The sequence below is a fragment of the Lynx canadensis genome, chromosome D1 (assembly GCF_007474595.2).
Source record: "Lynx canadensis isolate LIC74 chromosome D1, mLynCan4.pri.v2, whole genome shotgun sequence".
In the NCBI taxonomy this organism is placed as follows: Eukaryota; Metazoa; Chordata; class Mammalia; order Carnivora; family Felidae; genus Lynx; species Lynx canadensis.
This window is the reverse complement of record NC_044312.2, coordinates 20,978,864-21,123,042: the sequence shown is the minus strand read 5'-3', so window position 1 is coordinate 21,123,042 and position 144,179 is coordinate 20,978,864. Positions and strand designations below refer to the sequence as shown.

General features: G+C 39.8%; 5 protein-coding genes, 1 long non-coding RNA gene and 1 pseudogene across 9 annotated transcripts; 2 read left to right on the top strand and 5 right to left on the bottom strand.

Annotated features, from left to right (window-relative positions):
- Positions 1 to 30,688: 30,688 nt before the first annotated feature.
- On the bottom strand, positions 30,689 to 31,617 carry LOC115525630 (annotated as a pseudogene).
- Positions 31,618 to 32,141: 524 nt separating this feature from the next.
- Positions 32,142 to 35,778, bottom strand: LOC115525631. The gene is made up of 3 exons (XR_003972410.1): positions 35,668 to 35,778; positions 33,341 to 33,347; positions 32,142 to 32,155 (listed from the first exon to the last, which is right to left on the bottom strand). It is a non-coding gene; the product is annotated as an uncharacterized LOC115525631 (long non-coding RNA).
- An 11,899-nt stretch (positions 35,779 to 47,677) lies between these two features.
- On the bottom strand, positions 47,678 to 48,631 carry LOC115526202 (olfactory receptor 149-like). Its single transcript, XM_030333684.1, has one exon. It carries the CDS (start codon positions 48,629 to 48,631, stop codon positions 47,678 to 47,680), a length of 954 nt encoding a protein of 317 aa, XP_030189544.1.
- Positions 48,632 to 58,646: 10,015 nt separating this feature from the next.
- Positions 58,647 to 96,411, bottom strand: VWA5A (von Willebrand factor A domain containing 5A). Of its 4 annotated transcripts, none has more exons than XM_030332906.2 (19): positions 96,363 to 96,411; positions 95,345 to 95,389; positions 93,122 to 93,179; positions 92,799 to 93,001; positions 92,273 to 92,495; positions 91,975 to 92,150; positions 91,580 to 91,694; positions 87,818 to 87,987; positions 87,477 to 87,565; positions 87,128 to 87,272; positions 86,586 to 86,665; positions 79,018 to 79,132; positions 78,161 to 78,325; positions 77,782 to 77,882; positions 77,264 to 77,517; positions 65,779 to 65,934; positions 64,359 to 64,489; positions 60,723 to 60,849; positions 58,647 to 60,168 (listed from the first exon to the last, which is right to left on the bottom strand). In XM_030332906.2, exons 3-19 carry the CDS (start codon positions 93,162 to 93,164, stop codon positions 60,089 to 60,091), a joined length of 2,373 nt encoding a protein of 790 aa, XP_030188766.1. In that variant the 5' UTR covers positions 93,165 to 93,179; positions 95,345 to 95,389; positions 96,363 to 96,411; the 3' UTR covers positions 58,647 to 60,088. The 4 variants fall into 4 exon arrangements, with proteins under 4 accessions (XP_030188766.1, XP_032450912.1, XP_030188768.1 ...); XM_032595021.1 differs by lacking the exon at positions 96,363 to 96,411 and adding an exon at positions 95,550 to 95,703 and having other exon boundaries at positions 59,632 to 60,168; XM_030332908.1 differs by lacking the exons at positions 58,647 to 60,168; positions 60,723 to 60,849 and adding an exon at positions 63,623 to 63,749.
- Positions 96,412 to 100,958: 4,547 nt separating this feature from the next.
- Positions 100,959 to 101,866, top strand: LOC115526201 (olfactory receptor 148-like). The gene is given in 2 exon segments (XM_030333683.1): positions 100,959 to 101,346; positions 101,349 to 101,866. Coding segments are annotated over 2 exon segments (900 nt in total). The 5' UTR covers positions 100,959 to 100,964.
- A 10,205-nt stretch (positions 101,867 to 112,071) lies between these two features.
- Positions 112,072 to 113,010, top strand: LOC115526549 (putative olfactory receptor 10D4). Its single transcript, XM_030333958.1, has one exon. It carries the CDS (start codon positions 112,075 to 112,077, stop codon positions 113,008 to 113,010), a length of 936 nt encoding a protein of 311 aa, XP_030189818.1. The 5' UTR covers positions 112,072 to 112,074.
- A 23,862-nt stretch (positions 113,011 to 136,872) lies between these two features.
- LOC115526200 (putative olfactory receptor 10D3) lies at positions 136,873 to 137,814 on the bottom strand. The gene has a single exon (XM_030333682.1). The coding sequence runs from the start codon at positions 137,812 to 137,814 to the stop codon at positions 136,873 to 136,875; it is 942 nt and encodes a 313-aa protein (XP_030189542.1).
- Positions 137,815 to 144,179: the final 6,365 nt, after the last annotated feature.

Here is a 144,179-nt window from a genome sequence, read left to right as displayed (position 1 = left end):
AGGACGTGGTGATGGTCGTTCAATTCCACAAATATACTAAAAACACTGATTTGTACACATTGCATGGTTGAATTATATAGTGTGTGAATTACATCTCAATAAAACTGTTATAAACAAGTAAAACAACGACAACAAAATGATGGTGATATCATACTGACTATACAAAACATTTCACCACCACCTGCGAATTTGCCATTGTCCTCCAAGCCTTCCCCATCTAGGTTATGCCGGTGTATACCTCTTTATTATGCCAAATTTCCCTACTAAGTGTTTTCTTCAAACAATGAGATCTTCCCCAGCAAAAAATTATGCAACAATGGCTCAAAAATTATAACCATATTTTACAATTATATTTTTTCTCTCTGGTAGATAAACAAGAAAAATATAGGATTTAACCATAAATTGTTAGTAAGTTAAAGATATAAGAAATAAATATGCTCTATTTAAAATGTTTCTCCTTTGTCCTATGTCTTCATCAGAGAAAAAAAAATCAACAAGTACAAAACAAGTAAAGTAAACATAGTAAAGATGGCCTGAAACCACAGTACCCTGTACTGAAAATACCCAGTAGTTTGCTGCTTGGTGTCTGTTTTCCTTTTACTCCTCGATAAGCAGAAAGCTTGCCATCTCCAGCAGAAACTAACCATCCTTGGTTCTGGGTCAATTCTATACTTTGCTGTGAAGAATTTAAGTATGTCTAATGCACAAAACTGTCCGTTCATGATCAAGCCAAACCTGTTGCCAATTTTATAAACCCAAAATGGTAGTTTCCCCGTTATCTTTTACAAAAATCCCAGTTATTTCTTTTAATCCACCCCCTAATTTTACCTTACCTGATATTAAAAAGACTGAGTTGCTACATCCTTCCATATTTCTCTGACTCTTTACAGTGGCCACTGACTGTTTCTCCTATACTCCTGGCCCTTCACAAAAGTGAGCCAGTAAATACTCCTGCCCATCACAGAAGTTCCATTATATCTTGTCCAGTCTTTGTAATTTTGACTGAAGATGTTGGGCTTTTATTCATTATGTGTGACCATCTCCCTCTGAAGTCTGACTCTCACACATGGTCACAGTTTCTATTATTTTCTGTTCTGTCCAGGTAACAATACCTATCTGTTTGAATGCCCATTACTCGTACAAGTGGATAATTACCAACATTGCATCCATGGTCTTTTCTTATCTTAGTTTGATCTATCTGAGAGATGAATGAGTCCTGAGGAAAACACCAAAACAGATTTAAAAAGAAAAAAAAAATTTGAGCTCTTATAAAAGAAATATTATGACTTATAACCCAGAATTTTTGTTTCTCTAGTTTTACTAGGTTAATAGACTAAAAGAATGTTCTAGTCCTAAATTATCTTGATTTCTAAAAAGTTTTTGCTAAATTTCTTGTGAGTCTATGGACATAAGTAATGTGTGGTAGGTAAAAATATAGAACAAACTTCATAGCTGCATGAATTCAATGAACATCTAAAGATAAATCATAAAATGAAAAAATTTAAGTTATTTTCCCATAGGACTTGCATACTTAGTCTTGTCTTGAAAAACATTCTATCAGTAACTTGGATGATACCATGGAGGAAATCATTATGAAATTCAGAGACAACATTAACAAAGAAAAGAGTAATAAACACTTGTATGATGATAATGATTTAAGAAGACAATGTTAGGTGAATGTAGACTGATATTAAAAAGAAGAATTTAGGGTCACATGGGTAGCTCAGAGGGTTAAGCGTTCAACTCCTGATATTGGCTCAGGTCATAACCTCGCAGTTTATGAGTTTGAGTCCCACATCAAGCTCTGTGCTGGCAGCACAGAGCCTGCTTGGGATTCTCTCTCTCCCTCTCTCTCTCCCCATCTCTCTCTCTCTCAAAATAAATATATAAACATTAAAAAAAGAATTTAGAAATCTTGCCATTTACAATGACATGGATGGGTCTAGAGAGTACTACACTTAGCGAAATCAAATCTCTACACTCAGAGAAAGACAAATACCATATGATTTCACTCATATGTGGAATTTAAGAAACAAACATAGGGGAAAAGAGAGAGAGCGACAAACCAAAAAACAGACTGTTAACCATAGAGAACAGTCGGTTGGTTACCAGAGAGGTGGTGGGTGGGGGATGGGGGAAATGGGGGATGGGGATTAAGGAGGGCACTTGTGACAAGCACCAGGTGTTGTATGGAACCAGGTGTTGAATCACTAAATTGTACACCTGAAAATAATATTACACTTTATGTTAACTAATGGAAATTTAAATCAAAACTTTAAAAAGAGGGAAAATTTAACAGTTTTATAAGCATAAAATTTTTCATGAGCACTCAGGCTAGAGATGAATGAGAGAATCCCTGCTCTTCAGAATGTACAATCTAGGAGCGGGGAGGCAGACTGAGAGATGTGACACGTGATTGCGCAAGTCTTACAGGAACACAGTAAATGTGGTGCTAACCCAGAATAGGTGTCAAGGAAGGCTTCCAAAAGAAATATGAATCTAGGACAAGTAGGGATAAGCCAGGTCTGAAACACATTCAAAACTGAGAGGCATTGGCCTCACAGCCCTCATGTTCAAAAGATCCGGATCAAGAGAAAAAAAACACTTAACGATGCTATTAAGTTCATTAAAAGAAACATACTATCTAAAATAAGGTGATAGTCACACAAGATAAACTGCATCTGGTGAATTGTGCTTAGTTCTGGGGGCCGTATTTTATGATGACAATTTACAAACGATATTTATCCATGAAAACTGAAGATTTGGATCAATATAATTTACACCAAGTGTCTACATGACTGGTAACAGGAATTGGAATTTGATTTTTTGTATGTTACTTCAAAGGGAAGAGCTATGGCCAATGAGCTGTTTCTTTTTTTTAATTAATTAGTTAATTAATTAATTAATTAATTTATTTATTTATTTTTAATATGAAATTTATTGTCAAATTGGTTTCCATACAGCACCCAGTGCTCATCCCAACAGGTGCCCTCTTCAATACCTATCACCCACCCTCCCCTCCCTCCCACCCACCATCAACCCTCAGTTTGTTCTCAGTTTTTAAGAGTCTCTTATGGTTTGGCTCCCTCCCTCTCTAACTTTTTTTTTCCTTCCCCTCCCCCATGGTCTTCTGTTAAGTTTCTCAGGATCCACATAAGTCATACAGAGAAAGACAGATACCATATGTTTTCACTCTTATTTGGATCCTGAGAAACTTAACCTGTTTCAAAATCAAATATCTAACCATTAAATATGTATGGGTTGAGTTATGAAAAAGATCGTTTTCTGTCTTCAGATGCATTCTAGCAAAACATGAATAACCACCTTCTAAAAGCTTTAGGAAATTTTTTTAATGTTGTGAGGAAGCTAGACTCCTTTGACATTCTGAGATTAAAAATTCTAGAATAGAGAGAACTCAGATACTCACCCTTTACTTGGAAATTTCACTCTGGGTTAAATGTATTATTTAGACCATGTATCTTCCAAGGAAAATAGCTCTTGAGAATCACAGTAAAGGCTATTCAAAAATAGACATTTCTGGGCTCTCCTTTACTGAAGGAATCAAAGGCAGGTCTGGATTTCTGAGATGTTTACATAGATAATATGTATCAAAACCCATGATTCCCTATTGTAGTCTCATAATGCTAACAGAGTCACTTGCTAAAGTGATTTGTTTTTATCTAGGGTAATATACAAGAGGTATCATCATATAGTTTCATATATATATATATATATATATATATATATATATACACTCCCTCAAGATTTCCTTTCACCAATTAAAATTTGATTTTTTTTTAATCCTCGGATGATACTCTCATTATCTCCCATGTGTATAATATTGTCAACATAGAAATAAATACATTGACATTAGGTTAAGAACTAGAAATTAAAGCTTTGCAGACATTGTTCTCGAAAGTCTTTATGACAATAGTTTTCTGGATATAATTTCTGAAATATTTAAAATCATGATTTTAATTTTTTTTCCTGTTGAAGTTCGGGGAAATAGTTAATTATATATAATTATTAGTGGTGATTGCTCTTTATAGTTTTCAAAACACTTTATTATTGCATACATAAACCATGGTTTATAATGATAATGGCAAGTGTTTATTGAACATTTAACTATACGCCATATATAATTCTAATCTTTTTACATTCACTAATTTATTTTATTCTCACAATAGCTCGTGAAACGCCCAGAGTCTAAGAGACCCCCAAAAACGAACCACCAGAATCCAGAGTCAAAGCTAAGCAGCAAGGGTCATTTATTGCAGGTTCAAACCTGGACCTCTGCGCCCTCGTTGCCGGTGACGCCGAGAGGTCCTGAGAGAGGTTTTTACACCCCTTTTATAGACAGGTACAAACAAGTCATGGGAAAATCAGGAATACACGGATGTGCCAAGTAACAATGGTTGATCAAGAATATACAGTTGTGCCAGGCAACTATGATTGATCAGAAATACACAGGCGCGCCAAGCAATTGTACAGAAGCAGAACAAGCTGGTTAAGCTTGGTTAGGTTTCAGTTTCCCGTAACTGAAGCTTTTAAGTTTTAATTTTCTCAGGCCTTTCACTCGATGTAAAAGATAATATTAGGCTAAATCAGGTAGCAATTTCATATGATTCAACCTAACAGTAATATATTTAATGTTTTAAAAATAAAGAATATGAAGCAAGAAAGCTTAATTTGCCTAAGCTTACCAAGATAGTAAATTTGCTCATAAAATGATTACATCTGGTATATTACAAATATTTTAAAGTATTCAATCATTTATTCCCTCAATAGAAGTGCAAAACACCATAGTATGTGTTAGGACTGTGAGCACAAAATGGGCAAACCTTTTAGAATTTCTAATATATATATTAGAGGTGACCCCTTGGGTGATAGTCTTGAACCCTGAAGGTGAGTCCCAGGTTATGTTATATCCATCTTGACAGTGAGGTGAAAAAGGCATGAAGAAATCCTGGCACCCACACCACTGAACTGAAATGTCTTCATCCACGAGATATTTCTCATGTGTCATTTCAAGGAATAGTTCTCAAGCCTTCAGCATTCTGACTGCTTTGGCGGGCACTGACTTGACCATGTCAATTTCCTATTAAAAGGTGTCGCCCAGAAATTGTCACAATGTAACATATGTAGCCTGACAAGCACTTCACAGTTTAACCTATAAATTGTTACCTTTAGGCTTTTCCTGACCTTAAACCCTCAGTCATGTATATCAATCATAGGATTTTCTCTAAAATTACTTTTCCATCTCTTGGGAAGGACCTACGGTACTGATTAAGCACATGAACTTTGGAGTCATATAATTGCGGCTCAAGCCTTTCCTCTACTTCTTACCACCTGTGTGACACAGAGAAAGTGATCGAATTTATGTAAAAGTCAATTTCCTAGTGGTTAAAGTGGTGCTTATTAACATGGCACGTACATCATGAATTTATAGCTAGGATTGAATAACAGTATTGCAAACATTAAATAACACTGGAATATGATAAGTATGCAGAAAAATTTAGTTATTATCATATTTAAGCCCTTTGGCTAACACAGACTCAAAGGAATTTCTCAGAAAATTATTCTAAACATCTTTAATTTATTTGCTGCAGCTACACTAAACATTCTAATATTCACCAACCCCTTCTCTTTTTTCAAAGGTACTGTTAAGTCCCTGTCACTAGCCATTTTTCATCTGTTCCTGTCTAAACTATACAGAGATACTATATCAATGTATAACAATGTTCTTATCAATCATGTCCTAGATGATGCCTCCTTTACTTTCTATGTTGAACTAGCCAACACCAGGTATCCAGACTTGCATGCTGACTAAGGGTTTGAATTACAACATGTAAAGAAACTGAGAGCTGTCATTCCTGTCTGTGCAAGAAAAAACTAGGCAAACTGAAAATTAATGGCTTTTCTTGGACCCATGAGAGAATAGAGGCTGTAAGGCAAACTGCCAGCCTGACATCTAGAAACAGATGTATCCAGACAGAGGAAGCCCTCATGATTTGCTTACCTGTAGCAGAAGTCACTGAACTCCATAAACTTGTAGGAGCTCTCAAATAATAATTGTGATGAACTTCTGGAGACTGACTGGAGACTAGCATGACTGTTAGAAACTCCTGGGGAACTCAGTCATAAGGGGACCCCATACTTACAGGCTTGCCCTTTAGGAATCCACCAGGTTCTCATGGTGGTGAGATGAAACAGATCATCTGTTGGCTCTGGCAAGGAATCAAGAGTCGCCATCTTGGAACGCCCCCAGTGTGTTCTCCCTAAAGGAAGACCCAACCCCCAGGGGGAAGGTATTTGATAGACAGCAAATCTGAAAGCTTTTCCCCAGTCAGGGACAGGAATGCTGCCCGAGCTTTGGACTTCCTTTCTTATCTTAAAAACAAAAACAAACAAACAAACAAAAAACATGGTAGACGTCTTCCAAAATAGATTGCGAATGATGCCCCTAGGTAAGGGAGTAGCAGACAAGAGGAAAGAAAGTTATAGCCATTGATGGAATAACAGAAACACTTTAAAAAAAAATTTTTTTTAATGTTTATTTGTTTTTGAGAGAGACAGAGACAGAATGCGAGTGGGTTAGGGGCAGGGAGAGAGGGAGACACAGAATCCGAAGCAGGCTCCAGGCTCCAAGCTCTCAGCACAGAGCCCAACGCGGAGCTTGAACTCACAAGCTGTGAGATCATGACCTGAGCCGAAGTTGGTGGCTCAACTGACTGAGCCACTCAGGTGCCCCAATGGAAACACTTTTGAAGGCCACATCCCTGAGACACAGGCCCACTAAAGGACTAAGACTCAATTAGAAGGTTATAGAACACTCCCTCAACCTCCCTACCAATGTTGTGGCATAATTATACTCCGTTACATTTTAAAGAGCTTCAAGACAGCTTGTCTCTAAGGAGCAGGACATAAAGACCCAAAGCTAAGAGAGCACACAAAAACAAGAGATAGAGAAATCTGAAGCCCAATACGTAGAACTACAACAAGCACTAAACACAGCCTCATTTCCAGCCATATTCATATAAATCTTCACACGTAAGGGCCTGTTTACCTCAGTCCATATTAAGAGATAGAACATGAGTGGTTTTCAACAAAAGTCACCAGACATGCCAGATGGCAGGGATAAAGCATTCTGAAGAGACCAAGCAACAGGAGAACCAAACTCAGATATGATAAGGAGATTGGAGTTATCACAGCAAGAATTTTTTGTATTGGGATTGTTTACTCTAGCCACAGCTGTTTGGTTTGGTTTTAATCTGTTTAATAAAGGTCTGAAACAGATGATTTCTTGAGGTCTCTTAATGCTAAGATCTGTGACTACGAATACAGAGAAAACCATGGTTTATCTGAAGCCCAAATTAGATTTGCGGCATTCTTCTAATTGGCTTACGCTGACGGGAGCCATAGAAATAATGATCAGTGAAGGTGAGTCAGGATAGTTCTTACAGACATCAACCAACAGCTTGGGGGTGTCTGGGCATTCCATTTTTTAAAATATACAACTTGACATCTTTTTTTTTTTTAATTTTTTTTTAATTTTTTTTAACGTTTATTTATTTTTGAGACAGAGAGAGACAGAGCATGAATGCAGGAGGGTCAGAGAGAGAGAGTGAGACACAGAATCTGAAACAGGCTCCAGACTCTGCACTGTCAGCACAGAGCCCGACGCGGGGCTCGAACTCACGGACGTGAGGTCATGACCTGGGCCGAAGTCAGACACTTAACCGACTGAGCCCCCCAGGTGCCCCACAACTTGACATCTTGAGAGTGAAGCTGATCCATGATTTTCTATTAACTCTTAGGTGGGTTTAAGAGTCTCACACGTGTGGCATAAAAAACTAGATTGTTCACAAAAATAATAGATCGATAAGGCAAGGTAGACATTTGCAACGGGAAGTGGTTGGTTCATGGAAAGCCTTGCAAAGCCCGGGGATCTAACCTGGGAAAGGGCATAGCAAAGCCAATCACTCCATTGTTCATAACTTTGCAATATGACCATAAGAAGAAGAAAAAGAAAAAACAAGATTTCAGTCTGGTTCAGTGTTCTTTATTATATTTTTTATTGTATATTGCCATCAACATAGGAAAATGAACTATATTAGCGCCAAAGTTCTTTCCATTTTTTCCAAGCTTTGAGAAAATTGGAATATGCCAAAGAAGGGACTAAATTATACACTTATGGACTATCACATGCTGGTCTAGATGACTAACAGAATACAAAGGTTGTAGTTAATGACTGAGTTTTCATTTCTGCCTGGGCATAATGGACTGGTTGATGGCCTCTTGATTTTGTGTGTGTAAGGGTTTTTCTCATATTTTTAAGTTGGGATCTTTCCATCACCCCTGCTCTGTTTTTGCCAGATCCAGTCTCAGCTCTGTTATTTCCTTGGGCTGAAAATGGACTCTACCCCAAACCCACAATTCACCTACAAGGCCTATGTCTCAAGGAGCTCACTGCCAAGCTTTGCCTTGCACTCTCAGAAGATGAGGAGCTGTGAGATTAATTATAAATGTGTGCTATCTCTCCTGAACTTTTAGAGGGTGCTAAAAGAGTTCATCACTGAGGGAAAATAAATCTGGAGCTTTTTTAATCTCCAGACTTTAATTCTCTCAGGGTATGAGTTCAATTCAGGAAAGGGTTATTTAACCTGACTTAAATTATTCTCAGTGTCTATCATTATACAGCAAGATGTCTTTATTTTGACTTTTTTTCTGTTCTTGAGAGCTAATGTAAAGTCGGTTCCATTTGTGGCCATCTATACTCTACATTTAGAACAAACATCAGCATATCCATCCATAGAAATAGCTAATTCCCTTTCTTGCTGCTTGTTATGTCATGCTTTCATCTCCTTGTTATGTCTAGAGAGGGAGACTTCTTCATTCTCCGCTATTCCCTGTTTTAGTTGGGTGGTTACCCAGCTGAAGAAGCACAGAGTTTCCGTTTCATGTCAGTTTCAGGCCACAGGCTGGCCTCCACCATCCTCTATATACTGAGTGACTGTGTTCATGTGAGGAAGGAAGAAAAGATATTACTGACACCAGTATATACTTCCAGGCTTTAAGTCAGTTCTACTTCTCCCAAAGGGCTGTTCTTTCCTCTCATTTGTGCAGAATTTGCCACTTATAAAAACACATTCTCATGCATTATCTAATATTAGTGACTCCCTGTGAAGGCATGGTGTGAATTGTGAGTCCTGTTCTACAGATGAAGAAAATTAAACTCAGGGAATATTATTGATTTTTTTTTTTTATAGTTGGTCTTGGAGTTATTTTTTGTGGATTTTGTTTTTGTTTTTGTTTTTTTGTTTTAAATTTAATTTCTTTGGTAGATACTCAGATTGCCTATCTCTTCTCAGGCGAATTTTGATAATTTACAAAACTGGTCTATTTCCATATAGGCTATTATAAGTTTAGGCTTGCCTTCCATGGGTTGTGGTTCTAATGTCAGTTCAGTTTTGGAACCATCTGCTATGTTATTTGGATCCTGTCCTGCATGTGGGCCACCACGTGTAGGTTTGGGACCTGGCTAGTGTACCCCATATTTCAGTTATCCAAACATTTGACATGCTGTTTATGGTCAGATTCGTGCATATACAGCAAAGGGATGAGCCCAAAGGGTCCATATACAAATTCTATTTGATTACCATGTTTTAGTTTTCTACATGCTCAGAGAGCTATAGTTTTAGCTCCAGTTAGAAAATTGGAACTTTAGTTTCCCAACTCTGCTGCACATTTCTGTGATGGTATCTGCCTTCAGGGAAAGTGGAAGAAAGAGAGAAAGTGCAAAAGAAATTATTCCCACATTCTTGAAAGCAGAATTCTTCTCAGAGTTCTGTGTCCTTCCTAGGCTGCCACTGCCTCACTACTGCCACCATCACTGATGCCTCAGTATCTTCCGGGAGCAGAGGGAGTAGGAGAGAATAGAAAACACACACACACACACACACACACCAGAATAAATCCAGGGACTTTCCACCCTCTCTCTGGCCCTTGGAGTTTCCCTTCCAACTGTCCAAATCAGAAAGTGCTTCTCTAAGAGCTCTTTCTGTCTGTAAAATGGTGTGATTTGGGGATTCAATTTGCCTTTGAATCCAGGCTAGAGGACTCTGAGTTGGGGGAAGGGACAGGAAATTCACTGCTGTATCTGTCCTACTTTGAGTCCCAGTTTCTCTCCCCCATCTTCCTGCCACTATCTACTTTTCAGAGTCCTCAGATAGCAACTTCATGCATTCAGTTTGAGAGATTAGATGGAGTGTGGTTACTTCCTCTTAATCAGAATGTTTTAAGTGATTCTGATGAGCAGGAATGTTTAGCTTTCTAACTGCAATTTGTCTTTTCCAATAAATTCAGCAACTTAGACAAAGTTTACACATTTCCTAAAAAGCATAACTTTTTAAAACTGACATAGGATGATGGGGCACCTGGGTGGCTCAGTCAGTTAAGAGTCCGACTTCGGCTCAGGTCATGATCTCGCAGTCCATGAGTTCAAGCCCCGCGTTGGGCTCTGTGTTGACAGCTCTTAGCCTGGAGCCTGTTTCAGATTCTGTCTCTCTCTGACCCTCCCCCATTCGTACTCTGTCTCTCTCTGTCTCAAAAAATAAATAAACATTAAAAAAAACTGACATAGGATGAAATAGAAAATCACATTAGTTCTTTGACCATTAAATGCATTGAATTTATAATACAAAATTTTTTTAAAAGTTGCTGTAAAGGAAGCTCAAGGCTCAGTGTCTTAAAACTTTCAAGAAGAAATAATGTAAATCTTAAGCACACTTTTACAAAAGAGAACAGGAGAAAACACATTCTAATCTATTTTATGAGGAAAGTATAACTCTGACTCAAAAACCTGACAAAGACATTACAAGGAATAAAAATTAGAAGGCTTACGTCCTTAACAGTATTATTAGCAAGAGAATACCAAAATACAACACAACAAAGTGGGATTTGTCCTATGAATGTTAGTTTGCTTTAACATTTGAAAATCAAGTAAATGATTCAATAAGTTATGAGACTAAGGAGAAAAACCAAATGATTATCTCAATAGATACAGGATTATAACATAATATTTAATGGTGAAATATTGCATGTTATTCCCCTAAGATTGGGAGCAAGTCTAGGCTCCTTTCTTTGGTTAATGTTATTCAAGATTGCACCATAATTCTTAGCCAGTACAATAAGGTGATGATGGGGGAAGGCGGTATACAAATAGAAGATACAGATAATTCTTTATTTGCAGATGACATGACTTTCTGTATAACAAGTGCTGAGGCATCTATAAAGCAACTCTGATCCCTAATACATAAATTTAGAAAAGTTACATATAGTGTCATTATACAAATATCAAGTATATTCTTACATATAATCATAAAACAATTAGAAAATGGAATAAAATAATTATATTTATAATAACATCAAAACATATCAATTACTTCAAAGTAAACTTAAGAAAAGAAATGCAAGACCTCAATAATAAAAATTATAAAACGTTGTTGAGAATAATTAAAGGAGACCTAAGTAAGTGCAGAGATATTCCATATTCATGGATATGAAAATGCAGTTAGATTTATTTTTGCTGGGGTGCCAGGGTGGCTCAATCAGTTAGGCATCCAACCCTTGATTTAAGCTCAGATCATGATCTCACAGTTCGTGGGTTCAAGTCCCACATTGGGCTCTGCACTAATATTGCAAAACCTGCTTGAGATATTCTTCTCCCTCTCTCTCTGCCCCTGCTTGTGCTCTCTCTCTCAAAATAGATAAATAAATTTAAAAAAATATTTTTATTTTTGAAAATTCACCTATATATTCTAATTAATACCAATAATCATCCTAGTAAGTATTTTTTAATGGAAATTGATGAGCTGATTTCAAAATTAATATGACACTGTAGAGAACCTAGAATAGATAAAACAATGTTGAAAAAGAACAATGTTGACAGATGGACTGCCCAACCCAGATTCTCTAGAATCAATGTAATGAGAAATGGGTATAAGGCTAGACAGCTATATCAAATAAATATGAAAAAAAGTTCAAAATAGACTCAAATTTCATTGTTTTACCATGACCTCATAGCAATTCAGTAGGAAAGAAAATCTCTTCAACAAATTATTCTGAAAATTAAATAGCAATATGGGGACAAAACAACCTCAATCTTTGCTCCAGGCCATGGAGCACAAAAACTAATTCAGGTCTAAATTAATCATAGATCTAAATAGAAAAGAAAGGCTCTTAAGCTTCTAGAAGAAAACATAAAAGATGATTTTAATGAGCTGGTATCCCAAATGTAGTGTTTTGCCCTTTTTCCTTACATTATTTTGTAGTCCTTTTCTCATGCTGCTACATAATTTTAATAGTTGGCAATTTTGAGAACCATATAATATTATATTAACTCAATGTTACAATTTATCTAGCATTATCCACATCTACACATTTAAGCTATTTCCTTTTTCTGTCGCTATTTGAAGTGAGTTGGCATTATAAAGTATTTTCCTTTGGAACATTTGGTATGATGCTTTCTCAACATTCAGCTTGCTGTACCAAAGTATTTGAACACATTTATTTATTTATCTTGATTTGGATTATAAAATTGCTTTTCTAAAGGATGCACCAATCTACCTTAAGCCCTTCAAGGAATCATGCTGCATTCTTTTGTGCTTTCATTAACCCTGCCCACTTGATCTCTTCACGACTAGATTTGAAGAGTTAGCTCTTATTTTCTATTTAAATTTAAGATTTCTTTTCTCACTGGAAGTTTTTCTTGATATTTCTTCCATTTTTTATTTTTTTATTGTTTGAAATATTTTAAAATGTCCCTTTTCAGTGCTCTCATAAAATCCTACAAGTTCATGTGTCATTGTAATAACCTTCTTCAGGACAGGATCAATGGCTTATTTAATTTATAAACCCAGCTCCTGTCACTATACAACATATAAAATTGATACTCAATAAGCACTTGTTGGGTGAATATATAAATCAATACAGGTTACCAATAATGTATGGGTGTTGCCAAGTTTCTGTAGCACCTTAATATATAGTTCGATTCTTTTATATTACTTTGCTAATTGAATAGATGTAAAATGTCCCATTGACTATACTTTTTATAATTTTTTTTAAGTTTTAATTTATTTAATTTTGAGAGAGACAGAGACAGCTTGAGTGGGGGAGGGGCATAGAGGGTGGGATAGAGAGAACCCCAAGCAGGCTCTGCACTGTCAGCGAAGAGACCCATGGGGGGCTCGAACTCACAAAACCATGAGATCATGACCTGAGCTAAAACTGAGAGTCAGAACCTTAACTCACTGAGCCACCCAGGTGCCCCAACTTTTTAAAAATTAATAGTCATGGGGCTTTGGGGTGACTCAGTTGGTTAAGTATTGGACTTTGGCTCAGGTCATGATCTCACTGTTCCAGTGAGTTCTAGCCCTTATTGGACTCTCTGCTGTCCGCACAGAACTGCTTCAGATCTTCTGTCCACCTTTCTCTCTGCCCTTCCTCCACTTGCACACACGCATGCTCTCTCTCTCAAAAATAAACAAATAAATTAAAATAAAAATTAATAGCCAAGTTAACAATCTACGCTTATTATTTTAGTTTCCTCTTATATGAAATTTATTTCATTATATGTTTGAAATGATCATAGTAGTGTGGTACTTCTTATTCTACTCAATTTTAACCCATCTGTGATTTTTTTATTTAACCACGTGAAAGATTTGAGATATGCTGAATTATGTCTGCTTCTCCACTATTTGCTAATGTGTGTTCAATCCATCTTCCTTCAATTGAATTCCATCTGTGAACCCACCATATATGAAGCCATAACAAATATAAAAATCAAAAACACAATCCAGACTTCCAAGAAGCTTAGAGAATACAATATAATGTGACAGGCAACATTATGGTACTTACCACCTAAAATTAGAGCAAAAAGGAAACACAGTCTATGTTTTTTGTAAGAATCAGGTCAGACTTTTTACAGAGAAATTTTGACACATGAAAAAAGAATAAATTGCATTTCAGAGTGGTAACAGCATATCCAAAGGCACCTAATTTTGATAGAGTTTTAGAGAAATGACAAATAATTTCACAATTCTGGACTCAAGGTCGGTGGGGGAGGTGGGGGAGATAGACAATGAGGCTGGATATTTAGGTACAGCTAGATTATAAATATCATAGTGTTTATATTAAAAAGTTCAGTATTTTATTCTGAAGTTTATGAATGGGGAGACAAAAAACTTTAAGACATGGGGATAATACTATCAATTGTGCTTTCACGTCGTTAACATTAAATACAAAATGAAATTCCTTGAGCAAACTGTTTCTAAGCCATGTAACCAAAACTAAAAGCTTATTTCACGAATTTAGATTATTTCTTGTAAATGCCTCTGATAATCATAAAAGAAACTGAAACTGTCTTCCTAAAAATTGTATGAAGTCACTTGCAACCAATCCCCTGCTGTCTGAAAATCCCCTTTTGTAACTATCAGTCATTGTCAAAATTAAACAACTTCTTTATTTTCACTTTATAAGACATCCTTTAACTTCATGCCCTTGAGCTTCATATCAGTCTTTGAAGCCCTTAGTTTGTGAATTGTTCTACATGCACAGTAAACTTTTGCTAACTGCTATTTATTGATTTGGTGGTTTTAATTTTTTCTATTTCTGGATTTTTCAGAATATAAACAGATAAAACAGATTTTTTTACATAGTTAATTTTATTCAACAGCCTTATTATTTATAGAAAACATTTTTTTATCAGGTTGCAACAATAATCACACATATTTATTGTAATTAAAGTAATTCATATCAGAGGTACTCAAAATCCAATTAATTGGGTCCCATCATTATTTTAACACCATCGTTCAATATTTCGATTGTTTCCAATTTTTAAAAAAGATCTTATAAATAATATGGTAGTGCACATATTTGTACATAAATATTTATGCAGAGGTTGTTGTCTCTGCCAAATTATCAAGTAACTTATAAAACACATTTCCTCCTCTATCCCTGTCCCTTCAATGTCAAACACCCTGATAAGTGCTAGTCAGGGAGAACCTTTAACTCAGTGATTGGGAAATGTTTCTACATCCACCAGAGGGCGACAGAGCACAGTTTGCAAAATATTACTGTTCGGTAGTTTCCAGGCTGGAGTAATTTATGTCTAGAGTTGCTGACTTATTAGACTGCATCACACATCCAAGCTACTGCCAGAACCCCTGTTATCTGTTATTTGTTCAAAAGGAGAAAGTGACCATAGCTTCTGTCTTCACACAGGGAGAAACTGGGGCATACAGATCAAAAGATCCAGGAATGACTTAAAGAATTGGAAGGGACTCTGGATGTCTCATTCTTTTTGAGCACAAGCCCAAAATGCAAGGAGAGGACAAAAGTGAATTACCCATTCTTACACCTTTCAGAGTTTCAAATGGAGATTGAACCAATGATTTCCTTTCATTTTGATAAAGTAGGTCACAAGTGAGATCACTGTGACCTTGGACCTCCAACTTTTTTGCATTTCCTTGACTTTATAAAGCAGACTGTCTAAATACAGCCTGGAGGCACACAGCCTAATGCAGCCAGTCCTTTGCTCACATTACAGTAACTGGAGACTCAAAAGAGGGAGGGATTAAGTCCCATTACTTACATATTGGTCAAAGAGAATTTCCAAGTTCTCCAGTTCCTGAGGTTGCTAAGAATCAAAACATAGGAAAACATTCTTATGACCAGGGCTTACAAATTAGCACAAATCTATCTCAGATTCATTATAGATTTAAAACGTACTATTTAACACACCCTGTATGTTTATTACTTCTCTTTTACTCAAATACACACACAATCATAAATATAACTTTAGGAAAACTTATGAAGGATGATCATTCCCTAAAATAAAGCATTTAGTTTAGTCATACTGAATGTAAACACATTCAGATGGTGACTGTTGTTTCCATAATTGTCATGACCACTATGGGTCAGTTACCAATAAATGTCTCTCATTTTTATGGCATCCTAAATGACGGGGTTTTGGAGTGACGGGGGTCCAGGGCCGATGGTCAAGAAAGAAGTCTTGAGAGGTCTTTGTTGCAAAAATGGTGACTTTATTAAAGCACAGAGATAGGCACTGTGGGCAGAAAGAGCTGCATTATAAGTGTGAGGGGTGACCGTTTATATACTATGGAGTTGGGGGAGGTAAAGTCAAGAGGAAGTTTCTTAAAGGGATTTGCATATGCTAAAAAAAGACTCACAAATTACTGGAAGCCTAGCTATTGTCAAGCTAAGGTTGTTTTTCCCTCTAGCAAAGCATTAGCATTAAGACAGTAGGGAGTTCCTGGAGGTTAGGCTATTGATAAGATTGCCTTTTTTTGTACTTTACTAAGATATTTGTAAGCTAATGGAGATTCATCTCCTGTGACCTCTATTTTTTCAACCATTTGTTTTCTGTCCTTACCTTTGTTCTTGGGCAACCAGGAATGCCTGAAGACTATCACCCATATCCCATGGGCAGGTGGGGCTGGGGGGCGGAGGAGGGGGTGAGGGGTTAGTTTCTGCTTTGCCCTCAGCTTGCCTTATGCTCCTTCATCACTAAATGTAACAGTTTATGAGAGTTTATGAGTGTATTTCAAAACTTTCTTATGATTTGCTAAAACTGAATCTCATTTATTCTACAATAAGGTCTGTGAAACTTTGTAGAACATTGACATAATTATTTTGCTCCCTTGCTAAAAATTTCATTAGTATGTTTCCATTTTCTATTGAGTCCAAGGCTGGCGTGTTGTTTGATATTCAGAACCTTTCGGGATCTGCTCCAAAGTTGAATCACCAGTCTTGTTCGTATTTCCCTTTCATACATGACTTGTCCACGGGCCAACCTAAATTACTTCAGAATTCCTCAAAACAGAGCAGCAAATTTCTCTAGCACAACCCTTACTTACAATATTCTATTGCTATTTGAGGCCATGTTTCACACTATGCTGGGCCATAGATGGTGAATTTTAGTGCATTTCTCACACGTGCCCTCCTTTGTTGACTCTTGAGTCTTGGTTTTGTTCCTTCTGTGTGTTATATCACTTTCATTCTTCTTTGTAGATCCAAATCATTCTCATCTTTCAGGACACTATCCAAACAAAACCTTCCTTGATATTCCAAGCTAAAAGTGTCCTTTCTCTACTCTGAAGTTGCTACAGCAAATACTCAGTGCCCAGGAAGAGACGCATTTGGGGAATCAGAAAAGACTGCTGGCCCAGCAGAGTCACCTCCAAAGGCTGAGTCCCAAACCTTGGCATCGGCCTCCTTTTATGGCTGGGATGGTAGGGAGTTGAGAGACAAAAGAAAAAGGGGAGGGGGCACTTATTGGTGGTGCTCCAGGCAGCTGGTGGACACAGGGGACAAACAAGATTACAGAAACCAGAAGCGTGCAATGGGAGTATGCAGCTTCGGGAATCTGGCCAGACCCTTTTATCTTGTTTTTAGTAGCTTTTCTTCTTGAAGTCTCTTCCTTGGAAGTACAGATAGCACTCCTAACCACTACTACTAAGCTGAGGAAAAAGCATGAGGGGAGGGAAATAAGATGACAAAGGTTTTTTAAAATAAGCTGAATAGGGCGCCTGGGTGGCGCAGTCGGTTAAGCGTCCAACTTCAGCCAGGTCACGATCTCGCGGTCCGTGAGTTCGAGCCCCGCGTCGGGCTCTGGGCTGATGGCTCGGAGCCTGGAGCCTGTTTCCGATTCTGTGTCTCCCTCTCTCTCTGCCCCTCCCCCGTTCATGCTCTGTCTCTCTCTGTCCCAAAAATAAATAAACGTTGAAAAAAAAAATTAAAAAAAAAAAATAAGCTGAATAACTGATGCATTGGAATGAATCCCTGCTAAGAATAAAGAAGTTTATATAAAAGAATAAAATCAGAGTGGATCTGTCAACCTTAAAAGTAAAACAGCCAGTTACTTTACCAGCAAAATGGCTTTATTCAGGAATAGGAGAGGAATTGCAATTTTGGACACACAAGCTATGACAGACCATAGGCAAGTCTGGAGATCAAAGGATAGGAAAGTTAGTTTATAGAGAAAAGGATGACGTTGGGAGGGGCTGCTTTGAATCAAAGCCCATTGGAGGAAAGCAAGAGATCAAGGGGGTGAGGGTTTCTCGTGAAATGTGACAGTGGAGTTGTGGTATTTTCTGATTGGCTAAGCTTATTGCCAGGCGAGGAGAAATTCTCTCTTCCTCCTGCTGGAGTAGTATAGTAGGCTTCTTCCAGTTGGAATGCAAGGTCTGTTTCTTCCTGGGGGAGTCTGCAATTGATGAGGAGTGGTACGGAGTGAGAGCTCCCCTTGCTGGCCTCCCCCGACTCCATGCTAAATGAGATTTCCTTTATTTAATTTCATAGAAGCACTGAAAGATGAACTGAAAATACACAAATGAAAGCATGATTGAATAATGTAAACAATTGCTAACTCTTTTCAGAAAAACGCATTGGATCAAAGTGGCTTAAAAGTTAAAAATGTTGAAATCTCTTGATTGAAGAACAAAGTTGACTACCTTTAATCTGACTTAATTACTTAAGGGGGGAAAAATGGACTGGTCAGGCCCTTCTCTAATCTTGAATTATACTCAAAAGAGAACTTATCTCAGTGAATTAGGTATGTATAAAGACTTCTTCCTCTGAGAATCTCTATCTCTGTATATATAAAGAGGCATATATGTCATATATATTTATGATAGGCATTATATACAGGTACATATACGTATATATGTGTATACAGTGGCTAAAAACTATGCATACATGTTCGTCTTTATCTTTAATAAAGTTATATCTTTAATTTACATGTATATAATTTTATTCAATTATCCAAAAAATATGGGTTTTCAGAAGAGTCATTAGATTGGAAGTTTTTAGATATTTCATCTCTCAAAAGGAATGGTAAATAATGTGATATCATCAAATCTTAAAGCTATATATTTTAATAACCTATGTTATGAAGAAAGTATCTTAGGATGGTGTGAGGCCGGCAGTAGCAAGCTTCCTTAGGAAATGAAATGTAATTCCTCCTTTTCAATTTTCTATAATTATAATCATGTCATCAAAAAAAAAAAACGATGGATTTTGATTTTTCACCTAAGTACTTTCAAGAGTTGAGTTTTTGCTACCCTACTTGAATGGCATCCAAGTTTTCTTTAATAAGAGGATCATTCTCAAGATTATTTCTGTAGTGATGGGGCTTCTGGGTGGCTCAGTTGGTTAAGCGTCCCACTTCGGCTGGGGTCATGATCTCGCGGTTCGTGAGTTCAAGCCCCGCGTCGGGCTCTGTGCTGACAGCTCGGAGCCTGGAGCCTGTTTCAGATTCTGTGTCTCCCTCTCTCTGACCCTCCCCTGTTCATGCTCTGTCACTGTCTCAAAAATAAATAAACGTTAAAAAAATTTTTTTAAAAAAAGATTATTTCTGTAGTGAATACTCAATGCCTAGGGTCACAGCACATGCATTTATAAGTGCACTTGGAACCAATAGTGACACTTGCAACACGATCAGAGAGGCTAGAGGAGAATTTGTGATTTAAAGAAAGAACTTTCTATGTGCCTGTCTGTCTCTGAGAGGGACCAGTCTACCTGATACTGTGGTTTCCTGGGCCTTCATTTGTGTTCTCTATTCTCAGTGCAACATTGAAGTTAATTTTTGCTACTATAGTTATTAATGGGTCTACAGTGGAAATGTGTTGGACTTCTATCCTATTTGGAGTCATTTCCTCCATCTTGAATTTAATGAACAAAGGCAGTTTGAGACAGAAATGCATTCCAAGCATTCCACAGATTTAAGTTAATTTTGTTCTCCAAAAATAGGAACAAAGTAATACAATTTTATTACTATGTTATATAGTTATAAACAGTACCTACACCGTTAAGGGGTCAAAACTCTCAATCAGGAAAGCTCTCAGAATGGGGTAAGTGGGGTGAGTGGGGTCAGCTGCTCTCTGCTATATTCATTAGTGGCCACAAATAAAATAAAGTGGTTAGAAATTAAAATTTGTTGATGGAGTTCTTGGACCGCATTCTGAGTATCTTTGTTAAAAGAAATTTGGAACTAAGCCTGAAGTATTCAAAACTTACCACAGAACAAAATTACTCTATTTTCCCCAAATAAAGGCAAGGCAGATGGTATTTTGTGTTATGTATTTATATAACTGTAAACTGTGTTAATCCTAGAGGTGGTACAAATTTCCAGTCGTGGATATTTCCACAATGAAATGTGTAGGATATTTAAGTATTGGGAATGTTGATGGTTTGGGTGAATTTGGCAACACATGGTAATTGGTTCCTTTTTACAGTGGGTTTTTTGAAAGTTTCCTTTTCTTCTTTAGCAGATGAGTAAAGATGTACAGATGAATTTTCTTCATCAGATTATGGGATTTTGTTTCCTTTTTACTGTTTAAGTCTTCCTCCATCCGATATTCATTTGGATACATATTGTAATTTTTTAAATGTTTCTTTATTTTTGAGAAAGAGAGAGCGGCAGAGAGAGAGGGAGACACAGAATCTGAAACAGGCTGCAGGCTCTGATCTGTCTGCACAGAGTACAACGTGGGGCTCGAACTTGTGAACTGCAAGATCATGACCTGAGCCAAAGTCGGACGTTTAACTGACTTAGCTACCCAGGCGCACCCATTTGGGTACATATTGTGAGTTTAGATGTTTTCCTCCCAAAATCAATTTTCCACATTTTATAATAAGCCTTTCTTTTTCATTGTTTTTTTGTTTGTTTTTTGAGAGAGAGAAAGAGAGAGAGCAGGGGAGGAGCAGGGAGAGGGGGAAGCAGAGGATCCAAAGGGGGCTTACACTGACAGCAGACAGCCCAATGTGGGGCTGACGTGGGGCTCAAACTCACTAACACACGAACCCTGAGATCATGACCTAAACTGAAGTCAGATGCTTAACCGACTGGGCCACCCAGTGCATTGTTTTAAGGCAAGCACTCCTTTAAATATTAAGTTCTAACACATGTTTGTTCTTTGTTTTTTGTTTTTCTTTTTAATCGCTCTGAATCCTTTTTAAGGGATTCATGTGCTGATTTTCAATCAGTAAATAGCTACCCCTGGTTTTAACAAACGATGCTTGAAATCTTCTGGGCCATGTGGAGGATGTGATCATTCATTGTTAAAATTTTTTTCTTCATATTCTCTGAGAGCCAGGAACTCTAGCACTGAAAGTACACTCGTCTTGTAAGGCTGAGGGACATCTGTTCAAGACCAACATACAATTGCAAGGCTTGGGTTTACCCAAGGTAAGGGTTTACCCCAATGTCTTTCTAGGACCTGTCCCATTGAGTAGCTAGGGTTTTTGTCCTCCTGTGCGCTTCTAGTCTGACATGCCAATATTCTCTGCAAGGCAGACAGATTCACAAGAGCTTATCCGTCCGTGCAGCCCTTGGAGCCTAGCTCTCAGAACTTTACCCAGCAGAGCAGAGTCCCAGGGAATCTTCTGAATCAGCGGTGAACCTCAGAGACATAACAGCTGTATTAGTTTCCTATTGCTGCTGTAAGAAATTACCACAAGTGTAATGGCATAAAACCATGCCAATTTATTGTCTTAGAGCTTTGGAGGTTAAAGGTCCAAAATGAGTCTCCCTGTGCTAAAATCAAGGTGTTGACAGGGCTGGGCTCCTCCTCAGCTGCCATTTCTCCCTTTTCCTCTCCTGCCTCCCTCTTGCACTTGTAAGAACATTTGTAATTACATTGCACTTACTGCCATCATCTAGGAGAATCTCCTAATCTAAACGTCAGCTAATTAGCGGGGTGCCTGGGTGGCTCAGTCAGATAAACGTCTGACTTCGGCTCAGGTCGATCTCACGGTTCATGAGTCTGAACCCCTGCGTCAGGCTCTCTGCTGACAGCTTGGAGCCTGGAGCCTGCTTCAGATTTTGTGTCTCCCTCTCTCTCTCTCTGCCCCTCCCCTGCTCACATTCTCTCTCTCTCTCCTTCAAAAGTAAATAATATTTAAAAAAAAATTTTTTTTAAGTCAGCTAATTAGCTACCTTAACTCTATCTACATCCTTGATTCCCCTTTGCCACTAACCTAACATATTCACAGGATCTGGGGATTAGGACATGGATATCTTCGGGAAGCATTAATCTGCCTACCATACCAGCTGATAGGTTTCTCCCCTGCTGAGCATTCTGATTCCATCATTAGTCAATTCTTCCTGGACAGGAATGTTAAACATGCTCCTAAGATCATCAGGAACACTCAGTCTACCCAAGCAGGGTTTCTGGATTTCATAAGTAAATCCACCTGTCCTTCTATGTCCATCAAGAGTAGGTTGCTAAAAATGTCACCTTGAATGCTCATTCACAAATTGAGGGATCTGAAAGCCAATAAATTTCATTAGCTGCTTAAAAATATTGGACAAGTCTTTCAGATTACTCCATTTTGTTTCAAAAATTGATAGTTGAGTTGTTGCCAGAGGTGAAGTAGAGAACCTGAGAGTTTAAGTCTGGCTCTCTTGCTTGTTTTGAATCAGACAAGCATTTGTGTTTTACAGGTAATTGAAATTGACGTCTGAGCCTGTTGCCATGGCAATTTGTGCCTGTTGCTATAACAACAGACATCTTCCCAGAAAATGGATTTGGTAAAAGCAAAGAAACAAAACAAACAAAAATGTTCACTCAACTAATCAAAGTCTACAAATTATCTTGACTACCTAGTCTTTGGCCCTGCACAAGGCCATGGGGATAGACTGATTTTAGAAAGACAGCTACATTGTTCCTGCTTTTATGCAGCTTTGAGCCTGGCAGAGAACCTGATGTACTTCTGCGTTAAGCATTTTGCTCAAGAGAGCAAAAAGCAATAGTCTCCCATAAGACAAGTATGAGTTAAGTCTTTGGAGTGAGTCTAAAAGTCAGAGAGCGCAACAAGCAAAAAAATTAATTCGAAGGGACTTTAACTTTTGGTAAACAGAAAAACAGTCAAAAGGCTGGAGTCAGGCAATGGTAGGAACCGAATGGGAGCATTGGTATAGCAAGTAGAAATGGATCTAGGATGTGTGCCTGCTGTTTGACTACTAGTTGTTCTGAACCCAATTTCCAAAAGGAGGTGGGGAGAGAATGATGTCCTCACACATCCAAGCAATTCTCTGACAGTAGCCGGGTGTCCTACAAAATCCAGCTCAGTTCTGACACTATCTACCTGGAGATAACATCAGATCCCACAAGATAAGCTCTCCCACATACACACATTTTGGAGGTCAATTGCAAGTCTGGGTTGTTACCTGGGCTTCTGACCAACTGGCTACAGATCGGAGGTTCCCATGGCCCCCCTTTTGGGGGTTCAATTCATTTATTAGAGTAGCTCACAGAACTCAGGGAAATATCTTCCTTACTGGATGACCAGTTTGTTCTAAAAGGATAGAACTCAGGAACATCCAGATGGAAAAGCTGTGTAGGGCAAGGTGTGGGGATAGTGCACAGAGTGCCCATACCCTCTCCAGACATGCCACTTTCCTTGCAACTACAGGCGTTCAACAACCTGGAAGCTTTCCAAACCCCGTCCTTCTGGGGTTTTATGGAGGCTCATCACTGAGCCACGATTGATGAAATCCTTGGCCAGTGCTGACTCACTCCACCTCTAAATTCTCTTCTGTCTGTAGAAATCAGATTGTAAGACTAAAAGTTGCAACCTTTTATTCATTGTTGGCTCCCTTGGCAACCAGCCCCCATCGTTAGGTGCTTGCCAAAAGTCAGCTCATTAACAGATATGGTGTGTGGAAAGGGGTTTGTTAGAAGTAACAAGACACCCATTTCACCTCTATGCTCTGAAGTGATCTCAGGAACTGTGGATGAGGGACCACATATTATAACAAACGATGCCCCCATTGCTCCTATCTCTCAGGAAATTCCAAGAGTTTGGGGACCTGTGAGCCAGGAACTGGGGACAAAGTTCCTGATCATTCAGGAATATATTTGGTCATTCACATAAATTCACAGAAATCACAACACCAGAACTTGCTAATTCATTTCATAGGCAAGTCACAGGGTAAATGAGGGTATATTCAGATACATTTATTCAATGGAAATCTATATAAACATTAAAAAGGCAAAAGTATTATTAAATAAGAAATTTGAAAACTGTGTCGAGATACAGAAAATGCATATAGTGTTACGTTAAGGGAAACATAGGATTTCGTAGCTCGTCAATTATGAAAAAATTCACATTAAAAGGATATGGGGAGAAATTGGAACCCTCGTGCTCTGTTGGTGGTAATGTAAAATGTAAAATGGTACAGCCATTGTGGAAAATGGTATGGAGAGTTCCTGAAAAATTAAAACCAGAACTAACCTATGACCCAGCAATTCCACTTCTGGGTACATATCCAAAAGAATTGAAAGTAGGGTCTCAAAGAGATATTTGTACACCCATGTCGATAGCAGCATTATTCACAATAGTTACAATGTGGAAACAATGTGTGTCCATCCATAGATCAACGACTGGCATATGCATACAATTGGATATTACGCAGCCTTAAAAAGGAAGTAAATTCTCAGTATGCTACAACACGGGCAGAAGGTCATGATGCTAAATGAATTAAGTTAGCCACAAAGAGACAAATACTACATGATTCCACTTTACGTGAGGAAGTCAGTCATAAAGACAGAAAATGTAATAGTAGTTGCCAGGGTCTGAGGGGAGGAGCGAGGGGGGGTTATTTTTAATAGGTGAGGAGTTTCATTTTACACGATAAGAAGAGTTGTGGGATAGAGAGTGACAGCTGCACAATGTGAATGTATTTAACACTCCTGAACTGCACACTTAAAAAAAGAAAGGATACATGAAAGTTTTATTGGAGTGGGGGGAGGGGAGGAAGAGGTTTTTCCTTCTCTTTTTCTTTCTTTCTTTTTTTTTTTTAATGTTTATTTTTGAGAGAGGCAGACAGACAGAGTGAGAGCCCGGGAGGGGCAGAGAGAGGGAGACACAGAATCTGAAGCAGGCTCCAGGCTCCAAGCTGTCAGCACGCAGTCCGATGCGGGGCTCGAATCCACAAACTGCGAGATCATGACCTGAGCCACAGTCAAGATGCTTAACCGACTGAGCCACCCAGGCGGCCCTTCTCTTCTTCTCTTTCTCCAGTAATAGAATTATAAGCATTTCCGTTTTCTCCAAAATTGATTTTGTGTTGAAATAGCAACTTTTATTGTCTTCTTATGATTATGAAACTAATGCATGAAATAGGAAAATATAGAAAAATGCAAAGAAGAAAGCATTTTGTTCTGGTAATATCACATAAGCCATAATTAGTTTCAATGGTGTGTTTAGTGTTCTTTGTTTTGCAAATATGTGTATATATACCTTTTTTTTTTTTTTTTTTTTTTTTTTTTTTTAACATTCAGAACTCATTCCAGGATATGGGCCAGAGAAGCTTGCTCAGGACCAGTGGGTGAGAAGGGGACTAAGGTGCAGGACAAAACTTTTAACCATTTAAGTCCAGACTGGAGGTCCTGAATACTAGGTGAAGATAAGGAAGTAAGTAGGAGTATGCATGTAGAAAGAGAGAGAGAAAGAAAAGGAAAGAAGAAAAAGCGAATTTCTTTTAAAATGAACACATTTGGGGTGCCTGGGTGGCTCGGTTGAGCACCCAACTCTTGATTTTGGCTCAGGTCATGATCTCAGAGTTGTGGGATTGAGCCCTGCACTGGGCTCCATGCTGGGTGTGGAACCTAGTTGGGATTCTCTCTCTCCCTCTCCCTCTGCTCTCCCCTGCTCATGCTCACTCTCTCTTTCTCAAAAATTAAAATAATTAATTAAAATTAAAATAAATAAAGTGCACAGTGACCACATTGAGAGGAAGGTAGAACCCTGCCTTTCAAACTGATGTGGACAAGGATTAATCCAAAGTGAGCTTGGGGTTCTTGATGCAACAGAATTAATAGGGTTTATCTTTATGAAGTTGGAATGACTGGGAATTTTGAGGATGAAAAATAGAAATGATGTTACTATGGAAGAGAATAAAATATTCATTAATCAAACTTTTAAGTGAAATTAACATAAAATGGAAGCTTAGAAAATCTGTAAGATTAATGCAGATAATTTCAAGTTAACCATCTTCCCTCCTCATCCCATTCTACAGAATTTTCTCTTCCCACCCATTAGAATTGCTTCTTTGTCTAAATGTCTAAACAGACATTTAACAAATACCAACTGAATTACTTCTCCAGCGTGTGTTGAGGGAGAAAGAGATTTGAGGGTATTGGGCTGATCTTCAGCCAAATCAAAATCTAGAGAACTGTTTCTATGTATCTTCTCATCTGCCTTTTTGTTTCTCTTTCCCTCAACCATAAACAGACACCTCTCATCTCCTTTCTGTTACTTCAGGGGGAAATTTGCATTTAAAAAGAGAATATAGAATTTGGGAAGAAATTCATTTTTTAATGGCAGAATTCCTGGCATGAAAAAGATAAAATACTTTGGAACAGGTGTTCTGACCAGCATGATTGAGACTATACTTTTACAGAGACTTTAAAGGTGGCTCTGTGTACACATTTTGTGTTCACATTCCTTGTTTTATTATACTAGTAAGCATGTTAACGGGAGGGGGGAGCATGGGTGGCTCAGTTGGTTGAGGGTCAGACTCTTGATTTAGCTCTAGTCATGATCTCATGGTTTGTGAGTTCCAGCCCCACAACAGGGATCTGGGCTGACAGCACAGAGCCTGCTTAGGCTTCTCTGTCTCCCTCTCTCTGGCCCTCCCCTCACCCCCACACACCCTAGCTTTCTCTCTCTCAAAATAAATAAACATTAAAACAAATTTTTAATGAGTTCACAGGATCTGAATCCTCTTTAAGGAACATTAGTAGGCTATATTTTATTGCTTCCATCGTAGACTGGCAGGCAGCAGGTGTCCTGCCTCCCACTATCTCCTAATTGGGCATTCAGAGCTCAATACGTGAGTAGGCTCAATAAATGTGTCTTGTAAATATTTTGTTAATATGAATTTCAATATCCCTAAAGTAAAAGTTGTTTTTACTTTAAAACCTTTCAGTTTGCTCCAGGGCATTGCGGGAGGGAACGGAAAAGATCTCTGGGAGTTGTGAGGTCTGGCTTTTCTTCCTGAAACTAATTATTGAATAAAGGGAACAGCTCAACTGAAAAGAGAGCCAAAGTGCTGATTGACTCAGAAAAATTTGTTTCTAATTAACAAATAAAGAGGAAGGAGGAGTTAAAGCCTAGAGTCCCACTCACTCTGCTGTTGCTCCAGCAAAAGGAAACAACCAGGAACACAGAGGAGCTTTTCTGTTGTGATGGTGAACAGTCTCAGACAGATTTGTACAGGAAGCCTAGCTTTAGGGAATGTTGCAAGAAAGATGTTAATTAAATGTTTAAACAATAGTACTACCAAGCTACGAATTCATAATTCACTAATGAGAAACTTTTAAAATCCCAAAGGCTTCTCCCATTAAAAATGGGGTCAAGATTAATTTACATAAGTTGTGTAAAATCAGATTTGGTTAAGCAGTAACAGATAGCAAAAGAGAGGGATGCCTGGGTGGCACAGTTGGTCAAGCAGCAGACTCTTGATCTTGGCTCAGGGCATGATCTCACAGTCATGAGTTTGAGCCCCCAGTCGGATTCTGCATTGATGGTGCGGAGCCTCCTTGAGATTCTGTCCCTCCTTCTCTCTGCCCCTCCCCTGCACATGCTCTCTCTCTCTCTCTCTCTCAAAATAAATAAACTTTAAAAATTAAAAAAAAAAAAGAAGAAGAAAGCAAAAGAGTTATTGTGATGGGGACACCTGGGTGGTTCAGTCGGATAAGCTGCCGACTTCAGCTCAGGTCATGATCTCAGTTTGTGGGTTGGAGCCCTGCATCGGGCTCTGTGCTGACAGCTCAGTCAGTCATATGTGCTCTCTCTCTCTCTCTCCCTCTCTCTCTAAAAAAAATTAATGAAATGAAATGAAATGAAATGAAATGAAATGAAATGAAATAAGTAAGTAAAATAAAATAGATAAAATAAAAATAAATAAAATTTTAAAAATTTTAAAAAGGGATATTGTGATGATGGCTTAGCATTCCTTTAAAAATGGATGCAGCATTTGCCTTCACTTTTAAATCATATACATATACTTATACATATACATATGCATATGTACATATGTATATGTATATACATATGTATATGTATATACATGAAGAAGAGGGGAAAATGCATTCCCACTGTTATCACTTCTCTAAGGCCTTGAGTAAATTTGAAACCACCATGGGGCTCTTGGATCTTTTAGGGGATGTCCCTTTCCCCAACAACAGCCTTTGGGACGTTTCTGAGATTCCTCCAGAAGGTTAATTCACCAGGCTCAATGCAAAACAATAGTGTAGCTTGAGAGGAAGTTTGTGAGCTGCTAGACCAAAGGGCCATGGCCCAGATCCAGTGAAAAATCAACACAAGGAAATTCATACCCATTTCTTTACTTGGTTCAGGAAACTTCCTAGAAAAGGGGATGGAGGCAATAGGTGCTAGAAGGAGGCATCAGGTGGATGTTTAGGGACAGAGCTTTCTCTTCAGGTCTTGCTTCTTTTCTTAACTTTGATCATCTGTCCTCTTTGCAAGTTTGCCCACATAACACACTCAAACATTCCAGTTCTTTCATTTATAGCCCTGTACTCTTTTATTCTGGAAAAAGATATGGAGAAAGATGTGAGACTTCTTATTGCTGTGTGGCCCTTCTTTCTTGCTTTTCTGTTGCTGTGCCCCAGCTGGTTCCTAGATGGTATGTCCCATCATATCTCACTATGGGACCAGAGCCCTCTGCCATGTATGTTGGTATGCTAAACACAGCACTGACGGCCCTGGTTACTATTTCTTTCATTAAGGGTGAGAAAAAAATGTCCTTTTCCAGGATATTTTATTTTCATGGGTTGGCATTAATGAAAGTAAGTGCTCTTACTTTGTACCTATCTGTTCTTAACTGGAAGATTCCTAAGCGTCTGAAAAGCAGTTTCTTAATATTTAACAACAAAAGCCTCAGCCTCATAGCCTGACCCCATCATGTTCCAGTTGTGTAGTCTTGAATGAGAAACATGTTTTTTTCATCTAAGCCTTAGGAATTCATCAATAAAATGGGAGTGATAACACAAAAAGCACAAGATTGTTTTGAGTATTAAATGGGATCGTTTTGTATAGCATTTAGCATAGTATCTGACAAGTAGTAAGGGCTATATAAATAATAATCTTCATACTATTGACCCAAAGACAGAAACTGGAGGAATAATCGGTAAAGAGGCTATTTAAAGCAATTATATACTTGGTATTTCCAAGGATTCAGAAAATTCTGGAAGGAAACATTGCTATTAGGAGTCACGTCTAGGGTTTCTTGGGAGGGGATTGTGGAGGTGAACTTGTGTAATATACCGATGAATCAAGACATTTTCGAGTATAGTGTTTAAGTCAGAGGTGCAAAGGGTCGAGGTGAAATTATATGTACTTTAGGCTGTTAATATGACAGATCCAGCAAAATCCACCTTTGCCTTCTATAGCACTTCAGATATAATCACAATGCTTCCGAGTAGCCATCTGTGAACCAAAGTAGGTATCTTTGATGTATATCAAATAAGGAAGATATCACATAAGACCAAGTATAATAATAAATATTTCATTTATAATTGTTTTTATTGAAAGAGCAGAATTGCTTGGCAGGAGATGGAATGAACATTGGAGTTTTAACAAGTGTAGTGAGTCCAAGTGAATGTTGAGGAGAAAAGGTGAAGGTTCAGGTGCTAAAGAAGAGGTAGCAACACCCTTAAAGTTACTGGTGGAAGGAAACAATACCCATCGCGGTTTTTAGCTTCAGAAGGAACCATGCAGCTCACATACTCCAAAGGCTGTCAGACTTTTTCCAATGGAGTTTTGCCCAGATATCTAATAGATAAAGTACGTAAAAGGGAAGTCCTCACTTTACTTAACTTGGAAGACTTAAATTCGCTGGAGCCCTGGGGCTCTTTGAGTCTTCCTTGGAAAACCACTGGTTCAGTCTAATAACTTGCCTTATAAACCCACTGTTTTATCACACTTTTAATCACACTATGAGCTATGAGGTCGTGAAATGGAAACGTCTATTCTGGGACACTAGTCGCAAAGCTTTCACTTTTCTTGCATAGGTGGGAGCTAATCACATTTGCCTAAGTACCTACGAGTGGAGAAAATGGGAATGAGGACAATCATGGGATGGAGAGGAAAACATCTTTGTTGATAAATTCTAAGTTATTCCGCTTTTATACAGATGAGAAGGAAAGAGAAAACATTTAGTCTGTTAACACTGAAGGAGGCAAGATCCTATTATGCTCCCTCAATCAGTCACTTAAAATCCCGTTCTTCTATTTATTGTCTTTCCTCATAAGCTTCGTCTGACACATAGTTTAGAGGGACATGACCTGGAAAAGGTAGACAAAATGCTGCAGTGGCAAAGACCAACTGTCTTCCTTGTAGTGGCAGAAGGTTCTCCACCGAAGAAAGGCAAAACCACAGCAACACAGACCAGGGAGAGGGGACTTAGGTAATACAAGAAAATCAAATAGACAAAGCAATGAAGTATTGTGATAGAGTGAGCCATGCCATTCAGCATGTGCTGAAATTTCAGCAATCCATGTGAGGATTCCAGAAAAGTATTTCGCATGTTGGGCCAGGAAGAATTCCATGTCGTCAACCCATCCATCCACTCTTGCTATCTCTCAGAAACGTGGTTTGTCCTGTGCAAAATTGTTTTCAGGGCTGTTTTAACTTCCTTATTCCTCAAGGTATAGATTAAAAGGTTCACCATTGGTCCTACGAGATTCATCAGAATTTGAACCTCAGTTCCCAGCATGGGGTTGGGTGTGGGCTGCAGGTAGACAGTGATGATGGGCCCATAGGCACAAAGGATGGCAATGAGGTGGGCACTGCAAGTGGAGAAGGACCGGCGGCAGCCCTCGGTTGAACGAATATGCAAGATGGAGATGGTGACGCGAGTGTAGGATAGAAGGATTAGAAAAAAGCAGAGGAGAGATACCAAGCCAACATTGGTGAAACTCACCCTCTGGGCTAAGGATGAATCAGCACAGGCCAATGGCAGGAGTGCTGGAATATCACAGAAGAAGTGGTCCACTTATTGGGACCGCAGCATGGCAAAGTGAAGGTGAGCAAAGTCAAAATGCTGGAATGGATATACCCCAACACCCATGTGCCCACAGCCAGGGCCCCACAGAGTCTACGGTTCATGATGGCTGCCTACCACAGAGGTTAACAGATAGCAGCAAAGTGGCCATAGGCCATCACAGTACACAAGAAGCATTCAATGCTGCCAAGGAAATGGAAGAAGAAGACCTGGGAGACACAGTTCTTATACAAAATGAGGAGGGCAGTAAGGTACAGTGGCATTTTAGGACAGGTCACAGAAGAGAAACTCATGTCAAAAACAGACAAGTTCCCCAGGAAAAAATACATGGGTGCATGAAGGCGAGTGGAAGAAAGAACAGCCATGAGGATAGACACATTTCCCAGCAGGGTGCAGGCCTAGAAGGGCAAGAACAAGACAAAAACTATAGTCTCCGACCCCTCTGTGTGTGGAATTCCCAACAGGATGAATTCAGTCACCACCGAGCAATTCTTCTCCATGAGAGCCGGTTCTAGGGGAGTTTTTGAAAAGGAAGCAGAGGACATGATGTCAGCAAACATACTGGGGAAATGAAATAAGTAATTGAAATGATGGCATTTTGGTTCCAAATTAAGGGAAAATTGCTTATGGTCCATATTACAAGGCATTTTAACTAGAATATAGTTCCCATAGAAAACTTAATAGTTTCTGTACCAAAAATTTTTATTATGCTGATTCTAAATGTAAAGATCCCTTATTAAAACAATATTTAAAACACAAGCATCTTAGGAGTGCCTGGATGGCTCAGTTGGTTAAGCATCCAAACTTGGCTCAGGTCATGATTTCACAGTTTGTGGGTTCAAGCTCCATGTCGGGCTCTGTGTAGACAGTGTGGAACCTGGAACCTGCTTCAGATTCTGTGTGTTCCTCTCTCTGCCCCTCTCCCACTTGCGCGCTCTCTCTCTCTCTCTCTCAAAAATGAATAAAGATTAATTAAAAAAGCATCTTAGAGCAAAGATTTTCAAAGGGAAGGACAGGGCCCACACAGACGTGTGCTCCCTCAGAGAAGAGGGATATAAGAACCCTCAGAATCAACCAGGGGCATTTCATATCTTGCGATATAAACTACAACTTGAGACTTGCTGTATTTATTGACCACTACTATGGGCAGCATTAGATTTTCTCTCCCTCTCTTTTTTTTTTTTTTTTTTTGAGAGCCATAAGGGTGGAACAATCACGGCTTTACAGTTGGAAATGCTGACACACCATGATCTCAGTTCATTGAACCCTCACTTTAAGTTTTTGACATGAATCTATAGAAAAGAAAACATCTCGGGGCGCCTGGGTGGCTCAGTCGGTTGGGCGGCCAACTTCGGCTCAGATCATGATCTCGCGGTCTGTGAGTTCGAGCCCCGCGTCGGGCTCTGTGTTGACAGCTCAGAGCCTGGAGCCTGTTTCAGATTCTGTGTCTCCCTCTCTCTCTGACCCTCCCCTGTTCATGCTCTGTTTCTCCCTGTCTCAAAAAATAATAAATAAAAACATTAAAAAAAAAAAAAGAAAACATCTGACCATAAACACCTCTTCTAAATTGAGGTTGTTAGAAATGGCAGAACTCGGGATCTAAATGTGTTTTTTCTCCTGACACCATCAGTCTTTCCACCAGATGTATCTGTGGTGGACTGTGACATCACTGGTCTCGTCAAATTTTGTCCCAGGGTTATTCACAGTTTTCCTGTTGATGTCACCAGGCTCTGAAAAATGTTCCTGCTCCTCCTTAGAAAGCAATGGAAAGCCAACCTGTCTCCCCGTCTTGCAACACCAACACCACCACCTAGGCACTAAGATATAAAGTCTGGGGAGTAAACACTTCTTGATGTGCACTGCTGTACCCTCAGTGCAGAAAACCATGCCTAGCACAGAGTAGGTTCTTAATAAACGCTTGATGAATGAAGCAGTGAACTGACTCACTCAATGATTGGTAAAATTGGATAACATTCAGTTATTTTGTCTTGTCTAAGGACTTACATGAAACCATCAGATATTAGTCCCCATACAACCTTGTAAAGAAGCACAATCATAGGGGCATCTGGTGGCTCAGTCGGTTGAGTGTCCGACTTCAGCTCAGGTCATGATCTCACGGTTCGTGAGTCCAAGCCCCACATCAGGCTCTGTGCTGACAGCTCAGAGCCTGGATCCCACTTTGGATTCTGTGTCTCCCTCTCTCTGCCCCTTCCCCACTGACACTCCATCTCTCTCTCAAAAATAAATAAACATTAAAAAAATTTTTTTTAATGAAAAAAGAAGCATGAGCGTATACTTGTTCCTGCTTGGCACTATTCTTCTGAATATTTAGAATTTCTCTGTTGACCTTCATGGCATCTGTACCCAGGAAGAAGTTCTGCACTGTACTCTAATAGGTGACCAGACCCGAGATAAGAGCTGCACATAATCTATACTACCTCCCCCAAAGTCCTGGATGTTTTGTCAAGAGGAGTCATATATTACAGTGACTCCTCTTGACTGAAGGTGTCCAGGTCTAGGCTCATTTAGAATATCTAATCTTTTATAACCATTTTGAATCAAGCCCAAATCATTGGTTATAAAGGCAATAACAAGGGTGGAGTTTTTGAGTTGGTGGGCCAACATGATGAGTTGAAAGACAAACCAAGCAAATAATGTCCTATTTTTGTGCTTAATAGCTCCATGTTCCTATTCATCCTGAACTCTGAGACCATTTGTAAAGCAAGGACTCCAAGTTCTGCTCTCTCCTGGACATATGAGAAAGTAAAGAGGAGTAGAAAGAACAAGATGAAGATAGCACTTATTAACGTTACTGACAAGGAGGAGATTTGATCCTTTCACCATCTGTCTCTCCAGGATCTTCTGCCCAAATTTGCCTTTGATGTCACATGGTAAACCTGGGTCAGGGATCTCCTCCCATTATCTGAGAATCCCTTTCTTCTTAGTGAAATAAACTCAGGTTAAATGATATAAAGCTGAAATGTACCTCTGTCTTCTTCAAAGATTTATTCCAAGATACTAATAGCCACATTGTTTTCTCTTACGTGGAAATGTAAATGCCCTTGGAGGCCGTTGGGATCCCATTCCTGAGTGAACTCTGATTCAAGGGGGTTGTTGAATAAAAGGAGTAATTAGAAGTAAATAAATGACCTAGTTGAAACAGAATATGCTCATGTTGCCTCTTGTGGGATTACTGCAAGGTGAACAAGATAGAATCTTATCTGTACTTTCTATTTCTGTGGTTGACCTAAGGAAGTGAGAGAAAAGCAGAGGGGTACAGCTCAATATTAGGACAAATGTAGAAAGCATTTTCCCAGTTTCAGGGTATAATAGTAGAATTAAAAGTAACAACTATATTATAGCTCAGGCTTTTGAATATCCAGTTTCAAGTACTTTCTCTTGAATTGTTCTCCATAGCTCTTTTCCTAACTTTCGGGTGTTGTTTTCTAGTATTTTGATTTAGAAATATAATTTCCATGATCAGACTCTCCAACAAGCAGCTCTGTCAATTGGCAAAGCTGGCTTCCCTCAACTAGGACTTGTTCTCCACATGGGTTTTCTGGAATGGTATTAACATATTAAACAACAAATATTTATTAAGAATTTTTACCACTATGCCCAAGACACGTTTGCAGAATCTGGAATTTCTCTTCTAGGAGGGGTAATCAAGAAACTTGCCACTTGAGACCAGATGCTTGAAATGTGAGAACTATTCACCTTTCATGTACAAGAGCGTTATAGTTTTCAAAGAACTAAAAAAATAATAATAATAAAATAAAATAAATGAAATAAGCATAAATTGATGAAGGAGAGAAAGCAAAAGGAAAAGGGATCAGCAATGCTAAAATCTGGCTCTCTGAAAAGACTAAGAGAAGAGATATACATCTGTAAAGATGATTACTGGAAAAAACAGAAAAGGCACATATAAACTTTATTTTGGGGGCACCTGGGTGGCTCAGTGGGTTGAACGGTCAACTTTGGCTCAGGTCATGATCTCACAGTTCAGGGTTTGAGCCCCGTGGCGGGCTCTGTGTTGACAGCTCGGAGCCTGGAGCCTGCTTCGGATTCTGTGTCTCCCTCCCTCCCTCTGCCCCTTCCCCGCTCATGTTCTCTGTGTGTGTCTCTCTCAAAAACAAATAAACATTTAAAAATAAAAAATAAATAAAATGAACCTTTAAAATTACCAGTAGATTATGTTTACAGGTTAATTAATGAAATTTTAAAGTAACTATAATGATTAAATTTTGAAGAAAAGTCATCAATTCAAAGCAGTCTCTGTATTGGATGTCAATGTGGAAACTGCTGGGGAACAAGATCAGAAAGCCCCCCACTGTCCCTTGCAAGATGACCAGCCACTGGGGCTCTGTGCTGGTACACTGCATCCCTGCCCCTAGAGGCCCTGGCATTGTCTCAGCCCCTGTGCCCAAGAAGCTACTGATGATGGCCGGTATTGACGACTGCCACAGCTTGGCCAGGGGCTGCACTGCCATCCCAGGCAGCTTCACCAAGGTCACTTCCGATTCCATTTTCAAGACATACAGCTGTCTCACCCCTCCCCTCTGGAAAGAGACTGTATTCACCAAGTCTCCTTATCAGAAATTCACTGACCATCTTGTAAAGACCCACACCAGAGTCTCCGCATAGAGGACCCAGGCTCCAGCTGTGGCCACAACATAGTTTTATACAAGAAAAATAAAGTAAAGCCTGTTTAAAAAAAAATCATAAGAAGAATGGATCAATCCTAGTAGTTGTGGGGACAGATATAGATGACAACCACAGGGCATTGTGCATATCAAAGGAGACCAAGAGAAGGGGTATCGAAGTGGAGGAGTGGACCTTCCTCCCCACCAATGCTATAGTGTTAAGTAAGTCCCTTCCCGCCACACCAAAAAAAAAAAAAAAGTCCCAAAGTTTAGAATCAATTCTGAGAAAATGAAGGATGAGGGCAGAAAGTTTAAAATAGACTGGGTTTGGGGCACCTGGGTGGCTCAGTCAGTTGAGCGTCTGACTCTTGGTCAGACTTCAGCTGGGGTCATGATCCTAGGGCGGTGGGATTGAGCCCCGCATTGGGATCTGGGCTGAGTGTGGAGCCTGTTTAAGATTTTCTCTCTCTCTCTCTCTCCCTCTGCCCATCTCTCCGCTCACACGCTCTCTCTCTCTCTCTCTCTAAAAAAATTAATTTAAATAAATAAATAGACTGGGTTTGTAACTTGAATATAACAACTTTGCAACTTGAATATAACAAATGCGACTTGAATGTCACTGGCTTGAATGTAACTAGAATATTTTTTCTAGCATTTGGTAGAAATGGAGGTTCAAGATAAAAATAAGCTTAGTTAAAGGAAAGTAAAGGAAGTGACATTTTGCACATTGTATACAGAATGGCAAAAAAAGGAAGGAAGGAAGGGAGGGAGGGAGGAAGTTAGTTTGTAGCATAAACTACAGTTTATCCTCCACATATCCTCTTAGTATGTTTGAAATCACCTTAAACTGTGGCTCCCCAAGAGAGCCACATCAGTGACATCAGTTATATGTGTATACCTAGTGATTCAAAGACCTGAGAACACGATGGCTAGGAGTAGAATTACAAGGGAAGATAATAGATCTAATTAAGTTTAATAAACTTTGAAAATTGTCTGACCAGTGTGTTATTTCACTTGCAACATTTTCACTGACCTAAAAGCTTATACCTCATTTCACAGGCTTGGGCAAACCAGGTTGGGTCTGTTGCTGACTCACTGGGTCCTCTCTAGATGGTCTCCATGGAAACCAAGGGTAGAAAAGAGCACACAGAGAGATAGCCTAGCAATTAATTTTAAACCTGCTGTTTCTTTTTCCTTAGATTCTTACAACAGACCTAATGCTTTTAGCATGGCTTCTGCCAAGTGAATATAAATGTGTTATATAACACTATGCCATAAACATTTTAAATACTATAAAAATACCACACTATATTTAGTATAAAATAAAAATAATGTATAATATTATTATATATGTATACATACCTTGTATATACATACAATATGATATATAAGAATAATTCACATTATTTTGTAATAAGATACTTATTATAAATATGTAATACAATGTTAAATATTATATATTACTGATTTTTTTAGCTAAAGAAAAAAAAGAATAGCATTTTTCTTATTTTCTTGACATTTCTATGCCTTACTTAGCCTCTCCTAAATTTTCCTCTAATGGTTACTCCATGCCCAAATTTTCAAATCCTATTAGCCAGTAAGACTCAGTTTATATGTTGTCCCCTCCTTCAGGCTCACCCTGATATTCCCACATCAAATTAACCTCTCTCATTTGAACCTACTTAATATTTAAGCTTTATTTTTCTTGACAGATAATATATAATTTGTTTTATAGTTAATATATAAAATACATAAAGACCTCTGTCACATTCATTTTTTATTCTCCATTGTATCTGGTAAAGTACTTAACAGAGTCTCAAAGAATGTTTGCTAAATTAATACCTAATTGAATTAAAATAGGAGAAAATCTATTTAGGCTTCAGATCCCTGGATGGAGAACAAAATTCCCAATTTAGTACACTCATTTCCATGTACTCATTTAACTACTTAGGTCTCTTTCCTCATTTTTGGGAGAAGTATTTATATAAGGATGCCTGAGTTCCCTTCCAGCTCAAAAGTTCAATTTAATAATTATGATATACAACTAAGATATAATTGTGATGCATTTAGACCACCTTGTCTTGTGTGGTCCAGTCTAAATTTTTCCCCATTAATTCTATTTGCCATTGGTTTCCAAGTAGATACACTTAACTCTGTAGACAATGAAATTGGCAGAGGACTGAGGCCCAGGCTACATAGGGATATCATTAACATGGGGATATCCAATTCAATATTACAAATAGTGATCGTCTTTCCGCTGTGCTCAGGCCTGTGCTGAACCACTGCATGGGACCAGAGGTATAAGACATAGGAGGCATACAGAGCCTGTTCTCCGGGCATCAACAATCTATGGGGTGGATGAGACAAATACAGAGATCATTGTAAAAATTCATTCTAAGGCAGACAAGATCAATGGAAGATTTAAATCCTAAATCCATTAAATCCTATATCCCAATCATTCCTTTGAGTGAAGTAACTCTAAATAGCAGAGCCCCTCACTTTGTTCTCACTGGTTGGTCCCGCGTTATTTTATGTATGTGGTTTGGCCTCTCAGGGTCCTACTGTTTCATCATACATAAAATAACATGATTACCTTATGTGATACTTAAGGTCTCATCCATCTCTAGCCTCTTAAAGGGATGTTAAGACCATCTCTTTATCTTGCTAGTGATAGTTTGTTTATTGGATTTTTATGATACTTAGTTAAAACTAACAGATTTCAGGGGTGCCTGGGTGGCTCAGTCGGTAAAGCATCTGACTCTTGAATTCAGCTCAGGTCATGATCTCAAGGTTTGTGAGTTTGAGCCCTGAGTGGGGCTCTGTGCTGATAGCACGTGGGGCCTGCTTGGGATTCTGTCTCTCGCTTTCTGTCCCTCCCCCCGCCTCCTCTCTATCTCTCTCTTTCAAAATGAACAAAAATAAACTTAAAAAAAAAGACAGATTTTGGGGTGCCTGGGTGGCTCAGTCAATTGAGTGCCCGACTCTTGGTTTCAGCTCAGGTCATGGTCTCAAGGTTCGGGAGATTGAGCCCCGCATCAGACCCTGTGCTGAGCGCACGGAACCTGCTTGGGGTTCTCTGTCTCCCTTTCTGTCTGTTCCTCCCCAACTTGTGCACATGCTCTCTCTCAAAATAAATAAATAAGCATTTAAAAACCACAGATTTTGGGGCACCTGGGTGGCGCAGTCGGTTAAGCGTCCGACTTCAGCCAGGTCACGATCTCACGGTCCGTGAGTTCAAGCCCCGCGTCAGGCTCTGGGCTGATGGCTCAGAGCCTGGAGCCTGTTTCCGATTCTGTGTCTCCCTCTCTCTCTGCCCCTCCCCTGTTCATGCTCTGTCTCTCTCTGTCCCAAAAATAAATAAACGTTGAAAAAAAAATAAAAAAAAACCCACAGATTTCATTCAATCAGTATTTTATCAAAATTATCATTATTCCCATTAATTATATGTGTGCGTGCAGATGTGTGTTTCTTTGTGTGTGTTTAAGGTAATGACATATTCCTTAGTGCCCTAAAAATAACTAAGAATGTAAAGTGCTCCTAAATCTGATTTCAAAATCGGCAGGGCAGAAACATGCGAGATGATGAACCCTCACAGTGCACACTGATGGAAACAGTCAGCAAGGAGCCAGTTAATTCAAGCCGTGAGAACTGTCACAGTCGCTAATTCAGCCTTCTGCATTCCCTCTTGAACTTCAGAGTATCAAATTGCTTACTCTGGCCCTGCTGTTCAGTCTAACTGCCTTGTTTTAATTCATGCTTTTCACCCTGCGCTGGGCAAAGCCAGCTCTGAGCACTGAAATGTGATTGACAGATTCCACTGATGCTTCTTTAAGTAAGAAGATTCTGCACTTAGAATAGGTAGGCATTTAAAGCCTTGACATTAAAGAGTCCATGTTTTCACTGTCCGTGAAGACTGTTTAACTCATCCTAACTGGCAAGTGGCATTTTATCACTAACTCTCACAAGGAAGATAATGTCCTATGATCTCTCTCTCTCTCTCAATCAATCATTTCAGTGATTTAGGAGGAATCAGCCTCATCTTGGAGATGCTAGAAAAACTGATGTGAATGAAGTTGTGCATGAGTACATGTTTAACAAGGCGGCTGTGAGTTCTCTGTGTGTGTATGCATGTTATGTGTGTGGTGCTCACACTTAGTTTTTCCTTGGAATAATAATTGCAGAGGGGACCCAAGGCCATAAACACTCTAATAAGGCTTTTGCAGTTCCTAAGCCAGTTTCCTGTCTCATTAATTCACATTTCCCTATTACGTCACTCACAAGTGGGGAACAAAAATTAGAGGGAAAAAAAAAAAAGCCGAAGTCATAATGAGCATGAGAAGCATCTCATAGGAATGACTTCCTTTGAGATTAATTAGCTAAAATGTTCTCGTCTCAATAATTCCCTTAGAGAAATCTTGTAGTTTGAGGTAAGCATAAGAAAAGTTTTGAAAATGTGTTTCTTTTCTGGGACTTTCCATTACCTACTTTGAGAAATAAAGACCATTTTCTGAGTTTCAAACAATGATGTTAATAGGCATGAACACAAAAAGGATGTGTTTTTATCAGTCACAAAACGATACATTGTACAAAAGGGGCATTAGAGCTGAGCTGGGCTTGAGCGTGTATTGGGTTACCAGAGCTATGGTAACCAAGCACTACAGACTGGGTGGCTTAAACAACAGAAAATTTATTTTCTCACAGTTCTGAAGGATAGAAATCTAAGATCAAAGGGCTGGAAGTTTTGACTTCCACTGAGGGGACACAGAGGGATCAGTTCCTGCCTCTCTCCTTGGCTTGTAGATGGCCATCCTTCCACTGTCCCTTCCAGTGGTCACTCCTCTGCACGTATATCCCTGGGTGTCTCTGTGTCTCCAGCTTTTCTTGTGTCCTAAAGACACCAGTCACATTGGATTAGGGCTGAGCCTAACAGCCTCATTAAACTGAGACACCTCTGTAGAGGTCCTAACTCCAAACACAGTCACATTTTGAGGTACTGGGGGGGGGGTTAGTGCTGCAACATATTGAATTTTGGGAGAAGACAATTGAGCCCATAACGGAGAGGAGGCACAGTTAGCTAGCTGGAGTATGCATACACGACACATATGATTTTGACCGGGCTGCTCAAGCTCTCCGTCTCATTTTTCTGAACCGTAGAATAGGGATAATAACGAGCTGTCACTTCATAGGTTACTGTACAAATGAAATGAGTTGGGCATGCAGAGGACCCAGCCCGGTGTTAGCTCACCACAAAGGCTCTATAAATCTCAGCTAATCACAGCAAGCTTTTACGTTTTCTTGGTATCTCAAACATTTCCTGATGGAAGTTTCAGTTCATCCTTTCCATTGTATGGTTATAATGCAGTAAGTCTACCAGCTTTCTTCTTTAATCTAAGTCCCATTTAATCCATTGGGACGCCTGGGTGGCTCAGTTGGTGGAGCGTTGACTTCAGCTCAGATCATGATCTCGTGGTTCGTGGGTTCGAGCCCCGTGTTGGGCTCTGTGTTGACAGCCCAGAGCCCAGATCCTGCTTTGGATTCTGTGTCTCCCCCTCATTCTGCCCCTCCCCTGCTCACGCTTTGTCTCTCTCTGTCTCAAAAATAAATAAAAACATTACAAAAAATTAAGCTAATATAACCTTTGACCCTATATTTTTGGTTCTTTTAAATTGCTTCCACAGATTCTCAATTTCTGGGTAGTATTTAGAAGCAGCAGCGGCATTGCTGATATTTCCTGAGTGCTTTGTATCTTGTTTACTTTTTTGGCAAATTGGGAACAGGATGTTTTGTTTCGTTTTGTTTTGTCTTCTTTCCTAAGTCTTTTGTTTATATCTGCCTACAATTTGCTAGCTATAGCCAAAGCCCAAATAGCTATTAGATTGAGATAAACTGTGTAATTCTGATATTAATTCCGTTATCTACAGCTTTTTTGAGATCATATACTCAAGGGTCAACAGTTCAGTGACTTCAAATGAACAAAAAATAATTGTGAGAACCAGAATTGGACACAAAAACCTCATCAATTTTGCCTCAATCCAAAATATTACATAACTGAAAATTAATGTATGAAATGAGTGTATTACATTAAATTAAAATGCCATATTATACACAGTATTGACTTTTACCATGAACTTATTATATGCTAAGCCCTACACTAAGCCCTTTGCATGGATGACACCATTGAATCTTTACAGTGACCTTCTGAGTTGGGTACTTATATCTTTCTCACATTACATTTGAAGAGAGTTTGCCTGACACCACAGAAATGACAAGTGGCCAGCAGGGAAATTAAACCCTGATCTGCCTGGCTACAAAGCCCAGCACACTCTCAAACACTGTTCTTAAACACTGCTCTCTGCCATTAATAGTCTTGAGGAATTGTTTCCAAAGAAAAACCGTACACTGAACCCTGCTCTTTTATTTTTTTTTATTTTTTTCCTATTTTTATTTAAAAAAAATTTTTTTTCAATATATGAAATTTATTGTCAAATTGGTTTCCATACAACACCCAGTGCTCATCCCAAAAGGTGTGAACCCTGCTCTTTTAAAGAAATGCATTTTTTAAGAGACAAAAAGGAGAAGGTAACATATTTATCATGTTCCAGATACAATGTTAGGTGATTTAAAGACACATCCAAGTCAATCTTTACAATTCAGTGAAGTAGGCTTAAGTATCTCCACTTACCAATTAGAATCTGACAATTTAAGTTAGTTAAGTAACTTAAAAGACATGAAGTGCCTACATGGTAAGATAAAATTTAAACCATATCTGATTCCCTTACTTCTGTTGGCATAAACGGTTGCCATTTTTCTCAAAGTAGAACGTGAGTCTGTTCCTAGCAGATGCTTAATAACATCTAACAACATACATAGACTGAGGTCCTAGCCAATGACAAAATGTCATCTAGACTTCACACTTTGATTTATTAATGCAACAAATGAGGGGTTGGATAGTTCTGAACTGTAAGTAGCCATCTGTCTCCCTTTCTTCACCTCTCTTCATGTCGTTAGCTGTTAACCCTTTAAGGTCACATTGCCAATCTTTTTTTTCCACACGAAGTGATACTTTATGTCATAATCTAAAATTGAAACACAGAGAAATAGGAACTTAATTGTGTCGAGGATAAAGAAATTTCACAAAGAAAGTGATTATTCAGCTTGGGCTATGAAGGATGAGTAGAAGTTTTTTTAGCAGAGGAATCAGGGAAGGGCATCCCAAGACGGGAGAATATATTTATGAAGGCACAAAATTATGAATGAGTATATTTGAAATGTTTTTTTGGAAGCTTCTTCAACATCTGTACAAGATTAATCATTTCTGTTTTCATTTTAGTAGTCTAGTTTATATTTTTCATTAAATATCTATTATATATTTTTTCAATTTTTCATTTAAATTCATCAGTTTACATACAGTGCAATATTGGTTTCAGGAGTAGAATTCAGTGGTTCACCACTTACATACAACACGCAGAGCTCATCATAACAAGTGCCCTCCTTAGTACCCATCACCCATCTAACCCATACCCCACCTCCCCCCTTCCATCAACCCTCAGTTTGTTCTCTATAATTAAGAGTCTCTTTCGGTTTGTTTCCCTCTCCCTTTTTACTATATTTGATTTTAATCGTGTGTATATCTACCTCCCATGTTTAGCTATGAGCTTCTTAAGAATATGACTTAGAGATATTTATAATTCCAGTGCTTAGCATAGTAATTACTCAATACATATATGTTTAAATGAACAAGACAATAAATAAATAATGTAAAGAAGTACCTTTAGGGGGTGACAAGGAAAGTTTAGCTAGAAAAGAGTGTGTATGAGAGAGAGAGATGTATATGTTACTGGGTGAATGTATGGCTTTGAGGAGACTAAAGAGGTGGGTTGGATCTGATCGTTAATTCTACAGATACTTTACTAAGTTATTAAAACTTAACCTATAAGCAATAAACAATTGTTGGAGGTCCTAACAGAAGCATAGTAATATTGGGGCACCAGGGTGGTTCAGTCAGTTAAGTGTCTGACCTGTTCAGGTCATGATCTCACGGTCCCTGAGTTTGAGCCCTGCATCAGGCTGTGGGCACAGCTGACACTTTGGACCCTCCGTCCCTTCCTTCCTCTCTTCTTTCTCCCTCTCTCACTCAAAAATAAACATTATTTAAAAAAAAAAAAAAAAAAGCAGGGTAGTATTGTGTGGTTTGCATTTTGGAAAGATGCTAGTTTAGAAGTGAAATAATTATGACCATAACATTTCTAGCACCTTGGTCCACATTCCCTCACCCCACTCCAGAGCCCACCTTCAGATAGTGCCCTTAGGTTTTGTGGACTCCCCGTGCCTTCTGCCTGGGAATAGTCTCTGGCCAAGGAACTTTATTCAGTCAACATACATGGGGCGGACCAGACACGTGTGATAATTAATCCACCAACAAAAGTGGGGCAGGAATTGGTATAAAAATACTCCAGATTCCTTTGCAACTCAGTAGGACAATTCAGAGGTTGCTAAACACCATTTTTTCAGAGGATCCCTTGTGCTATTGAGCCACAGTTCCTCACAGTGGTAACCCATTCATTGACACTTGCTTGTTTGACTGTCCTTTCCCTGTGTCACTTTCCCTCTCTTTTATCATGTCTTCTGGAATCATCTTCCAGATAAATTGTTTATCTTCAAACCTTTGTCTCAGGGTCTGCTATTGGGAAAATCCCAACTAAATAAAATTTTTCATTTTCTCTTTTCCCTGATAGAAGGAAATCATAAAGGGAGGCTGGTGATGGTATCTTTGTGTCATATCTATATGTACTGAGATGTATAAAGAACCCTCCAAACATTGTGGCGGTTTAAAAGAAAAGCATTCTTATATTCTGGAAATTCACGTTTAAGTTATAAGTAAAAAACAACAACAGAGAATAAATGCTGATATATTCATACAATGGAATTCTGCACCTTGGCGGTAACGAATTAACTTCCCATGCAAAGACATTAATGTCAAAAGAGTAACATTTAAATGAAAAATAGCAAATTTCAATAGAATTAAGTTAATATAAAGTTCAAATATTGCCATAGGCTGTTGAGAGACACAAATATAGGGGTGAAACCTAAAGAAAAACAAAGGAATAATAACCACCAAACTCAAGAGAGTGATGACTTCTAGAGGGAGTGAGGGTAAGGAATCAGGCTGGGGTCTACTGAGAACATTCAAGGCACTGACACTGCTCTCTGCCTTAAACTAGGTAGTAGCACCCAGGTGTTCATTGTATCAGAGTTCCTTATACTTTACATATTTTTAATTCTTTTCTAAATGCTTACTATTTAATAAAAACATGTTAAAAATACTTCCAACGAGATGATGATGTCTTTTTGATGTTGTCATTGATGATGATGTCATTTGATGTCACTAGGTTATTTCTCACCAATTTAGAAGTCCAATAACCACAGGCACTAATGTTCTTCTTACCCCAGATGAACTGGCAAAACATAAATACTCTTTTAGCTTGAATAATTATTTTTGTAAAGGTAAAGCCAGTGTTTTTGACATACCAAAAATTGCAAGTCAAATATTGAAAGCATTAATTTCTGACTTTTTTTTAATTTCAATCAATTTGATTTACAACAAATCATCAGGGTCCCAGGGAGAGCAAGGAACACACAGAACAGGACTACTCCTGTGAACATGCCCTTGAACACCTGTCTTCACATCCCCCCAGTGCTGGGTAAGAGCCATCAGCTCAGCTCCACTGTTAATGTCCATACCATACGTGTCCGCTTGTGATGCCCACATCGTAGTTTCTCTCGCCAGGAACTGTAGGTAAAACAAAATACGTAAGTGAAATTCACGACGGGCATTGGTTATATGTAAAACAAATTTAGAAAGGAGCCAAAAGTGACTGGAGACTACAATGGTGTGTTGCAAAAAGGTTTGGGATGAACAGGGACACCTTTCAAGAATCTAGAATCCACCTGGAGTCAGGTCTTGGATGCCACTCCTGGCCCATGCTTGGGTCCAGTGTTTCACATGACCTTGCTGCGGTAACCCACTTCTGCTCAAAACATTCTCTGGACCCTCTGCTTTAAAATTCTTGTTCTTCTCTGGCCTCGCTGCTCTTGGATCTTGATTCTCTGTCTTTGCCCCTGTGGATTCAATATTTTGCTAAGTGGCCTACCTGATTTGGGGTTTCTCAAATTGATATTTTTTCTCAAGTTCTCCTTACATTGTCCCTTCAATCATAGAATACAGAAAAGTCTCATTCCACCATCAAACCCTCCCTGGGCCTCCACACCCCAGGCTGGGCCCTGCTTAGGCGGAAAGGTGTTAGACATTACCTAGAGACACAAGAGCTGCCAGCATTATCAGGGGATGTTCTAATTAGTTGCAAATCTGTTTATTTTCTCTGGTGGACTCTGACTTCTTTCAGGTAGAATCGTGTCTTGTTCAGCTCTGCATTCCCCACCCCTGGCACAGAGTTAGTCCTCGAATGACATCTGAATGAGTGAAAACGAAACGGCATTGTGTCTCATCTTTTATTCTTACAAATTATTCTGCTTTGATGATCTGAGCAGCTACAACCAGGAAACTGAGGAAAGGGAAGAGATCTTCAAATGGACTCAGAGAGGCTTGGAAAGGCTTTGGGATACACTAGATTTGAAATTACTTCAGATGTATTTCCGCCTTCCCTTTTAAGCTCTTGTTTGCTGAGAAACAAGGGAGAAAACAGCACTGAGAGGGATTTTAGGAGCCTACGAGAAGAGAGTAGGCAAGAGTTTACTCTGCCACGGGAGCTTGTACTGGCTCAGCCACAGGTAGAGGGCACACAGACCCAGTGGCACTGGTCTGGTCTGGCAAGTTCCGTGGCTGCTCTCTGATTCTGAGAAGTACAGATGGGAGAAGAGAACTGGTCTCTGCCTCTGTCCCTCCTCTTCCATTGCCCCCCACCCAGTGGTCTTCTCTCTCTACATCACCGTTAGAATAAACATCATAGCAACAGTATTCCCCAAGTGGAATCCTGTTCTCATTGCATCCAGTCATACAAACAATAGTCTACTATATTGAAATCGCGCATTTTTCATTCTTAGCATATTTCAGCCACCAAATGAAGAACTGTAGGAATGGGGACCAAAGTCCAAACTTTTCGGTAAACAGAAAAGCCAAAGACACCACACAATGACAGCGTGGACCCAGCATGGCCCCCTGGTGGTGGTGAGCAACACAAAGCCAAGTTCAAAGGGAATCACAGCCCAGTCACCCCTCCATGGATTCCCCGTCTGTCTTTTCCAAATCCTCATCCCATCAAAATGCTGCTCCGGGTCTAAGCCTGACAGATAGGGTTTGTAGGGGACGGTACACCAGTAAGTACCTCTGCTTTGCACAGAGACCTGCCTCAGTCCCCAGCTGGAAGACTTTCTCTTTGCACAACATGTTTATGTTTTCTTACGGTGTTACTTGAAGCCTTGGGCATGCACCCCTCCCATTTTGTTTCAACAACTCCTAGACCAATAAAGCGAGGGCTTAACCAATGTGGCATTTGAGGAGACAATCACCGCAGCCAGGAGGAAGAAGTGCCAGGGTGAGGAGGAAAGAAGAGGAGGAGGGAGTGGAGGAGGAGGCAGAAAATAAACATTGGGAAGCAGAAGGTCCAGGTTGTTCGGCCTCCTGGGGAGCGCTGCCTCCTTCCTTCATCAGCAGTATGAACTCCTCAAGACAGTAAAAGTCCCAGGGTCAGGAAACCAGCCCTAGAGTCTTCATTCTGCCATTCAGTCTTTATGGGTCCTTCGGGAAGCCACTTTAAGGCCTCAGAATCTTAGTCCCCACACTGTAAAATGGAGACAATCCATTTTATATAAATGGTATAATGCCTGTCCTTTCAGATTCAAAAATATGTGTGACAATTACATAAAATTGTTATATACGCTACAAAGTTCAGCTGAAGCCTTAACTAGTGTTCTCTCTGTACAATCGGTCAGCAAGGAAGCCCAAGTGATGTAGCACCTTCCCCAGAGAGGATTTTACTTCCTTGTTCCTGAGGCTGTAAATCAAGGGGTTCAGCATGGGGGTGACCAGGTTATTCAGGATCTGAACAGTTGCATCCAGCCAGGGGCTTGGGGTGGGCCTGAGGTAGATGAGGACCACCGGCATGTAGAAAAGCAGGATGGCGGTGAGGTGGGCACTGCAGGTGGAGAAGGCACGGCGTCTGCCTTCAGTAGAGCGGATCTGCAGGATGGAGCAGACAATGCGACTGTAGGAGGTGAGGATGAGAAGGAAGCAGCTGAGGGGCATGAGGCCCACGCTGACGAACCCCACCATCTCCAGGGCTGAGGTGTCAGCACAAGCCAGCTTCAGCATCACCGGGATATCACAGAAGAAGTAATCCACCTCATTGGGGCCACAGTAGGGCAACTGGAAGGTGAGAGTGGTTAGGAAGGTGGCCTGAATGCAGCCAAAAAAAGAGGTCCCCATGGCCAGGATGGCACACACCCTGTGGCTCATGATTACCGTGTAGCGGAGAGGGTAACAGATGGCGACAAAGCGGTCGTAGGCCATCACCGTGTACAGGAAGCACTCGGTACAGCCCAGGAAGTGGTAGAAGAAGAGCTGGGACATGCAGCCCGCATAGGAGATGGCCCGGCTGTTCCCCGAGAGGTAGAAGAGCATCTTGGGGGAGCTCACAGAAGGGAAAAATATGTCACACACAGACAGTTGACACAGGAAGAAGTACATGGGGGTGTGAAGCCGAGTGGAGGAGACAATCGCCAGTAGGATGAGCAGGTTCCCCATAAGAGTGAAGACGTAGCAGCCCAAAAACAGGACAAAGAGCATGGTCTCCAGGTCTTCCGTGTGTGGGATGCCCAGCAGGATGAACTCAGTCACTGCTGAGAGATTCTTCATAGCTGTGAGAAAGGCAGACCTCTGAACGCAACCCACAACACCGAAGTCTGAACACCAACATCAAATTATCAAGCTTTTCACTGATGGATGCTTTGATTGTGTTTTTAACAGGCAACACCAGCCTTCTTATGAATGGCAAGATGTATATCAAAATATCAGGTAGTAAGAAATGCCAATTTCAGCACCACACTCCATCCCACTCCTGGAAGGAGTGTGTTAGAGAGGCTGATGGCTGTTCTCTATGATGAGATCAGAGGTTTAGAGTATATACAAAATATTCTCCTGCTGAGAAACCTTTTTCAGTTTGTTCAGTTCTCTCGTTAGTATTTCCTCTCCTTAGGCGTCTTTGTATTTTTATACTCTCATGATATCTTTGAGTAACAAACTTCCACTATTCATTATCCTTTAGAAAAATCAGCAGGTGGGGAGGGGGAGGGGGAAATGTGTTAGAAATCAGAGCATTTCATTTAAATCCTGGCTGTCTTAGTAAAGTTTATGAGATGTCTGTGAGGGCATCTGGCAAAAACATAAACCCTAATAATAAGTGCTCATTTTATGTATCTTTTTTATTTTTAATAAAATTTTTTAACATTTGTTTATTATTGAGAGACAGAGAGACACAGAATGTGAGCAGGGGAGGGGCAGAGAGAGGGGGAGACAGAGAATCCGAAGCAGGCTCCAGGGTCTGAGCTGCCGGCACAGAGCCCTACGTGGGACTCAAACCCACAAACCACGAGATCGTGACCTGAGCTGAAGCTGAGCTGACGCCCAACCGACTGAGCCACCCAGGCGCCTCGTATGTATCTTAAACTTCCTTCTTTAAGTGCTTTCCTTTGGTGATGGCATTCTGTAACTATTTGTAAATAAATGTTTTATGAAACAAATTATTGAAAAGACTTAGACCATATCCTCTTCAGATTACATCCCTCCTGACTTGAAAGGTCTTATAGCCCCATATCTTTTGGGTGACACTGCTCTGGTTCTTCTGGTGCTTTTAACTTTTCCTCAGGAGACTTGAGGCAACTCTGAAATACTAAGCAAAAGAAATAGTAACAGCAAGAAAGCATCAATTTCATGTTACCGTGATGAAGAAATACAGGGACCCTTATAGTGGAAAGTCAAAGAACAGCTCAAACAATTCAAGAGCAGGGTATGGTGCCTGGAAGACACAGAGACCTCTTCCTCCCACTACTCATTTAATAACAACAACAATAATAATACACAGACACGTGCATATACATACATACCATTTAATGAATATTTACTGTGCTCCAAGGACTGTGCCCAACACTTTCCAAATGTGACTCATTTAAGTAAACCTATAAGAAGAAGCTATTACTACTATCCTCATGTACAAATCAGGGAACTGAAGCTTGGAAAAGTTCAGCAAGTGGCCGAAGGTTACTAAGCTAACATGTGACAGAGCTGAGACCCAGACGGGTTTCATTTCATTCAGGCTGCTTCGTACTCCTAATCACTAGGAAAACTGCCTTCTGCCTCTGCTTTTAAGACAGCCATCCACTGCAAGCAATGACACTCTTCTAGATGGGTTCACATCATTTTATAGTAAGATAGGACAAGCCTTTTTGTCTTACTTCTTCCTGGTTATTTCCAGTCTTGACTTTACAGCACACCTAGTTAAGATAGAATTCAGTTTTAGAGATCAGACAACAGACTTTTTCTATCCTTTTGACACTAGAACTTAATATCAGCCCCACTACAAGAGCTTTCAACCTGAGAAACTTAACAGAAACCCATGGGGGAGGGGAAGGAAAAAAAAAAAGAGGTTAGAGTGGGAGAGAGCCAAAGCATAAGAGACTCTTAAAAACTGAGAACAAACTGAGGGTTGATGGGGGGTGGGAGAGAGGGGAGAGTGGGTGATGGGTATTGAGGAGGGCACGTTATGGGATGAGCACTGGATGTTGTATGGAAACCAATTTGACAATAAATTTCATGTATTGAAAAAAAAGAGATTTCAAGTGAAAGAGTCACATGCAAAATGGGGATTCCAATCATAAATTGTGGCAAGTGACACTGAAAAACACGCCAAAGAGAGTGACCAAGCCAAAATGAGTCATTCATATACCACCCTGCAACTGAGACAAAATTGAAGATAGCAGAGAGGGAAACAGTGACATCCTGGGGGAGAGAGGCTATTGACAACCTGCTTCTTATTACAAATTCTAGTCATACCTGAAGAGTGTCTCCTAGCAATGCCGAATTTTTGAGTTCTGGATCACCTCTTCTTGGTCAAAAAAGGCTCTCAGAGGTCTTTGGTCCTTACTTACAGTTGGATATTCTATAATTCTATAATTCTATAATCCTGTTTGGTTTATAAGTCTATTTTAGGAAAAAGATGTTCCCAGAGACCAGAAAAGCTCCTGTGTGTGGACCTGCTCATGTGTGAGGGGCAGAGGTGAGCAGTTAGATACATTCTGGAGCAGTCTGGACATTCACATCGTCCACCTGAGAACACAGTCAAGTTTGACAAAGTGTCATAACAAGACCTCACCTTTACTGTCTCTGAGCAGAACACAGAGTGCTCTAACCAAAGGAGCTTCAATTCTCCTACTTATAAAGAACCGAGTCTCATAGGGTTTGTACAATCAAGATCTACACTCACTCATTCTCCCTGGATTGCTTCCTTGGAAATTTTTTTAGATTCCCTTATGTCGTACTTGAGGTATAGAGATAGCTCTGAGGGAGCAATTAGTTTTTTAACCTTATTTATCATCCAGCTATGAAATAATAGCAATAAAATCATCAGAAAGAGATGCTGTAAAGTGGGAAATAACAATGTTCCTTCAAGATCACTTACATGATAGAATGAGCTTCAATTCTATCATTTTTTTGGTTGTCTGTTACACTCTCAAGGCTTTATTATATTACCTGTCAGTTGCTTTTGAGGTTATCTGTACATTCATGTGACTATACAGTTATCTCTAATAAACATCACTATTAAAGACAGAATAGTGATAAACATCACTATTAAAGACAGTTAATGATTATTTATTATGCATCTCCTATCATGATGTGTCCTTCAGGTCAGTACTCCTAAAGAGAAATATTTACATACTAGATGCATCCATAGCAGAGGACCCGTATAAATAAAGGGGTTGGCTATAGGGCACCTGGGTGGCTCAGTCGGTCAAGCGTCTGACTTTGGCTCAGGTCATGATCTCACCATTCATGAGTTCAAGCCCCACATGGGGCTACGTGCTGACAGCTCAGAGCCTGGAGCCTGCGTTGAATTCTGTGTCTCCTTCTCTTTGTCTCTCTGCCCCTTGCTCAGTCATAGTCTGTCTCTCTTTCTCTCAAAAATTAATAAACATTAAAAAAATTTTAAATAAAGGAGCAGGCTATAAACCTTCTCAAAATGATTGAGAAAAATGATTGAATAGCTAATATTCAGTTAATTCATAGTAAACATTTACCTCAAGCTAAGTGCTATGCTAAATTTTAAATTCATTATTACTTTTAATCTCCAATAGAAACCTTATAAAGTAGGTGGCATTTGACAAAGAAACTGAAAAGTAGATGAAATATCTTGAAGATTACACAGCTAGAAAGAAACTGAATTGAGATTCTAATTGCAATGCTTTCAAGCATTATGCTTTGATGAATGCCAGAGATCTGAGTTTTGTACTGAAACAGAAACAGAGATATAATGTGGTCTTCAAGTGCTTGCATGGCTGGTAGTCTTGATATACGCTGTTCCATGTGATGACTCGGGAATCATAAGCAGATATGGTAGAAAGATTTATTTTCAGAATAGAAAGAAAGTGTTTATTAGAAAATGTACATAGGTGAAATACGCAAGCTTATGAGATGATTAGCTCCTTGTCGCTAGAAATATCCAAGGTGTGGAGAGAATCATCTTGTAGGTGTGCCATTAAGAATGTTGTCAATTTGGGGGCGCCTGGGTGACTCAGTCGGCTAAGTGTCCGACTTCGGCTCAGGTCGTGATCTCACGGTCTGTGAGTTCGAGCCCCGCGTCGGGCTCTGTGCTGACAGCTCAGAGCCTGCAGCCTGTTTCAGATTCTGTGTCTCCCTCTTTCTCTGACCCTCCCCTGTTCATGCTCTCTCTCTGTCTCAAAAATAAATAAATGTTAAAAAAAATTAATAAAAAAGAATATTGTCAATTTGGATGAATAACTTGAATCAATGTTCTTACTAATTATGAAATTATTTGGTTTTGTTTACACTGTAAAACTTTTCAATGATACTGACCTAACACAATAAAAGTGGAATGTTTATTTAATGATGGTAATTCTACTAACCCCTATACAAAAGAAATGACAAATATGCCCGTAGTGGTTACAAAAGTAACTATTGTAATACCAAGACTGCTGTGAAAACATTTTTTTTTATTTTTTTTAACGTTTATTTATTTTTGAGACAGAGAGAGACAGAGCATGAACGGGGGAGGGTCAGAGAGAGGGAGACAGAATCCGAAACAGGCTCCAGGCTCTGAGCCGTCAGCACAGAGCCCGACGCGGGGCTTGAACTCACGGACCGCGAGATCATGACCTGAGCCGAAGTCGGCCGCTTAACCGACTGAGCCACCCAGGCGCCCCTGAAAACATTTTTTTGAAAGGAGAAACATAGGTCATGGAGCAAGTCCAGACGCTACTCAGGCAGGGTCTCACAAGATGAGTGTGTCCTGTTGAGATGTCATAGTGAACAGACCACAGATTTTTTTATTTTTAGACTACAGTTTTAATAAAAGCTAACATTTATTGTGCGTATGTGCTAGAATTGTGTTGGCTGGTCTACATGTATTATCTCTTTCAGTTCTCACTAGAACTCTATTAGGCACGTAGTATTATTTCCCCCATTTCTAGTAGGAGATTTAGCCTCAACGGGTTTAAGCAATTTAATCAAGGTAATAAAGTTGGTCAGTGGTAGAGCTGCATCTCAAATCCAAGGTAACATGACTCTTTCCTTTCAGTTATCAAGAAAAATGTTCAGAACTAATTCTGACTTTCAAATACTTATTCATAACTAATATCACTTTCCTTGTGTGATTGTTTCAGTTTTCTGGTGCACTTTTATGTCATTTTAAAAAAAATTTTTTTTTCAACGTTTATTTATTTTTGGGACAGAGACAGAGCATGAACGGGGGAGGGGCAGAGAGAGAGGGAGACACAGAATGGGAAACAGGCTCCAGGCTCTGAGCCATCAGCCCAGAGCCTGACGCGGGGCTCGAACTCACGGACCACGAGATCGTGACCTGGCTGAAGTCGGATGCTTAACCGACTGCGCCACCCAGGCGCCCCACTTTTATGTCATTTTAATTAATTCTCTCAAGAACTTTGTAAGGTGGCCCTTATGAGCCCTGTTTTACAAATGAGGGGGTTGGAACTCAGAGCATCTGTGACTTTCCTAAAGTTAGACCACAAAGGAACCCAGGCATTCCCAGGCTGAGCCCTCTTTCCACTACATCATTACTGCTTCCAAAAATGACTCCATACAGACAGCAGCTGTCCCTGTGTAAGAGGAGAGTTAATAGTAGATTCATTCTCGAGATTTAGAAGAGGCTTATGTATACCCTCACAGTCATTACTGTTTTTATGTAGTGTTTTCTGACAAGATTATGGCCGTACACTATGGGAGAAAGTGAGACAGTGACAGAGAGCAGCTTGTTCAGCTCATGTCCTATTTCATAGGGTAGGAGTCCCAGAAAGTTCAGTAGATATTCCACAAGAGAGATGTCTTGCTATGGTATATTTACAGGGAAATTTCCCTTATATTGAAAGCATCCTTGTTTTAATCAGAGAAAACCTTGTTTAACTCCTTTTTCCTCTACTCCAGGAATTTAAGTAAGTCACCGGCATATTCCAGAAACAACTGGTTTCCCAACTAATCATTCAGCAGAACTTTCTGATTATAAATAGCAAGGCTAAGTCTAGGCATTCTTGGTCCAGTGACAGGTGCTTTATTGTTTGTTGGCAAGACTGGGGTCTGGGGGAAATGGCCAAGTGAAAATTTCTTCCCTTACTGCAAAAACTCTGGGAAACATTTGAACTATGAGCCAAAAATGGAAAAGAGTAGGATGATGGCTAAAGGGTGATAAATTTCTTAAGGCTGATATTTTTCCTTTTCTTTCTTTCTTTCATTCTTTCTTTTCTTTCCTTCTCTTTTTTCTTCTAGTAGGAAAGTGCTCAGTTTCTTTGTTTGACCTCTTGACAATTTAATGGTTTCTATGAAAGAGATGTGATCCACCTAATAGAGGAATTAAAGTAATAAATGTAGGAATAAAACTCATAGTTTCTACATCTTTGGTGGTGGAGAGATGGGAATGATAGAAATATCAGGGAGTTGAATACATGGAACTTTCTTGAATGATTTGGTGTCCTCAGTCATTACCAATTCCTAAGTGATTTCACATGCTTGTATCTGGTCCCCACTCCCATTATCAAAGCCTGGGACATGGTTCAGGTAGCCACATCAAGCTAGAATACTGGAACAGCTTCTGGATCAGAGATAGCAGACAGATATTAGTTGAATTATCACTAATCTAGCAGGGTCTGAGATATAGCCCCATCTGCCAAGCAAACTACAGTATCCAGTTTCCATGGGATAAGCATATAAGTAGGTCAAGGTTCAAGAAAAGTAAACTTTCTAGTAAACAACATATATCCTAGAAGAGACAGTATAGCATCCTTACAAAAGGGGGAATAAAAATATATATATATGTATATAAATATATATTTTTAATATATATAAATATAAATAAATATATATTATATATATAAACAAAAACCCAAAGACGAAGAAAAAACTTGAAAGAAGCCTGAGTGGGGGAGAAACAACTTACCCTTTAAAAAAATAAGAAGAATTATAGTAGATTTCTTATCAAAAACTACACAAGCAAGGCAAGAGTGGGGTGAAATATTTAAAGTGTTAAAATGTTTGAAGAGCATAGGATATACTGAAACCAATATTGCACTGTAAACTAACTAAAATGTAAATTAAAAAAAATAAGGTATAGGATATAAAATTCTTCCAGTAAAATTTCCCTTCAAAAGTGAAGAAATAAAAACTTTCCCAAACAAAAATTGAAGGAACCCATTTCCGGCACACCTGTTCTGCAAGGAATGTTACAAGGGATCCTTCAGGAAGAAGGAAAAGGATCTAGGTCAGAAATTCAGATCAACATAAAAAAAAAAGAGTGTTGGAGAATAAATAAATAAAAGTGGAATAAATGTTTTCTCTTAATTGATTTAGAAGATCAATTTTAAAGCAATAACAATAACAAAGCATTGGGTAATCATTAACATTTATTTATTTTTTGAGAGTCAGAGACAGAGCATGAGCAGGGGAGGTGCAGAGAGAGGGAGACACAGAATCAGAAGAAGGCTCTAGGCTCTGAGCTGTCAGCACAGAGCCCGATGCAGGGCTTGAACCCATGAACCGTGAAATCATGACCCGAGCCGAAGTCAGTCACCCAACCAACTGAGCCACCCAGGCATCCCGGGTAATCATTATATATATGGGTAGGAGAAATGAATAGCAGCTATACCATAGTGGTGGGAGTGGAGGTTAAGAAAACTCTGTTATAAGGTGCCTACACTACACAGAAAGTGGTATAGTGCTATTTGAAGATGAACTTCAAGTTAGTTTCAAATGTATATTGCAAGTTCCAGGGCAACAATTTTAAAAATTAAGAAATATAATTGATGTTGAGAGTAGAGATAAAAGGAAGTCACATAAAATGCTTAATTCAAACCAGAGAAGGCAAAATAAAAAGGGGGAGGGGAGAATGCAACATATAGAAAACAGTTAAACACGATAGATATAAATCCAATTATATTAATAATTACTTTAAATATGGTAAGTATGTCAATTAAAAAATAAAGGCTATCCGAGCAAATTAACAAAAAACGAGCCCCAAGTATATATGCTGTCCACAGGAAACCTACTTTGAACATAAAAATGTACATAGATTAAAAGTAAAGGGGTGAAGAAACACACACCATGCTAATGCTAATCAAAAGGAAGCTGGCACAGGGTGCCGGGGTGGCTCAGTTAAGCGTCCAACTCTTGGTTTCAGCTCAGGTCATGATCTCACGGGTTCATGAGATCAGTCAGTTAAGCATCTGACTCTTGGTTTCAGCTGAGGTCATGATCTAACGGCTTCGTGAGATCAAGCCCCACGTTGGGCTCTGTGCTGACAGCACAGAGCCTGCTTGGCATTATCTCTTTCCCTCTCTCTCTGCCCCTACCCAGCTCTCTCTCTCTCTCTCTCTCTCTCTCTCAAAAATAAACATTACAAAAAAATTTTAAAAGAAAGAAAGAAACCTGATGTGGCTATACTCATTTCAAACAAAGCAGATTTCAGAACCAGGAAACCCATCAGGGATATAGGTGTTACATAATGACGAAAGGGTGAATTCTCCAAGAAGATGCAGTAATCTTAAATGTGTACACAATCTAACAAGAGATCATCGAAATACCTGAGGCAAAAACTGATGAAGCTGGTAGGAGAAACAGTACATGCGCTTAGCTCATTGCATGAGATTTTTCTTGGTTTTCTTCTAGTCAATCAGATACTAGAAGCACATGGACTGTTTTTGAGGAAGCAACGGCTCAATTGGGAGAGGAACGGCACATGCTACATGATCCCAGCGTGACTATGCTGCAACTGGGGAAAAGAGGCACTGGGTTTCATTAAGTCTATGCGCAGTAGGGTACCCTGCTCTGGAAGGTACTGGGCTCACTGTGAGTGGAAGAATCTCGAGGTAGTGCTATCTGCCATCCTCCTGTGGCCAAGTCTCTGCAGCCAGGAAAGAGCTGCAGGGTGAGGACGCCCAATGGGAGTTGAGCTCAGTTTCTCTCCTGGGCTCCTTGCCCAGATCATCAGTTCCTGAAAGTACAGATGGTGCTTTATATTTTCCAAAAACATGAAGCACCAGCCTTGAAAGTGGGCTTCGATAAATGTGCCAAAACATACTTGTTGATTATGAAGACCGACACTTGTTTAAATTTGAGGATTTTACAGTTGGCACAACATGTTACTACTGCATGAGCTCGAATGGAAAAATAAAACCATCCTACTTTAAAACTATAGTCAGTTCTGTATGTTAAAGAAGACACTTGGAAGATTGCTTTTGTTGTTATTGTTTTGTTTTTTGCTCTAGAAGTTCCCAAGCTCTAGCCTAGTCCACAAGCTGAAGGGTAAGAAAAAGGGAAGGGAATAATACACGTAATAAAAAAAAAAAAAATGATCTGTACAATAAATGTAAAGGGCCATATTTTTATGAGCACAGGGTAGTTCTACAAGTTGCATGGTCTTTAGGAAGCTGTCTCTTGTCACAACATCAATAGGACCTATCTAGATGGCAGCCATTGATATAAACAAGCTATGTTATAAAGACCAAGCCCTCACTTCTGAAACTCGAATGTTCACATGAATTACCTGGAGACCTTGTTAAAAGGCAGACTTTAATACGGTAGTTCTTGGGGTTGCCTAAAACTCTGCATTTCTAGCAAGCTTCCAGGTGATGCCACAGCCCTATTCCACAGGTGACACTCAGCCATAAGCAGACTTGTGAGAAAATCCTGGGAGATCGGTCTCCACTATGAAGTCAGGCTAATGTTCCTGAGGTTCACTCAACAGCTCAACAGAACTCAGGTCTAGGCCATTCTCTACATAAGTGAACAGATACTGAGGTCCTCCTCAGTATTCTTGAATATTCAAGATGAAAGTGACAATGGAATTCGAGTGTAATCCCAGTTTTGCATATAGGGATACTGAGCTCTTGGGGGTTAAATCATTTGTCCATTATCACATAACTATTTAAGTGTATTGTCAGGATTCTACTACTGGTTTTCTGATCAGTGTCCTTTCCTTGCCTCATGTGAGTCAGGAAATCAGCCTACAACGGAAGATGAGGGGACAGGACCCAGTGTAAACCGTGCAGGCATCAGCAACGTTGAGAGGGAAAATAAGGGATAATAAAACCAATGCAGGTTCAAAAAATAAGTCCACAAAAGATCAGACCCAAGAAAGTGCAGTGTAGAGACAGCCATTTTAATATTGATACAATAGTATCGTAGGGGACACCACGTCAAATAGGGTCATTCCCACTAGGACAGAGTATGTGGGACATGAAGGTCAGAAACAAGCATGGGGAGCCCCTTTCTTCCTCATGGGCTGAATGATCCAGTCTCAGGTCTCAGGCAAAGCTACCTTTAAACCCACTTTTTCCTTTATTATAGATTATAGAGCCTGACTTTGAGGCCTCGTGGGTTCAGGCCAAGACGAAAGATTCCATTATTAGCTTCTTACTAAGATGTTTAACAATTAAGGGGTGCCCGGGTGGCTCAGTCAGTGAAGCATCCGACTCTTTATTTTGGCTCAGGATCTCATGGCTCATGAGATCAAGTCCTGTGTCAGGCCCCACAGTGACAGCATAGAGCCTGCGTGGATCTCTCTCTCTCCCTCTCTCTCTGGCCTTCCCTAGCTCACCCTCTCACCCTCTCTCTTTCAAAATAAACTTAAAAAAAAAAAAAGTTTAACAATTAAGGAGAAACATCTGTCCCCAAAAGGTATGATTCAATCCCGTCTCTTAGGCAGTGGGAGGGAAGGCATGTGATACTGGTTAGCAAAATCCAAGTGGAATCAACCGGGAAGGCCACCAGCAGTGCCGCCTCTCACAGAGGACCCATGGAGTCTCTCTCTTTGTGATCTTGAGGTTATACTGATCCCGATGCTGGCTTTCAACCTCCCTTCCAACTCTTTGTCCTATCTTAGAATAGAAAATTGGATAGCTCAGCAGTCTGATCATGATGAGTATATAAGATCGAAGGGAATAGGGGTGCCTGGTTGGCTCAGTCGTTAAGCATCTGACTTCGGCTCAGATCATGATCTCACAGTTCCCACACTGGGAGTCCCACACTGGGTGAGCTCGAGCCCCAGTTCAGGTGAGCCCCACTTCTCTCTCTCCCCTGCCCTTTGCCCCTTGTGGGATTCTCTCTCTCTGCCCCTTGCTCAGTTGTACCATGTCTCTCTCTCTCAAAAAAAAAAAAAAAAAAAAAAAGACCAAAGGGAACAGGCAAATATAATGCACTGAATTCTCTTATTTAGGGATCTCCTACATCAGTGCTGTACCTGTTAGTCTGGAGTCTGTGTCACCTGTTTTTCATGTGGTCATTCTGGAAAACCCGGAAGGAATGTAAATATCTAAATATCTAAATGCTTTAAATTCCTCCAAGAAAGGGAACAGGTTCTGGGACCATTGGCACTTGGCTGAGGGTACATGTTGGGGGGGGCAGCGGATCGCCCTACCCAAAGGGAACCGGGAACAGAGAGGCAAGGTGGGACGGGCATCCTTCACTTGTATGTCAAGAAACTGACAGGCCAGGTGTAAAAGGAAAAACACACCACAGCAGGAGAGCGTAAAGGAAAGGGCAGCAGCAGGGGAGAGGCACTTCTTTCTCTGGACAGTCTCCTCAGATCCCAAAGACAGCAGGGTCCACGGAGGACTTGGTAAAAGCAATAGCAGCTTTCACAAGCTTTTTCTTGATGGAGGCTGTTAGGAGGAGAAAACAAGAATTAGGCTGAGGAATCACAATGACAAGTGAACGTTCTTCCCCGAGTCTCCCCTAAACTGGCCTGCTCGTCTCCCCGGAGTCCGGCTCCTGTCTTTCTTTAACACCCCTGACTTTCCTCTTCCTACTGCCCAGATTCCCTTTCATCTTCTCAGACCCCGGAAATACTGAGCAGCAGTGAGCTAATAAACCCCCAAGGGGTGAGACCTCCAGCCCAGCCTTACACTCGGTACAGTACCGAGATGGTGAGGAGAATAAACATCACGTCATCTCCTTCTCACAATTCACAGTCCCCATCCTTGTCCCTTTCCCTCTTTACTCACCTCCCCCTCCCCCATTTAAGACTGCACTCTCAGCAGCCCCCCCCCCCCACAAGGAAAGAACTATGGGGGAGTCCAGAAAAGGTCTGAACTGGGAGAGGACCACGGGGCCTCCCTCTCAGTCATCTTCTAGCAGGCTTGGAGGCTCAACACCTGGCAAGATGGCCAGCTTCCGACGGAGGGAAGGAGATGGGGTCTTAGGACTGAACTCCTACCTGCATTACTGTTAATCCAGGTTCTGGCCTTCTTTTCCAGAAGTTCCCACTCACACTTCTGGTGCTTAGCCTTGGCATGTAGCCAAACCACCGCCAGGACTGTGGCCCAGCTTGAGGAATCTGCATCCTGTACAACACACAGAGACTTCCCTGAAACCTCCAAGTTGGAGCAGGAGGCCCCTCGAGGGGACACAAACACCTCCTCACTCACTTTGCTCCAAACTGCTGTTAAATGTGACAACCTGCTCTCTCGGAACCTCATCTGCTACTTGCAAGGCGTAAAGCCAGGCCCTGAGCCTCAGGGCAAAAATTGTGAGTCTTAGAGTAGAAAAGTCTTAAGTTTTCAATCCAGCAGAACCACCAGGGCGGTGCTGAAAACTCCTACAAAATCCCCAACAAGCATTCCCAAACTATGATAAGAGAATACGTGCATAATTTCTTTATATTTTTATAAAGTATTGAATGTTTTATTTGAATATTTGCCAAACCAAAAGAAAAAAAAGAGGAATTACCCATAATGACATTTTTCAATTAAAAAAAACAATTTTAAGTTTATTTATTTATTTTGAGAGACAGAGATAGCATGAGTGGGGGAGGGGCAAAGAGCTAGAGAGAGAGACAAAAAGAGAGGGAATCCCAAGCAGTCTCTGGGCTGCCAGTGCAAAGCCCCATGTGGGGCTTGAACTCACAGAACCATGAGATTATGACCTGAGCCAACACCAAGAGTCAGCCACTTAACCACTGAGCCACCCAAGCGCCCACCAATAATGACATTTTTGAGACAGAAAACTGATTCATAAGAAAGTGAAATGATTTGCCCAAAGTTGGCCTTGTAGCAAATGACACAGCTAGGACTGGAGTCACACTGTTCACTCAAGAGAGAGTCTCAGGCAGAGAACAGAAAATGAGTTTTAGGGATGCCTGGGTGGCTCAGTCGGTTAAGGGTCCGACTTTGGCTCAGATCATGACCTCACCAACAGTGAGGTCAAGCCCCACGTCGGGCTCTGTGCTGACAGCTCAGATCCTGGAGCCTGCTTCGGATTCTTCCTCCCTCTCTCTCTCTTCCCCTCCCCTGCTCACACTCTGTGTCTCTCTCAAAAATAAATAAACATTAAAAAAATCTTTTTTTAAAAAAGAAAGAAAATGAGTTTTCACCCAGGGTCCCACCTTCAGTTTATAGACACAACAGATCAAGAAAAACTGTTCTTTTAGATCATGACCTTTAAAATTTGGAAACAGCTATCAGGTCCTCTGTGAGGAGTCCTGTCAATCAAAATTCTCAATTCCTTTCATTCTTCTTTAAAAGAACTGCTAATGTCAAAGCAATAAGAATCCCCATGCTTGATCTAGTCTAGAAACAAACATCACAGTGATGTTTAAAATATACCTCCTTAGGGGCACTTGGGTGGCTCAGTTGGTTAAGCATCCGACTCTTGATTTTGACTCAGGTCATGAAGTCGCGGTTCATAGGTTTGAGGCCTGCATCCGGCTTTGTGCACTGACAGTGTAAAGCCTACTTGGGATTCTCTCTGTCTCCCTCTCTCTCTGCCCCTTCGCTGCTCTCTCTCTCTCTCTCAAAATAAATCAACTTAAAAAATAAAAATAAAAACTAAAATACACTTCCTTAAGTGGTCACATATGGAGGTCAGTGAACTTATGAAATTCTATGACCACAGCCCCAAATACATAACACACACAGCTCTTCTGAAAACCCTGTGCCTTCCACTGATCACATATCACATGCGTTGGTTCACATGAAGTTTTCAGTCACCCCAAGTCTCCATGTTGCAATAGGTCTTAAGTCATTTTGCTTCTATTCTCTGATTACAAAATTGAAGATTTAGAAGCAAAAAGAGTATTTTGATTCCTGGTAAGTTTTTTTTCCCCCCTCAGGAAAAGTTACAAGTCATTCATTGTTCAAGGTCTTTTGGGATCTCAATTTTGTTACTGTTCTATCTCCCAGTTTTGGCAAATTTACAAATTTAGCACTGGATCTAAATTTTCATTGAAAATATAAACCTCCAGAGAATGCAGAGCCTGGTGGCTCCAAAAACCTGTTGTAAGTTTGAAAAAATTCATTATTCAGTGCAATGAATTTTCAGTGAGTTTGTTCTCAGTCCATATACTCATCGTTTAAAAAATTCAAATTCCTTAATGAAATTCAGATACCCCAGGGTTCCTGACTCCCTGGATTGGTTGGCCCAGTTACCATGTCGAAGAAGGAAATGTTAGTCTGACATGTCATTGGTTTCCCAATAAAACCGAGTTAGAACATCATGATTCTTATATCTTTTTCCAATGGTTTATAAATTATCCTTTTAATTATTTGTTCTAGAACAGTTTTTTTAGTAGAAATATAATGTCACACACACATATAATCCTAAATGTCCTAGTAGCCATGTGTAAAAATATAAAAATAGACAGGTACAATTATTTTACTAATATGTTTTATTTAACCTAACACATTCAAAATACCATTTTAACATCAATATAAAAATAATTATTAATGAATATTTGCATTTTTTACAGTAAGTCTTAAAATCAGCATGTGTTTCACAATTACATCCCATTTTAATTCAATTACGAATTTGGTTCCTCATTTGCATTAGCCATATTTCAATTGCTCAATAGCCATGGGACAAGTGGATACTGTATTAGTTGATGCAGGTATAGGATTTTTGAAGGTTTTTTTTTAATCATTTAAAAAGTTTCTTTTAAGCTTATTTTGAGAGAGAGAGAGCATGAGTGGGGTATGGACAGAAAGAGAGGGGAGAGAGAATCCCAAGCAGGCTCTACGCTGTTAGTGCAGAGACCCGTGTGGGGCTTGAACTCATGAACCATGAGATCATGACCTGAGCCAAAGTCAAGAGCCCAATGCTCAACCAACTGAGCCACCCAGGTGTCCCTGAGGTTTATTTAACCACCTTTCACATTTTGAAAATTCAGAACAACACCTGTCCTTCAGGCTTTTGGTCTTTGTCCATATTTAACAATTTCTCAGAAGATTTGGTAAGTTGCCTTGAAATTCTGGAATGAAATTTGTCCTCATTAGCAGACTTAGACACATTTGAAATAACTAGGTGATTCCCTATTAATACCTGTCCTGACTTCAGTGAAATTTTGCTGATTTGTGGGCCACATGCACAAATTAGTAGCAATGTAGATTCTGAAGACAGTTCTAGAACTGAATCCAGCTCTGCCACTGACTGGCTGGGAAAACTCAGACACAGTATTATGGTTCTATATAAAATAGCAATAATGTGAATAGGATTTACTTTAATTATTATGATGAATAAGTCAGTGGATGTTAAGTGCTTAGCATGTGCCTGGCAGAGAGTAATTGCTCAAAAAATGTTAGTTATTCTAACTAAGATGACTGATGGGGAATATGAAGTGAAAGAAGATGTTTGCTTTCCCTTTGTCATCCATCAACTCCCACCAACTAGGCTCTTAGTTCCTTGTTCGTTCTTCTCTAACATACCAAGAAAAATCTTCAACATCTATTTATTAGAAATCAATTTAGTCTATGGCCTCCTATAGTCTCCTTTCTCAGATGAGTCATGAATCACCCCAATCTCATGACCGACCCCAACCCCTCAAAAACATACATACTCCTTTTTCTTCTCTGAATCTTACCTTGACAGGGAGTGCAGACCATAGGTCTTTCAAACTTATACCTAGGATCCTGGCCAGATCTTCATCTAGATCCCAGGAACCATCTGCATTTTGGAGGGATATCAGCTGCACCAGATAAGTCTCTCCAAAGACTTTGGGGAACAAAAAAAGAGCGTGAGAAATTATAGAGCTACGATCCCTTAGTATACCTGAGAAAGACAGGTCTTAGCATACCTGAGAAAGACAGGCTATAGTGACAGCACAGAGCTAAGCAGATCCTACCAAGATACCTGTCATAGTCCTTCCCCTGGGAGGCAGGTATTTTCTCTGTGACAATGTAGGGCACCTGAATGATATACTAAATCTAGGGGAGCTACACTTAAAAATTTAGCAACAAGGAAAAGATACGAGGAACTAAAGAACCCACATGATAATGCTGCTTAAAGTTTTATCCAGTCCTATTTAAATGGGCCTTAAAACTTGATGTATATTAAAAAAAATTCTACACCAATGTAGCTTGAATTTTAATTATAAAAATTTTCAAAAGAAAGCAGATATAAAGGAAGCACCTAGCAACGTACCTCAAAGGGTAGTCTAGTGTCTTATCTGGGTGCTACAACAGTTGCTTAAAGACCACACAGAAAGTATCTCACATCTGGTTATCTATCATATGTGATGGTGTACTTAGAGCAACTTGGAAATTAGCAGGTGAGAAAAACCATAACTAGAAAACAATTCTACTCTAATGGGGGAAAAAATCTCTGAATTTCAACAGTCTTAGTTTGAACCTCAGCTTTGCTAACACTCAAAATGTACAAAAAGTATGGAAGGCCCTTCCTGGGTTCCATACAAAAAGTAGTTGCTAAATAGCTCACAAAAACCAGAAGCTCACCACTGCTAGGTAACTTTTCTTTCATCTTTGCTAAGAGGATGGTCAGAGCTGGAATATTCTAAGTGAGGAAGGCCTAGGAAACCAACACAAAGTAAAGCTACTCTGTGGCTACCATGAAGAATTTTCTCAAAGTGGCCAAGATGGCAGAACAGCATGGAAGTTCTTTTGCATCTCTCATCCCTGAAATGGAGCCAGATCAACACTAAACCATCTTGCACACCTAGAAAACTGACTTGAGGACTAATACAATAATCTGCACAACCTGAACCACAGAACTTGGCAGGTACGCAGTGCAGAGAGGTGAACTGGTGGAGAGAGAAGCTGTGGAGGGCAGAATGCTGTTTTTGCTTGCAGAGAGAAGACGGAGATGGGGGGTGGGGAGAGTATGGGAAAGCACCCCCCGCCAAAAGCGGCTGGAGAGAAAAGGAAGAGTATGCAAGGGACTGAACAAAAAAGGGAGAAAGGAGGAAGGAGAAAGGAGAGTGTTTAAATTCCATTAAGACACTATAAACAGGGAAGCATAGAGTCTGAAACTCTACAGCTCGATACCTGGCGGTGCTCTGGTGGGAAGGTCAAATCCCCAGGAACCAGCATCAAGGTCCTTCAATTCCTGGGGCGTTATGTCTTGGACAGGCAGTTTCATTGCTTGGAAGATATTTGGTGGAGGCTGTGAACCATGCCTACAGCCAAAGATCCTAGCAGACCCTGGAGAACAACCACATTCACTGGTGTTGGAACAAGGATGTTAAGAGGGAAGCCTGGTGCCAGATGTGTGTTGTGATTTGCCATAATCCCGGAAATGCTGCTGCTACACAACTGCATGAAATTTTTCATGGGTGGACTGGTGCCTAGTCACAGTCTCTGAGCATCAGCAGCGGCAGAGTCTCATGAACATTCCTTGAGGAGGACTGGCACCAGGCCATTGCTCAGCCAGACCCTCCTCCAGAAGGCCAGAATGGGTCAAAGCCACAGTCCCTCAGAAGTGAGGGGCTGGGAAACACAGCCCCATCTGAAATAAAACTCAGGAGGGAGGTGCCACCTGGCAGCCTGACAGCTTCGTCACAGACAGTGTAAAAGCGAGAAGTGAACAGAAGCCGGAGACAAAGGAGGGGTGCTTGATTGCTAGTCAGGGAGAGCACAGAGCTCCAATACTAGAGACTAGGTAGCTGGGCAACGCCATTTTCATCCCTCCTGCACATGGGCATAAACGCCTCTATATGCCACAACAATCCACCCCTGTGAGGTAAGCAGTGCCATCTACTGGAGAATGGAGCTGTTATACTAAGCCCCGCCCAACTGGGCCAACAGAGCTCTTGAGGAACACCAAGAGTCTCTCCATGTGCTTAGTCTATAGACTATAAAGTGATTCACAGTTCGACTTCTAGGGGAGACTGATGTAATTTCAATCGTATTTCAGTCTGTTTGCTGGTCAATCTATTCAATTTTTTTCTTTTTCTTTTCTTTTCTTGAATGCAGAAAGAGAAAAACATTATTTTTATTTTCCATTATTAAAAATATATCTTTAATTTTTTCTAAATTTTTAACTTTTTTGTAAATTCTTAAAATTATTACTTCCATCATCTCGTTTTATTCTATTTTATTGTATTCATTTTCTCAAATTTTCAAACATTTTCCTTTTTTCTTTTTTTCTTATATTTCCCTTTTTTCTCTAATTTATCAAGCTCCTTTCAACAACCAGACCAAAACACACCTAATTTCTAGCATCCTTTATTTGATTTCTTTGTGTTGTTTTTAATTGTACTTTTTTTTTAGTTTATTAATTCCTTTTCTTCCTTCAAAATGACAAAACGAAGTAATTCACCTCAAAAGGAACAACAGGAAGAAATGACAGCCATGGGTTTAATCAACACAGATACAAGCAAGATGTCTGGACAAGAATTTAGAATCACAATAATAATATTAGCTGGGGTTGAAAATAGATTAGAAACCCTTTCTGTGGAGATAAAAGAAGTAAAAGCTAGTCAGGATGAAATAAAAAATGCTATAACTGAGCTGCAATCTCGAATGGTTGTCACGGCAGCAAGAATGGAAGAGTAGATAAAGCAGAACAGTGAATCGGCGATATAGAGGACAAACTTATGGAGAACAATGAAGCAGAAAGACGGAGACTAAGGCAAAAGAGCACGATTTAAGAATTAGAGAACTCAGTGACTCATTAAAAAGGAGTAACATCAGAATCATAGGAGTCCCAGAAGATAAAGAGAGAGAAAAAGGGGTAGAAGGTTTATGTGAGCAAATCACAGCAGAAAACTTTCCTAACCTTGGGAAGGACACAGACATCAAAATCCAGGAAGCACAGAGGACTCCCATTAGATTCAACAAAAACCAACCCTCAACAAGACATATCATTGTCAAATTCACAAAATACTTAGGCAAGGAAAGAATCATGAAAGCAGCAAGGGGAAAAAAAGTCTTTAACGTACAAGGGAAGACAGAGCAGGTTCGCAACAGACCTATCCACAAGAAACTTGGCAGGTCAGAAAGGAGTGGCAGGATATATTCAATGTGCTCAATCAGAAAAATATGCAGCAAAGAATAATTTATCCAGAAAGGCTGCCATTCAAAAACAGAAGCAGAAATAAAGAGTTTCCAAGACAAATAAAAATTAGTTTGTGACCACTAAACCAGCCCTGCAAGAAATTTTAAGGGGGACTCTCTGAGGGGAGAAAAGATGAAAACAAATAAATAAACAACCAAAAAAAAAAAAAAAAAAAAAAACCAAAAGTGACAAAGACTAGAAAGGACCAGAGAACACCACCAGAAATTCCAACTCTCCAGACAACATAAGGCAATAAATTCATACCTTTCAGTACTCACTCTAAATATCAGTGGACTAAATGTTGCAATCAAAAGACATAGGGTAACAGAATGGATAAGAAAACAATATCCATCTATATGCTGTTTACAAGAGACCCATTTTAGACCTAAAGACACCTTCTGATAGAAAGTAAAGGTATGGAGAACCATCTATCATGCTAATGGTCACCAAAAGAAAGCAAGAGTAGCCATACTTATATCAGACAATCTAGATTTTAAAATAAAGACTGTAACAAGAGATGAAGAAGGGCATTATATCATAAGTAAGGGGTCCATCCACCAAGAATATCTAACAATTGTAAACATGTAGACTCCAAACATGAGGCACCCAAATATATAAATCAATTAACACAAACATAAAGAAACTCTTTGATAATAATACCATAGTAGGGGACTTCAACACCCCACTTACAACAATGGACAGATCATCTAAACAGAAGATCAACAAGGAAACAATGGCTTTGAATGACACTGGACCAGATGGACTTAACAGATATATTAAGAACATTTTATCCTAAAGCAGTGGAATACACATTCTTCTCCAGTGCACTTGGAACATTCTCCAGAATAGATCACGTATGGGGACACAAATCAGCCCTCAACAATTTCAACAAAGATCAAGATCACACTGTGCATATTTTCAGACCACAATGCTATGAAACTCGAAATCAACCACAAGAAAAAAAATATGGAAAGATAACAGATACTTGGAGACTAAAGACCATCCAACTAAAAAATGAATGGGCTAACCAAGAAGTTAAAGAATAAATTAAAAAGTACATGGAAGCCAATGAAAATGATAACGCCACAGCCCCAAACCTCTGGGACACAGCAAAAGCAGTCATAGGAGGGAAGTATATAGCAATACTTCAGGCCTTCCTGAAGTAGGAAGATGGTCTCAGATACATAACCTAACCTTACACCTTAAAGAGCTGGAAAAAGAACACCAAATAAAACCCAAAACCAGCAGAAGACAGGAAATAATGAAGATTGTAGCAGAAACCAATGCTATCAAAACCAAAAAAACAAAAAACAAACAAAAAAAGAAAACAGTAGAACAGATCAATGAAACCATAAGCTGGTTTTTTGAAAGGACTAACAAAATTGATAAACCCCTAGCCAGTTTGATCAAAAATAAAAAGGAAAGGACCCAAATAAATAAAATCAAGAATGAAAGAGGAGAGATTACAACCAACACAGCAGAAATACAAAAATAATAAGAGAATATTATGAGCAATTATAAGCCAATAAGATGGGCAATATGAAGAAATGAACAAATTCCTGGAGACATATAAACTACCAAAACTGAAACAGGAAGAAATAGAAAATTTGAACAGACCCATAACCAGTAAAGAAATCAAATCAGTAATCAAAAATCTCCCAAAAACAAGAGTCCAGGGCCGGATGGCTTTCCAGGGGAATTCTACCAAACATTTAAGGAAGAGTTAACACCTATTCTCTTGAAGCTGTTCCAAAAAATAGAAATGGAAGGAAAACTTCCACTCTTTCTATGAAGCCAGCATTACCTTGATTCTAAAACCAAAGACCTCCCTAAAAAGGAGAACTACAGACTAATTTCCCTGATGAACATGGATGCAAAAATCCTCAACAAGATACTAGCCAACTGGATCCAACAATACATTAAAAGAATTATTCACCACGACCAAGCTGGATTTATACCTGTGATGCAGGGCTGGTTCAATATTCACAAAACAATCAATGTGATACATCACATCAATCAAAGAAAGGACAGAAACCACATGATCCTCTCAATAGATGCAGAGAAAGCATTTGACAAAATACAGCATCCTTTCTTGATAAAAACCCTCAAAAAAGTAGGGATAGAAGGATCATATCTCGAGATCATTAAAACCACATATGAAAGAACAACTGCTAATATCATTGTCAACGGGGAAAAACTTAGAGCTTTCCCCCTAAGGTCAGGAACAAGACAGGGATGTCCACTCTCACCACTGTTATTCAACATACTATTAGAAGTCTTAGCCCCAGCAATCACACAATACAAAGGATTAAAGGCATCCAAATCAGCCAAGAGGAAGTCAAACCTTCACTCTTCACAGATGACATGATACTCTATATGGAAAACCCAAAAGATTCCACCAAAAAACTGCTAGAACCAATCCATGAATTCAGCAAAGTCACTGGGTATAAAATCAATGCACAGAAATCGGTTGCATTCCTATACACCAATGAAGCAACAGAAAATCAAGGAACCAATCCCATGTACAATTGCATCAAAAACCATAAAATACCTCGGAATAAATCTAACCAAAGAGGTGAAAAATCTATACACCGAAAACTATAGAAAGCTTATGAAAGAAAGTGAAGACACAAAATAATGGAAAAAATATTCCATGCTCCTGAATAGGAAGAACAAATATTGTTAAAATGTCAATACTATCCAAAGCAATCTACATATTCAATGCATTACCTATCAAAATAACACCAGCATTCTTCACAGAGTGAGAACAAACAATCCTAAAATTTGAATGGAACCAGAAAAGACCCCAAATAGCCAAAGCAATCTTGAAAAAGAAAACCAAAGCTGGAGGCATCATAATCCGAGACTTCAAGCTATATTACAAAGCTGTAACCATAAAGACAGTATGGTACCAGCCCCAAAACAGAAACTCAGATCAATGGAACAGAATAGAGAATCCAGAAAGAGAACCACAAATGTATGGCCAACTAATCTTTGACAAAGCAGGAAAGGATATCCAATGGAATAAAGACAGTCTCTTCACATCCGGATGGCCAACAGGCACATGAAAAGATGCTCAATGTCGCTCCTCATCAGGGAAATACAAATCAAAACCACACTCAGATATCACCTCACGCTAGTCAGAGTGGCCAAAATGAACAAATCAGGAGACTATAGATGCTGGAGAGGATGTGGAGAAATGGGAACCCTCTTGCACTGTTGGTGGGAATGCAAATTGGTGCAACCACTCTGGAAAACAGTGTGGAGGTTCCTCAAAAAATTAAAAATAGGGGCACCTGGGTGGCTCAGTCAGTTAAGCGGCCGACTTTGGCTCAGGTCATGATCTCGTGGTCCGTGAGTTCAAGATCCTGCGTCGGGCTCTGTGCTGACAGCTCAGAGCCTGGAGCCTGTTTCAGATTCTGTGTCTCCCTCTCTCTGACCCTCCCCCGTTCATGCTCTGTCTCTGTCTCAAAAATAAATAAAACGTTAAAAAAAATTTTTTTTTTAAAAATTAAAAATAGACCTACCCTACGACCCAGCAGTAGCATTGCTAGGAATTTACCCAAGGGATACAGGAGTGCTGATGCATAGGGGCACTTGTACCCCAATGTTTATAGCAGCACTCTCAACAATAGCCAAATTATGGAAAGAGCCTAAATGTCCATCAACTGATGAATGGATAAAGAAATTGTGGTTTATATACAAAATGGAGTACTACGTGGCAATGAAAAAGAATGAAATCTGGCCTTTTGTAGCAACGTGGATGGAACTGGAGAGTGTTATGCTAAGTGAAATAAGCTATACAGAGAAAGACAGATACCGTATGTTTTCTTTTTTTTTTTTTAATTTTTTTAACGTTTATTTATTTTTGAGACAGAGAGGGACAGAGCATGAACGGGGGGTGGGGGGTGCAGAGAGAGGGAGACACAGAATCTGAAACCGACTCCAGGCTCTGAGCTGTCAGCACAGAGCCCGACGCGGGGCTCGAACTCACGGACCGTGAGATCACGACCTGAGCCAAGTCGGCTGCTTAACCAACTGAGCCACCCAGGCGCCCAGATACCATACGTTTTCACTCTTATGTGGATCCTGAGAAACTTAACAGAAACCCATGGGGGAGGGGAAGGAAAAAAAAAAAAGAGGTTAGAGTGGGAGAGAGCTAAAGCATAAGAGACTCTTAAAAACTGAGAACAAACTGAGGGTTGATGGGGGGGTGGGAGGAAGGGGGGGTGGGTGATGGGTATTGAGGAGGGCACCTTTTGGGATGAGCACTGGGTGTTGTATGGAAACCAATCTGACAATAAATTTCATATATTGGAAAAAAAAAGACAGTCTCTTCAGCAAGTGGTGCTGGGAAAACTGGACAGCGACATGCAGAAAAATGAACCTGGACCACTTTCTTATACTGTACACAAAAATAAACTCAAAATGGATGAAAGACCTAAATGTAAGACAGGAATCTATCAAAATCCTAGAGCAGAAAGCAAGCAAAAACCTCTTTGATCTCAGCTGCAGCAACTTCTTATCAACATGTCTCTGGAGGCAAGGGAAACCAAAGCAGAAAGGAACTATTGGGACCTCATCAAAATAAAAAGTTTCTGCACAGTGAAGGAAACAATCTGCAAAACTAAAAGGCAACTGATGGAATGGGAGTAGATATTTGCAAACGACATATCAGATAAAGGGTTAGTATCCAAAATCTATAAAGAACTTATCAAAATCCAGTGAAGAAATGGGCAAAGGACATGAATAGACACTTCTCCAAAGAAGACATCCAGATGGCCAACCGACACATGAAAAAATGCTCCACATCACTCATCCTCAGGGAAATACAAACCAAAGCCACAATGAGATACCTACTACCTCACACCTGTCAGAATGGCTAATATTGACAACTCAGGCAACAATCAATGTTGGCGAGGATGCGGAGAAAGAGGATCTCTTTTGCGCTGCTGGTGGGAATGCAAACTGATGCAGCCACTCTGGAAAACAGTATGGAGGTTCCTCAAAAAATTAAAAATAGAACTACGCTATAACCCAGAAATTGAACTACCATGTATTTATCCAAGGGACACAGATGTGTTATTTTGAAGGGGCACATGCATCCCAATGTTTATAGCAGCACTATTGACAATAGCCAAAGTACGGAAAGAGCCCAAATGTCCATTGATGGATGAATGGATAAAGAAGATGTGGTGTATATATACAATGGAGTATTACTCGGCAATCAAAAAGAATGAAATCTTGCCATTTGCAACTACCTGGATGGAACTGGAGGGTATTATGCAAAGCGAAATTAGTCAGATAAAGACAGATATCATACGACTCCACTCATGTGAGAGATTTAAGATACAAAACAGATGAACATACGTGAAGGGGAACAAAAATAATATAAAAACGAAGGGGGACAAAACATAAGAGACATACAGAGAACATATGGAGAACAAACTGAGGGTTGCTTAGAGGGGTTGTGGGAGGGGGGGATGGGCTAAATTGGTAAGGGGCATTAAGGAATCTACTCTTGAAATCATTGTTGCACTATCTGCTAACTTGGATGTAAATAAATAAATAAACAAATAAATAAAAGAATTTTCTCATGACAACCCTGTGAGGTCAGTAGTTGTGCAGCTGAAGGAACTAAGGCTCTGGGAAGTGAATTTAATTTGCCTAAAACCCCACAGTAGTTGGGAGGACGGGGATCTGACTCCACCTGAGACCATAAAGTCCTCTCTTTAACTAGCAGCCTAAAGGGAATGAATAAGTAGAGGGTAAATGGCAATGAAGATGTTTCAACAATTAAACAACTGTATACCACAAATTCTTGCTACAAGAATCAGAGACTAGAAAGAAGTTGCCTTTAAGCCTATTTTAGTAGAAAAGACACGTCTTAGTGGCAAAATGTACTTTGACTCAGTTTGTCCTGTACGTGAGAAGTCCAGCTGCTTGGAACACAGCTGGTGTTCTGAGGAACACCCTTTGTGACAGAAAGAAAGTGAGTGGCCAGCATCAGGAAGATCTACTCTCAAATCCAACTTGCAGAAGACTGACCAGTGCAGCGGGGACCCAAACAGGGTGGCAGCAGAGTTCTGCAGCGGGAGGGCGGGAGAGTTCTGCAGGCAAGCTGGATGAGCTGAGATGGCAAAGGGGGTGCGTTCAGCCAGGCCTTAACCCACACTCTGCTGGGTAGTTTCAGGGTCCTGTATTGTAGAGTAGTGAAGGTGGGCTGACCCTGGCAAGCATAGGGACTGGACAAATATCATCCTCTGCCTGCCACTTTTCAAACAGATTACCTTCCAGCTAGCCAGGGAAGCAGAAGCGTTGAAGATTAGTTCTTTGGTCCCCATAGATCAGAGCAGAGCAATGAGTCCCATCTCACCTGTAGGGTGAGTCTCCAAGTTGGTCCTATTGGTGGGACAATGAGCTCTTTCCATCTCAAGAGAAGTCTCTTTGAGAAACATGCATTTCTTCTCTGATCTATGACCCAGAGGGCTGAGTGTGTCTAGTCTTATACATGTGATAGACAAACATGGGTGAGGAAAAGTCCCTGGAAACATGCTCACCTGGAGAGCACAGGCCCTCATTAACCATGGGCTTACAGAGACTTTTGTGAACATTCAGCTGACATGACATGCTCAAGTACTGATTGGTCCGTGTGGGCCGAGATGCACGAGGTGGGTAGGAGGACGAGGCCTTTAAATGAGCTGAAAACCACCAGTATAGACATTGAGACTGAGGCACCGTCTGCTCTCTGCTATATAGGCAAAGGGCACTGAGAAAGTGGGACACATGTCCTCCTATGCATGTCTGCCTCAGCCACCATCTTTTTTCCTTCTCCTGTGAGCCCACCTCCTGCACACACCCTTACCTCCTGAGCCCTTCCTGCTGTGTCCTCTGAACACTCGATATCCGACAATGATCTTTCCTGCATCTTTCATTTCATTACAGGAGGCTTCTTCCAACTACTTATCTTAACTTAAAACTAATCTTCTTCTTCCCAGAACTGTTCTCTCTCTGTCCCTCTCACATGGCGCTCTCCTGAGGTACCATAGTCTAAGTACCCAGGTTGGGGAGGTGGGACTGGCAACCTCGTTAGTCACAAAGGTGGCTTCCAGCTCATTACTCCTTCACCCTCACTTGGATTACCTTCCTCATACTCTTCCTGCTGTCAACCTCCAACCTTCTCTGTCACTTCCCATTATTCACAAAAGCATCTGAATGCTAGTTTCTAGACTCCCACTTCATTGCACAGCCTGCCATCATCTTGAGATTTCAGTACCCTTGTAGATAACCTATCCAGCAGCCTCATTCAAAGCGTCTTAACTTTCTCAAATCAAATGGCTGCAACCTCAGCCACTCCCTCCCAAGCCAGAATCTTGTTATCCAGCAGAATTGTTCCACCTGTACAAAAAAAAAAAAAAAGCAAATTGAAAAAAAAAATCCCACTTTTTAAATACAGTATCCAATCTTTGGAGCCTTCTAACTCAGAGATCTCTATTTTGCCTGGTCTTTGACTTCATCTGGACCTCTATATCTGTGTCGCCTCTGCTTTTTCCCTATAATCCCCTTCCTTTTATCTTTAGTCTCTCTCCTATTTAGCTTCAGTTCCAGGTCCAACACCTAACCACTCTCTTCAATTCCATGTCCCTGATTTCCTTTTCATGACACCCATCCGGTAATACCCCAACCTTGAAAGTACATCAACACTCTGCTGCCTTTGTTCTTACACCAAAGCTGCTGAGTCCTGCCAAAATGAATCACATGGACTGTGCTCCTCTCTGCTAGTTTGGTCACTAAAAAAGGCAAAGAATCAAAACTAAACTGGACCCTCAACACTCCTGGGCAAAGGCTTTATTTTTCCCTGGGAATTGCACTAATTGTCCACAGAGCTACTTGAAACCCTTTCCTCAAACTCTCTCTTCTACCTCTTTTTGTCTCAGACTCAGTAGCTAGTCTTGCTGTCTCTTTCACTAAAACTATAGAAAACCTATCAGACGGAAACTCTAAGCACTTGCCTCTCAGTTTGTGAACTGGAATCAAATTCCACCACCTTTCCTCTCCTTCCTGGCAACAGTGGGTGAGTGTCCTAATACTTGTCCTTCCTGGATTTCACTGCTGCTCTAGAAGTCATCGTCTCCCACTTCCTCAGACACCCGTCTCAGTTAGCTACCCCATTCCCCCCGCCCCAAAAGTGTCAGCCCTCCCTGCTGACACTCTGACTTGGGCATTACAGCATCCTCAAATCTCCCCCATTCTGAAACTTTAAAGAGATAATAACACACAAAATTCCACCTCAACTCTACAACTTCTGTAGACACCACTCTCTATTCCCTTCCCTTTCCAGCTTCATGTTTATCAAAAGTGTCTATACATTCATTTCCTACCTCTCTTTACTCTTTAACGTCCTGTAATATGGATTCTTTCCTGACCGAAGCCAATGAAATCGCCCTTGATTACAGCAGCAAGAACTTCTCTGATAGTAACCCAATAGTCCCCCTTCAGTCTCTACTTTGACTTGTCTGCAGTATCTTACACTTTGATAATTCCACTTTTTAAAATCATATTTCATTTGTTTTGGATGTGCACTCACTTCTTCTCATCCTACTTCATTCCTTTTCATTCTGGTGTGGGGAATCCTCTTACTACCCATCCCTAGATACTGGGTTTTCTTCAGTGTTTCCATTTCGTCCCCCTTTCGTCTCACTCTGTACATGCCTTCTGATAATCTTATCTCTTCTCATGACTTTAGTTATTATTTATATGTTAAATACTCCCAAATGTGTATCTTCATCCCTGAGCTTTCCTCTGAATGGCAGAACCATCTATCTATCTTTCTACTGGACATCTTCATATGAATATGCCATAGGGATCTCAAGTTCAAAGTACTCAAAAACAATTCAACATACTACCCTCTACACTGGCTCCTGTTTTTTTTAGTTACTCTATTTAAATAAATGGTACCACTAAAACAAAAATCTGGGTGCAACTGGAAGCCTGCCTCTACTACCAACATCACACATTCCCCTCTGGCCACAGAATCCTGCCCAGGGAATTTCTCTACCTGACCCTAACCCTCAAGCCCCTAATATCTGTACTCAAGCCCACCTGACTGACGCTTGAGACACCCATTCCCTAACACTACCAAATCACTACCATCAGCCACCTGTATAATCATTACCCATCTAATTCTCCATAGGCTACATCAGCCTCAGATTTAGACTGTGTGAATACTCAATGTGTATGTGTACTTTCTGTTTTCATTTTTCTTGTTTTTTTTCCCCCTTGGGTTATTTAAAATCTCCTTGCCGGTGGGATATTTTCTAGTCCCCTAGAAAGGGACCACAGCAGCCAGAAATCCTAGATGTGGAGAGGCAAGGAAAAAAAATTCAAGTTCACAAGCTTTTACTTCAAATGACATGTTTACGTATCTAGGGCCCCTTGTGTCACATGAGTTCAAATGGGGTAAAACCCACTCACCAACTCTTTTGCATTGTGGCATCGGCGCAGCAGCACACAGCAGAACCGGCCTTGGAATGTCCCTACAAGCCAGGGGCCCCTGAACTGGCTTGTTGACATCCTTGTTGATGGCAATGAAAGCTGTGTGGGAGCTTATGACTCCACAGTCAATGCTGACTTTCAGCACATCTTTTTTAGTTTTTGCTGGAGTCTCCCCGAAGCCTATGTCCATGCTCTGGAGAAAGGCCTTGGCAGCAAGGCGGTGAATAGTGAAGCTAGAAGAAAAGAACCCCTGTGACTTAGGGAAGAGCACACACATACCAGTTCCTCAGGGCCCTCGAAAGTTAGCCTTGGCAAAGGGACGAAAAAGCCAGATAAAGGGAGAGAGAAGCTTGAATGGGTCGGAAAGGAGAAGTGTTTGTAGGGACACAATTGAGGCCCAAATTAAGAGAGAGAAGTCAACCCTCAAGGATGGCAGAGACCCCCCCCCAAAAAAAAATAAAATAAAATAAAACAGTGAAGGAAAACTGGATTCTCACTTGTCATCAAGCTTGGGTTGTAGGGAAAATGTCACCTTATTCTCACAACTCTTGCCCTGGAGTGTGTAGTTGAGGCAAACTTCTCCTGTTCCCTCTTCTGGCTGCAAAGTAGAGAAGAGTAGACGTGATGGAAGGGAGAGGTCACCAAGAGAAAGGTCACAACTGGGGCCCCTCCCAACCCAACACATTAAAATTTCTGACTAGGACCCAGGTAGCTCAGGAAATCAGAAACTGAAATCATGGAGAAGGGGGTAGGTGGGCTCCACCCGACAAGTGTGATCATTTGATGAGACTCCACCAGTTTTAAGAAAATTGTCTAGAGCAGAGGTCGGGGCCGTAACTACCCTGACTAGAGGAACAAACAAGAATTGGAACTCACCGGCATGGTCCCAGTCAACTGGGCATAGACAATTAACCTCTGACCCTTATAGAGGACAGTCTGTTCAGGTGAAAGCGTTTTAGCAGACAGACCACGAGGCAAATCCCAGTTCACAGAAACATCCTCTACTGCGGGCTGTAGAGCGTGTTTCAGGGCCCTAAGTGCCTGGTGGAAGACAGAGAACAGACTAAGCAAAAAAATAATAACGTCAATAATAACTACTATCAGCTGAATACTTATTATGCACCAGGTGCTATGCAACACTGTATATGTTATGCCTATTCCGTAATATTGTCCTAGGAGGCGGTAGGCGTAAGGGAGGATAAAGTAAAGGATGGCAGCACCCCGGAAAGAGGAACTTACAAACATAAGCAGAGGAAGAAGATGCCTTCCCTTGTGTGCACTGATCAAATGGGAATATGAATTGACTGCCTCTGCCAATCTACTAGACATACTACATTTCATCCTTCTTGTTCTCTTCGTCTCATTTGCATGGAGGATAGGATAGAGCACCAAAGTGTTCCTTAAGCACACATGTAGAATCCGGATCATGACGGTCACAATCCTTAGTTTCTTTCTGGTCTTAAACACAAAGCCCTGAACTCCTCTGGCATCTTGTCTCTGGGCTTCCAACTACTAGGACCAGATGCCATTTCTCCAGAAACTGCAGTAGGCCCCATTTACATCAGGTCAAAAGGAGCCCCACTATGTATTATAGCCCAAGGCGTTATGGATATAAGAAAATGAATTCTGGCGTCAAGATGTTGCCTCTGCCCTTGGGGCAGTGTCTCCCCCCGACCCCCGCTCCACACTCCCTCTGGATCACAAGGCCCTCTGAACACAAGGCCTGTCCTCACCTTGGCCTGCATCCTGTCCTTGCCTGTGATAAATTCTGAAGTGCCACCTCCTACCCGGGCAATGCCTTTTATGAGGCTGGTGGAGGCTCCTTCTCCAATCCCAAAGGAGAAACATCTGCAATTGTACAAGGATGAGAAGTTAGAGACAGACACTACAGAGGGAAATTATAAATTAACACGTAATAGTCAAAAATACATAAAGAGATAAATAGCTAGTCTAGTTCCTTGACCCAAATCAGGAGGCCAAATGCCTTAAATTAATGATGCAATTTATTTTTTTTTAATTTTTTTTTTAACGTTTATTTATTTTTGAGACAGAGGGAGACAGAGCATGAATGGGGGAGGGGCAGAGAGAGAGGGAGACACAGAATCTGGAGCAGGCTCCAGGCTCTGAGCTGTCAGCACAGAGCCCGACGCGGGGCTCGAACTCACGGACCGCGAGATCGTGACCCGAGCTGAAGTCGGACGCTTAACCGACTGAGCCACCCAGGCGCCCCTAATGATGCAATTTAATCATCACAAGATTCCTAAGAGGCAGACTTATGCTTCATTTTGCAGATAAGAAACTGAGGGCCAACAAATTGAAGAGATATGCCCAAGATCACACACCTACCAAATGGTAGAGATGACATTTGAGCACTGGTCTATGTGACCATAAGATCCCCCTGGCAAAACAATATATATTACGCTGATTCTAGAAGCAGAAAAAAAAAAATCTTCGGACCATATCCTCATCAATTATTTTAATAATAAATCCAAAGAACGGTGGGAGAAAGTGGGAGAGGTAAGATCAAAGAGACACTATCATTAGCGCCTTGCTAACATTGTACTAGAGCCATATCTGCCCTGGCAAGACCAGCCCTAGGGTGGGAAAGGGTACCTCCTGCTCTTCTAGCTGGAGAGTTCTCTCCCTGCCATAATCCAGGTGCACTAAATAGCTTTTTAATTACAATTTGGCTTCCCAACTAAACTGCCTATTAGTGGCAACACTAATATAAGCATTTTTAGAAGGCATGACAAGGAGACGTCTCATTGTAAATTAATGCACTGAAATTTTGGCTTATGCATCAGTCTCTTTTGAATGGGGTTAGTGTGAGTCATCATCCCCAATTCTAGTGACATCATAACATTCTGAACTTGTAGGGCTAAGAACCAGACTTCTAATTAGAGTGACCGACCTGTGACAATGCCCCTAGAGACCACAACCTGCCAGCATCTTGATATTATCATCTTTAAATTTCCAATGCGGCATTGCAACAGTAGCCTACATTCCTTATGGCTTATGAAGGGCTTTTATGTGCATGTTTAAGTGTTGTATGTGTAAAACTAAAGCTAAACATTAGTTATGGATGGCTATCAACATGCCTAGGACTTACTTAAGTGCTTCCTATGGGTGACAATAATAAGGATAGTAATTACAATAATGGTGACAATTTATCTAGCACATGTTGTATGTGAAGCACAGTTCCTAATGCTTTACTTAGGTATACCCTTTTAACCCTCACAGCAAACCCATAAGAAAAATACTGCTGTTGTCTTTATTTTCAAATGAGGAAACTGAGATAGGGAGCTTAGCTGATTTATCCAAACAGCTAGCAAGCAGGTGAAATGGAACTTAAATATATGATATGGACCTAAAGGAGAACACCATAGGACAGTACTGCTCGCAGCAAAGCCAAAGTTTCAGCCAGTAGAGAACTGGAAAAGCTGTATACAATATTCTTAACCATCTTTTTTGAAAACATCAAATGGCTTCAAAGACAATAGGAATGTATGGGCCATGACCTGGGAGAGGAGAGAGGCCAAGAGAGATGGGACTGGTATCTGGTTACCTGTTACCCTTGAAGATAGTGCCAAGTACAAAACAGATGGCCCGAAAGACTGAAAAACTAAGTGGTTTCAGACTTGGACTTTCCAAACAGAAGTTGCCCTTACAGACACCTCAGGGCTTTTTTTTAACACAACCCTGCAGAACTACTCCCCAGAGGTAGAGATGAATCTGAAAGGAACCAGCCGTCAAATGTCTGAAGCTCATTTGGCTCTAATTAGACTAGGATGCTCTGCTTCTAGTCTCCCAACCTGTCAGAAGGAAAGAGTCAATCCTCGCAGAGGGAAGAGAACATCATCTAGAGGCTCAGAGGAGTTCTAGAACTTTTCATATAGAATATCTGACACCTAACAAAAGAATAGAAAATCCCCAAATATTGGGGAATTACACGATACTTCTGAATAATTTAGGCTTTAAAAAATTGCAATGATACTACTCTTACGTGGATGCCAATGGAAAATGACAGATCCCAATTAGGATTCAGATATATATGTTTAAATGTATACATCTAAATGCATGCATTAGAAAAGAAAAGTCTAAAACTCAACTGCCTGAGCATCCATCCCCAGATGTTAGAAAAAGAACGGCCAATAAATCCAAAGAATTTAAAGGAAAATGAAAATAATAAAGATTGGAGTGACATTATTGATAGAAAAAACTACCATACAATAGAGAGGGTTAAAAAAAAACACCTCAAAAGTGCTCTGAAAGGATTATTAAAATTGACAAACATTTAGGGCAAGGAAAAAAACAAAGAAGACACAAATACCCAACATCAGGAATGAAAAGGTAATATGTCACAGATTCTACAAAATTTAACAACAGCATAAGGCAATATAGCATAAGAGAATTTTATCCAAAGACATTTAAAATTCAGATAAAATATACAAATTCCCATAAAAAGCAAAAATGTATAAAAGTAGGAATAGTGCATTTCAAAAAAAAGATATTTAAAAAATTTCCCACAAAAAAGGCCTCCTGACAACTTCTAGTAAACATTTAATAAAGAGGGGTGCCTGGGTGGTACAGTCGGTTAAGCATCTGACTCTTGATTTTAGGTCAGTCATGATCTCATGGTTCATGGGTTTGAGCTCCGCATTGGGCTTTGCACTGACAGTATGGCGTCTGCTTGGGATTCTCCTTCTCTCTCCCTCTCTCTCTGCCAAAGCAAATAAATAAACTTAAAAAATTGTTTTTTAAAAACATTTAAAAAAGAAAATCTTTCAGATAATAGAAAAATAGACAATTTTAGCTCATTTTCTGATGCCAGAATAACAATGACATCAAAACCTGACAAGAATAGTATAAGAAAATATATGTTGACGTTTCTCATGAAAATATATGTAAAAATCCTAAAGTTGAAAAAAAATCCTGAAGTTACCAGACAACTGAATCCAAAAATACATTAAAAAAAGTTAATAGATCACAACTAATTTGGGTTTATTTCAGAAAGGCAAGGTTGGTCTAATACTAGTCATTATAAGTCACACATGAAAAGAAAAAAAGGATAAAATCAAACACTCATCTCAACAGATACATAAAATGCATTTGATGTAATTCAACAATCATTCATGGTTTTTGTTAGAAAAAAAAGAAAGAAAAAATAACTCTCAAAATAAATAAAATTTCCTTAATCTGATGATATGTACAAAAAAACCTATAGCCAGCAATCATACTTATTGATGCAGTGTTGAACATGTTCCCTCTGAAGTCCAAAACAAGGAAAGAATGCCAGCTATGACCACATCTATTCAGGTTTATACTAAAGTTCTTTTCCATGGCAAAAGGGAAGGGAAGAAAAATAAAATCTATAAGAATCTGCAAATATACTATTAGAATTAATATTTAAATAAGGCAAAGTCACTGAATAAAAGGTCCATGTAAATTTTAAAAGCTATTATAATCAATTTCTATTTAGAAATAAATGTCCAGTGGGGCGCCTGGGTGGCGCAGTCGGTTAAGCGTCCGACTTCAGCCAGGTCACGATCTCGCGGTCCGTGAGTTCGAGCCCCGCGTCGGGCTCTGGGCTGATGGCTCAGAGCCTGGAGCCTGTTTCCGATTCTGTGTCTCCCTCTCTCTCTGCCCCTCCCCCGTTCATGCTCTGTCTCTCTCTGTCCCAAAAATAAATAAATGTTGAAAAAAAAATAAAAAAAAGAAAAAAGAAAAAAAAAAGAAATAAATGCCCAGTAAATAAAATGATTTTAAAAATACTATTTAAGATAGTATCTAGGGCACCTGGGTGGTTCAGTCAGTTAAGTGTTCAACTCTGGATTTCGGCTTAGGTCATGATCTCACAGTTTGTGGGATCAAGGCCCATGTCTGGATCTTTGCTGGCCGTGTGGGGCCTGCTTGGGATTCTCTCTCCCCTTCTCTCTCTCTGCCCCTGCCCTCCCCTCAAAATAAATAAATAAACATTTAAAAATCAAAAGAGTATCAAACACCTAGGGAAAAATCTAATAACAAACGCATGAAGACCTCTACACAGAGAATTATAAAACATTACAGAGAGATTTTGTATGTATTGTTGGATTAAGGAAATGAGTACATTTACTAATTTTATGGGAAACCAGGTTTGTTACCATAGAGGAAAAAAGGCACAAATATGGAATAGAAGAAAAAAGAGAAAGAATATTATGTTATTACCTTGGAAGTAGGGGTATCAGTTAAAACAAATTCTTTTAATAGTTGCTAGTTCAGTCTGCCAAAAATGGCTACAATCAAGAACAGCCCCGTAACAGAGTTATGCCTAATACTCAAATATTGACCTCTATTTGTCATTTTCACTGAAAGAAACTAGGCTTCTTGTAGAAATAACTGGCGATAGGGATGGAAAAGTACAGATGAGTCTGTACTCTTTTATAAGAAAGAAAGGAAATATTCAAACACCAAAGAGACACATGAAAAAGACATAGGAACAAGTGAAACGCAGCTCCCACTGGCCAAAACTGGAATTTTTGAAAATCTAAATGAAAACTGAAAATAATGAACCTTAAAATATTGAAAAACAATCCAAAATTTTGGAAGAATCCCAAAGTCTATATGCGCACAACAAACGGAAGGGAGGGAGGGAGGGGGAAGGAACATCTTTTTTTTTTTTTTAATGTTTATTTATTTTTGAGAGAGCACAAGAAGGGGAGGGGCAGAGAGAGGGCCACAGAGGATCCGAAGCAGCCTCTGCACTGAGAGCAGTAAGTCTGATGTGGGGCTCAAACTCATGAACCGCAAGATCATGACCTGAGCTGAAGTCGGATGCTCAACCGATTGAGCCACCCAGGCACCCCAAGAAACGCTTCTTTACAGTAAGATGCCAACTAATCTGGAAAAGTTGACAGAACTTAAAAATCACCATTTGTAACCACTGACAATAATATTTGGGTAATAATCATCAATGAATGCTGGATCTACAGAGTAAACATCTGTTGAGAACAAGATGTTTACCAAAATTTCCAAGTTTTCTGTCAGATACCACCTTTTAACGAAGTGGTCAAGCCTATCAGCAGACTCAATGTTACTTTTGGAATATTTCTTCCCAAAATATTTAATATTAACCTAAGCGTGAATTTAAGTAATCAAACACAAACATAAATTGAGTCTCTACAAAAATAACTAGATAGTCCTCTTTAAAAATATCCGTGTCATGAAAAATAATGAAAGGCTGAGGATCTCTCCCGGAGTAAAGAAGATTAAGGAAACATAACAATGAAATAAAATGTTTGGTCTTAGATTTCCTCTGGGAACAAAAGCAAAGACAAACAAAGAAAAATCTGTAAAGGACAGTATTAGAAAGCTTGGCAAATATGGCCTGTATTTAGATAGTATCATCTCAACATTAGATATCCTGAGTTTAATAGTTTCATTGTGGTTATTCATCAGGATGTCCCTGTTCTTAGAAGATAAGGTGCGTTATTATTTGCATATGAAGAATTACAGTATCTGTGGTTTGCTCTCGAATATTTCAGACAAAAAATAGGTGAGGCAAATGTGGTAAAACACGGACCTCTGGTAGAAGGGTATATGAGTGTCTGTTGTTCTATTCTTCCAACTTCTCTACAGGTTTCAATTTTTAAATAAAATATTGGAAACACACATTCAGAAGAATCAAGAAAGACCTAAATAAATGGATGGACACACCATCTAAATAGATTAGACTACTCAATATAACAAACACTAACTTGTCCCAAAACTGATCTATAAAATCAATGCAATTCTCTCTCCTTTTTTTAAGTAATCTCTATGCCCAAGATGGGGCTTGAACTCATAACCCCGAGATCAAGAGTCACATGCTCTACTGACTGAGCCAGCCGCACCCCTAAAGTCAATGTAATTCTAATCAGTATCTCAACAGTCTCCTTTTTTTGGTAAAAACTGACAAACGAATTCTAAAATACAAATATAAAGAGTCATGAGCAGCTGAGTATCTCAACAGTCTCCTTTTTTTGGTAAAAACTGACAAACGAATTCTAAAATACAAATATAAAGAGTCATGAGCAGCTGAGTATCTCAACAGTCTCCTTTTTTTGGTAAAAACTGACAAACGAATTCTAAAATACAAATATAAAGAGTCATGAACAGCTGAGACAATCTTGAAAAAAAAAAAACAAAGTTGAAGACTTACTCTATTGGAAATCAATATTTATCAGAGAGCTACGTAAATTTATCTGGTATAGTACTGGCACATGTCCAGATAAATAGACTAATGGGATGGAACAAAGGATCCAAGAACAATTACTACATGTGTAGATGTTTATCTGTGACAAAAATGACACTGTACATCAGTGAGAACTTTTCAATAAATGGTACAGGGTCAATATGAAATCAACATGAGAAGATAATGAAAATTGGCCCCTACTTCACACAACACACACACACAAAATCCATGTGAACTATAGATCTAACTCTCTCTCTCTCTCTCTCTCTCTCTCTCTATATATATATATATATATACATACATACACATATAACTATCTATTATTCTATGGAATACTACACACCAATGAAAATTAACCATGGCTCCATGCAAAATAGGTACGAATATCAACATACTACTGAGGGCAAGAAGTAAAATACACAGAAACAAAAACATATTGTATAACCCACTTATTTTTATTTGAAAACAAGCAAAAATAATCCATGGTGTTACAGGTCAGGAAAGCTATTTCCTTTGGAGAGGTAAAAGTTGGTAGTGATCAACTCTGTGATTCACCCAGCTGTATACTTGTGATTTGTGTAGTTTTGTGTATGTTTTACTTTGATAAAAATGGTTATAGTTTAAAAAAAAAAAAAACTGTCTTGGGGCACCTGGGTGGCTCAGTTGGTTAAGTGTCCAGCTTCGGCTCAGGTCATGATCTCACTGCTCGTGAGTTCAAGCCCTACATCGGGCTCTGTGCTAACAGCTCAGAGCCTGGAGCCTGCTTCAGATTCTGTCTCCGTCTCTCTGCCCCTTCCCCACTCACTCTCTGTCTCTTTCTCTCTCAAATATGAATAAAACATTAAAAAAATTTTTTAAACTGTCTTACTATTCAATTTTTGTTTCCATATGGTTTAGACATTATTTAGAAAATGACTTTTATCTTTTACTAGAGAGGGGAAAATGATATAGAAAAAGCTTTTTAGCTAGTAAAACTAAAATTCTTGAATCGCTCTCTCCTCTGAAAGGAATGTCAACCCTGGTAGCAATTGGCAGTAAACTACATGTGCCACCACCCGGGTCAGTCACCCAGAACTCACATTCTCTTCCTACCTGTGCCTCAGTCTGTGGTTCCGAACTTCTTTAATTATACTGAACGTGTCAGTAACTTCTCCATCTGTGAAGACAAAAAGCTGTAGATAGAAAGAAGCCATTCGTCAAATCTCTGTGAAGATCATTTTTTAAGACGCCAGAATTTGCCCTTGGGAAAAATCAACTGTTTCATTCCAGAGACTACAGCCCCTTCAGACGGGTGTGAGGTCCCTAACGTTCCATGGTCACTTGCACCACATTCTCACACGGCTTGTTTGGGACCTGGGATTTTCATCACCTCCCCCTTCTCGTCTCATCTAAAACTTTTGTGGGACTCCACAAAACAACTTCCACCACCCACCGCCCACAGCACGGAGCTAAGGAAAGGAATTCTATTAAACGCTTCTTGTCTCTTGTCTTATTCTCTTCACTGTATGATAGAAGACTCTGAATTTTATGTCCTATTTTAACAAACCTACAACCAAGCTCAGGGGGATGGATTCTTGAACAGAGATTTCATTCTCTCTGTTGCCTTCTGCTGGCTCTGTTCCAGGTGTTCCTACCTGTAGGGGGTGGCCCGGGGTGGAAGGTTCTCTGTAAATGACCTGGAGCGGTGTCAAGATTTCCGTGCCCCCTAGGTCCGCCCGCATAAGTTTAACTCTCCTCAGTGCCTCTTCCATGGTATCCTGAGTGTATTTCACACTATTCCTGAGAAAAACAAACACGCCCAGTGATACGATAGCTGCTCAACACCACCCAGTATCAAGTCCCTGAACTGAGATACCCCCACTATAAACAACCTCACCTGAAATACCCAACGCCAAAGTCAACTGTGCAAGGAACCCCTCTAACAATCTACTTCTGTCTTTGAAGTTTCCTTTTGGACTCTCTGTAGGCTTTCTAGAAACTTACGGAAAGAATGCCTCGAAGGAAGATCCAAATGCATAGATATTGAAATAACAGTTTACAGGCAAACTCTTCAGCAGCAAAATCAGTGTTTCCTGAAGGAAGAGAGTACAAGGAGACAGTGAGAGAGGCTCCTCCCAGACACACAGACCCTCCCAGTGTAATTCTTACAGGGGTGGGCCTTCCCACATTTCATGACTCCAGGCCCTTATATCCCAAGGCTATTCTCAGAGTGGTCATGTTAGACGTAGCTCAGAAGGGGAAAGTTCCAGATGGACCCCAATTTAACTCTTGCGATTCATCCTCCTTTGTGCACGTGACCAGAAAAAGAAAGTAACTAGCTTTACCTTGGCTGCCTCTATGCGCAACTGTGATTTATCCTGTTTACTTATGGGGCACTGCATACTCCCTGAGCAGTCCATGAGGAAGACGAATTCTCCACAGATAGCTGATGGCTCAACTTCTGGGATATTTGGGTAGAAACACACCATCGCAGATGGATCTTTCATCAAACCATCTAATTTGAAAAGATAAGGACACCAGAACATGAAAAGGAACCCAAGAATACCGGAGACCCCAAGAATCGGTGTAGTCAGTTACATAGGGAGCTGAGAAAATCCAAATCTAAAATGCTATTTGCTCTTCATACTGTATATCCTGGCAGAGGGTTTGGGGTGAGTTATAAACATATAAAAGATAGAGAAGCAGAAAAGATATGGAAGAAAAAAAGAAGGTAGAGGTCACAGGTACAACCAATAATTAAAATATATAATTGGATGCTAGTTTCCTAGCAGGGAGGTAATTGAGTGAAACGCCTGAAGTTAAAATGTTCTGGAATCTGCCAGAAGAATCGAGCTAATTTATTGGCAGGGACACCTTCTCTTCAGATCAAATCAATAGGAAATGTATTATGTGGGTCCTTGTTTAGGTCTTTAATTATACTTTTGAAATAATGAAGGCTCATGGGCAACTCCTATGTTGGCAGTTTGCAAGAGCTGAAAGTATAAGTGTCATACACACCAAGGAAAGTCCTCTGCTTTGGGGATGAAACATTTAATGATACTCTCCGGAAGTGGGATGTGTGTTAGACTCTAACAGCATCATCCAAGCAACACTGTGAAGGAAACCATGGGAGTCTGACCCATGTTACCAGGCTGTCAAAGCTTTGGTTTTATTTTGAGGAACAAGTGAAAACTGATGCAAGAATTGAAATGTTAGTATTGAGACAGAGATGAAGTGAGAATGGCTGGGTGATCAGATCCACTCCAGTTTTACAGTTCAGAGAATATAAGAGGACAAAGAATTAAATTCCCGTACCTGACTGCTATAAAGTGATTCCAGGATTTATAGGTTTCAATACTCAGTAGCCTTGGCATTCAATACGACTACAGGATGTGGCTCGTTTTAATCTCTTACCCTTGGGATACCCCAATGACCAAACTGGCTTCCAAATGAAATGGGCACAGCTCATCAAATATTTGCTTGAACGCTAGTTCAAGAATAACTTCTAAAAAATCCAAATCGCTGCATACAGAATGGAAGGGTAGCTTTTTTTTTTTTTTTTTTTTTTTAATGGGCAAGGTAAATTCCATTCTATTTAAAGAGGCAGCTTATTGTAGTGGGATTGGCACTGGACTGGTAAATCAGACAATCTGCCATGACAATGAAACAGGTGCATATGTTTAATGTGTTTAGAACAATGCCAGATATACAGTATGCACTATCTAGGTATTTCTACTATAATTCCTTTGGCTTGGCTCAAATTATTTTCACCTTTATGAGTCTCTGCTTCCTCATTTTCAAATAAGACATTTCAAGCCCTAGCTCTTCTGCTTGCTGGCCTCAGTTTCTTCATCTGAACAATCCAAGTAGTAATACCTGACTCAAGATCATGTTAAGGGTTCAGTGATACACGTTTAAGGAACTGAATCGAGGCCTTAACTCAGGCTAAGCTCTTAATAACAATATTGGAAAATTATTTACCAACTTTTTATGCTATTTTTATTAAATTATACATATAACTTTTTAAAAATCATGTTCTTAATATGGTCAAATATATTCTAAGTTTAAATATATATATATACATTTATATATATATATAGGGGGGCGCCTGGGTGGCTCAGTCGGTTGAGCGTCCGACTCGTGATTTCAGTTCAGGTCATAAACTCACAGTTCCTGGGTTCGAGCCCCACACTGGACTTAGCCCTGACAGTGCAGCTGGGGGTTCTCTCTCTCCCTCTCTCTCTGCCTGTCCCCAGATCATGCGTCTCTCTTTCTCAAAATAAATACACTTTAAAATATGTGTATACATATGTACATATGTATGTAAAGTACTTTCATCATGTGGTAGTATGCTTCATTTTATAGAACTGTCAGTGGGTTTAGTGAGCCAAGCTGCCACTTGTCATTTTCTTCCTTGGATGAATGGGAACAGAAAGTCATCTTGACCAGATATATGATCTGGAAAGTGAGATATGAGCGGCCCTGCTAGAAGGGGATTCACAAGATCATAAAGGCTTCCCCTGATATCCCACTCTGGCCCGCAGAGCCCATCATAGAGAACAGATGAGGAATTCCGCCTAGGGGCCAAGGGAACTTCTTGGAAGGAAAGGAACTGAGATCCTAATCCATACCTTTTAAGATTCAGCACTATAAAACTTTCTCTGGTGGATTAGAATAATCCTGACTGAAGACCAGGTCGCTACTGTGGGCGTATTTCATGGGCACCCAAGGGGGAGCCACCAAAGGGAAAGGACAAAAACAGCACAAAAGGACAAAACTAATGTACAAAGACAGGGCATGGAGCTTAGTGGAAGAAGAGCTGGAGCAAATCTGGTTGAGGCTGGGAGCCCCTCTACCGGCTTTAGCATGGACAACTGGCCCAGAGAAAAAAATGGTTGAACAAGTGAGGGCAAACTAAGGAGCTCTAAATCGACCTTAGCCAAACATTAACAACGGGAGAGAAGGATGGCCTCTGGAGGACCAACTACAGGAAACTGTCTTCATAGCAGTGTAGTTACAGAAGTAAGAACCTAACCCAAGCTACAGCATTGTGACTATGACTGTCCCCAAACATCCTTCCATTCCACCAATGTGAAAAAAGCTTCAGAGGTGGCAGTACCTCCAGTTAGACTTTGGTCCCTGCAATCCAGGGACATGGCTGCCCAGGAAGGCCCAAGACAGCAATAGACTCCTATGGGTTATACCAGTTATAGTTATAAGGAACAGTACACACATGGTAAGGAAAATTTAGAAAATAAGGGAAATTAAAGAAATTAAAAAACTATTAAGAGACTATATCCAGTTTTTAACATACTTAGAAATTAAGATCCTAGGGTGAGATGAAAAATCTCTGGAGATGAATGATCAGGCATTATCGGATTTGGAAATCTTTGATAATTTGAAAAGTGAAAATGTCACATCATTATTTTCATTTTATTTTTTCCCCACAAATGAATATTTACTTTTTCATTGAAGTATAATTAACACGCCATGTTATATTAGTTTCAGGTACCCGACATAATGATTCAACAATTCTATACATTACTCAGTGCTCACTACAATAAATCTATTTGCCATCTGCCACCAAACGTTATTACAATCTTATTGACTATATTTCCTGTGCTCTACTTTTCATCACTGTGACTTACTTATTTGGAAACTGAAAGTTTGTACCTCTTAGTACCATAGATAATAGATAAGGGGATATATAAAAGAAATAAAATACACTAGAAATAGATAAAAGGGATTCGGAGGTACACATTTCCAGTTATTTTTATTTTATTTTATTTTATTTTATTTTATTTTATTTTATTTTATTTTTATTTGCACTTGTAGAGACTGATCATTGCCATCTATGTTTGTAAACTAGTTGTGTTTCCTCTTGTGAATTATTTGTCCATGTCCTTGATCCCATTATCTACTGATTCACTTAAATTTGTCTCTAAGACACAACCACATGATACTCATCGTATCTAACCGTAATGTAAGCTCTTTGAATGTTTTACCTACTACTGGACAGAAGAAAAGTAAAGTGAGGGTAATTTGAGGGAAATTCCAAGACAAGAGTTACCCTTTAGGAGGTAACTACAAAGGGAGAAAGAAAATACCTGGGTTGTTTTTAGGATTCCCCAACTCCACAGCTACACTGGGGGTATGCACCTCCCTGTAGTAAATCAGGAGTTCCACATCTCGATCAAATTTGTGTCCATCAGCCAAGGAAATCTGAGTTTGGGAACAAGCAAAAGAGCCATGTTAGAACTATCACTGCTTGCTGCCTGGGGCTGAGGTCAGAGCTGCGGGCTACAGGCTTCTTCCTTGAGTGAGCATGATCAGCGGCAGGGGCAAGAATGGAGAGAAGGCTCTGGATAAAGAAGGAACAAAGTAGGATTCCCTCTACTTAGTAGGGAAAAGTAAGGAACATTTTGGAAAGACTGAGTGAGGAACAAGGTCAGAACCCAAAGAACAGGGGTGCTGGCAACAACATTACTTTCTTATGAATTACCTGGGCAGAAGTCTTCTTATCTCCAAGGTACTCAATAGGACTCAAGGGGCAGTTGGACTGGATCGTCTCAATGCCATGCTGGGAACTGACAGTGGCAGTCATGCTGAACGCATAGGGCAAGTCATCCAAAGGGACTATGGGAGTCTTCAAATCAAGGCAACTGTCCTCAGGCGATCCTACAAGAAGTTACCTTAGTTCTGTTTTCCCTTCTCATATTTTTTAGCACCCCTACGACACTTGAGGGGGTTTCCCAAATTATATAACCCACCACCAGTATTCAAAAGGAAAGGATACTCACCAGAGCAACGGTATCGAGGATTCAAGACAGCTGGGAGCACATAGCGCAGGGCCCCATCCGCTTCCAAGGGCAGCTCCTGCACGTACTTCAGGGTGAGTGCCACCTTTGACCCAGGTTGCAAGTTCCCCACATTGCAACAGAAGACGTCCCTGGAGCACTTGTCCTCTTCCAGGAGGAAAGCTTGGTGGCGGTGGCTGATGGCACTCTCATAGATGATGTGGGCCTACAGATAACAGGGAAAGGAAGGTGATACCAAAGGTGGCATGGCTAAATGAAGAGACGAGCGGTACGGAAAACAGAGACTGATGGAGAAGCCCTGTGATTGGTCTTGCCAAGGTCACAGCTCTACTGTGAATGCCTGATGGACTATTCCCCCCAGATGATTTTAGGAAAATAGCAGCTAGAGGGGAATAGCAGAAAGAGCATTCAACATCAGCATTTTTTGTGAAGTTGCATATGCTAGAGATCCTAAGAGTACGCATTAAGGAAATAAGAAGGGAGGAGGTAATCTACTCATCCCCAGTACCTTCTTCTTATCCTTTAATTCTGCTTTAATTGTCTTCCCATCCACCATGGCCTCAAAGCTGTAGACAGCTGAATCTTCATCCATGGGGAACACAAAGAAGGTCTCCAAAGGAAATTTCTCTTCATTTTCATAGTTTAAGGTAGCAGCCACACCAGCCACAAACTCACGAATGGACAAGGTCACACAGATGCTCTTCAATGGCACTAGAGATAGACCAGAGTTCCAAGTGGTGAACAAACTTTACCAGAAGGCCTCCTGCATGCCAGGCATTGGGCTAGATGCCAAAGATACAATGGCAAGTTAGGGTCATGAGTCATGCCTACCTGGTTCCTCTTGGCGGGTTAGTAGGCCAGAAGGGCGCACCATGGTGATGCAGGGTTACTGTGGAAAAGACACATCATAAATACAGTGATATGTTGGTGATTATCTATTCAAAGACCAGACCTCATGTGCTCCTGTCTGGCACGAGAATACATTCAGAAGATTAATGGGAAGGAGAAAGAAGCTGTGAAGAAGGGGACACAGACGCCAATAGTAATACTCCTTCTAAATGCCAGACCCAAGTGGTAAACTGTAAGACTCACTACGTACCCAATAAACAGGAAGTCTCTGAAACACCCTGAAGCTGGTTCAAATACCAGTTCCACTTTTTCAAATATACCATTCCTTAGATACTGTATGTGGAATAACTAAAATTATCTTAACCCCTTTGAACCTCAGTATTCTCTTTCCACAATGAAAACCATATACTATTTGTCATATATGCATATATGGATTTATATATATGAAGTCCTTAGAATAGTGCCTGGCCTACAGGAAGCGTTTAATCAATGATAATAGACTTGTATTGCTCCTGCTGTAATTGTTACAGTTGTTAAATAGACCTTGCCTGTTACTTTGGATCATGCTAAACAGAGACCTGCACTGAAGAAGCGTCTTGATCCATAATGGTCCCCTGCAACTAAGATCACTTACCTTGTGACTTTTCTTTTGGGACTCACAATTGAAACCACTGTTTCCTCCATCCAAAGTATTCTAAGATATATATATAAATATCACATATGCAACATGACCTCCATTTTATTTTATTTTTTATTTTTTTTAAATGTTTATTTATTTTTGAAAGAGACAGAGACAGAATGCAAGTGAGTTAGGGGCAGAGACAGAGGGAGATACAGAATCCGAAGCAGGCTCCAGGCTCCCAGCTGTCAGCACAGAGCCTGACGCAGGGCTCGAACTCACAAGCTGTGAGATCATGCCCTGAGCCAAAGTCGGATGCTCAACCAACTGAACCACCCAGGTGCCCCAACATGACCTCTATTTTAAATCATGCCATCCTAACCACATATTCCAAATTTTATTATAATCTTAGACACCTATTTCGTGTGATATGGTAACAAGAAGATACATTTACATATCTAGATTATGATTTACACTATGATTCTTTTATCCAGAGAATCAGCGGGTGGGTCTGGTCCTAGTCATTGGCCCTAGTACCCCTGGAAGCTGCCCTCTGACCATTCTGAACAGAATCACTGGTCATCTTGCCTCTCCCTGCTCTGTCAAAGGGTGACATGAGCTACAATCTCCAGCACCAGTTAGGGGGCCTTTCACTGAAAACACAACTTAAGGAGCTAAAATGGAAGTGTCTGGTGTACAGAGAATGCCGAAAAAAACAGAAACTTATGTACTTATCCAGAGTCCCAGAAGCAGACGAGGCTCTGGGAAGCCCAACCTTCACTGAGGAACCCACAGGCCAGAAAAACATGCAGGCTCATGAGAAAGGCAACTTTCCTTCCTAGAACAACATCCCCCTCAAGGATTCTGAAGCTTCTGGAGGACTACTTCTAGGCCCTCTATGCTCATCCCAATCACCATTTAAAACCTCACCCTACTCCCATCCAGAGCAATGTCCACGTCGCTCATCCATCTGATGGCAATGGTGCATCTTGTACACCATGCCCCATGTCCACAGATCAGCGCCAATAAATCAGGCTCTTCATTCTGTGTTTGGTATTTTGAAGAACTGGATAAAAACTGAGTGTGGCGGGGTGCCTGGGAGGCTCAGTCGGTTAAGTATCCGACTTCAGCTCAGGTCATGATCTCACCATTCATGGGTTCAAGCCCCACATCAGGCTCTGTGCTGACAGCTCAGAGCCTGGAGCCTGCTTAGGAATCTGTCTCCCTTTCCTTCTGCCCCTCCCCCACTCATGATCTCCCTCTCTGTCTCTCTCTCTCTCTGTCTCTCTCTCAAAAATAAATAAACATTAAACAATTTAAAAAAACTGAGTGTGGCGAAATGGCTCCCATTTGATAGAAACACAGAGGGCAGTAGCAGCTGTGGGGAGAGGAAAGAATGGTCAGGAAAAGGACTTCCCTGCAGACGCTTGACTGAGGTAAGATCTGGTAGGACGGGCTGGGGTTAGGGGAGGAAAAAATTTCTAAAAATATCAGTAGGAAGCTTACAACAGGAGGAAGACCCAGGACCCTCGACAACTGAAGAAATGTGTCAAGTAACCCAATCTCTGAGGCTTGGCAATACTCACCAAGGATGGCTTCCAGGTGAAGGGACAGAAGCAGAGGGGTATCTCCTACAAAGAAACAGTCTTATTTCCCAATTCTAACCCCAGAACAAATCCTTCATTGAGGGGAATCTGCTTTTCTGCACCTTCTCCCCCACCCTTCTCCGTACAAACTATGGTGGTTCAGAACTAGTTCTCTGCCCCCCAGGATGCCATTTCAGAAATGCACCTGGCAACGGTAGGCAAAGACTGACCACAGCAGCTGACCAAGGTCAAAGCCTTGAATCTGAGGCGGCTGGGAGAATAGAGGGGGGGCCCATTGAGCCGGAGGGCTGCGTGTTAAGGTGGACCCTCAGGAATCCAAGAGTCCAGGCACCTAGCGGTTCAGCCACCCACCTAGGAGAGGGCGGAGCCAGCGCGCTCATGGCGCAGCGGGCCACACCCCTGCAGCCTGTTGCAGGGGACAAGAGGGGAGTGGAGCTCAGATAGAAACAGAAAGTGATTTAATCTTTAAATTTTCAGTCCTAGATTTGCAGCCTCCAAGTATTAACAGAAGGGACCAGAGTCGCTTCCTTAAATTTCTATAGGGAAGGGTTTAGAGGCTGCAGTCCTACTGGGGTCGGGGATAGGGGGAGGTTTGAAACTCCATTTCCACAGCAGAAAATTCGATAAAATTGAGAAAACATCAATCTTCTACAAGAAAGAGAGAGAGAGAGACAGAGAGAGAGAGAGAAATAAGTAAAGTTAAAGAGAAGGAAAGTAAAAAGAAGAGGGGACCTTGAGAAAATCAGCAGATGCCTAAATCCACTTTCCAGCCCTCACCCCCACCCCCACCCCCCACAAGATCCCCCTAAACTGCCAAACCTGCAGAAAACCCCCGGGGAGCGAACACCAGGATTAAATTCCCCCACCCCTTGGGTTTGCAGTTAAAACAAGCCCCAGCGGGTTTGGAGATGGGGAAAGGGAGCTGGAAAGGGCGCGTCTTGGCCGTCAGGGTTAAGGGTTGTGATCCAGCCCCAGCGCGGGCTGCGGGATCCCCTACCTTCTCCCGCAGTCTGGGCGCTCTGAGTCACAGCCAGGGGGAAAACAGCTGCAGTCAAAATTTCCAGGAAGACCCGCCCCTTCTAGGGACCGGTTACAAAGTAGCGACTACTTGATTAAGGGATCAATAGAAAATTCTTCAACCCTCGAATGTTTGCTGTTTTTCCAACGCCTAGTCTCTGCTAAGGACCAATCAGAAGACAGGCAAAGGGCAGAGACTGTTTTACCAGTGAAGTGCTTTCACAGTAACATCAACAATCACATCAAATCACATCATATTCCTGTAACAGATTGAATTACCCAGGACTTACTGTGCACTAGGCCCTACTAATAATACTGTATGGTAGGCCCTGAACTTTATGGGCATTATCATTGACTTCTAATCTCTAGTTTGAGTTATTTGTCCCAAGACTGCATCCTTCCTAACAGCACAGGGGGGAGGGCCCGGAGACCTGACAATGGTCACAGGGACCAAGTCTTCCAGTCATGGATCACTTATGGATTTTTCATCAGGATCATAAAATTAAGGTGTTTGGTTTTTGTTTTTTGGGTTATTGTGGGTTTTGTTTTGTTTTTTTGTTTGTTTGGCTTTTTGGTTTTTTTTGTTTTTTTGGTGCTGGGGCTAACAACATAAGTAAGTTAGAATATCTATGCTCATTTTGCTGGCTAAGGAACACTAGAAGCGATGAAGTTTCCTATGTCTTCTTTATTTCAAAATGATCTGTTAAGTCTGAGGCTTAAAAAAAGAATTGTATTGCTATTGAGAATATGTAGAGGGTAAAGAAACATAATACATATGAAAACTCAGGTTCTTTTTGGTCTCTGCAATGTATTCATATTTACTTTCTCTGAGTTTGTTGTCTTATCTGTAAAATGGAAATAATGGCACACTTCCCTCCCTGGGTTGTTCTTAAAGATTCGGTAGATCTTGACGTGATGTGATGTGTGTATATACACATGTATGGTAAAGCACAATATGAGCACAGATTCTATTTTATCAGTTTTAGGCTCTAGGACTATGTTCTTTACATGTATCAAACTAATTGTGAGAGGGAATGATCCTTTTCTCTTGGTAGAAATCACATCTGATATTGTTTCTCCTGACTATAGCTTCTGTTGGCCGAAGTGTCTGGTCAACAAAAGGAAGAGGCTGGAAGAATGGGCAGAGTTCATCTTCTGACCAGGTTGGACTAGAGAGGTTAAAAAAAAAAAAAAAATAGTTTGCTACAGACGGTATATGGCAGCTGGGTTGGAAGGAACTGAATCAGGAAACATAGAGATGATGCTGGTTATTGGAAGGACACTTATATGAAAAGCCTCTGAATCTGGCACAACGTACATAATTAAGTAGACCTTAATAGCTGTTAAAAATATGAATGTATTTTATTGATCTGTTTATTCATACTTCGTGTAAGCCCAATGAATAATTCACTCTTTGCATATAGGCAATTTAATAAATCCAATGATCAAATTTTGAAAGAGAACATGCAATTCATTCTTTTTAAAAAAAATTTTTTTTAATGTTTATTTATTTTTGAGAGAGAGAGAGAGAGACAGAGCGTGAGGGAGGGAGGTACAGAGAGAGGGAGGGACATAGAATCCAAAGCAGTCTCCAGGCTCTGAGCTGTCAGCACAGAACCGTGAGATCATGACCCGAGCCGAAGTCGGATGCTTAACCGACTGAGCCACCCAGGCGCCCCTTGTAATTCACTCTTTTAGTCAACATATAATTACTGGGCTTCTACTGTATGCAAGGCATTGTTCTAGACATTGGCATTGTGGCAATAACAACACAAAGACCCTTCCCTATCTGGAGCTTACATTGCAGGGGGAGGAAATAGTCAATAAACAAATAAGCAAGTAAATAAAGAAGAAAATATCTGGTAGTGTGAGTGCTTAAGGAAAACACGTTTGTAGTGTAATAGAGAATAAATACAAGCCACCTTAGATTAGGTGTCTCCACCCAAAATTCTGTCCTTGTGACTTTAGGTTGCTCAGTAATCTCTAATATCAATTCTCAAGTTTAGCCCAAGTTTAACCAAGCCTATGGTCTTTCAGAATAAAGACATTTCCTAGCCTCCCTTAAAGCGAGGTGTGACATTATGACCGAGTTCTGGCCAATGGGAAACAAAAAATGATGTGTGCAACATCACACCATTCCTTTTCAAAGCAATGAGTATGGGGCGCCTGGGTGGTTCAGCTGGTTAAGTGTCTGACTTTGGCTCAGGTTGGTGGGTTTGAGCCCCATCTCAGGCTCTGTGCTGACAGCTCAGAGCCTGGAGCCTGATTTGGATTCTGTGTCCCCCCCCCACCCCGCCACCCCTACCCCACTCATTCTCTGTCTCTTCCTCTCAAAAATAAACAATAAACATTAAAAAAAAATCAAAGAAAAGAGTATGGCCACCTCCTCACTTTCCCCTCTTCCTATTCACTGATAGAAATGCACCACCAATCATAACTTATTCCTTTTCCTTCTCTTCAGGAAGGTCCATTCTTCCTTAGTTCTCCCTTCCACCTGTCAAGTACATGCTTTTCCCCCCAACAAGAGACAATAATGAGTCACCAGCAATTATGAAGATATTCAAGGCTCATCTTATCTCTTCTAGTTCAGGAATTAGATACCCTACATTTTGATGTGCACCTAAATTCCTTTCATTAGGCATGGACTCTCAAGCTAACAGGAGGCTCACTATAGCCATTGCTTTCCAGGATTAATAAAAAAAGGCCTAAAGTAGTCTAAAAACAAAAGGAATCATTTCAGAGCATTCTAAAATCCTATTCAAATAAACACACTTCCTGGATGTTACTGTTTTCTAAGTTCTAGAGATATAGTGCTGAACAAGAATAGACACAGTCTCTTCATGGAACTTATACTCGAAGTATGTCTATAAAATAATTTCCAACTTTTCATTCAGTTACTTATCTAACAAATATTTAAATGCCAACTCTTTACTAGCACTGTGATAAGTATTGTGGATTTAATGACAAATTATGATGCTTACTCTCAGGGGATTTACAGTCTAATAGAACCTAAATTCAGTTCCTTTGGAATTTCTTTTGTATATATGAATAGTATTAACCTATCTTACCACTTCCAATTTTTCTTAGAAGATAAAATTATCAATTAGTAACTTTTAATTATAGAAGACGATTGAAGAAATCAATCAGGAATTATAATTGGAAGTCAGGAAATTATAATTAGACAATTTTCATATACTTCGGATCTCCATTGAATCACGAAAGCCAAAACTGAAAGTCAGAGTATCATGCATGCCTTATGGACAATTCACAAGCACCTTTGAATCCTAGCCTTGTGACAGCTGACCACAGCACACCCTGGTGGCAATTCCTATTCTCAACATATTCTGTTCTGTGACTTTTTCCTTTAAAATAACCCAAATAGTTACACACATAGAAGCAGAGTGCAGAATGGTGGTTGCCAGGGGTAAGGATGAGAGAGAAAATGGGGACAGAACCAAGGGTATAGAGTTTCAGTAAGGCAAGATGAATAAACTCTAGATATCTGCTGTACAACATCATGCTTACAGTTAATAATACTGTATTGTACACTTAAAAATCTGTTAAGAAAGTAGATCCCATTGTAAGTTTTCTTACCAGAAAAAAAATTAAAAATTTTAAAAAGCAGAAAACACAAAAACAGTTGCAGAATTGAAATCCTTTTGTTGCACTAAGGAGTCAAAAATTCCAGTTGTTAGCAAAGATTAAATATCCGTATCTACATCTTTATGGGTGATGTAACTTTACTAAAACCTACCTTCTACATAATACAACTTAGCTACTAATCTTTAGACAATTTAAAACCCCAGGATCACATCCAGATTTATCACTAATAGTTTCTTTTCAGTCAAATGAACATTGCTAAATAAGAAAATTCTCAAACTATGGAATGTATTCAATTAGAATAATACTAATACAATTCAAATTCTAATGCACATCGCACTGAATTGCAATCTATTATTGTCATCAAAGGTGTGGGTGCCCACATTAACCTTTGATGAATATTTAGGGTATTTGACCGTGTCTTTGATTAACTGTAGACATGTTCTGAAAAGAAATCAGGAGGAAGTGGCTTCCAGGTTAGTCTATTTTAGGGCATGTGTTATTGTACAATTGACTGTGGATGTTAGTTAAATTATGTTCATCTGTTCAATATTGAGCTCTTTGTTCTCTTAGCCCATCCAGTATTTCACCATAGTAATGTTTCGTATCGCATTGTATCCATGTTCATTAAGGAAGATGACATCCCGTGACATAAAAGCATACACTCTATTTGCTTCACTGTCCTCTAAATGTCTTTGGCAGAAGCCTAATTCTTAATTTCAGCATCGTATTTATGTTTAAACAAAACTTGGGGAACCCGGCTGGCTCAGTCAGTAAAGCATGTGAGTCTTGATCTCGGGGTTGTAAGTTTGAGCCCCATATTAGGTGTAGAGATTACTTAAAAATGAAATCCTTTAAAAAAAATGTTTAAATAAACAAAGATTGATGGTGATGAATGTCCTGGTATCGTGTCTGCCTCGAGTCATTCTCCACATTCATGCTTTCACCGTCTTATCTCTATCCAGACCTCTGCTCCGGGAACATGAGGAATCACACAGAGTTCCATGAGTTTATTCTACTGGGAATACCTCAGACAGAGGGACTGGAGACTGTGCTATTTGTCATCTTCTCATTTGCTTATCTCTTCACCCTGCTTGGCAATTTACTCATCCTTACAGCAATTGTTTCTTCCTCTACCCTTCACACCCCCATGTATTTCTTTCTGGGACGCCTATCTATTTTCGACACGTTGTTCCCATCTGTAACCTGTCCCAAGATGCTATTTTATCTCTCTGGCCAGAGCCAAGCCCTTTCTTATAAGGGCTGTGCTGCACAGCTCTTCTACCATTTCCTGGGGTCTAGCGAAGGTTGTCTCTATTCTGTGATGGCCTATGACCGCTTTGTGGCCATCTGTCACCCACTGAGGTCTGTGTCAGCTTAGTCATGGCAGCCTGGCTGGCGGGTTGTCTCCACGCCACCATCCTGACCTCCTTCACCTTTCAGTTAACCTACTGTGGCTCCAACCGGGTAGAGTACTTCTGTGACATTCCTGCTGTCTTACCCCTGGCTTGTACTGACAGCTCCCTGGCCCAGAAAGTGGGCTCCACTAATGTTGGTTTTCTGGCTTTAATGCTTTGGTTCAGTGTCTGTATCTCCTACACACGCATTGGGATTGCCATTCTGAGAATCCGATCAGCAGAGGGCGGGCAGAAAGCTTTCTCTACCTGCAGTGCCCACCTCACTGCAATCCTCTGTGCCTATGGACCTGTAATCATCATCTATCTGCAGCCCTCACCCAACCCCTTGCTTGGTGCTGTGGTGCAAATATTAAATAATATTGTCTCACCCATGCTGAACTCGTTAATCTATTCCTTAAGAAACAGGGAAGTGAAAAGATCCCTGAAAAGAGTGTTCTACAATGTAGTATTTATTTCTCTGGCATAAACTATGGGTTTCTTAAATGGATTTTGGAAATTTTTGTCTCAACATCATCTACTTATTTCCTCCTCTTAAATAAATAAGAAGATAATAGAAAATGCTTCCTTGAAAGTGTTATATTTTGTTTCCCTAACAAGATTTTCTGTGCATGTCTCTGTAACACTTGGGGCCCCAAAAATTATCCCCCTAATATTATCCTCAGTGCCTTATTCCTGGGTAAGGAATCCATGGGGCATAGCAAGCAGCTGGAGACAGACTTCTTATCTTCATAATGCAACCAAGTTTGTCTTGTTGAGGATAGTGAGGATCGGTGGTGGTCCAAGAAGCACCCCTCAATAGTCCATCTCCAGGCTAAATCACCCTTCACTTAATTTCTCTTGCTGCATTTGGAATGTTCCTCTTTTCTGCCTATAAACATTTTCAGTTCCTCCATGTTGCTAAGAATAGTAATGACACATGTTGAGCATGATCTGCTCTGCAGGCACCATGATGAGCATTTCACAGTATTATCTTATCTAATCTTCACATCACCCCATACAGTAAATTTCCCATGGTATAGAAAGAAAAAAAAAAAAAGGTTTTGAGGATTAGAGACCTCAAGTAGTGGACTCAAGTTTGCACAATAAGCAGTAAAGCAGACCTCGAACTCAGATCCAGGTAACTCAAAGCCCCTACTCTTAATCCCTTTTTTACATGACTCCCTAAAAGTCCTGCTTGGCAATTTGCTCATCCTTATTACCTCTCTCCGGTGCTCATGATGCATAGAAAATGTTCGATAAATAACTGGGAAAATATTCCCTGGTATAGGTCATGTTCACATGTTGACTTTACTATTATCTCTCTTTATTCTGTCACTATCCATTCTCCCGTATGCAGATAGTGGCGCTGAGAAATAGCAACCGTTGTCTTGCCCTTTGTAACACATCTAGTTACGTGGTAAAGCCAGGCCTAGACCCAAGCTGGGCTTGGGTCTATTAACTCCTAAAAACTATTAACTCCTATTAACTCCTATGAACTCCTATTGTTCTGGTTTTCCTTCTACCCCATCCTGCCAATGTTACTCCTTAGTGTGAAAAGGTGGGGAAAGCCTTCTTCCTGTCCTGTGTTGTTTGAGGAGAAGAAGGCCTAATTATGAGGTTCAATCACCAAGATCATCTGGTTCTCCCACCAAGTTCCATTTTCTAGCTTGGTCTCCAATAATACTGGAGTTGATCATTATTTTTCAATTTTTTTTCCAGAATCTAAGGAGAAAGAAGGGTGTTATTTGCTGGAGATCTCACAGGCACAACATCCCTTAGTTTTCATGACATTTTGGTGATTTGAAGTTTTTATATCCCATTCTTATTCACAAAGCTTCCCATCCTACTCAAAAGCATTAAAACAAAGCAAAAAAAAAAAAAAAAAAAGTGAAAATCCTAAATAAAGAAATATATTACTGCCCTTACAAAAGGCATAAAACAAAAAGGACAGAATGAAGCCCATTTAAGTGTAGATAAATGACTTAAGGTGCAGTATAAGGATTCCGATGGTGAATGGATAAACACAACGTGATATATACATACATGGAATATTGTTCAGACTGAACAAACAAGGAAATTCTGACATGTGCTACAGCCTGGATAAACTTTGAGAACATTATTTTAAGTGAAATACGCCAGTCACAGAAAGGCAAATACCATGTGATTCCAGTTATACGAGGTATTTAGAGTAGTCAAATCAATAGAAAAAGAAAAGAGAATGGTGGTTTCCAAAGGCTGGGAGAGGGGAAAATGGGTAATTGTTTAATGGATATAGAGTCTCAGGTTGACACCAAGTTTTGCAAAAAGTTCTGGAGATTGATGGCGCACCAGTACAAAAATACTTAACACTACTGAACTGCACTTAAAAACGGTAAAGATGGGGTGCCTGGGAATCTCAGTCAGTGAAACGTCCGACTTCAGCTCAGGTCATGATCTCACGGTTCACGAGTTCAAGCCCCACGTTGGGCTCTGTGCTGACAGCTCACAGCCTGGAGCCTCCTTTGGATTCTGTATCTCCCTCTCTCTCTGCCCCTGCCCTACTCGTACTCTCTCTCTCTCTCTCTCTCAAAAATAAATAAAACATTTTTAAAAATTTTAAAAAGGGTAAAGATAGCAAATTTTATGCAGTGTGTAGTTTACCACAATTGAAAACTACATCTGCTTATCCTTTTTTCACATTTCCTGTGGTTTTTGAGTTTGCTAGTTCTCTCCCTTGTCTTGTAACTACATACACTTCTGAACCCTCTCAAATCACAGTTTGATTGTTTAACATCTCAGTTTGGTGTGGGCAGAGAAGACATGTAGCCTAAGTTGTCCTTCAGGGGATGTGCCTGTAGTCACTATTCCCTGAGTCCTTAACCCTTACCTAGCACTATGCAATTCCTTTATATACATTCTCTACCTTATCTACGTTAAGAATGCGGAGACCATTTCACAGAAGATGAAACAAGGTTTAGGGATGTCAAGTAAGTTTCCCTAAGTCACACAGTTTGCTTGTGGATAAAACTGGGATTCTAGCTCACATCCTCACACAGCTGTACACAATCTAGCAATTTTGCAGAAACTGGGAAAATAAATGTTTGACCTTGTACACACACACACACACACACACACACATCCCCCCAAAAATCTTACTCTTGCTTTTTTCCTTTTAATATTTCTGATGTATGAGAGCTACCCCACATCATTTCTTATTCCTGTCTTCAAGCCCCCCGAAAATCCCTTCTCTTAGCCACCTGTGACTCTTCCTTTTATTTTCCATAAGTCACGCTGTGCCTTTTCTTTCATGAATCTTTCCTTCCTAGCTTCTCTAGCCCTCCCCTTACCCAATACACGGGTTTTATAAAACAAAGGCTCGGGGAATATGACAAAGGCTTCCATATAGCAGATGGAAGCAACAAACAGATTGTGAATACTTACACCTTATTTTTTTATCTTCATATAAATTATCTGTGTGTAAATGGATGAAAGAGTGTTCACCCAAGTATTAAAAATGGGTAATCCAATTTTGAGTTATTTTCACTTTCTTCTTTATGCTTCTGCATCACTCTCATGATTTTGCAACGAGATTGTGACATTTATTTTTTAAAAGAGCTATTTTCAAGAGAAAACAGATAAAAAAAGAAAAGACCTCATTATGGGATCAAAGGAGGTTAATTATCCAAGCCAGAAATTTTAAGGGGAAAAAAAAGAACAATTACTTTTGAGGAAAAACTAGACATTCATTTCTAAAACCAATGGTGTAACGTGTATTATGTTGTTTATAAATTGTGCCCCAACTAATCTGTAATAAAATGTTCTAATCCCATAGAGTGTGGTTCTATTTTTCTCATCCTCATTAGTCACTATCCTCTGTTGATTCTAATCTTCTGAGTGTTCCCAGAAGATACCTATGGTGGGGGTCGGGGGGGTGGTGCTTTACCTGATGATGATCAGAATCAAAGTCTGGTTCTCAGGGTACATTCAGGTACAGGCAAAAAATGAAGTTCTGTTCTAACGTCATCAGATTAGGCTAAAGCAGGGCATTAATCCACATACGTTCTCAGTAGCATCTCTCTGACTTTGTGACTGGCTTTTCTCCTTTTTTCCTGACCACGTATCTCAAATTCTATAGTGCAAGGATCTTCCTTATTTATCTTCCTCGGTGTATTCTAGCTCCCTCTGACAGCTAGAACTATCTCTTCTTATTCCCTCTCTCCCATAATATACTCAAATGTAATGCTGCCGAAGACCCTCTTTGGGTTTTTGTTTTTAATGTTTTATTTATTTTTTGAGATAGAGAGAATGTGAGTGGGGGGGGGGCAGAGAAAGAGGAGGGCAGAGGATCTGAAGCAGGCTCCATGCTGACAGGCTGACAGCAGCCAGCCCCACTGGGGGCTCGAACTCATGAACTGTGAGATCACTACCTCAGCTGAAGTCTGACTTCCAACTGACTGAACCACCCAGGTGCCCCCATCTTAGCATTTCTTAAAGCCCCTCATAGAGAGACCATTACCTTTACAGTGACCGGCTGGGCCCTGAGTAATTGCTGTTTGGCTTCTCAAGCTTTACCTCACAACTATTTTCCTCTTTCCTTGAGTTCTTCAAATGGGCTGTGTCCCCCTTCCAAAGCTTTTGCACATGCTCTATCCCGGCCTCCACCATGCTGTGCCTTCCCCTTCCTGCACTCTTACTCGCTCTTCAGGTGGAAGATCAGATAACATTTTCCCAGGGACATCCATCTGGACCTTCAGGGAACAGTACCTAGCTACAAATCATGATGTGCACACCCATTTACTGATAGGAAGGAGGGACATGGGTGAACACAAACACTCTCCTTTAGAATTTTTCAACCCATTGAACTTTTCTTCCTAGAATTTGCCACCTTAAATATTTATAACTTATATGTATGATTGTTTGATTAATGCCTTTCTTCTTTTACTAGACCGTAAGCTCTTTGAGGGCAGAGACCAAGGCCAATTCCTGTTCACCAGAACATAGCGATTTTAGCACATCATGGCAGCTGCTTCTTAATTTTTCAGGAGTGAATAAATGACTTCATTGAAACTTCTAATTTTTTTACATGGCTTTCTTTCCTCTGTCAACCCTTTCTTGTCTCAGCTTCTTGTTTAGTTTAGATTTTTTTTACTATTATTTTTGCTTGCTTTTTTTTTTCATTGTAGAGAAAGAGCACACAAGCGGTGGAGAGGGACAAAGGGAGAGAGAGAGAGAGAGTCTTTCTTACTTTAATGTTTGTTTGTTTGTTTGTTTGTTTGTTTTGAGAGAGAGAGAGCATACAAGTGGAGGAGAGGCAGAGAGAGAGAGAGAAAGAGAATCCCAAGTAGACTCCACACTGCTGGGGCAGAGGTGGACACCGGGCTTGAGAACCATGAGATAAAGACCTGAGCCAAAATCAAGAGTTGGATGCTTACTGGACTGAGCCACCAAGGTGCCCCAATGAGATGAAGAAGTTCTAGAAATGTATTGTACAGCATAATGACTGTAATTAACAATCCTGTATTGAATACTTGAAATTTGCTAAGATGTAGGTTTTAAACGTTCTTGCCACAAACAGAAAGAAAGAAAGAGAGAAAAAAGAAAGAAAGAAAGAAAGAAAGAAAGAAAGAAAGAAAGAAAAGAGAGAGAGAAAAGAGGAAAGGAAGAAAGAGAGAGGTGATGGATATGTTGATTAGCTTTGTGGTGATCATTTTACAATGTATATGTACATCAAAACATCTGATCATACAACTTAAATATATACAATTTTTATTTGTTGATTGCAGGTCAGTGAAGATTTAAAAAAAAAAAAAAAGAATGACTGACCCTTGTGTTCATAGCAGCTTTATTTACAATAACCAAGATATGGAAGCAACCCAAGTGTCCATTAATAAATAAATGGGTAAAGAAGATGTGAGATACACACACACACACACACACACACACACACACACACAAATGGAATATTACTCAGCCATAAAAAAGAGTAAAATCTTGCTATTTGCAATGACATGGATGGAGCTGGAGAATATAATGCTAAGTGAAATAAGCCAGTCAGAGAAATACAAGTACCATATGATCTCACTCACATGTGGAATTTAAGAAAAAAATAAACAAGAAAAGGGAAAAAATAAGAGAGAGAGACAAATCAAGGAACAGACTCTTAACTATAGAGAACACACTGATGTTTACCAGAGGGGAGGTGGGTGGGGAGATGGGTTAAATTGGTAATGGGGATTAAAGAGGACACTTGCGATGAACAAGTGCTGAATTACTATACTGTACACCTGAAACCAACTGGAATTCAAATAAAAATTTAAAAAACAAAAAACAAAACAAAGACTGAATGAAAGCTACCTTTACAGGTTCAGTCTCAATGCCAAAAATTAATGTTTCCGTTATTTATTGCTACCCAAAATACAACCACTAAACTTAGTGACTTAAATGACAATATATTATTCTAAAAACCAAACCATTTGCTTAACAATGCAGATAAAAATAACTTGCAGTTGTACCTTTGTTGCTTATGATAATTCTGGAACATCTTTGCAGTTTCTGGAGGAAAGTGTAAACAAAAATAAGAAAACTTTCAGAGTTATTTTATTAAAGTCTACCCTACTGAGATCTCATCACTGTCCTGTAATAAGTATCATAGCTGAAAACGGCTGACCTTTTGGGAACGTAGACCATTTGTATTTTCACTGTGACCATGATATTACATGTAGCACATGTCACCTTAATTCTAAATCAGGTTGGATAATTCTAAATCATGGACTAAAGATGGTCCATGACACGTATCTTCCCCGAATAAATTGTTACCAGACCAAGGTAAATGTAACGGTATTTCACTTTCTACTCAAAAGTGTATTTACCATCTTTTTTATTTGTACAGACTATTTTGTCTTCAAAACATTAAAGACAAGAACAAATAAAATGGTAGAATTATGAGCTTTTACATCCTTTTATCATGTGCAACAAAAACATTAAGTTTACTTTTTATACCAAAATTCCAGAGGTGTAGTAGATCTACCTAAACACTCCTTAAACACTGAAATCTCTAAGGCCAAAAGTCCTAGAGAATAGGCCAAATCCCAGTTCCTTTCAAAATTTGTGTATTTATTTTGAGAGACAGAAAGAGAGAGCAGAGGAGAGGCAGAGAGAGAGAGAGAGAGAGAGAGAGAGAGAGAATTCCAAGCAGGCTCTGCACTGTCAGTGCAGACAGAGCCTGACGTGGGGCTTAATCTCATGAACCATGAAGGGCTAGTATCCAAAATCTATAAAGAGCTCACCAAACTCCACACCCAAAAAACAAATAATCCAGTGAAGAAATGGGCAGAAAACATGAACAGACACTTCTCTAAAGAAGATATCCAGATGGCCAACAGGCACATGAAAAGATGCTCAACGTCGCTCCTCATCAGGGAAATACAAATCAAAACCACACTCAGATATCACCTCACGCCGGTCAGAGTGACAAAAATGAACAAATCAGGAGACTATAGATGCTGGAGAGGATGTGGAGAAATGGGAACCCTCTTGCACTGTTGGTGGGAATGCAAATTGGTGCAGCCACTCTGGAAAACAGTGTGGAGGTTCCTCAAAAAATTAAAAATAGACCTACCCTATGACCCAGCAATAGCACTGCTGGGAATTTACCCAAGGGATACAGGAGTACTGATGCATAGGGGCACTTGTACCCCAATGTTTATAGCAGCACTCTCAACAATAGCCAAATTATGGAAAGAGCCTAAATGTCCATCAAATGATGAATGGATAAAGAAATTGTGGTTTATATACACAAAGGAGTACTACGTGGCAATGAGAAAGAATGAAATATGGCCCTTTGTGGCAACGTGGATGGAAGTGGAGAGTGTGATGCTAAGTGAAGTAAGCCATACAGAGAAAGACAGATACCATATGTTTTCACTCTTATGTGGATCCTGAGAAACTTAACAGAAACCCATGGGGGAGGGGAAGGAAAAAAAAAAAAAAGAGGTTAGAGTGGGAGAGAGCCAAAGCATAAGAGACTCTTAAAAACTGAGAACAAACTGAGGGTTGATGGAGGGTGGGAGGAGGGGAGGGTGGGTGATGGGTATTGAGGAGGGCACTTGTTGGGATGAGCACTGGGTGTTTCATGGAAACCAATTTGACAATAAATTTCAATTAATTAATTAATTAATTAATTTAAAAAAAATCTCATGAACCATGAGATTGTGACTTGAGCTGAAACCAAGAGTCGGACACTTAACTGACTGAGCCACCCCGGTGCCCCCCAGTTCCTTTCAGAGTAAGCTCCATGAGTTGTTCTTGGATCTTCATTTTCTTCATCTATAGAAGACTTCATCAGAGTTTTATGAGGTTAAAATAAGACTCTTTGCCTCTCAGACTCTTAAGTATTTTGAGCAGAGGGGCTATGTCTAGCCACCCCTTCCCTGACCTTTCTGGCTCTCCTGGCAAATAATGGATGCTCTTCCTGTCATAATTGGTATTTGTTGGAACAAATGAATCCATGTATGCATAAATAAGCAAATGAATGAGCGCATTTAGCAAAGAATTTGATAAGCCATCCCCCGCCCCCCCCCCAAAAATACTCTTAAGTACACAAGGAATTTAACTTGGAAGCTTAAACAGATGCCAAGTGATATAAGACAGATGCTTCCAGTAATAGCTGAACTTTCTCTTGGCCTCTTACATTCTTCTTCCCCCTTTTTCCTGGCAATAAGCTTTTCCACTACCCTTTGGAGAACTGCCCAATTCCACTGTACCCTGTACCGTGACCACAGAGCTAGGCGTGTGACCCAACCAAGAAAATCAGACTTGAATCTGGAGCTGAGGCACGTGGAAGCAAAAGGCAGCTGAGGCTGAGTTATCTGGTGGCAGTGCCCTGTGACAGCTCCAAAATTTTTACTGCTGTGGGCCCCGGAGCTGCCCTAGTTCCCAACTTTCTGTGAGTTACATTTTGTACTCATTTGTTTAATTCTCTGGGCTACCCCAGTTCCTGTTGCATTCAATAAGTCAATCCTATCAGGCAGTGCAGTAAAATAACAGAATGTGTATTAAAATAACACATACATATAAAAGAATAGTAAATACATAAATATGCATACAAAATATGTGATATTGGCACCAAATGAATTTAATTATTATTCCACTGAAGTATATTTTACAACAGAAATCATAAAAGATTTCCTCTTTAATCACTTTTCTTCCCTCCCCACCCCCTCTCTCTCATTTCTAAGGTCCAATTAGACCAAGTAATTAACTGCTCTCTTACTCAATAGGATCCCTGACTTGGGGGGTTAATACCCAAAGGAAGACAAAGGTATTTAAAATCTCCTGCGTTTGGGAATGATCACAGTTTCTGGAGTCAGAGAGGAAATTTCTGTGAGGGAGTTAAAGTGCATTTAGATTTGTGACATTCTATGAAAAAGTGACTGAAAAGAGAAGAATTCAGGATAACCTACAGAAAGATGGGAATTTAGCAGGGGAGGGCTCTTTCCTTCTGCTGGAGAAGGAAAGGAAAACAGCATTCAATAGAACCAGCCAGTTTTGCTCCCTGTTTGCCATGTAAGTGCCCAAAGTTTGCCCTTCACTTCTCTTATTTTAGATCTCACTGTCTCCTTCCCTTCACAATCATCAAAAAAAAAAAAATTTTTTTAAGTGATTGATAGATAGATAAAGATCTAAGGGAATAGCATTCATGAGTTGATCTATAATTTAAGGATATCACTGTATTGGAAAAGTTAAAACAAGTTGAAAAGATATAAGTTGTTTTTTTTTTTTAAACATGGAAGTTGGAGAGGAACCTCTACTACCCCTGTGTCTTCTACTGCCATGAAATGAGGCTATTGCTTAGCTTGGGTCTGGTTAGATGAGATAGACCTTGGAGACTGAAATGGAGGCTACCAGTTACTCGATTGCTCTAAAATCCAGAGGATGTGAACCCTGTTAAATATAATCTTTTGTTCATTAAGAGCTATCTCAGACTCTTCTTTTGGAGAGTTTCCCATTGTTGACCTTCTACCTAGGGAGACCATGTAAAAAAGACTCTGTATCTTTTGTATGTATGGCTTATAAATGATTTTGGGGAGAGTTAATGTAAACAGATTGTCTTAGATCAATGTAAGAACCTTGAATTGGACCTTGTTTGTCATAAAGACATTGAGCCTTCATATTTGTCCTTTTAGAATCGCAAAGTAGCACCAGTATCAATGCAATTTAGTAGTGTGCATAAAGAATGGAAGATAGGAGACCGGTCATGTAAGGCTTCTTGGTGATATTGTAATAAGGGGCACCTTTTTTTTTTTAACGTTTTATTTATTTTTGAGACAGAGAGAGACAGAGCATGAATGGGGCAGGGGCAGAGAGAGAGGGAAACACAGAATCCGAAGCAGGCTCCAGGCTCTGAGCCATCAGCCCAGAGCCCGACGCGGGGCTCAAACTCACAGACTGCGAGATCGTGACCTAAGCTGAAGTCAGACGCTTAAGGGACTGAGCCACCCCGGCGCCCCAAGGAGCACCTTTAAATAGAAACTGCACTGCAGAGAGATGCCCAGTTTGGAGAGAAGCGAGCAGATGAAGACAATTCTAGCACTACTCTTCTAGACCATTGGGCTCCTTTTCCAGTTCACTGACTTAAACACAGCTCATTTATATACATATTAAATTTAGCCACAGATTTCTTTCCACAGACACCCAAGAGTTGATTCTTCCATAAAAATGAGAAATTACACAACGGTAACTGAATTCATCCTGCTTGGAATCCCGGAGACAGAGGGCCTAGAGACTGTCCTTTTTTTCCTGTTCTTGTCATTATATTTGTGTACTCTCTTGGGAAATGTACTCATCCTCACAGCTATCATCTCCTCCTCTCGGCTTCACACTCCTATGTATTTTTTCTTGGGAAATCTCTCCATGTTTGACCTGGGCTTCTCTTCAACCACTGTTCCCAAGATGCTGTTATACCTTTCAGGGCAGAGTCAGGGTATCTCTTTTCAGGGCTGTGTGTCCCAGGTCTTCTTCTACCACTTCCTGGGCTGCACTGAGCGTTTCCTGTACACAGTGATGGCCTATGACCGCTTTGTTGCCATATGTTATCCTTTGAGATACATGGTCATCATGAACCGCAGGGTCTGCTCCATCTTGGCCACAGGGACCTGGACGGGTGGCTGTGTTCACGCCATTATTCTAACCTCCCTCACCTTCCAGTTGCCCTACTGTGACTCTAACCAGGTGGGCTACTACTTCTGTGATATACCTGCCGTCTTACCTCTGGCCTGTGGTGATATAGCTCTAGCCCAGAGGGTTGGTTTTACAAATGTTGGTCTTTTGTCTCTCGTTTGCTTTTTTCTCATCCTTGTTTCCTACACTCGCATTGGGATCTCCATATCAAAAATTCGCTCAGCAGAGGGCAGGCAAAGAGCCTTCTCCACCTGCAGTGCCCACCTCACTGCAATTCTTTGTGCTTATGGACCGGTAATCATCATCTACCTACAGCCCAATCCCAGCGCCTTGCTTGGCACAATAATTCAGATAGTGAACAATCTTGTTACCCCCACGCTGAACCCACTAATCTACAGCCTGAGGAATAAGGATGTAAAATCGGCCCTTTGGAATATATTTCACAAGAGAGGCTTCTCTGTGAAGAATAAATGAGAAAATCTAAAGCTTTGCTGGGCAAAGTTTGATTCTCCATTTCTTAGAACAAATTCTCATTTTCAGCTTCCAAGATATTGAAATTAAATGTACTCTGAATTGACCTACCACTTAACCTCACTAGATTTTTAAATACATTGTATGTCTGTTTTCATGTTTCCTCTGTTTTATAATGAAAGATAATAAATAGAGCCACTTAGCAGACATTGAACTGATTCTTATGCTGCATGAATTCTCTCCCAACCAGCATCCTTCCTAAAGCATTTCTTAGTTGTTTAAATCTCCGTAAGTTTCTTTCTCATAGTATCAGTTAAAATCATGTTCATAAAAATCCAGGGGCACCTGGGTGGCTCGGTCAGTTGAGCTTCGGACTTCAGCTCAGGTCATGATCTCACGGTTTGTGGGTTCGAGCACCGCGTCAGGCTCTGTACTGACAGCTCGGAGCCTGGGAGCCTGCTTCTGATTCTGTGTCCCCCTCCCTCCCTGCCCCTCCCCCACTCACGCTCTCTCTTTCTCTCTCTCTCTCTCTCAAAACCAAACATTAAAAAAATTTTTAATTGTGTTCATAAGAATCTAGAGAGAAGGGAGAATGGAAAAAATTCAAGAAAGTCCAGATTAATGTAGAATATCAGAACTCAATACCCTTTCTTTTTGTAGAGTATAGCCTCCAATTTTCTGCCAATCAACGCCAAAACTCACACTAAATTGGGTAATGTTTAAAGTAATATCTTTCTCATGTGTAGTCAAGTGTAGTTATAAGGTTTTTCTAGTGTACACATTCCTTCAGGATCTGGCCATTCTTCTTGCATTATTAGCTGTCTGGAAGACTATGAACTTGAATCATTTATTAGCTCCTGAAAGAATCAGCTTTAGTTTTGTAAAAGATAGTATAAAACAAGCAACCCAATCAAGTTTAAATATGTTACTTCGTGTTTTCTCCAAAACAAGGAATATTGATTTATCTTTGTCTCTTATAGAAAGCCCATGTTAGAATTTTCACTCAGATTCAGGTGGCAGTAATAAGTTTTCCTCTCTGTTGAAAAGAACATATTTCTTCTTTTCTCATAATAAGATCAATGTAACTTGTTTTGACACCTTTAATCTCTATGTTTTATCACGTTAAGGAAAAAACAGGTAAATTTTATTTATAGAAACAGTGTTCAATTTTGTAACTAATGTATTCTTTTCTTGATTTTGGTTTTTCTTTGTGTATTTTACATACCAGTTGTTTATGGCTTTTCTTGTAAGTCACCTTAAATCCTTTTTGGAAGGAAGCAGAGAATAAATAATGCACTGAAACAGAAAGAGAGAAAGAGAGAAAGAGAGAAAGAAGGAAGGAAGGAAGGAAGGAAGGAAGGAAGGAAGAAGAAAGAAAGAAAGAAAGAAAGAAAGAAAGAAAGAAAGAAGCAGGGAGGGAAGGAGGGAGAGAGGGAGGGAGGGAGGAGGGAAGGGACAGAGGGAGGAAAGGGATGGAAGAAGAAAAAGAAAGCAAGCAGTATTTTAGGAGTAAAACAATATTTTTCATAATACAATGATTCTTTTCTTCCTTTTCTTACCTAGAGTTCCTGTCTATCAGCAGGTAATTGAAAATAAGTTCCCCAGATAGAAACTATAACCATCACACTGGGTGTGGAATGAGCTATTAGAAAATATTAAATGGGCTCCAGTGACAGATGCAATCACCAATGCTTTGTGGTTTGCTGTATAGAAACCTCTAATGTGAGGTTGTAATTATACCTTACAAGCAATGAAGTAGTCACTCTGGATAAAAATCCAAAGGACACTAATCCAGTTTCAAGCAAGCTTTGTTACACTGAAGGCATTTCCAGATGAGCAACAATTGATCTGAAATAATAAGCATGTCAAATGTTAAAGGATAAAATGTAAACAACGGCTCGATTTTCCCTTATCTCTTTAATATAAACATCTCCAAACTTAATAACTTCTATTATAGCAAGGTTGCTATCATCTTAAATATTCTGTTAACTGGGAAACACGAGAGCTACCCCCAACTCTTTAAGCCCTGCCCATGATGTCATCAGCCTTCTTCATACCCATTCGCCTCTTTCTTTCTCCAGGCTTCAAGGATTCATACTCATTGCTTCCCATCTTCCCAAATGTAAACACCCTCACTTTCTTGCATGAAATCCCCCTTTGGCAGGCAAGGGCTCAAATAGGCATATGTTTTACAATTTCCACCCTTATGCTCTTATTTTATTTTTTAAATGTTTTTTTTTATCAACATTTATTTATTTTTTTTGGGACAGAGAGAGACAGAGCATGAACGGGGGAGGGGCAGAGAGAGAGGGAGACACAGAATCGGAAACAGGCTCCAGGCTCTGAGCCATCAGCCCAGAGCCCGACGCGGGGCTCGAACTCACGGACCGTGAGATCGTGACCTGGCTGAAGTCGGACACTTAACCGACTGCGCCACCCAGGCGCCCCAATGTTTATTTATTTTTGAGAGAGAGAGAGACAGAGAGAGAGCAGGAAAGGGTCAGAGAGAGAGGGAGACACAAAATCCGAAGCAGGCTCCAGGCTCTGAGCTCTCCGCACAGAGCCCCATGCAGGGCTCGAACTCATGAACCATGAGATCATGACTTGAGCCCAACTTGGACGCTTAACCGACTGAACCACTCAGGAGCCCCAATCCACTCTTATGCTCTTTAAACTCACACACACAGACACACACACACACACACACACACACACACACACACACAGTTTTAAGCACTTTATCACTTTTACTGGGAAGAAACACGTGACAATACTAAAAGATAATAAACACTTGTTTATTTATAATGGCTGAGTTTTCCCAAAATGTGTATTAACATTTAATTCCAGCCAGTCCTGAATCTCTTCTCTCTTCCAATTTGTTCACCTTGAAGGGCCAGGTTTATAGGCTAAGGGCCTGGTTCCAGAAGTTTCTTTGGCAGGACCAAAAGTAGAATCCAGCCCTTCTGATTTGCAGGTCAGCTTCTTTCTGTGTCACAAATTTATAAATGCTAACCGAGAAATCTATAGGTGACCTTGATGCTTCAGAACCTTGGTTCATTTCCAGACAGGAAGTCGTCACCACAATAAAAATACTAAATAAAAATAATCTATCATTTTGTTGCAAGAGGACATCTCTATTGAATCTGAAATTTTATTTCTCCTAACACAAAGTGTAGAAAAGCTTTGGAACATGAAACAAATTATACTACAGGGGTGCCTGGGTGGCTCAGTTGGTTAAGCGTCTGAGTTGGGCTCTGGTCACAATCTCACAGTTCATGGGTTTGAGCCCCGCATCGGCCTCTGGGCTGACAGCTCAGAGCCTGGAGCCTGCTTCAGATTCTGTGTCCCCCTCTCTCTGCCCCTCCCCTCTTGTACTCTCTCTCTCTCTCTCTCAAAAATAAGTATTTTTTTCTATTAAAAAAATAGAAGGATCTATCGGTGAATCCTTCCCCAGGATATGGCAACCTAATATTATAATAAACCTTCCAGTAAGATATTTCTCACAATTGAATATTAAGTCCACATTCACAGTGTGTGGGCTCCGGGCAACCCCCACAGGCTGACTGGCATTCTGACAGAGCTAACATGAAGATTTACTCCCTTTGCTTGTATTTCTCTGTCTACCCTCCTACTCCCTGGAACCACTAGCTTTTGTTTCGAGTAGCAACTGGGTTGAAGTTATATCATGTACTAGGTCCTGGGAATATTATTTTGCTTGGCATATTACTACTATATGGCTAGGAATGTGCTTTTGTTTTTAATATTTCAAATGCTGGGCTGGTCTTGTGAAAATGACAGATTTCCATGTGGGAAAACAGAAATTAATTGAGAGCCTCAGGGTAGGCCGATTCAAATTGGGAAGTATTAAAGGAGCCTCACCCCATTCCATCAGAACAGAGCCCGGAAATAAGCCACAGGAGGAGGAACCACGACCCCAAACCTTCAAATAAGATGGATATGAAACTGAGGAGGGAAGAATTTTGCACGCTTAATTCTTTGCATTTTAACACACAACAAAAGGGTGTTTCATATTTATATTTTAATTTCTTTCTGAAATTTTAATAAGAAGATTCATATTCAGAACCGATACTCGTATGCAGGTTAATTTTGTTGGCATTATATTATTTGGCACAGCGTGAACACTGTTATCAGTGCTCCCTTTACAGCTTCTTCTGCTGAGCTATATTGAAAAACGTGGCTAGACATAATTTATGACGAGAGATAAATTAGAGAATACATTGTTGGCCGACGGTGTAGCGTGTCCTTGATGTTAAATAAATTTATGTTCTGTTCTGAAGAGGCCAGCAGGAGAGTCCGCAGGAGGATCCAGGCAGGTCCCTATAGGTTGCCAGGCAACGTAGGTGTCCTGCCTGCCCCCAGCAAAGAGGGAGGGCAAACCAAGAGGCCGTTTTTGCTAAGGTTTTAGAGGGAGAAAGACAGACTATTCTCTTGCATTCACAATCTAGCTTTATTATTAATAAGACCAACATTTTGTTTTGACCCTCAAACGTATCCTTAGATTTACTCATCAATTGTAGCACTGAGACATGAGGAAGTAGACAGATGCTTGATTAGGCTCCCTCAATATATCTATTATTAGATCATTCTCTCCTCAGGTTGTTGCAATACTTCATACAGCCCAAGCTGCTTAGAGATGAATTCATGAATTTATGAAATATGGTTCAACAACTGTCTAAAATTCTAACCTCAGCCTCATATGTATAAAGAAGCATCATGCTTTCCAAGCGCCTGCCAAGCTAAGCTTTATACTGAGCGCAAGACAAAGAAAGTAATTCTTTATCAATCATAGAGTCTTTTTTTAATATAATTTTTCTTAAGCTTGTTTCTTTTGAGAAAGAGAGAGAGACAGAGTGTGAGCAGGGGAGGGGCAGAGAGAGAGGGGGACAGAGAATCTGAAGCAGGCTCAGCAGAGATCCCGATGTGGGGCTTGAACTCACAAACCGTGAGATCATGACCTGCACTTAAGTTGGATGCTTCACCGACTGAGCCACCCAGGTGCCCTGATCATCAGAACCTCTTTAAGTGATTAGATAGTACACAAGAGAAATTAGCAGCTCCCCTGCCTCCCTCCCATCTTTTGAGTGATGACCTTAGCACATATACCCAAATCCCCAAGTCACAGAGAGCACACCTTTACTTTTTCATACTCTCACTAGGAATCGCCCACAAAGTTCCACTACTCAATTTCTTAACTATTTTCCCGCTAGTTATCATCCTCTCTCCTTCCTAATTACCACCACCTCTTTTCACACCCCCATCGCACCCTGATGACCTCCCACATGGAGTCCTGAACCCCACGCTAACCTGAGTCCAGTCTCCTGTCCATGCTGATCCATATTCCCCTTTTAGAACTCTATCAGACCACATCATTCACGGACAGCGCTCCAGAGCCTGCCGTGTGAAGCATAGACTTTATAGCACATCATGTGAGGCCCGTCCCAGCCTGGCTGTCCCACAGAACTTTCTATTTGCATGACCATGTGTGGAACGGAGTTGTGGTTTTCTCGAACACATCATACTGTGGGTCCAGGAATGTTGGATGAACCACCACTAACCTCTTCAACCTAGACTTCTCTCAGATGGTTATCTCTTCCATGATGCCAACTTGGAGAAGCAGATTCCTCCTCTGTTCGTGTAGATTGTATGCACTTTCACTGACAGGCTTCCTTCAGCAGCGTGCTTTAGCGATAGTGAGAAATACAGGCTTGGGTTGAATTCCCACACTTCCTGTGGGACACTAGGCTTGTTACATTTTCTGGGCTTTAGTTTCTTCCTGTTCGGCTGTGAATAATGACACCCCCCTCATGTGGACATTGGCAAGATTAGATAACGTTCTAAGCACCTATCATAATCTTGGCTCGTAGAACTAACACAGTAATTTTTATTAGTTTTTCGCCTTCCTTCTCCTTCTCACCTAAGTTGTAAGGTTCCTTGATGCAACTGTAAATCTGAGGCACCTAGCACAATGCTTTCACATATGGATACTCAGTAAATGTTCAGAAATGAAATATGTCATTAATAAATACACTTATAAACCAGAGTCAATTAACAAACATTTATTGATTAACTATGATATTCAAGGAATTAATGTGTGTGCTTCCAAAGATCCAAAGCAACTTAAAATTAGCCTCAGACAACCAAGAAAGAACACAAAAAATGATCCATCCGTGTCATATTATGCCATGCACAAACTAAATGGCTCTGACAGCCGCGGTCATCTTTAATTAAAACTGGTTTTACAAGCAATTTGTTATCGGTTTTCACCCCAGAATTAAGTGTTTTATTATTACCAAAGTCTATAATAAAGAACTACTTAATCAATCTTTTCATAGTAAGACTAAGAAAAACATCTCAAAGGAAGATCAAAACCAAGTATATTTACATTTTCATAGATTGGGAGAGATTGGTTTCTTTCCCATCAAAATAAGTAGAAACCGGGATATCTATCAAAATCTGGATCAGATGTTCTGTGAGAGACCTTCTGCTTTGTGGACCTTAAAAGTGACACTTCCCACCACCCCACGTTTTATTGGAGACAGTGTTCTTGTCTCTTCCATCAGCTTTGATACTCCCATGTAATAAATGAGATGACTTTAGAGGTAGGATTTAAGAAAAGCATCTTGTCCTTATGTGAAGATTTTTTAATTATTCTTAGAGAAGGGTCCATAGTTTTAATGAAACCAGATAAGCACAGAGATGAGATCAGTGCTGGAGTGGAGGCAGGAGCTAATAGACTGGGCTGACCTGGGATGGCAAAAGGAGGGAGAATGGGGAAGAATGCTATTTGTCGGTTTTATGAAGATTTATAAGATGAAAATGGATGGAAAAATGAATCCAAGACTATTCAGAGCTTCCTTTTTAGAAAAGTGCTACTAAAGATTTCCTGAAATTATATTATATTGTATTGTATTGTATTGTATTATATTATATTATATTATATTATATTATATTATATTATATTATATATTTATATTAAGCAAAACTTTTTTCATTGATATTCTTCTGTTGACTCTTCTCTAAAATGCAAACTCACTGGGTGCCTGGGTGGCTTAGTCAGTTCAGTGTCCCATTCTTGGTTTCAGCTCAGGTCTTGATTTCACGGGTTCGTGGGTTTGAGCCCCATATGGAGCTCCATGCTAACAGCAGGGAGCCTGTTTGGGATTCCCTCTCTCTCTCTCTCTCTCTCTCTGCCCCTCCTCTGCTCACTCTCTCTCTCTCAAAAGAAAATGAACTTATAATATATATATATATTAAAATATATAAATAAATGAATAAATGAATGAATGAATAAATAAATAAATAAATAAAATGCAAACTCTCACAGTGAAGTTTGAGTTTATCCTAGTGGGCATCGCTAAGAGCTGGCAAGTGTATTTTATTATCCTGCTCCTATCATTTTAATTATGTATCCCCTCGGAAAATGTTATATTCTGAGTTATTGTTCGCTCCTTTCGACTTCACACCGCCCTCTTTCCTTGGCCTTGAAAAATGTCTCTAGTGTTTGACATAAGTTTGTTTTCTTTTTTTTTTTTTTAACGTTTATTCATTTTTGAGAGACAGAACATGAGCGGGGAAGGGATAGAGAGAGGGAGACACAGAATCCCAAGCAGGCTCCAGGCTCCGAGCTGTCGGCACAGAGCCTGGTCCGGGGCTTGAACTCACGAACTGCGAGATCCTGACCTGAACCGAAGTCGGACACTCAACCGACTGAGCCACCCAGGCACCCTGACATGAGTTTGTTTTCAAACGATTGGCTTGCCTTTCGAGCAGAGACAGGTCATCCATTTCAGAGGTTCTGTGGCCTAATCTTTCTCTTCTTGGGTACTGACACTTTCCTGTCCCCAGTGATGCAGTGCCACCAGTTTGCTGCCACTGGTCATCAACTACAATGTATAATCACCATGCGGCACTAGCTGTATATACTACCTGTCACAGGGACCTGGGTGGAAGGCTGGTTACGTGTAAATCTCCTCACTCTTCACCCTACAGTTAACCTAATCCAGTGCCAAACAGGTGGGCTACCATTGCCGGAACATTCCGAAAGTTAACCTGGGACCCGTGCAAACAAGCCTAGAGGGTAGGCTTTCCTAATGTTGGTCTTTTTTCCCCTCTCTCTCTCTCCTGTTTCCATTATTCTTATATTTGCAGTGGAATTGTAATACCAAAAATTATCTCAGCAGAGAAGCCTTCTCAGCCCGCATCGCCCACCAAACCGCAATTCTTTGTGGCCGTGGACAAAAGCCCAGAACCAGAGCCCTCCTTTATGCCATGATTTGGCCACTGAATTTGTGTGACCATCCTGTTGAGCTCCCTGATCTCTAGCCTGAGAAACAAAAGTGTGAAACAAGTTCCGAATAAAACAGTTAAAAGACAAACTTTATTCATAAAAAAAAGAACAATGATTTCAGGAGTAGATTCCTTAATGCCCCTTACCCATTTAGCCCATACCCCCCCCACACACAACCACTACAGCAACCCTCTGTTTGTTCCCTATATTTAAGAAAGAGTCTTTATGTTTTGTCCCCCTCCCTGTTTTTATATTATTTTTGCTTCCCTTACCTTAGGTTCATCTGTTTTGTATCTTAAATTTCTCATATGAGTGAAGTCATATGATATTTGTCTTTCTGATTAATTTCGCGTAGCATAATACCCTCTAGTTCTATCCACATAGTTGCAAATGGAAAAAAAGAACTTCTAGAGGAATCTTTATTCTTTTCTTAGCCATTTTCAAGGACCTGTGGTTTAACTAGTGCTATGTCTTTCTAAATCCTATTCTTCTAAATCCTTCCTAAATCCTATTTTGCAGTGTGGATAGTTACTGGAACTTGTGCTTTAAAAGTAATGCAGCTCATTATGAGAATCTCACATATTCAGTTGCTATCCATTATTTGATGTCTCCAAACTAAACAATTTTCTATTCTTTTCTCATTTCTGTGGAGAAAGCAAGAAAGGAGACAATGTCACAGCAAACCATTCACTAAATTGCGTATCTCCCTTATTTCAGAACATTGGTTTTTAAACTTTTTTTAGAAGACATCACTAAAAATTAAATATTTTCCAATTCCTATATATGAAACAAAAATAGATGATTCTTTTTTCTATATAAAGCCACACTTATCTAGAAAATAGCTTACCTCAATTGGCACAAAAGGGTAGTATCTCCATATGTTCAGGTGGGTGAGAATTATACTATCTCCTATCCAGTTCTTTATCTATTAAAAAGAGTAAAATTCAAGGACTCTTGATTGTTGAAAGTAAATTATATTTTCACACACACTAACTCTATTACTGAAATAATTTAGCCACTGATGCCTGAGAATTTAATCATGCACTTTCCAAGCAGGCAGTATGAGACAATTGAAAATTGTATGACTCATTCTTAAGCCTGTTGCTGATTTTTATGAAAACAGGGAGGCAGAACTGAAATGGGAAATGTAGGGAAAAAATTGCTGGTGTTCCGCCTAATAAAGCAAAATGTTAAGATCATTCTGAAAGAGACAATCTTGCAAGTTGTCACAGTTTAAAAATATATATTCCTTCTCTCTCATCACAATAGAATACATTGAGCCCGAAAATTAATGTTTTCACACGGGAGGTTTGTCAGGCTTGAATTCAACAGTTCGTTTATAGACATCAAGATAAGCAAAGAGAAATATTTGAAACAGGTGCGAGACAGTAATGCTGGAGGTGGGGTGATGGCGGTTAGGTAAGAATTAGGCTTGTAGACATTTGGTTACTAGTTAGATGACAGAGCAGAAAAATTTTCAGAAGGATGGGGATGTGAAGGGGCTGAAGCAAGATTGCAAAGTGGGAGCGTCCAAAAAGAGGTGACCCCTCTGCAAAGGGTTTACCTTCTTCGCTGAATGTCCCTTGTCCTATGAAAACACTAATCTTGAAGTGTAGGTTTCTATGCTGTAAATCTTTTAAATGTCTGGCATAGCTTCACAACTCGGGGGGGGGGGGGGGGGGGGGGGGAATACCATAAAGAATAAGGAGAAGAAACGAGAAGTGTGGCCTGCCCCACTGGAAGGAGGGTGCTTCCCGGCTGGACTCTCCAACTCGCCTCCAGACCCAGAGGTGAAAATGGGTCACACTCACGAAAAGAACAACATTGACTGATCATACATGAGGCACGTTTCTAAAGCTGCCTGCTTCTTTGCAGTGCGTCTCACAGCGACCAGAAGCTGGCTATTGAGATTCTCCATTGCAGAATGTAATTCATGTGATCCAGCTGCAGGAAAACTGAGAGCAGGGGTCCACGTGACTAACAAGAGATGCTAAGTAAGGAATGCTCATACATGTTGCTTCACTTCTTACATACACGCGCAGCCCACGCAGTGGTGGGGCCCGGAAGCCGTGCCTGGGGTATTTTGTGAATTCTCACTAGGAATGCTGTGCTTCCTCTCCTGCATCAGTGTCGAAAGCCAGATGAGCTTGGTCCTGTTAGTTTATCAGATTATAAAGTCCTTGAAGCTCTACGGGTGGCAGCTCATTCACATTCTCTCCTCCGTGGATACCCAAGTTGGAAGAGAAACAGTCTCTCTAGGGACTCTGTCCAAGAGTGGCAGGTGTTGAAATGATCAGACGCCATCACAGAGCTCAGAAGCTGCAGAAAGGACACATAGTCCTGGGGGAACAACTTCCAGGGGGACGACTGAGACGAGATACTAGGAAGAGTCTCCCCTTGCTAGTACGTCCTGATGATCCAACAAGAGAGAGGGGAAGTTGATGCACAGGCTGAGCTGTGGGCTAAAGAACTCAGAGCTACAACACAGTGAAAGAACTTCAAGATTACACTTTCTGTGCCCTTACCCCTCCCTTTTTTCTCTTCTTAGCCCCCCAGTCAAAAGACTCAGTGGAGTTCCTCAGTGGAAACAAGGTCGCTTCCACTGAAGGAAGAGTAAAAGACCAGATGCTATCAAGGACTCACCAAAGAACTCTTAACTATTATAGCAAAGTCTATATAGGAACAAGATAACCAGAGAGATGGTCAGAAGTGAATATTTACCTAATCATAAGTGACAAAAGTCCTCAGAGATAAATGATAATCTGATGGGAAGTGAGATAATCATGTCAAATGGTGCAGGCTGATTTGACATGCAGGTCCATTTCCTCTTATCTCTTGGGGACACACACCAGATTATCTCACAGTGGTGTGATGGAGCACAGTTGTGACGTTTTCCAGCACATGCCCTCGGAGGCCCACGCTGGCCTCCAGCTCATTAGTACTGTCTTGTACCCACTTCTTTATACTGATATTACCCACTATACATCTCCTTTAAATCAGTTAAAAGCCCTATAGAATCAACCTGCCCTATAGAATCGCTTTTATTCCCAACTTTCACTGTTCATTTTTTCCCATCTGGGTTTTATTCCCGTCAGGCAGAGAATGTGAAAAGACACAAATTTCCCCAGTGTAGTTATGTTCCAGTGAGTCATGGGCACTACTTTCTTTTAATTCCAGGGTCATTACAGGGCGTTGAAAAAGCAGAAGTATCAAAAGCTTCTTAAGTTATAATGTAAAAAAAGAAAAAAAAGAAAATTAAATCTTGGGCATCTGACTCTAGAAAAGTTAGGATATACTGAAACTTTGATCTCTTTCTCTAAACACAAAAAAATTATAGAAAAATACAATAAAGAATTGCAGATGAAGGGGCACCTGGGTGGCTCAGTCAGTTAAGCATCTGACTTCAGCTCAGGTCATGACCTCATTGTTCATGAGTTGGAATCCCACATCAAGCTCTTTGCTCTCAACACAGAGCATGCTTTGGATCCTCTCTCTCCCTCTCTCTCTCTCTCTCTCTCTCTGCCTCTGCCCACTCATGCTACACTCCCCCCAAAATTAAAAAAAAAAACCTGCAGGTGAAAACAAGTAAAAAGAATTCTCTAGGAACGAGAAATTGAAAATGTTCAGCCAGGACACCCATAGCACCCAAGTGAGGCTGGGGGCCAGAGCTCCTCTGCCCAAATTAGGCTCAGACCAGAGCTGTACAACCCAAGCCAGCTCCAGGCCAGAACCACACCCACAAAATAATCACCACCCAGTGGGGACTCACAGCCGCGATCTGTTTTATAAGAGTTTACATCAACTACTCAAGGAAACCAGTACGCTGAAAAAACACACACACAAAAAAACTTAAAACTCAGAATAAGTTATAGGTTAGGACATTTTAAAATGAGACATTTAAAATAATTTAAAATATAAGTATAAAAGAGACAATTAAAGTGATACTATTTATTATAGGGGCGCCTGGGTGGCTTAGTCGGTTGAGCGTCTGACTTCGGCTCAGTCATGATCTCCCAGTTGGTGGGTTCGAGCCCCATGTCCGGCTCTGTGCTGACAGCTCAGAGCCTGGAGCCTGCTTTGGATTTTGTGTCTCCCTCTCTCTCTGACCCTCCCCTGCTCATACTCTGTCTCTGTCTCTCAACAATAAATAAATGTTAAAATAAATAAATAAATAGATAAGTAAATAAATAAAGTGATAGTATTATAATAACATAAGAACAAGAAATTGAGATAAGGCCAAGAAAAGTTATGAAAAGAAACCAGTAGAAATCTTATGTAAATAATATTATTGAATTAAAAAATTCAATATGATCTATGTCTGAATAGCAGACAAAAGAGAATAAATTGCTGAACCAGAAGATTTAACTCTGAAAATCACCCAGAAAGCAGCACACAAAAAAATTCTTTTAACAGAAGACACAAAATTGATAATTTTTAGGATTTTTCTCTCAGAGGTTATTTTCTGGCTTTTTCTGAAAGTCTAGAATTAGTTATATTATTGTTCCCCATCCTTTGATTCCTACTTTACATCCTTCCCTGGAAGTCTTTTTTTTGGTTTTAATCATTTTTTCACTTTTGAGTATATATTTAGAGTTCATTGAACTTCCTTCCCTTTAATCTAGCTTTATCTAGTGGGCTCAGTAGATTCCAGTCACATTAGGTGAGAACAATTACTAGAAGATTCATTCAAGAGGACTTGCTTTAAAAAAAAACAAAACAACTACATAATTTTTAATAGTAATATGCTAATGATGCGTTAGTAAAGAAACCCCCCCCCCCAATATTTTTTATCCATTAAAAATCTCATTACCCGTTAAGAACCACTGATAATAATTTGGTGGACAACTTTCCACCAAACACACATATATAAGCCCACATAGATACAAATTTACACAAGTGACATAATATTGTAGTTATTACTTTGTACTCTAATTTTCCTATTGCCTGAACATTTTCCACATCAATAAATATAGATAACCATCTCAATTAAAGTAGCGACCAAAAAAATCCGTGTTACAGCCTCAGAATGCACTTAACCTACAGGTGGAAATACTGTTTCTTAAGTGTTCACTATCATAACTATCATGTTTTATTTATTTATTTATTTATTTATTTATTTATTTTGAGAGAGAGTGGGGGGGGGAAGGACAGAGAAAGAGGAGGAGAGAGAGAGAGAGAGAGAGATAGAGAATCCCAAGTAGGCTCCACACTGTCAGTGCAGAGCCTGATGCAAGGCTCAAAGCCACAAACCACGTGGTCGTGACCCAAGACAAAATCAAGGGTTGGACACTTAACCGACTGAGCCACCAGATGCCCCTAAACTGTCATGTTTAATCCTTTCACTTACTTCATAAGGCCATTTCATCCATACCTATATAACTACATGGGTGGTACCAGTCATCGAACCCAGTTAAGGCCTCTGTACAAACATTTCAGATGTAGGGAGCAGACATGGAGATGTACTGGCCTTGCTATCACCTAGGACAAGCCTTGTATGTTAAGTTCCCTTGCAACCTGGAGTGGGCAGGCTCTTCCTTCTCTCTCCCAGTTTCAGATTATACCAGGAAGTTTCTGAGGTTTTGAACTAAAAAAAGGAAAACAATTCTGCCCAAAAATAAAATTTGCAAATAGTGATACTTTCAAAAAAATACAAATTTATGTTTAAGCACTATAACTCATGCCACCAATTCTCAACCAAAGTAACCAAGTAGGAAACCATTTTAGGCAGCAAAGGTTACATTTCAGAGGACATAGAACAATTTCCCCAGTACAAGTGGGTGTCCTAAAAGTTCCCATTATTAAAGGAACATTTACCGGGGTAAATTTATTTTTAAAAAAATCAAAGACAGAGAAATATGACACTACACATTCTCTCAAGACTCAGAATTTTGTGAATGTATTCATTTATCGTTTTATCAGAAGGGACTTTGCAATACCCAACAGTATCTATTGCTATACGTTGATCAAAGAATGGTGATAATATCCTGTAGCTACGAAATTCCCTGGATTGTTTCCTTTTGCTGAAACTAAAACTTGGTAACGTGTTACCACCACACAATTTCTAGGCTAAAATTAGTCCCTGGGGCTTCTTGATAAAGGAGATGTAGCCTCTTTCTATGATAAAGGAAATGTCCAATTCCCTTCCTTCTTTGGTGGCTAATGGGGGGAATAACGAAGTTATGGGCTAAGGCAGGTGTGTGCATTAGCATCACAGTATTTCTTTTGCATTCTGTAAATGCAGTGTGGGGTCTTGTAACCTTTGCCAGCCATATTACCGTTAAGGGTTTCTCTCTTCTTACCTAAATTACTTCTGTGGCACACAGAACAATGCACATAGTGGCACCAACATGTAAAAATGATAGTGATTTGGGGCGCCTGGGTGGCGCAGTCGGTTAAGCGTCCGACTTCAGCCAGGTCACGATCTCGCGGTCCGTGAGTTCGAGCCCCGCGTCAGGCTCTGGGCTGATGGCTCAGAGCCTGGAGCCTGCTTCCGATTCTGTGTCTCCCTCTCTCTCTGCCCCTCCCCCGTTCATGCTCTGTCTCTCTCTGTCCCAAAAATAAAAATAAACGTTGAAAAAAAATTTTTTTTTAAAAAATGATAGTGATTTGAAGCTGCTTCTCTAGAAAGAGAATACATGGTGGTATTATCAGAAAACCATTTTGCTTCCCAGGCCTCTCTCACATGGTACTAATCATCATTTCAACCATTCTTCATCCTCTCAGTTCAGTTCCAGGATCTTTATTGCTGCCTGTCAGTGCAAAATGAACCTAGCTTATCGATGTCCCAATGGTGCCATCTGCCGACCGATCAGGGCATTTCACCTGGATTCAGAGGTCAATCTCCAAGGCAGGCTTCAAAAACTCAAGTGCCTTCATTTAATTTTTCTGCATGATGCATCATCTACTCTGAATAGAACTTAAATCAGTTTATTAAGTGGAAATGCAGAACATGAGGAATGAGTATTGTTTAGGAATCTACAATCAGTAGAAAAAAATGGTACTAGAATTATTTTATACCCTGAAATATTTGATAACATTTTTACAAGCTTTTTGTTAGTATAATAATCAGTTCCTCCTTTCTTCTTATGCAAAATCATGAAGATATATCATCGTGGCACACTGTGGAACTATTCCATCCTTTTTACCTCTTCTCTAGACTTATCACATGTAACTATGTCTGATAGGTGATTCTTCTTCTTCTTTTTTTAATGTTTATCTTTATTTTTGAGACAGATAGAGACAGAGCATGAGTGGGGAAGAGGCAGAGAGAGAGGGAGACACAGAATCCGAAGCAGGCTCCAGGCTCTGAGCTGTCAGCACAGAGCCCAATGTGGGGCTCGAACTCGTCAACTGCGAGATCATGAGCTGAGCTGAAGTCGGATGCTCAACTGACTGATCCACCCAGGCGCCCCTGATAGGTGATTCTTCTTTGTATTGATTGTCAAGACAGCTCCGTGATTTTAAATAATATCCAGAGAGCAGTCTCTGAATTAGCCTTACTAATTTCCTATAAAGTATTTATGAAAAATCAGAAATCAAAAAAATTCCTAAGAAGACTGAAAAGGTTTTGCAGAACAGGAGTAATGAACTAAAGAAGTTCAAACCTGACTTTGTGGGTAGGTTTTTGATAATAAATTTATTGGTTTTTTTTTTTCTATCACATTAGCTGCAACATTTAAAAATTGGTAAGCTTCACATATATACCTGCATTTCTGGGTTACTTGAGCAATCAGAGGCAATTAACAATTAACTTAATTACCAACATGTCAACAAACTTAATTACCAACATGTCAACTAACACAGCTGGTTTTTGGTTTCCTGTGGAATTTTAAGATGAAACAAATACAAATTCCCCTGAAAGAAAGAATCTTCTTTCTGTTAGTACAGGAAATGTAAGTAACATTCTAAAGAAGGTTTTTGCAGAAGACAATAGGAAGAGTTAAGGAAGAGGTCAGTAGTGCATGGAGAATCACTGTGGAGGAAGCATAGCGCAGTTTGAATACATGAACAAGGTACGGAACTTATGGGTGGAGCTAGGGGAGAGCTTGCCTGTATGATGATTCAGAATAACTAGGATGAGAGTCATGGTAGGATTGAAGGGACCCAAGGCTTTATGCAGATGCAAACTAGTGGTACTGGAGGCTTGGTACAGCTAGGAGAAAATAGCCCATCTGTGAAGGACTGAAGTTAAGAGAAGCTAATACTATGTATTATACTATATACTAAGTAGTAAGTAATATACTATTTAGTATACTAAATACTATGAGTTTTCAAATACCATTGCCTTAAGAAAACACATTTGCTTTTACATACAGTATCTGGTTTTGTTTATGATTATTTTTTAAAGGAAGCAAATAAGACATTTTTATGGAGTTGCTAAAGAGCGAGAAATGGTTGAGATTCCAATTTATCTCATAAGTGAAATTTACAAATTGAGAGAGGGTAGCTAACTCAACTTACAACATGTGACTCCTCCAATGTCATTTCAATCAAAATGGATCAACCATTTATAGCAAGTTTAATTTATTTATTGTGTTTAATTCATTGGTAAGTAGATGCAATCGAAACACAAATAATGCAAAAATATTATTTTATTAAAGAAACAGATTAAGGAGGGTTTCTTTCATTTTATTCGAGTGAACATACATATATGCATATATACATATATAAAATCTAGTAATGTGCTCAGGAAGGCTACTTTCTAAATATTAATAAGAAGCTTTCTATACTCCGCCATAGAAATTCACAAGTTCCCCACCAAAACCAATATGGAATAAGTCCAAAATTGTTAAGACAGGCAGTATAAGCAACAACTATAAGTCCAAAACCAGTATGGAAGGGGTGCCTGGGTGGCTCAGTCAGTTGGGTGTCGGACTTCAGCTCAGGTCATGATCTCACAGTTCACAAGTTCAAGCCCCAGGCTCTGTACTTACAGCTTCAGACTCTGTGTCTCCCTCTCTACCTGCCCCTCCCCAACTCATGCTCTGTCTCTCTCTGTCTCAAAAATAAATAAATGTTAAATATATATATATATATATATATATATATATATGTATATATATGGAATAAGTCCAGGAAGATGAAGAACATTTTATAATAACATGTTTCCATTTGGGGAGGTTATAAGATGAAGTACATTTTATAATAACGTGTTTCCATTTGGGGAGGTTATGAATTGACATGGTGCCACACTACCCACATCTTATACAATATCTCCTAATTAAAATCCGCAGAAGGATATTCAAAACTTGAAATCATGCCAGAAATCAATAATATAAAATAATTTTGGGAAAAAAAATCTCAGAATCTGGGGAAATTGCCCAATAGTAGGAATACAGATAGGTATTATTTGGAACAGCAAAAAAAGAAAATTAGAGAGAGATTGGAACTCATGACCTATCCATGAACTGACCTCTAATAAAAACAAAAAAAAAATCAGGTTAAGGAATAAGAAAGAATGAGGAAGAGTAAGTCTGGAGTCTGGTCCCAAATCCATCACTTTCTGACTCTGACTATGCCATCTTCCCATATATGCTCTCCTCCATCAATTCTCCTTTCTACAGCCCTTGGCAAATAGCAATTTCTCCATGCAACATAGCCGGAGAACTGCAATTAGAGGGAGAAAGGAGGCAGTTCCTTGGGCATGTGGACAAATAAAGAGAAAACTCTGTAATGCGCTGTAGGTGACAAAAGTGAGAGACACAAGGTCTCTAGTAAGAGGAGTCAAGGGAGTGCCAAGTTTAGATGAAGAGAAACTTGATTAAGATTTTTTGTAAAAGTAAGAAAAATTCCCACTCACAAATCCAATGGTAAAATTTAAAGGCTTTTCCCCTCTTCAATTACAATCTGAGTATTAATAATTTCTATGCCCCAAGTTACATATTATCATAACTTTGTGTGCTATAGCCCTTAAAGAGTACAGTATCCGAAAATATTAAAACAAAAACAAATTGTGAAGTTTAAAAAAATCTAATGCTTAAATTGGTTTTAAAATTTCAGTACAGCGCAAGCCTGTTTTTGATGCTGGTATATATGGACAATGACCAACTTGATCATGTTAGAATATAAAAATATCTTTAATCAAGTCCAAAATGTAAAAAATGTATCACTCATTTTTTTTTCTAACAACTAAAGTATAAAACAATAATTTAAAAAGCAAAGTTTTAAAAATTCTACAGCTCTTGGAGCATCTGGGTGGCTCAGCTGGTTAAGCGTCTGACTTTTGGTTTTGGCTCAGGTCATGATCTCACAGTTCATGAGTTCATGAGCCCTGCATCGGACTCAGTGCTGAGAACGTGGGGCCTGCTTAGGATTCTCTCTCTCCCTCTCTTTGCCCCTCCCTGGCTCACGTGTGTGCTCTCTCTCTCTCTCTCTCTCTTCTCTCTCAAAACAAATAAACTTAAAAAAAAAATCTACAGCTCTTTATAGTTAACCATGTGGGTGAAAACATCATACATATACTTACAATTTTATACAAAACAAGAGAAAAGACCCAAATTTTTTAAAAAGACAGATATTAATGATATTGGAATCGAGTAACCAAGATACAACATAGCATCTTCCACCTCAAAACCAAATGTCAAGATAGCTAATAAATGGATTTCAAAGTTTTTCTTTCAGGAAGTAACTGAATAAAAGACGAACTTTTGGCAAATCTAATTATGTAGACAGTGAGAAAGTGCAAAATAAATAACAGATTGAGCATGGGAATATAATAAGAGATACAAAGAAAAAAGTCGAGGTAGTTATTCTGATGAATTAATCCCAAATTAATCCCTGGAGTGTGCTTGTTAAAAATAGGGATTTCTGGTCCTCTCTTCAGACTTTATGAATCACAATCTCTAGAGGATGAAACAGAGGAACTGTATTTTAAAATTGCAATCTCTAATCCCAGACTCAAGGTGATTTAAACTAGCTAAAGTGTGAAAGTCACTGACTTAAATAAAATAAAAATTTTCAGTAGGAAAGCATTCATCAAAAGAACAACTCAAGGGAAAAATCAAAAATCAGAATAAATTGATGGTTATGAAAAAAAGAAAAGCATTTTTTAAGAATTGCTTATAAAAATCACATTACAGCTAGAAGACATTATAGACTATTTGAAGAAACAGATAATCCTCCTGTGTTCTCTTTTCCAGAGCACAAAAATTTAATCAGTATGTTTATCTGATTTATTTTATAAAGGTAACAGATGGAACTAAAAATTGATTTTAAAAACATGCCACCAAATCCATAATTCAAATAGATGTGAATCTCTGAATAAAGTTCAAATGAGTGAATTTTAAGCAAATACTAAAACACACAATATCAATGACTAGTTTATTCTAAAAGTCCACAGACAGATTAATATTGGGAATGCATTAAATATTAAATAACAAGACAACAGGTTAGGTATCATAAAGTTAAACAGGAATTAAATTCCCAATTTTTAATCAAGTAAGTTCCAGGTAGAATAATGAGTTTATTGTTTAAAGTGGATGAAAGACCTAAATGGAAGACAAAAAAAAAATCAAAATCTGAAAGGAGAAACAGGCTGCAACCTCTTTTGCCACAGCAACTTCTTTTTTTTTTAAGTTTTTTTAATGTTTTTTTTAATTTATTTTTGACAGAGAGAGAGAGAGAGAGAGAGAGAGAGAGAGACAGAGCATGAGCAGGGAAGGGGCAGAGAGAGACAGAAACACAGAATTCGAAGCAGGCTCCAGGCTCTGAGCTGTCGGCACAGAGCCTGCTTGGGATGCTCTCTCTCTCTCTGTCTCTCTCTGTCTCTCTCTCTCTCTCTCCCTCCCCCCCCACCCCACTCATGCTTTCTCTCTCAAAATAAATAAATAAACATTTAAAAATAATGTGTTTGTTATAGTGAAGGTCCTTGTCAATGGAGAGCCTTCTTTTTCCTAAAAAATAGGAATACCAAGTTACTGGTCACCATGGTATGTAAAGCATTTTTAAAGTATTTTGAACAATATTCACCAAAATCCATTTTTTAAAGCGCTGTTCCATTCATTTCAAGGGTGCCATTTCAATTTATTTCACAGTGCCAGCTAGGAGGAGTGATAGTGTTCAAGTGAGCCAAGTTCAGGAACAGAAATTGAATAATATATAATAATATATTCGATGCGTCTTGTCTCCAGGTAAGTGCTATGGGTTTCCATTTTTGCTGATTTTTCTATTTTTCTTTCTTCCTTGGTCTTGATACTTTCATCTAGAACTAGTTTTCACAATCTGTTCTATTTTCATTCAAAGTCTTTGTCCCAATCATGTATTGGGTATTTGTTCCATGTCTGTCTTCTCCAATATGTTTTGTACTCCATAAAGACAGAGACAGTATCTATCTTCCTCACTACTCCATCCCCTTTGGATATCACTATATAAATACATAAATAGTAAACTGCAAATACATATTTGATGTTACCCTAAAAGCTGTCCTTCTGACTTAATTGTATTCTAGGTTAGTCACTGATTAAAATGTTAAATAGTAACCTACAAATCATGTAACTATCTGAAATGATGGTGTAAGAACACTTATAATTTGTATTTCTTAATGACAAGTGAGTAATTTAAGCAAGAAGAGCTATCTGCTGGTAGAAGAAAGGGATCACTGTGGAATGGGGTGTTTGGAGAAAGTATTATGGAAATGGTTGAGGATGAACAAAAACCCAAAAGACACACGGTCCTCATAAAGGTAGAAAGGATTATAGCGGATGCTCTAAATCAAGAAGACCATGCAAAGAAGTATGTAGTGCGGGATATGTCTTTAGCATATGAAATAATTCTAAATGAAGAATTACAACAGGAAAAAAAAATTAAATAAGGTGGACATATACCTGCGATGGAGTAGTTAGAAATACATTGATAAATTTTTTGACATTCTCTTCAAAAGGTGGAGCCTAATTACTGTCCCACTGAGTGTGGGCTAAATGTAGTGATTCACTTTTAACAGAAAGAAAATAAAAGTAGGAATGATGGTACATGACTTTGGAGACTTGGTCATAAAAGGCATTTGCCTCTTCCTGTTTAGACTCTCTCTTGGATCACTCACTTTGGTAGAAGCCAGTTGCCATTTTGTGAAGACATGTAGGGACTATATGTAGCAGAAGCCCAGGTAGTGATTGAGGACTGAGGCCTCCTGCCAACAGCAATGTAATGAGCCATCTTGGAAGCATATCCCCCAGCCCCAATCGTGCCTTCAAGTGACTGCTGCCCTGGCCAACAGTGTGACTTACAAACTCATGATAGATCCCAAGCCAAGACTGGACACCTAAGCTACTCCAGGACTCTTGCCCCTGAGAAACTGTGTGAGACAATAAATGTTTTAAACTGCTAAATTTCAGAGTGATCTGTGGTGCCATAATACAAACAAATGCAATAGCACAGGTTGTGCCGGAGATTCAAGAACATTCAAATGAGGTAAATAAGGTGACCCTTGAATGATAAAGTAGTGATATTAGTGATATTAGCAACCATTATACTAAATCAACTAGTTGTACGTAAATGCTTGACTTATAGCATAGGCAGGTAGATGTTCCCACAAACAGTTTTTCCTTTTACTCTTTTTATAGGTAATTTAGTGGATACTCTGTTCTGATCCCATCTGACACCAGTCAGATATACAGTTTTAAGTTAATCAGTCAGTGACGACGGACTGACTGAATGGATATTACTATAGAGTGAAAGAGTTGAGGTTTTTATCTTCCCATCATTTCTTATTTCTACTTGTGTCACCCAGAGTGCTTCCCTTATTATGGCCAATGTCTCACTAGTTTACTATTCTGCAGTTATGTAATACCTTCATGCCTCAGTTTTCTCATATATAATTTAGGAGAGTAATTATATCTGCCAAATAGAGATGCTGTTCATATTATATTAGTTAATATGTGCAAAATATTATACATTAATGTGCAAAATATTAGAACAGTAAGTGGTATATAAAAAACAAGATATAAGGATAACTATGACTGTACAGAAATTTATGGTTTTTCACTTCTTCTTATAAGGCAGTAAAAGTCTAGTTCTAGATCCAAATTCCCTTGTGTGACTACTTCTCTGACCATAGTTTCTTTGTCTATAAAAGAAGGATATCACAGTATCCACCTATTAGGATTTTGTGAATTAACTTAGCCAACACATGGAAAGTGCTTATAACACCATCATACACATAGTAAGATTTTAACGTTTATTTATTTTTTGGGACAGAGAGAGACAGAGCATGAACGGGGTAGGGGCAGAGAGAGAGAGAGAGACACAGAATCGGAAACAGGCTCCAGGCTCTGAGCCATCAGCCCAGAGCCTGATGCGGGGCTCGAACTCACGGACCGCAAGATCGTGACCTGGCTGAAGTCGGACGCTTAACCGACTGCGCCACCCAGGCGCCCCCACATAGTAAGATTTTAAATGTTAGCTATTGTTTTAGGTGTTTGAGTGAACAGAATTGATAATTGCCCTGAAATTCATTTGATTAAATGTTGAAATTTAAATGTTGAAAGATAAATAATAAATATTGTTACTGGTTCAATTTTAATTAATTGCAGATATATTCTATTGTTTTAGATACACTATATTTTTAAGAAACAGAAAACATATACAGTGTATAGAGAATTCTGGCTCAAAACTGCTCTCATCTACCAATTTAAAGGACTCCATTCTCTTATCTTGTAAGAATAGATTCATGACCAGCTTCTTGCTTGAGATATAATGAGTCAAGTCCAATGCCAGCCTTCTCTGAGGGCCAAAGGAATAAAGCTCCAGATGGAATTATTTTCCAATGGGAAGATACGATAAAAGCCCATGTTATAAACTAAGTTTACACTTAAATTTAGCAAACTGTGCAATCTTATGTTTTAATTTATAATGTGTCGACCATAAAACCTAGTTTTGTTGAATGGCCAGAGAGAGACTGTAATAGAATAGAGTGAGGCATACATTTTGGAAGGAAGGGAGGGAGCAGAGAAGGAAAGGAGGAAGCAAGAAAGGGAGGAAGGGGTGAGGAAGCAGGGATGGAAGACAGTCCATAGCCTCTAAAAACTTGAAGCTTTATGGTAACTGGTCAAACCAGAGTTCCAACAAGGACAGATTGTTCCCGGTGGAAAAGATACATTGTTTTTGCAAACTAAAAAAAGAAAAAGCAGGGGCACCTGGGTGGCTCAGTTGGTTAAGCTGCAACCCTTAATTTTGGATCAGGTCATGATCCTTCGGTTTGTGGGTTCAAGCCCCACGTCGGGCTTGCACTGACAGTGCAGAGCCTGCTTGGGATTCTCTCTCTCTGTTCCTCCCCCATTCTCTTTATTTCTCTGTCTCAAAATAAATAAATAAACTTTTTTTTAAGTTGTTTTTTTTTGTTTGTTTTTTTGTTTTTTTTTTAAAGAGAAAAGCCTGGGTTAATCTGGAAAGTTTCCATGTGGGACTGAAGTAGAGGCTCAGCTGACCCCTGCATGTTGGCTGTCAGGACTCCTGAGAAATGACTGGTAGTAACTTTGCCCAGCTCGCTATTTGGCAACAGTCTGGTTCTCGGAGTAGTGGATCCGAAGCAACTCCCCAAAGAATTTCAGAGAGGAATTTCCCCTCTACCTTCTTTCTATCCCAGAAATGTGGACCACTTGAGTGAATACTTGCCTCAAGGCCAATTTCACATCCTTGTTTCTCAAGGTGTAAATCAAAGGGTTAAGAGAAGGAGTGACAATGTTATTTAACACCTGAATAACAGAATCTAGCCAGGGGCTGGAAGCGGGCCTGAGATAGATGAGCATCACTGGACCGTAAAACAAGAAGACTGATATCAGGTGGCCACTGCAGGTTGAAAAAGCTCGGTGCCTGCCTGCAGAGGTGCCGATTTTCAGTATGGAAATGACGATGTGGCCATAGGAAGTAAGGATAAGGAAAAAGCATGTCAGAGTCACAACATCCACGTTAGTAAAACTCACGGTCTGGGCTAGAGAGGTGTCTGCACAGGCCAGCGGCAGCAGCCCTGGGATATCACAGAAGAAATTATCCACCTCATTGGGGCCACAGAAGGGTAACTTAAAGACCAGAAACGTGAGGATACTTCCATGTAGACAGCCGCCCAGCCAAGTGCCCAACATCAAGCCGGTACGCACCTTGTGGCTCATGATGACTGTGTATCGCAAAGGGTGACGAATAGCCACGAAGCGGTCATAGGCCATCACCGTGTACAGGAAGCACTCAGTGCCACCCAGGAAGTGGTAGAAGAAGAGCTGGCAGGCACAGCCCTGGTAAGAGATGGTCTGGCTTGGCCCCATTAGGTAGAGCATCATTTTGGGGGAACTCACTGAAGGGAAAAATATGTCAAACACAGACAGGTTTCCCAGGAAGAAATACATGGGGGTGTGCAGGTTAGAGGAAACCAGAATGGTGAGGAAGATGAGCAGGTTCCCCAGCAAGGTGAAGAGGTAGAAGGCCAGAAAGAGGACAAACAACATATTCTCCAGCCCTTCAGTATTTGGAATTCCCAACAGGGTGAACTCCGTCACAGAAGTGTAGTTCTGCATGTTTGTGCCTCGGGGGGTCCTGGAAAAGTACAGCGATAATCGTGATGTGAGACCACAAATAACTGCGAAAATCTCTTCCTAATAGAATTCTTTCTGAGGCGGTGGCTACAAGCAAAGGGAGGTCAAAAAGGGAAAGGAGACCCACGCTAAATCTGGCCTTGGAGCTAAGTCATATGTCACATTTGGCCTCAGTTTTTTCATATATTAGATTAAGTAGCAGAATAATTTATCTTTATAGTTGGCAACCTCTCACAGGAATCAACTCTTTCTAAATTTATTTACTTATACTGAGAGAGAGAGAGAGAGAGAGAGAGAGAGAGAGAGAATCCCAAGCAGGCTCTTCGCTGTAAGCCTGGAGTCTGACATGGGGCTCAAACCCATGAACCATGAGATCATGACCTGAGCCAAAATCAAGAGTCAGACACTCAATGGACTGAGCCACCCAGGAATCAGCTCTTACTACCATTTTTATATAGTTTCTCCCAATCTGATTTGTTGTCATACAAACTGGCATGTTTCAGAATCCTCTTCTCCATGGAAAATTTGTCATCAGATGACAATCTTATTTTAATATCAGGATGTCATAATTAGTTGGTGGTAAATAGGCCAAACTGTGCATAATTGTGGTAAATAGGCCAAATATATGCACATAAAAATGTGAATCTACATAGAAATGGTACACACTTGCCTTTCCATTACTTTCCACAACACTCTTTCCATTCTCCACTGTTTATATTCAAGGAAAAAGTATACAATTCATATTTATTACTTACCCACACACATACAAAAATTGGACTGAATCTAGAAGAAGGCATTAGGTAACAGAAGATAATAGAAATAACTACTTCATCTCACTAGAAATGTATCTCTCTACAGCTAGACTTTATTTCTATACTACAGATCTCACAAATCTAAATTTCAATGACATTAATATCATTTAGCTTTATTAATTAATGTCAGTAGATAAACCTTTTAAAAAAAACCCTCAGTTATATTTTCAAAAGGACAGTATCTCCTGTTCACTTGTGTCCCATTTTATGTTAGGCTTCCATATCTGTCATTGGATATAACTGATTTCCCTCTGTGATCAATACTTGTTCATAGAAGATAATCTGATAAGTTTATACCAGTTTATAAATTGCTGATCTGTTACTGTTTCCTACATTATTTCCATTTCACAAGGATCAAGTCTTATGGATAAAAATCTCAGTAAGTAGAATTTCTGGAAAGATTAGAGAAGTAGAGGAAACAGGACCTCTTCAGACCATTCTTGAAATCAATCTTTGTAGCCAGGACCCTGTAGAAAGCTTGTCCTGCTCCAAATGCTTGAATGGGTTTTTATTCCAGCAAAAATAGAGAGACAAAAAGACTCTTTTGCAGCCCAGAGTGCAATTTAAACATTGAGCTTGGGCCATGGCAGTCAATCTAATCTCACAAACATTCATTTTTTATCAACATGCTAGAAATATACAGATAAATAAAATAAAGTATTCTCCCTGTGAAAGTTCATCTAGAGTTATATAAAATTGGTTTATAACCCTCACTCTATCTCTACCACTTGCTAATGCTGGGGTCATAAGCAATTTACTTAACATCTCTGGGCCTCATCTCCTGCAAAAGAGTAATGCATCATAATATTGTCTGCCTTATAAGGTCTTTGTGAGGATTGAATGAGATAATGAGCATGAAATGTTTAGCTCAGGGCTTGGCACTTAGTGGTAAATGTTCAATATTAGTTTAACAACTAATTTCATCCATATAAGACTGTGATAGTGTAGGTGATACTATGGTAATAACAAAAGCAGATGTGATGAATATATAAAGTGGGCTTAAAAAAGGATCTGTGAGAGGGGCGCCTGGGTGGCTCAGTCGTTGAGTGTCTGACTTTGGCTCAGGTCATGATCTCGTGGTTCGTGAGTTCAAGCCCTATGTTGGGCTCTGCGCTGACAGCTCGGAGCCTGGAGCCTGCTTCAGATTCTGTGTCTCCCTCTCTGTCTGCCCCTAACCCACTCGCATTCTGTCTCTGTCTCTCTCAAAAAGAAAAAATAAATAAAAAATTTTTAAATAGTGTCTTTCTTTAAAAAAGAAAAGAGAGAGACACCCAGATCAGGAAAATGCTATTTTCATTAGACCCACAACAGAGTATTATGTAAATATACTGGCAAAATTAAAAGATCTCTCTATAGGCTGGAAGTGCATAAATTCTCCCTTTAATCTGAACCTTTCTGTTTCTAGATCAGCAACCAAATTCACAAAGATATCTGGTCCAAGCTTTGCCCTAGGCAAAAGTGTAAATTTCGCAAATTACCTTATATCCACTTTCAAAATGCTTCTCAGTCCTCCCCTGCAATCCGCACTCAATGCCTCCTCTCCATCCAAACCTATTCTCAAGAAAGAATGTGACATCAGTCCAAAAAAAAAAATTTCTAAGGATAGATGTTGCATAATCATAAAGTCATTTGGAAAAGTACTGAATTTCCATCACAGAAGATTTTTAAGCAGAATCTATAGGCTCATCTCTTAAGGAAAGGAACAGAGGAATTATTCTCCTGCTGCAAAGAAGGCAGACAACATGTTTTCTTCCAAGTTGAAATTCTACAATTTTATATTATTAACTTGTTATAAATTTTGTGTTGCACTATCACCACATTTGCATTTTAAGCCTTCGTCTTAAATGAAGGAATGAAAATATGCCTGTTGAAGGAAGTTCTCTTATCGATAAAAGAGTGGGCTGATATTGATAAGCTGTTGCAAGTGGAGATAATTTCTGATTTTTATACTCTCTGTAAAGCAGAATTCACAAAGATTCTATCCCCTTCAATATCCCACCGTCCCTCCACACACCATTCTCTGCCTTCTCCCCTTCATTTCTTTCAGTGCAGACTTACTAATGGGTCATTGAACTCAGCCACATATAAGAATTTTCTTAAGTTCCGTGATTCTGCCTCTTCAGTGGAGCAGGGGAAATGACCGGGACAAATACAGAGTAGAAATAAGACACAGAGAATGGAAAGAGTCATAAAAGAAGAACATATGTTAAATAGAAGCAGGTGAAGTTTTAGACACATGCCAGCTGATGGAAAACCCATCTAACATGATAGAGACGTTTTTCTGGCCTCTAGGCAAGAAGAATGTGTTCCTAAAGCTAAAATTCTATTTTAGTGTAAGATGCCTTGAACCCAAGACACATAGATTCCACGCTCAGCCCTGCTATGCAGTCTGGTCCTGAAATTCTGGATTTATATTTGCAAACGGGAGGGTTCCTTTTGAGACAGTATCTCCAGTGGCCCACTACTCAGACGTACTGAGCATGAATGAGCAAAGGGAATAATTAGGGCCTTCGTCTCTTTCCTCATGCCTCTCTCCCATCACAAATCTCATTATTTCATAATAACATATATTCATTGTAAAAGTAGCATTGCAACCTTATACGCCACTTGGTCAATATTCAAAAAAGCAAGACAATACACTGTACTTTCTCTACCTTAACATTAGCAATGTTAACAGTTTAGTGTTTTCTTTCCAATCACTGAACCACACGGTTATGGTATAGTTTTCTTAAGTTTATTCATTGATTATTTCTGAGAGAGAGAGAGTGTGAGTGTGTACACAAGCGGGGGAAGGTCAGAGAGCGAGAAAGAGACACAGAATCCGAAGCAGGCTCCAGGCTCTGAGCTGCCAGCACAGAGCCCAACGCGGGGCTCAAGCCTGTGAACCCCGAGATCATGACCTGAGCTGAAGTTGGACGCTTAACTGCCTGAGCCACCCAGGCACCCTGGTTATGGTATATTTTTAACTGCTTCCAATCATACCACATATGCAGTGTTGCAAGTCTACCTTTTAATTTCTATTTTTAAATTAACAGTTTTCCTTATACTTCCCAAAACAAGTAAAGCAGGTAGGCAGGTAGATAGGTATACATACAAGGTACACTGTGATGAAACTCTGAGTTCATACGGTTATCTATACTTGAGACCTTATTAAAACTAAGCTTACCTAGGGCACCTGGGTGGCTCAGTCAGTTCAATGTCTGACTCTTGACTTCAGCTCAGGTCATAATCTCAGGGTTCGTGAGCTCATGTCGGGTTCTGGGCTGACAACAGGAAGCCTGCTTGGGATTCTCTCTCTCTCTCTCTCGTCTCTCTCTCTGCCCCTCCCCCACTCATGCTCTGTCTCTCAAAATGAATAAACTTTTTACCAAAATAAGCTTACCTAAATAGAAATGCTATAAAAATTATGAATATTACGGTTTTTTAAGATTATTGTCAAATTATGTACTTTGTTGGCAGTAGTGTTTAGGAGAGCCAGGTTTACCAGCATTACATAATAAGGTTTTCAAAAGTTGTAAAGATTATTTCGTAAGCAACTGACAACCAACTATTTTTTAATATTCATTTCCAGTAACTCTTAAGGCTTAACATGTTTACAAGCTGTCTATTTATGATTTTTCCTTAAAGCAACTGAAACAATGTGTTGATGTAAGGTTAGACAAATAGACAAATGGAATAAAAGAGAGAACACGAAAACATACTTCCTGGATATATGGATAACTGACGTTAAGTCAAAGGTGATACAGAAGATCATGCAGAAATTTTTTTTCAATAAATTATGCAACTCGATCAATAAGGAAAAGATAAATTTAATCTCTTACCACATACCATATACAAAATCAATTCCAGGGTTTCGTAAATTCAAATTTGTAAGGCAAACAGTGCAACTTGTCAAGTTAAATTGGGGAAAGTATTTCTGACCCAGATATAGAAACCAGTAACAACAAAGTAAACATTGATAATTTTTTTTGCTTTCAAATTGAAAATAACATTAAAAGACTAACAAAGAAAACCAAAAAGAAAAACTGAAAGTCAGAGATGTTATTTACAGCACATATTACTAATAAGGACTCAGATTCAAAAATATGTAAAGAACTCCTAGAATACATATTTTATTATTTTATTTTACTTTATTTCACTTTATTTTTAGTAAGTATATTGTAAAAGTAAGCAATCCAATATTAAAGCAGGCAAATGACTTGACCAGTTTTCACCAAAGAAGAAATGCAAATAGCCAATAAACAACAGCAAAAAATCTGCTCCATCCCTTGAAGAAATAAGGAAATGAAATTTAAAAAAATTTTTTTTCAACGTTTTTATTTATTTTTGGGACAGAGAGAGACAGAGCATGAACGGGGGAGGGGCAGAGAGAGAGGGAGACACAGAATCGGAAACAGGCTCCAGGCTCTGAGCCATCAGCCCAGAGCCTGACGCGGGGCTCGAACTCACGGACCGCGAGATCGTGACCTGGCTGAAGTCGGACGCTTAACCGACTGCGCCACCCAGGCGCCCCAGGAAATGAAATTTTAAATTGCAATGAAATTTGCTTAAAGTAAATGTCAAAATCATCAATTACTGGAACTTTCACATTGCACGAAGGGAGTATAAATTTATAGAACCAAAAAAAAATTTATAGAACCACTTTAGAAAATAGTTTATCATTTTCATGTAAGGTGAGAGATATTTTCCTCATAAGACAGAGTTCTCTATAGAAATCCATACACATGTGGATCAAAATAATGTATGAGTATTCAAGGCAGAATTTTTTCAATAGCTAAAATGCAAACACACAAATGCCTACCAAAAGTATGCTTTACAATGGAATAATACACATCAATATAAGGAATGAATTTACAGTGATGTATATCTATATGTACACGTCACTGGAACACAATTTTAAATAATAGAAAATGGACTTTAAATAGTAGTACATGGTTCCACAAAGATAAATTTTAAAAAGGCAAAGTTATTGTCTAGTTAACTTCAAAATTAATAAGAAATCAGAATTACTATAGATGTCATAATAGTTGAGTGGGAGAGGGCTGGCTTCAAGGAAAGGTCTGTGAAGGCTTCAAGGTTGCTGGCAACATTTAACTTCTTAACTTGGACGGTGGTAACGTACGTGTTTGCTTGACAATAAACCTTAACTGTACATTTATGCTTATGCACTTTTATCTATATAAATTATATTTCACAGCACAAGCAAATGACTAAATTAGAAATTAAATACAATTTTAAAGTTTTATGCGATTTTAAGTAAATTAAAAATAAAAACAGTTTAATTAGAGGTTTTTCATTCTGGCCTGTGATATGATAACAGGAACTGGGTTATTCTCCCACCATAAATATAGAACTTGACCAAAAAATATATAAATGGATATTTTCATCTATTGGACAACAGGCAGCAAAAGACTGTAATAATCTCTGACAGAGGAAAAATAAATGTGACTTATGCTGGGAGGCACATTCTGGACCATGATATATGAAAAGAGATACTCTTGCTGAATACCAATTTGTCTTTCAGAAAATTGAAGA

Coding starts and splice junctions, on each gene's coding strand:
- LOC115526200 (XM_030333682.1), bottom strand. CDS start 137,814: ATGCAGAACTACACTTCTGTGACGGAGTTCACCCTGTTGGGAATTCCA.
- LOC115526549 (XM_030333958.1), top strand. CDS start 112,075: ATGAGAAATTACACAACGGTAACTGAATTCATCCTGCTTGGAATCCCG.
- LOC115526202 (XM_030333684.1), bottom strand. CDS start 48,631: ATGAAGAATCTCTCAGCAGTGACTGAGTTCATCCTGCTGGGCATCCCA.
- VWA5A (XM_030332906.2), bottom strand. CDS start 93,164: ATGGTGCGCCCTTCTGGCCTACTAACCCGCCAAGAGGAACCAG. Junction 92,496..92,798: donor AATTAAAGGATAAGAAGAAG/GTACTGGGGATG, acceptor TGTTATCTGTAG/GCCCACATCATCTATGAGAG. Junction 77,518..77,781: donor CAACCCAAGCTTGATGACAA/GTGAGAATCCAG, acceptor CTTTTCTTCTAG/CTTCACTATTCACCGCCTTG.